Genomic DNA, 129,588 nt, shown 5'->3' on the forward strand with positions numbered 1-129,588 from the left:
GCCTTGGTTCTTATCTGCACATAGGTAAAATGTCCTACGATCTTTTTGTAAGGGAGATATTTCTCTATCTAGAGTTGGGAACAGTCTTTTTTTTTTTTTAGTTGTAGATTGACACAATACCTTTATTTTATTTATTTTTATATGGTGTTGAGGCTCGAACCCAGTGCCTCACACATACAAGGTGAGCATTCTACCACTGAGCTACAATCCTAGCCCAGGACCAGTCTTAATAGCACTGTATTCATGGAGTTAGAACTGACTTTGGCTCCTATTTGTACACCCAAACCTCCTGTAAGCCATGTTTACAAGTTTCTGGAGTAAAGTTTGCTGAGCTGGGATTCAGGAAGGGCTGTTTCAAGTATCCATGAATATCCTAGAATTGTGTGCAAATTTGATAGAGACTCATATATGCATTTTCCTAAGTATTGGCTATTTGACTTTCAGCAGAGCCTTGAAATGTTCCATATTTTCCCTAAAAAGTTTGGAATAGCTAAACCAGCAGCTTTAACCTTCTTAAAGGAAGAAACAATATGTTTCTCATAGAGATATCTATTTACATTGGAAAATAAGGAGATAGGACCACATATTTCTTCATTCCCTTGTGTATGCATTGAGAAAATATTTGGGAGCATACTTAATGCTAGGTCCTTTTAAAGACAGTATGAATAATTAGATGAACCAAGGGACTTAATAGTAAAAATCAGTAATTAAAATGAAATGTATCATAAATGTCATTTCTTTCTAAATTGATGAACATCAATAAAAACACAAATGAGGTTTTTTATAGTGTCTACTATTTTTGAAAATTTCCTTGACATGTGGAAATCAATATTTGTGTATAGCTTGTTGCCTTTCATTATAATATTGATTCTCTCATTTCATTAAAAATAAAATAGTATGTACATCTTAAAAAGAACAAAGCTGGACACAGTGGTGCATGCCTGTAATCCCAACTACTCAGGTGGCCAAAGCAGGAGGATCATGAGTTGGAGAGCAGCCTGGGCAACTTAATGAAACCACATCTCAAAAATAAAATAGGGGCTGGGTTTGTGGCTCAGTAGTAGAGTGCTTGTCTGGCATGTGTGAGGCACTGGGTTTGATACTCAGCACTACATAAAAATAAATAAATAAACAATCAAATAAATAAAACAGCTGGACATGATAGCACATGCTTATAATCCCAGTGGCTTGGGGGCTGAGGCAGGAGGATCGTGAGTTCAAAGCCAGCCTCAGCAAAATCAAGGTGCTAAGCAACTCAGTGAGACACCCTGTCTCTAAATAAAATACCAAACAGGGCTGGGGCTGGGGATGTGGCTCAGTGGTTGAGTGCCCCTGAGTTCTCTGGTACCCTAAATAAATGAATAAATAAATAAATAAAGGTCCATTTACAAATATATATACACATATGAATTTATTTTTAAAAATAAAATAAAATAGATAAGAATAACAAAATTCCTATGCCCCTTGCAATTTAGTTTGGCCAATAAAATAAAAGCAAAAGTCTCTGAGTAAGCTTTCCATGAAAAAAAATCCAACAAGAGTTTAGTCAGCTGACAGAAACCCTTCTTGGGTTGGCCTGATTATTCTTTAACTTATTACCTCACCATTTCTTTCAGTAAAATGCATTTTGTATTTTTTTTCAATCATCTTCAATGAGAGAATTGGCTCAGACTGCCTAGTTTGCTATGATAAAAAGCTTTTATGTGTAATGCGAAAAGATCTTGAGGACACACCATTAAATAAAAAGATCAGACTTCAATAAAATATATACTAAATTATTCATTCTTACATCTCTGTTCAGTGTGATTACAAAAAGAAACTACAGAGGATTCTGTCACTGTGGTTTGACTATGATCTCTACAAAAATTCTCCTGATTGAAACAACTAAATATATTTCATTTAATACTTAAAAGCTGTTTTTAAGTTTCTCAATGAAATTAAAAGAAAAGATATTATCAGAGTTCAAAGTAAGAACTCAGATGGGCACATCAGGGCTTAAGCTGGCTTTTGCCCTTGAAAGTGTTAGCCAAACACCAGTGACACTGAGCTCTTCTTTAAACAGCAGTAGGGGGTGCATGGGACAAGAGAAAATGTCAGGGATTACCCAAGACATAGAACATAACTGGAGGAAGATCACCATGTAAAGCTGCAACATCAAAGGACCAGACTCATCACAGAGCTCAAAAAATAAACACATGCCATAAAATAGGACAGAAGTAAAATTAACCTATTTCAATCCATGCACTAAGAGAGAGAGAAAAAAATATCTTCCCTGGTAATTCCTAACATTGGCTTTCCATTTGCAATCCCTCAAATTAACTCTGCTAGAGGCTCCCCAAAATTTCTAGTCAAGATTATAGTTTATTTGTTCTTGTTCTATTGATTGATTGATACTGGGAATTGAACTCAGGGGCACGTAGCCACTGACCACATCCTCAGCCTGCCCCCCTTTTAAAATATTTTATTTAGAGACAGGGTCTTGCTAAATTGTTTAGGGCCTTGCTAAATTACTCGGGTTGGCTTTGAGCTCATGATCCTCCTGCCTCAGCCTCCCAAGCCACTGAGATTACAGGTGTGCTGGATTACAGGCATGTGCCACCACACCTGGAAAGATTGTTTTAAATTGGTTACAATCATAGTTGGTAGTGCCTGCCCTCAAGATGCATGGAAAAAGCAAACGCAAGTCTTTTGGTGTAATCTTGGACTCACCAAATCCTCACAAAGCTCACAGTAATATATATACACACACAAGGAAATATATTTCCATAATGAGAATCAGAAGAAGGAAAAAACTGAATCAGAGTTGAAAAAACTTCAAATATTTAAATATTGAAACTATTAGACACAAAATAAAAAGTAACTTTTATTATATTTTTTGAACATTGAAACTCTGAGTAAAAGAAACAACTGACTGCTGGCATAGTGGCGCAACCCTGTAATAACCTCAGCTACCCAGGAGGCTGAGGCAGGAGGATCCAAAGTTCAAGGTCAGCCTGGGCAACTTAGCAAGATGCATATAGCTAACCCTGTTGTTGAAGGTAATGTATAGCCTTAAATGAAAATAAGACTAATAAATTAGAAAGTAAATAAGACTAAAGTTAGCAAGTTAAGCATCCATCATAAAAATTTAGCAAAATAGCAGAAACAAACAAATAAAAACTTACTTGGTGACATGTAAGTCTAAAATGTTTAGTCCTAGCTACTTGGGAGACTGAGACAAGAGAATCATTTGAGCCCAGGAATTTGAAGCTAGCCTGGGCAACATAGTGAGATCCATCTCAAAAAAAAAAGCACAGGAAAGAAAACATTCAATATAGGAGCAAATGTAATGTCATTTAAAGAGGGCTGGAGATATAGCTCAGTTGGTAGAGTGCTTGCCTCACATGCACAAGGCCCTGGGTTCAGTCCCCAGCACCACACACACACACACACACACACACACACACACACACAAATCAACTGTAATGACATATAAAGAAACATCATAAAGAGAATTAAAGAGCAAGCTACAGAGTAGGAGAAAACCACCATAAAATAATGGACAAAGAATACCTATCCAGAAATATAAAAGAATTACCACAATTCACTAAGAAAAAAAGAAATATGCAATGGGCCAAAACTTCAACAAGAACTTGACAAAAGAGTTATTGTTTCAAAGGTGCTCATCTCATTTCTCTGCAGATTTCAAGTAAAAACAAAAATGGCTAAAATTAAAAAGGCTGACAGTACCATGTGATGTATAGAAGCAGTACAGGCCATAGCCCGAGAGCCAAAGGTAGTCCATCAAGAATTTTTGCTTATGAAATTTTACTGGATAACAGTCATGAACATTTGCTCACGCTTGTCTATAACTGCTTTCATGGTATACAGGTAGAGGTGAGTAGTTATGAGAGGAATTATAGCCCACAGTCTAAAATGTTTATAGACTAGAAAAGTTTGTCAACATCTATGTAGAGAAATAAGAATTCTCCTCACTGCTGGTGGCAAGGCAAACCAACACAATCTGGAAAACTGTTTGGCAGTGTCTACAACAATTGAACTTTATGATGGAGCAGTTGCATTCCTAGGTGTATATTCAACAGAAATAAAAATCTATGTGCATTAAAGACATGTACAATAATATATAGAGGAGCATTATGTGTAATAGTCACAAATTGGGGGGGAAACCCAAGTGTACATCTATATAGTAGATTGGGAAAATAAATTTGGTCTAGTTGTACAATGGAAAATGAATTAACTATTCCTATCACAATAATATAGATATATCTCACAAACAATGCATAAGAAGCCGACATAAAGAAGATATACTGTATGGTGCCATATATGAATTCCTAAAAAAGGTAGAACTGATTCATGGTGTTAGAAATCGATGTAGCAGTTACCTCTGAGAGACACTCAGGAGAAGGTATAATGGCTTCCAAGGTGCTGGTAATGTAAGAAGTAGAATATTACCTGGAGCTCAGTGAGTTTGTTCCCCCAACACACATTTTTTTTCCCACAAATCAATGAAAACTTATCTGTTTCCATGGTAGAGGTAGAAAAACCTGATTAGATTGAATTTAAGAGGAATGGGAGAGGAGAAATTTGAAGCAGAAAAACTAGAAACAAACCAGGGGAAGTGATGCACACCTGTAATCCCAGTGACACGGGTCGGGAGGCTGAGACAGGAGGATGGCAAGTTCAACTCCAGCCTGGGTAACTTAGCCAGACCCTGTCTCAAAACTGAAAAAGCCTGGGGATGTAGCTCAGTGACAATGCCCAATGAGTTCAGCACCCTGGACCAGGGGAAAAAGAAAAAAAAAAAACTAGAAACAACTCTTTGGAGAAGTTTTGCTACAAAAGAAGCCAATAAATAAACAAATAGGTAGAAAATAGGGTCCAGAGAAGTTTTCTCTCTTTTTTGAAAATGCTGAATCCAGTGGAAAATGAGAAGCTGATGATGTAGAAGATAGAAAGGAAAATTGCGAGAGCCACGTCCTTAATAAAATGTGGAGGGGTGGGATCTAGTGCTGGTGCAGCAGAAGTGGGTTTAAGTTGATTAACCAACTTTAGCAGGTGGAGAATTAGGTAGGTGTGCGAGCTGGTGTGTGGACATTCTCTTCTGATCATTTCAATTTCTCAGTGAAAGAAGAAGCAAAGTCATCAACTGTGAGGAGAGAGAAAAGGTATCGGAGGTTTGTTTAGAGGACATAGAATGTGAAACACTGTCTAGAGAATAAAAGAGAATGGGCTAAAGAAGCATTACAGGCAGCAGTAAGAGCCACTCAAGGTACATTGTTGAGAGCCACAGCCGAAGGGGCCCCAGCAAACTTCCAGCTGCCGGCTGATGATTGGCTCACAGCGGCCCCAGCAACATCTAGCTGATTGGCTCCTCGGCCCCAGCAACATCTAGCTGATTGGCTCCTCTGCGGTGATGCTCATTGGACTGTTTCCCTGCCCTTTCAGACCACGGAGCTGCTCATTGGGGGACTTTTTTGGCTCCGCCCACGTGACCCAGCCAATCGGCCTCAAGAGCAGGAGGATTGTGGGAGGTGGAAAGAAGCTTGGGTGGGAGAGAGAGGCTTGTGGAAAGCCGGTGGTGGCAGTTGAGGCTCTGAGGGTTTTTCCTGAGAGGCTGTTTTGTTTGGCGTGTGTGGTTCTAAAAATAAAGTTAGTTTCTTTTGACAAGTGGCTCCTGATTGTGCCCAGCCAGACTGCGGCAGTACATGATCGTGAATTCAAAGTGACATCAGCAGATTGAGCTGCCATGGTTGGCCGAATAAGTGCAGGCTCAGAATAGACAGAGAAAATTGACCATTGGGTTTAAACAGGGTTGTGGGTTTGCCAAGTTGCACAATAAGTTCAGAAGCAAAGTTATAAGCATAAACAACATAATGACTATAAAAAGGGATCATCGCATTAAATCTGGGTAAGAAAGGGGAAAAGCACATCTCGTGGGTGAAGTCTGACCACAAGCGGAAACAGAGCCGGGTGCAGTGGCGCACACCTGTAATCCCAGTGACTAAGAGGGCTGAGACTGGAGGACCATCAGTCAAAGCCAGCCTCAGCAACTTCTCAGGCCCTGAACAACTCAGCGAGGCCCTGTCTCTAAATAAAATGTCTTTTAAAATAGCTACGAATGTGGCTCAGTGATGAAGTCCCTCTGGGTTCAATCCCTGGCACCAAAAAAAAAAAAAACAGGGGAAACAGTTTAATACATGGATTAGTATGTGGTATCCGTGATATAAGATGAGGGACCCAGGTGACCTTTTGTATTTGTCAGCAATCTTATGCAAGTACCTAGGGAAATCTCCTCCTGGTAAAACCATCCCTTGACTGCAGAACCACAGATATTCCTACAAGCAAAACAAAATAAACAAAAATCTAGCAAAGCAACCCCAAAATTTACATAAGGAACCTTTCTCAATTTCACTTGCTTTTTCAAGGGTGAGTCTGTGGTATGTAAATATCACTGGGTTTTAGGATGAGACTAGAAGGCAGAGTTCATGAATTCTAAACATAGCTCTACCTCTTGGGTAAGTTATTTTGACACACACACCCCTCCAGGGCCTTAAGTGCCTCATCTGTAATACAGGAATAAAAATAGTTCTTAGTAGAATGAGTCAGACATAATTTTCCTATGTTCACATATGAATATACGGCCAGTGGAACACCCCATCACGTACAATAACAAGGATAATATGTCAAAATATACTCCACTGACATGTATGTATATCTAACAGAAAAATAAGAAAATAACTGAATGAAAAAAATAGTTCTTGCTGAAGGTAGGAATGAGAGTAGACTGAATCAGACATTATTTCCCTATGTGCATTCTAATACATGACCTATGTAACCAGGTCATGGTACAACCAGAAGAATGAGGTTATACTTCATTTATGTATGAAGTTTCAAAATGCATTCTTCTGTCATGCATAACTAATTAGAACAAATTTTTAAAAATTAAAAAAAAATAGTTCTTACTCATGGGGTTTCGAGGACTAAAGGAGAGTTTGTTTATTTTAACTACTACTCTCATTATTTAAAGGGTTAACTCTGAGTTCTTTAGCAATGATACAAACTAACTACTAACTATATCTGCTGGCTCATTTGCTACCAAACATCCAATTGTACTCAATCTCTGGAATACCATTTCTCCCTTTAATCTTTAACAAAATTACAATGTTCAAAAAGGGCATGAAGAGTTGGACTTGATTCAAACATTAGTCCTTGGGAAAGGTGGATCAATGAGTAGTAGGCAGGAAAACTAAGATCAAAAAAAAAAAAAAAAGAATTGAAAAAGAGAGAGAAGGAATTGATCTCAATAATGCCCAGGGCTCTTTATGTACACATGAAAGAAATTAATCCTCTCCAGATACCAGCTCTTCACCCCTCAGCCTGTGCCACCACAAGAAAGAGTCATGAAAGGTACAGCAGACATTAAAACACAGTGTTCCTCAGGGACATGGGTCGTTTTAAATAACAAAGAGTAACAAAGACCAGAACAGAGGCAAAAGTAAAAAGAAGCAATACAGAACTGTTCGGTTTTGCCTCCCCGGGTTCCATCAACCCTCACTCACATGTACCTTCATGCCAGGCTCTCTGCAGCTTATTGTTCCCAATGATCTTCAACAGTGTTCTGAACCAGGAAGATTTTGTCCCTTAAGACCTTTGGCAATGTCTGGATATATTTTCAATTGTCAGAACTGGCGGATGCCATTCACATCTAGTGTAAAAAAGTTGGGTATGCTGATAAGCAACAGAATAGTTCCCAAATATCTGGCCCAAAATGTCAACAGTGCCAAGAAACCCTGCTCTTCAATAAATCACCGTCTGCCTTTGTGACAGGGTGAGAATACTTAAAGCAATAGGCTGGGCTGGGGATGTGGCTCAGTGGTGGAGCACTTGCCTAGCATGCGCTCAGGCCCTAGGTTCAATCTCCAGGACTGCAATCAAACAAATAAATATACCAATAGCAGAAGGTGTAGAAATCAAGTAAGGAAAGAATAGATTTTTCAAACAGCAGATGGATCCAAAAAATACTTTCCTCCACAAAACTCAGGACTACTACCCACCACCCTGAGACATAGTGAACCAATCAAGGAACTAAGACAACCAAAATTTTAAATTACTGGCTCACATTGGTAGATCCAGATTTAGTAAGTTGCAGTTTAGAAGATATATGTGTAGAAAAAAAATGTTTATAAAGGAAAGAATTCACAAGAGAGAAAGCAAATCATTTCTATTAGGATTTCTTTGAATGTTTTATGATTTTTATCTTTCTTATTTGTTTACTTTTTAAAATTTGTTCTAATCAGTTATACATGACAATAGAATGCATTTTGACATATTGTACACAAATAGAGCACAACTTCTCATTCTTCTGGCTGTACACAGTGCAGTCACTCCAGTAGGGTAATCATACATGTACATAGGGTAATAATGTCTGTCTCATTCTACAGTCCTTCCCATCCCCACAGCCGCACCCCTCCCCTCACTCTCCTCTACACAAACCAAAGTTTCTCATCCTTCCTGACCTGCCCCCACCCCAGCCCCACTATGGACCATCTTATCAAAGAAAACATTTGGCTTTTGATTTTGTGGATTGGCTTATTTCACTTAGCATGGTATTCTTTAGTTCCGTCCATTTACCTGAAAATGTCATAACTTCATTCTCCTTTAAGGATGAGTAATATTCCATTGTGTATATGTACCACATTTTCTTTATCCATTCATCTAATGAAGAGCATCTATGTTGGTTCCATAGTTTAGCTATTGTGAATTAAGCTGCTATAAACATTAATGTGACTGTGTCACAGTATGCTGATTTTAAGTCCTTTGGGTATAAACCAAGGAGTGGGATAGCTTGGAAATGTTCCTTTCCAAGTTTTCTAAGATATCTCCATACTGCTTTCTATAACGGTTGCATCAATTTGTAGTCCCACCAGCAAGTATGGGTGTTCCTTTTTCCTACATCATCACCAATACTTATTATTGCTTGTATTATTGATAATGGCCAGTTTAATGGAATAAGAGGAAATCTTAGATTAGTTTTGATTTGCATTTCTCTAATTGCTAGAAAAATTTTTCGTATGTGTGTTGATCGATTGTATTTCTTCTTCTGTGAAGTATCTGTTCAATTTCTTAACCCATGTATTGATTGGGTTATTTTTTGGTGTTAAGTTTTTTGAGTTCTTTATAGATCCTAGGTATATAAAATGAGACCTCTATCTGAGGTGCGTGTGGTAAAGACTTTTTCCCATTCTTCTGGCTCTCTCATCACATTATTGATTGTTTCCTATGCTGAGAAGAAACTTTTTAGTTTGAATCCAACCCATTTATTGATTCTTGATTTTACTTCTTGTACTTTAGGAGTCTTGTTAAGGAAGTCAGATCCTAAGCCAACATGATACAGATTTGGGCCTACTGTTTCTTCTGTTAGGCACAGGGTCTCTGTTCTAGTGCCTAAGTCTTTGATCCACTTTGAGTTGATTTTTGTACAGGATAAGAGACAGAGGTTTAATTTCATTTTGCTATATGTGGATTTTCAGTTTTACCAGCACCATTTGTTGAATAGGTTATCTTTTCTCCAATGTATGTTTGTGGCACCTTTGTCTAGTATGAGATAACTGTATTTATGTGGTGGGTTTGTCTCTGTGTCCTCTATTCTGTACCATTGGTCTACATGTTTATTTTTGTGCCAATATCATGCCATTTTTGTTACTATTGCTCTGTAGTATAGAGTGATGCCACCTGCTTCACTCTTCTTGCTAAGGATTGCTTTGGTTATTCTGGATCTCTTATTTTTCCAAATGAATTTCATGATTGCTTTTTTCTTGTTCGATGAAGAATATCATTGGGATTTTAATAGGAATTGCATTAAATATGTATAACAGTTTTGGTAGTATGGCCATTTTGACTATATTAATTCTCCCTATCCAAGAACATGGGAGATCTTTCCATCCTTTAAGATCTTCTTCAATTCTTTCTTTAGTGTTCTTTTTTTTTATTGGTTGTTCAAAACATTACAAAGCTCTTGACATATCATATTTCATACATTAGATTCAAGTTGGTTATGAACTCCCAATTTTACCCCAAATACAGATTGCAGAATCACATCGGTTATACATCCACATTTTTACATAATGCCCTATTAGTAACTGTTGTATTCTGCTACCTTTCCTATCCTCTACTATCCCCCCCTCCCCTCCCCTCCCATCTTCTCTCTCTACCCCATCTACTGTAATTCATTTCTCTCCTTGTTTATTTTCACATTCCCCTCACAACCTCTTATATGTAATTTTATATAACAATGAGGGTCTCCCTCCATTACCATGCAATTTCCCTTTTCTCTCCCTTTCCCTCCCACCTCATGTCTCTGTTTAATGTTAATCTTTTCTTCCTGCTCTTCCTCTCTGCTCTGTTCTTAGTTGCTCTCATTATATCAAAGAAGACATTTGGTATTTGTTTTTTAGGGATTGGCTAGCTTCACTAAGCATAATCTGCTCTAGTGCCATCCATTTCCCTGCAAATTCCATGATTTTGTCATTTTTTAGTGCTGCATAATACTCCATGGTGTAAAAATGCCACATTTTTTTTATCCATTCATCTATTGAAGGGCATCTGGGTTGGTTCCACAGTCTAGCAATTGTGAATTGTGCTGCTATGAACATCGATGTGGCAGTATCCCTGTAGTACGCTCTTTTAAGGTTTTCAGGGAATAGTCCGAGAAGGGCAATAGCTGGGTCAAATGGTGGTTCCATTCCCAGCTTTCCCAGGAATCTCCATACTGCTTTCCAAATTGGCCACACCAGTTTGCAGTCCCACCAGCAATGTACAAGAGTACCCTTTTCCCCACATCCTCGCCAGCACTTGTTGTTGTTTGACTTCATAATGGCTGCCAATCTTACTGGAGTGAGATGGTATCTTAGGGTGGTTTTGATTTGCATTTCTCTGACTGCTAGAGATGGTGAGCATTTTTTCATGTACTTGTTGATTGACTGTATGTCCTCCTCTGAGAAGTGTCTGTTCAGGTCCTTGGCCCATTTGTTGATTGGGTTATTTGTTATCTTATTGTCTAATTTTTTGAGTTCTTTGTATACTCTGGATATTAGGGCTCTATCTGAAGTGTGAGGAGTAAAAATTTGTTCCCATGATGTAGGCTCCCTATTTACCTCTCTTATTGTTTCTCTTGCTGAGAAAAAACTTTTCAGTTTAAGTAAGTCCCATTTGTTGATTCTTGTTATTAACTCTTGTGCTATGGGTGTCCTATTAAGGAATTTGGAGCCCGACACCACAATATGTAGATCAGAGCCAACTTTTTCTTCTTCAGACGCAGAGTCTCTGATTTGATATCTAGCTCCTTGATCCACTTTGAGTTAACTTTTGTGCATGGCGAGAGGAGGGGATTCAGTTTCATTTTGTTGCATATGGATTTCCAGTTTTCCCAACACCATTTGTTGAAGATGCTATCCTTCCTCCATTGCATGATTTTAGCTCCTTTATGCAATATAAGATAGTTGTAGCTTTGTGGATTAGTCTCTGTGTCCTCTATTCTGTACCATTGGTCCACCCGCCTGTTTTGGTACCAGTACCATGCTGTTTTTGTTACTATTGCTCTGTAGTATAGTTTGAAGTCTGGTATCGCTATACCGCCTGATTCACACTTCCTGCTTAGAATTGCTTTTGCTATTCTGGGTCTTTTATTTTTCCATATGAATTTCATGATTGCTTTATCTATTTCTACAAGAAATGCCATTGGGATTTTGATTGGGATTGCATTAAACCTATGGAGAACTTTTGGTAATATCGCCATTTTGATGATGTTAGTTCTGCCTATCCATGAACAGGGTATATTTTTCCATCTTCTAAGATCTTCTTCTACTTCTCTTTTTAGGGTTCTATAGTTTTCATTGTATAAATCTTTTACCTCTTTTGTTACGTTGATTCCCAAGTATTTTTTTTTTTTTGAGGATATTGTGAATGGAGTATTTTTCCTCATTTCTGTTTCAGAAGTTTTGTCGCTGATATACAGAAATGCCTTTGATTTATGCGTGTTGATTTTATATCCTGCCACTTTGCTGAATTCATTTATTAGTTCTAGTAGTTTTTTTGTAGACCCTTTTGGGTCTTCTAGGTATAGAATCATGTCATCCGCAAATAGTGATAATTTAAGTTCTTCTTTTCCTATTTTTATGCCTTTAATTTCTTTCGTCTGTCTAATTGCTCTGGCCAGTGTTTCGAGAACTATATTGAATAGAAGTGGTGATAGAGGGCATCCCTGTCTTGTTCCAGATTTTAGAGGGAATGCCTTCAATTTTTCTCCATTCAGAATGATGCTAGCCTGAGGCTTAGCATAGATAGCTTTTACAATGTCGAGGTAAGTTCCTGTTATCCCTAGTTTTTCTAATGTTTTGAACATAAAGGGATGCTGTACTTTGTCGAATGCTTTTTCTGCGTCTATCGAGATGATCATATGGTTCTTATCTTTAAGTCTATTGATGTGGTAAATAACATTTATTGATTTCTGTATATTGAACCATCCTTGCATCCCAGGGATGAATCCTACTTGATCATGGTGCACAATTTTTTTGATGTGCCTTTGTATCCGATTCACCAGAATTTTATTGAGGACTTTTGCATCTAGGTTCATCAGAGATATTGGTCTGTAGTTTTCTTTCTTTGAGGTGTCTTTGTCTGGTTTCGGAATCAGGGTGATGTTGGCCTCATAGAATGAATTTGGCAGAGCTCCCTCTTTTTCTATTTCCTGAAATAACTTGAAAAGTATTGGTATTAATTCTTCTTTAAAGGTTTTGTAAAACTCCGCTGTATACCCATCCGGTCCTGGGCTTTTCTTGGTTGGTAGTCTTTTGATTGCTTCTTCTATTTCATCCATTGATATTGGTCTGTTTAAGTTGTGAGTATCCTCCTGACTCAGTCTGGGCAAATCATATGACTTAAGAAATTTATCGATGTCTTCACTATCTTCTATTTTATTGGAATATAGGTTTTCAAAATAATTTCTAATTGTCTTCTGTATTTCTGTAGCATCTGTTGTGATATTGCCTTTTTCATCCCGTATGTTACTAATTTGAGTTCTCTCTCTTCTTCTCTTCGTTAGCATGGCTAAGGGTCTGTCAATCTTATTTATTTTTTCGAAGAACCAACTTTTAGTTTTGTTAATTTTTTCAATAGTTTCTTTTGTTTCAATTTCGTTGATTTCCGCTCTGATTTTAATTATTTCTTGCCTTCTGCTACATTTGCTGTTGTTTTGCTCTTCCTTTTCTAGGGCTTTGAGATGAAGTGTGAGCTCATTTATTTGTTGATTTTTCCTTTTTTTGAGGAATGACCTCCAGGCGATTAATTTCCCTCTTAAAACTGCTTTCATTGTGTCCCATAGATTCCGATATGTTGTGTCTGTATTTTCATGTATCTCTAAGAATTTTTTGATTTCCTCCTTTATGTCTTCTGTAACCCATTGATCATTCAGTAACATATTGTTCATTTTCCATGTGATGTAGGATTTTTCCTTCCTTCTTTTATCATTGATTTCCAGTTTCATTCCATTATGATCAGATAAAATGCATGATATTATCTCCACCCCTTTATATTTACTGAGGGTTGCCCTATGGCATAATATATGGTCTATTTTTGAGAAGGATCCATGTGCTGCTGAGAAAAAAGTATATCCACTTGATGATGGTTGATATATTCTATATATGTCAGTTAAGTCTAGGATATTGATTGTGATATTGAGTTCTATAGTTTCTTTATTCAACTTTTGTTTGGAGGATCTGTCCAATGGTGAGAGAGGTGTGTTGAAGTCACCCATAATTATTGTGTTGTGGTCTATTTGATTCTTGAACTTGAGGAGAATTTGTTTTATGAACGTCGCAGCACCCTTATTTGGTGCATAAATATTGATAATTGTTATGTCTTGTTGGTGAATGGTTCCTTTTAACAGTATATAATGTCCTTCCTTATCCCTTTTGATTAACTTAGTCTTGAAGTCGATTTTATTCGATATGAGGATGGCCACCCCTGCTTGCTTACGAGGACCGTGTGTGTGGTATATTTTTTCCCAACCTTTCACCTTCAGCCTGTGTATGTCTTTTCCAATCAGATGTGTCTCCTGGAGGCAGCATATTGTTGGATTTGTTTTTTTAATCCATGTTACCAGCCTATGTCGCTTTATTGGAGAGTTTAAGCCATTAACGTTTAGAGTTACTATTGATATATGGTTTGTATTTCCAGCCATGTTTGATTATTTATCTTCTTCTTTTTTTTTTTTAATTTAGTTTGTTTCTCCATGATTAGCTTTCCCCCCGCCCTCTGTCTTTACAGAGGCACTTCCCACTGATGGTTTTGGTTATTGTTTTTCATTTCTTCCTCGTGTAGTGTTTTGCTCAAGATGCTTTGCAATGCTGGTTTTCTGGCTGCAAATTCTTTTAGCTTTTGTTTATCATGAAAGATTTTTATTTCGTTGTCGTACCTGAAGCTTAATTTTGCTGGATACAGAATTCTTGGTTGGCATCCATTGTCTTTCAGTGTTTGAAATAACATTGTTCCAGGATCTTCTTGCTTTCAGTGTCTGTGATGAAAAATCCGTTGTTAACCTTATTGGTTTACCCCTGAATGTAATCTGCCTCCTTTCTCTTGTAGCTTTTAATATTTTCTCTTTGTTCTGTATATTGGATATCTTCATAACAATGTGTCTTGGCGTTGGTCTACTGTGATTTTGTGTGCGCGGTGTCCTGTATGCATCTACAATTTGTATATCTGTTTCCTTTTTTATTTCTGGAAAGTTTTCTGTAATTATTTCATTCAGCAGGTTACTCATTCCCTTGGTGTGAATCTCTGTACCTTCCTCTATCCCGATAACTCGTAAGTTTGGTTTTTTTATGTTATCCCATATCTCTTGGATGTTTTTCTCGTGATTTTTTACCAGCCTTTCTGAGTTGGCTAGACTCTTTTCAAGATGATATATTTTGTCTTCATTATCTGATGTTCTGGCTTCTACTTGCTCCACTCTGTTAGTGATACTCTCAATTGAGTTTTTAATTTGGTTTATCGTTTCCTTCATTTCTAGAATTATTGTTTGATTTTTTTTATAATCTCTATCTCCTGATAAAGATGCTTAACTTCTTCTTTTATCTGTTTATGTAATTCATTTTCAATGTGTTCTTTCACTGTTTGGATTTGCTGTCTCGTATCCTCTTTAAGGTTCCATTCCATCTGTCTAAGATATTCCTTGAGTTCTTTATATGACCATTTTTCTGATGACTCTAGGTCCTCCTGAATATTTAGGCTGTCCTTCATTGTTTGTACTCCTTTTCTTCCTTGCCTTTTTATGCTGCTCATGTTACTTCTTGTTTTGTTTGACTGCTGAGTTACTGTTTACTCTTATAAATTTATTTGATGCTTGGGAGGAAAGATATCAGAAGGGAAGGGAAGAAGTCACTAAAGAGAATGAGAGTAGGCAGGTAGAATTCAAGGAAGGGGGAATAAGAAAATTGAAAAGAAATGAAAAGACAAAAGAGAAAAAGAAAAGAAAGAAAAAAAAATTTTAAATGAAAATTAAAATTTAAAAAAATAATAATAAAATTTAAAAATTAAAAAAAAGTTAAAGAGCAACAACAAAAAAATGAAAATGAAAGAAAAAGAAAAAAAATAATAATAATAAATGCAGTCATAGAGTTCGATTAACTTCTCTTCCAGTAGGTGGAGCTGTGCCCACTGGGCCAAGCTTCTCCTCTCAATAGGTGGGAACCAATCACTGTGCAGCAGCTCTTCCTCCCAGACTGGGCGGGTCTCCAATCCTGAGTGTCTAGGGCCTTCTCTTGTGTTTCCTCAAGCCAGGTCCCGCTCACCTGTGATGCTCACCACAATACTGGCTACATGCCAGGTCTGCTGCTCCTGGGAGCCCTGTTTTCATGAACGCCTGGGCACACTCTCCCTGTTTGCCTCCCTCAGACCCTAAGTTTGTAGAGCTTGTGGCTGAGAACCCCCAGCGAATTTGCTTGCCCTCCGGTAGCCACGCCCCCGGTAGCTGGTGCAAGAGACCTCAGTTTTCAGCACTGGTGGGAGCGGTAGCCAGGAGTTTCGCGCTGCGAGTCCCGCGCCACTCCTGATTCCCTCGGTCTGGCTATGGCGCTCACAGGAGAGCTGGGAGGGGCCCTTAAGGTTTCCCCGCTGTGTGGAGAGAGATGGCTAGGGGGTTACACACCTGTCGCGCTGGTTTCAATGAAGTTATCTCCTCCACCCGTGACGTCAGTTCTCTGCCATGGTGGTATCCCATGCAAATGGTGACCATTCGTTCCCTTTGCCAGGTGACCAATGCAACGGGTGGGTCCTGACTGTCTCTCCCAAGCCCCGTTTCAATCCTGTGGCCACTGCCTATGAAGGCTCGGTTGGCTTTTACCTCTGTAAGTTCAGAAGGGCTGACCAGTTATTTCAGCGGGATCGTTAGTGCTGAGTCACGAGAAGCAGGCAAACCGGAGCTTGAATGCAGCCGATCCGGGCTCAGTGTGTGTGTTCTGAGGGGCCCAGACTGTTCGCCCCAGATCCACGTCAGCTCAGCATTGCCTAGTGATACTGAGCAAACAGCATTTAGACAATTTACGACTCCCTATGCCCGCGCAGCTGAAGAGGTCAGAGACTTGATCACTCCGTGCCCACCGCCATGTTGGATCTAGTCCTGGGCTTTGACTGATGACTCTTCAGTGCATGATAAACTTGGGACCCTTTTTCTATGACCAGGTCCGAGATGGCGCTCACCTCTCTGGCTCTCACCTCGAACCACCCGGTGGGGCAGCAAGGCTTACTCAGGGCTAGCAGGAGAGAGAGAGAGCTCTTTAGTGTTCTGTAGTTTTCATTGTAGACGTCTTTCATCTCTTTTGTTAGATTGATTCCCAAGTAATTTTTTTTTGAGGCTATTGTGAATGGGGTAGTTTTTCTAATTTCTCTTGCAGCAGATTCATTACTTACATATAAAAATGCATTTGATTTATGGGTATTGACTTTATATCCTGCTACTTTGCTGAATTAATTTATTAGTTCTGGAAGTTTTCTTGTGGAATTTTTTGGATTTTTTAATTATAGAATCATGCTATCAGCAAACAGAGATAGTTCTTCTTTTCCTTATGTGTATCCCTTTAATTTCTTTCATTTGTCTGATTGCTCTAGCTAGAGTTTCCAGGTCTGTACTGAATAAAAGTGGTGAAAGAGGGCATCCCTATCTTATTCTAGTTTTTAGAAAGAATGTTTTCAATTTTTCTTCATTTAGAATTATGTTGACCTTGGGCTTAGCATAGATAGCTCTTACAATATTGAGGTATGTTCCTACTATCCCTAGTTTTTCTAGTGTTGTGAACATGAAGAGGTATGATTTATTATTATTATTATTATTATTATTATTATTATTATTATTATTATTAGGTTACTGGTGATTGAACCCAGGGACAGTGTATCACTGAACCATATCCCCAGTGCTGAGGCTGTCCTCCAACTCAAGATCCTCCTGCTTCAGCCTCCTGAATAGCTGCAATTATAGATTCCGGGCATGCATCACTGTGCCCAGTGAATTTTTTACAATTTCTTAACGTTTGGATTTATGTGTTTGGTTGAATATAAGTTTTTATTTGATATTTGTAATGTAAAAATAATGTGAATTCTTGAAAGAACTGTATCTATACTTTATAAATCTATAAATGTCCCTCTTATCCTCTCCAGCCAGGATTTTGCTCTTACCACTAAACCAAAATTGCTCTTGTCAAGATTTCTAATGATTGCAGAATTTGAGACTTGTCAGCCATAAAGCCATGGGATTACCAAGGACTGAGTCCTGAATTACTTCAACCTTAAGAAGTTGAACAGAAGAAAGGGAACCAGTAAAAGGGAGAAAGCATAGATAGAGAGGTAGGAGGAAAACCAAGTGAGTGAAACAGGAAGACGATGTTTCAGGAGGATGGAATAATCATCCAGATCAAAGGCTTCTGCTACAGCAAGTTAAACGAGGCCTCATCACTGACCCCTGAATTTAGTTGTGTGAGAAAAATAGCTACAAAAGCGATATAATGACAATTAGTTCACCGCCCCCTTCACTAGTTCTGTTCCCAAACATAACTACTTTCAAGTCTTTCCACTGTTTTTTCTAGTATTACACATTCCTTGCTACTTTAGGAAAGGCTTTAGCCCTTTTAATAGGCATCAAACATCAGGGTGTTTGGATAGCAAACAGCCATAGAAGCTCGAGGTAGTGTCTTTCTCCAGGGCAGAGGACAGATTTGTTTATAAAGACAAGGAGTCCCTCAGGAGAGATTTAGAGGCACAGTTCTCTGGTGATGGTTGCAGATCTTATTAAAATCTCCTTCCCTCCCCAGAGAAGTTTGTTTTGTTTCCTAACCAGGATAACAAAGGCATATGCCTTGGTATAGAGCAAAATTTGGGCAGATATGGTATTGGTCCCCTTATAAGATCAGGGGTTTCCTAAGCTTAGTGTTTCCCTGGTCTGACAGAGACCACTGTGTGTTCGGCCTCCACTGGCTCACTCTGCTTTCCTCCCCATGGTCCCCCTTGGATTTTTTTTTTTTTTGTACTGAGGATTAAATTGAGGGGCACTTAACCACTGAGCAACATCCCCAGCCCCCTTTTTATATTTTATTTAGAGACAGGATCTCACTGAATTGCTTGGAGCCTCACTAAATTGCTGAAGCTGGCTTTAAATTTGTGATCCCCCTGCCTCAGCCTCCCAAGTCATTGGGATTACAGGTGTGTGCCACCACGCCTGCCCCCCCCTTGAATCTTGAGGCACAGGGCAAATTGTTGCAACATGAAGCCCATATTGCCTGCTGTGTCATGTGTAGTAAAGAGCCGACTGTTTCCTTCCCCACTGGTTTTATGGAAGTCTGGTAAGTCAGCCAGGGAGATACCCTATGTTTAGGGATTACTTGACCTCTTGATTTAATGGTAACAATCTATGATTATAATTTCTTTCTGTATAATTTTTTTTCCTAGAGCAAAATAGTTTCCTCTTTTCTTGTTTGCACTTTTCAAGGAACTTGGGTTGCATCAGTAAACAGTCAAGATTGCTACCTTCATGGAGCTCACAGAAAGGGCAAGAGACAATGCACATAATAAATAAGTGTGGAGCCAAACAATTGCAGGGTTTTGAGTCAAAAGAGTGGCATGGTCTGGCTGAAGTGATAGGAGTGCTCAGCCTGCTGTGTAGAAACTGGATGGTAGAGGGAGATGGATGGAAACAGGGCTAATTAAGGTGCATCTAAGAGAATCCAAAGGAGAGAAAGGCATGGTTTAGACCAGAGTGATGGCAACGGGGGTGGTGAGAGGTAGGTAGATGTTGAGTATGTTTTAAGATGGAACCAAGAGGATTTCCTGAAGGCTTATTGTAGAGTTTGAAAAAAAGGGGTCAGAATAACTCCAAATATTTTGTCTACACTACTGGAAAGATGGAGCTGCTATCCTCTGAAATGAAGAAGGTTTCTTAATATGGCTTTTTTTTTTTTTTAGTACCAGGGATTGAACTCAATGGTGCTTAACCACTGAACCACATCCCCAGTCCTTTTTTTTTAATGAGTTTTATTTTGGCTAGGGAGTTATTAACACAATTAGGCATAACAATTCACTGTTGCTCTGTTTTGTTTTTAATGTTTTTATTTATTTTTATGAGGGTGCTGAGGATTGAACCCAGTACCTCACATATGTAAGGCGAGTGCTCTACCACTGAGCCACAACCTCAGACACTCCCACAGTCCTTTTTTGATATTTTTATTTAGAGACAGGGTCTCTCAGTTACTCAGGACCTGGCTACTTTGCTGAGGCTGGCTTTGAACTCAAGAACCTCCTGCCTCAGCCTCCAAGAGCCACTGGGATTACAGGTGTGTGCCACCGTGCCCAGCCTTTATATGTTTTATTTTGTTTTGTGGGGAGGGGAAAAGGTGGGTAGTAGAGATTGAACCCAAGGGTACTTAACCCCTGAGCTACATCCCCAGCCCTTTTAATTTTTTATTTTGAGACAGGGTCTCACTAAGTTTCCCAGACTGGTCTCAAACTTGTGATCCTTCTTCCTCAGACTCCCAAGTTGCTTGTATTACATAAATTACATGTTCAAAGTCACTGACTTTGAACATGCTTGACCGTGCCCAGCTCTTCATGTCTTTTAAAGAAATTTAATCATTTTGTCATGTGGACCTTGTACCTCCTTTATTATATTTATTGCTAGGTACTTCATATTTTCTATTGATATTAACATACTACTGCAATATTAATATTTTATACTTAGTAATTATGATATAATGAACTTTTTTCTATTTTAGGTTGAGGTTATATCTAGATTGTTGTTGTTGTTGTTGTTTGGTGGGGTGGATTGTTACCCAGGATTTTGTGACACCATTGAGCTATACCCCCTGGGCCCTAGGAATGTTGAATTTTCTCTTTGTTCCATTTGAGGTAGGATAGAAGAAATAAGAAATGGTAGAAAGGAGACATCAAGGAAGGACAAGGAAATAAGATTTTATTTATTTTTACTGAGAATCAAACTCGGGCTTCCTTAACCACTGAGCCACATCTCCAGTCCTTTTTGAGTTTGTTATTTTGAGACAGGGTCTCTCTAGGTTGCTTAGGGCCTTGATAAATTGCTGACACTGGCTTTGAACTTGCAGTTCTTTTGCCTTAAACTTCCAAACCACTGGGATTACAGACATGCGGTGCCATTGCATCCAATTGGAAATAAGATTTTTTTTTTTAAAGACATTTTGAATGCTAATAGCATTAACTGCTGGGTTTTTTTTCTTTTTTTTTTTTTTTAATATTTATTTTCTTTTAGTTTTCAGCGGATACAACATCTTTGTTTGTATGTGGTGCTGAGGATCGAACCTGGGCCGCACGCATGCCAGGCAAGCGCCCTACCGCTTGAGCCACATCCCCAGCCCGGAAATAAGATTTTAATTCAGAAGTTCTGCATACTTTTCAGGGCCTGTCACCACTTGAAGCCCATCTCTCTTCCAGTCTGTCACTCCCAGGTTCCTGGGAAACCTGTAAATCTAGCACTGTGAATTAACTCCCCAGTAAAATGAAGAGAGATACAATATTTCAAGAAAACTATAATTTAGGGGACTTTGCAGCGCTACCTACTGATCAGATAATGAAGACCATATCATACTAAGGATCTGGAGATTGATCAGACCACCAGAAACCACATTGAGGTTAACAGACTGATATCATTCTTACATACCTTTCACACTCATCCCTTACCAAGTTTCTTTTATAGAAGAGCCAGGAACCCCCCAAATGCATCTTTCATTCTTGAAAGGACCCACATTCTCCCTTGAATGTAACTCTACTTTCCTAAATAAACCTGTCTATGCTTCCAACTGGCATAAATTCTTTTTCATCATGTATGCGAAGAACCTCACTGGTCCTAAGTAAGCTCCCCCTTCTCTCTGGAACTCCTTGGACCCTTCTCCCTTTTCAGAGACACACCTTCTCTGTGATGCATTGATTTTCCTAAATTCTCTATGCAGACACATGTTATAAGCTAATACTGATTATTTTGTTGCTTTCTTTTCAACTTTCATTCCTCATTTACTTTTCTTAAGTTATTGCACTGGCTAGTACCAGAATTAGCAAACCATGGCCTTCAGGTTAAATATCACCCCCAATAAAGATTTATTGGAACACTGTTATGCTTATTGATTTATGTATTATCTATGATTGTTTTTAAGCTACAAAAGCAAAGATGAATAGTTGAGACAGAGACACCATGTCCTAAAATATTTGCTATCTGTCCTAAGGAGAAAAGGGCTGTCACCTCCTAGTCAAGGATTATTAATATCATATTCAATAATATCATTAATTACAGGCATTCTAGCTTTGTTCCCAATTAAATGAAATATATCTAAAAGCATGATGTTTACAATAGGATTTTGGTACATAATATTTATCAAGTTAAGGAAATTCCCATTTATTTCTAATTTTCTAAGAGTTATAGGGTTGAATTTTATTAAATGCTTTTTCTGCAACTAAGGAGATGATCAGGTGTTAATTCTTACTTAATCTTTTAAAACAGATCGTTGTAGAGTTTTTATTTTGGTCTTTGTTTTGATATTGGTGATAATATTTCAGTAGGTACATGCTCTACCACTGAACTACATCCCCAGCCCTTATAATTTTTTTTTTTTTTTTGAGACAGAGTTTTGCTAAGTTACATAGGGCTTCGATAGGTTGCTGAGGCTGGCTTTGAACTTGCAATCCTCCTGCCTCAGCCTCCAGAGTTGCTGGGATTACAAGCATGTGCTATCGCACCCTGTTTCCTTAATCTGTTAATGGGAAGAAATTCATCCATAGACCTCTTATCTTTGAACATCTTTTATTCCTGAGATAAACTCAATATGAAGTAATTTTTTAAAATAACTGTTAGATAAAAATTTGCTAATACATTAATTAAGAATTTTACATTTATATTCATACATAAGATGGACAATAATTTTCCTTTCTTGTACTATCTGTGATAACAAAGCAGTATAATTTCCAAATGTTCGTTGAGCACTTAATATCTGAAAGTATGAAATGAAGGGCTGGAAGTATCCTACCCTAATAGAGGTCAAAGTTTAGGGAAAAAATAAAAAACATAATTAATTACAAAATGAATCAGACATAACCACTGTGGTAAATGCTAAGAAAATGCAGTACAGAGTCAGGATGTCAAATAAGATTGAGATAGTTGAAAAATTTTGCTCTGGGGCTGGGGTTGCAGCTCAGTGGTAGAGCACTTGCCTAGCATGTGTGAGGCACTGGGTTCAATTCTCAACACCACATATAAATAAGTAAAATAAAGGCCACTGACAACTAAAAAAAAAAAAAGTATTAAAAAAATTCCCTCTGAAGAAGAAGGACACTAAGCCAACTCTTTATTAGTTTTCTGTTGCAACATAATAAATAATTGCAAACAGTGGCTTTAAGTAATTTTGAGGATTTAACAGAGATTTTATTAACAGTTCAGATGCTTTATTATAAAAAAACAGAAAAACAAATTCAACATGACATAGGTCTCAGACTTAAATATGCATTAGCATTACCCCAGGGTTTTTTAAACCCCATCATAGCCTCCAATTCAATCCCTGGTACAAAAAAATAAAAAAAAACAGTGGATTTTTGAGTCCAGTCACACCAGTGCACCTGGTGTGCCTGCGCCCCCTCTGTCCTATCAGGGTGTAGATCACACACTGCTTCTCCTCATAGACTGGCTCAGGGTTCCAGCATATATCTTCAGCACCTATGGAGTCACTGGTCATGAGCTGTCTACTTCCTTTGTAAACTCCTTGAGGGGAGGAGGTGGATCCTTAACTGTCGCGACCCCTCCCCGGCAAGGGAAAACACGACACAGGATTCTTCTTTCAGCAGTTTATTCAGGCCTTGATTCAAATCTCATCTTCTAGCGACCCCCCGCCGAGCGCCCAAGCATAGCCTAATAAAGCCTCCCGCATCCCAATCCCAAGCCGCCACGTGGATCTCTCTCATAGGGTGGTAAGGAATTGTGCGCCAACTCTCCATAAAAGGAGTTGTTTACCACAGGCCACAGTGGAAGCCGGCGCCATCTTCTAATGGCGGCCACGATCTATAACAATGGTTTACCACACTTAACCCTGTCTTCCTAACACATTTCTATCTCAAAGGGATTGCACAAATAAATTCTTGGATGATGAAACTATTCTATATTCTACTGTAGTAGTTGCACAAATCTGTACACATGCTGTAATTCATAGACCTGTACACCAAAAAAGTCTCTTTTAATGTAAGACAATTCACAAAAGGAGAATTTTTTAAATGGGTCAACTTAAACTTGAAACACCGACTAGGTATTTGAGGAAAGGAAGTAATTATTGTAGTTATTTTTATGGGTAATAATGGCATTATGTTTACTTTTAAGTCCTTATATCTTAAAGATATCTTAAGTCCTTATATCTAAACGCATTTAAGCATTTAAGGACAAAATTATAGGAAGTATGATATTTGGTTAAAAATAATACTGGAGAAGGGAAATGGGTGGGGCACAAATGAAACAAGCCTGACCATGAGTTAATAGTTATTGAAGGTGGGCAATGGGTAATGAGGCTTTGTACTTTGGTCTACCTTAAGCTTCCTTACTAGGAACATTTAAAAGGGGGCAGTTGGGTTGTTAGCCTTCCACATCAGGCTGCCTGGTATGCCACTTGACTTTGACACTTAGCTGACTTCGAGCAAGCTACTAATAATCCTACACTTCAATCTCTCCATCCATAATATGAAGATAGTCATGATATTATCTCTTTCACAGGTTGTTATCAGGATTAAATGATTGTCAGAATATGTAAAAAGCAATTTACCTAGCTCTTGCACGTGCTGAATAAATGTCAACTTTTTTTATCATTATTGCAACTTCTGGTCTGATTCTTGCATACCATATCCCCTATATGAGCAGGTCTTTCTTTAAGATTCTTCCTGGATATCCTATGGTATTTCAAAAGGATCACTTTATTTTATGCCCTCCTTGAGAATTATGAAGCACATCTTAGAATTTTAACTTCCCCTGCACAGTACATTATATATTCTATTCTTCATTCTATTACTTATCCAGGAAGAAAACCTAAACTTAAAAGATTGGATTTTTTATTTATTTTTTTAATTAATTAATTTTTTTTGTTGATTGCATCTTTTTTTTTCTTTTTTTTTTAATTGGTTATTCAAAACATTACAAAGCTCTTGACATATCATATTTCATACATTTGATTCAATGGGTTATGAACTCCCATTTTTACCCCGAATCCCTTTGTTCTTCCAAACAAGGAGTATATGAAAGATTATTATGAGTTATGATGAAGTGGAATTTATCTCCTGGGCTGACATCATAGAACCACAGAATCTGAGACTGGAAAGACATGTGAGATTATCTGGTCCATTCTGTGACTCAGGGCAGCAACCCTCTCCAGCACTTCTTCAGCACCCATTTTCAGGACTAAGGATCTCACTCAGGGTTGCTGAGACCCTATAGCTAAAGTTTCCAGGATAAGAGCCTTTTCTTATATATCCTGATTCCCAGCAACATACTCATACGAGTTAAAATGTGACCCTTTGAATGGTAGTTATGCCCACCTTTCATTTTCTACCTCTCCCTCCCCTGCCACATCCTTTATCCAGTAAAGGGAAGAGGACTGGAATCCCTCCAGCCAGAACTGGACAATGGCAAGGATCAGTAGTTGGCTTCTTAGCTACTCCAGCAGTGGGGGTGTCAGAAGTCCCAGAACATAATCCCTTCAGTCTCTCCAAATAGAAAAGGGAAAGATCCCTCCCTTTCCCTCTTCAACCCTTCTTTCCCACACAGCGTGGCACACTAACTTCCTGTACAGATAGCTTCAAAAATTCAGAGGGAGCCAGGCACAATGGTGTGTGCCTATAATCCCAGAGACTGGAGAGGTTGAGGCAGAAGGATCGCAAATTTGAAGACAACTTGGCAATTTGGTGAGAATCTGTCTCAAAATAAAAATAAAAGAGAGCTGTGCCCAGTTGCTGGGGGGGGGGCGGGGGGCGGGCTGAGGCAGGAGGATCACAAGTTCAAAGCCAGCCTCAGCAACTTAGTGAGGCCCTAAGCAACTCAGCAAGACTTTGTCTCTCAAAAAATATATAAAAGGGCAGGGCATGGTGGCGCATGCTGTAATCCCAGCAGCTCTGGAGTCTGAGACAGGAGGATGGTACTTTAAAATCAGCCTCAGCAACAGCGAGGCACTAAGCAATTCACTGAGACCCTATCTCTAAATAAAATACAAAATAGGGCTGCGGGTGTGGCTCAATGGTTAAGCACCTCTGGGTTCAATCCCCAGTGTGTGTGTGTGTGTGTGTGTGTGTGTGTGTGTGTATGAAGAGCTGTGGATGTAGCTTACTGGTAGATAGCCCTAGGTTAAACCCCCAGTACCATCACCAAAAGAGAAAAAAAAAAAAAGATGGAGATGTACCCAGATCTGAGTGACATTTTCAGCTAGCTCATAAAGAAAAGAAAGCATCTTTAGGATCATTCAACAGAGTACCCCAACTACAACTGAAAACAAGATTCCAATGTCCCTACCACCCTGATGGCATTAATTTAGGCTGTTGACAATGATATTTATGGAAATCTCATCCATCGCTGTACTTCAAAGAGCAAATGTCATTCATTCTAGTTGAGAAACTTTCATGTAAGAAAGGATGTTAATCTTGGCAAATCTGTAGTTCCAACGACTCCCAGTGTCTATTTCTTACTACTCCTGTTCCAAGCTTCTGCTGCCAACAGAACTCAGTCCCAAAACCCTAAATGAGCCTCCAGTAGCTTCCATCTGTTGAATAATTTACCCTATGACAGGCAATACACTAAGCATGTTAGCATTTCGAATCAAAGTCTCACAACAACTCTATAAACTAAATACTACCTAATAGGTGATAATATATATCCATCCAAGATGGAGAAACTCAGAGTTGATCAAGTTGTTTTAGGTCACAGAGTCAATATGTGCTAGAGGTGCAATTCTTGTTCAGTACAGTCTGACTCCAAAGCCCATGTCTTTGAGAAGACAGAACACAGATTAGGACCCAAAGGAAGCTTTTGAGTAATACTGGATGACTTGGCACTGGGAACAAAACCAGTCTTTTGCTCAGAGAGACCAGGAAATGAAGTTGCCATGCCGCTGTTCCTTCCTGAACAGTCCTTCCAATTGTCTTGCTTCAATTTAACCTGCTGGAAAAACGAAGATAGCTACATGATGATTAATTTTCCCTTCTCTGACTCAAATGCTACATTTTCCATGAACGATTCTTAGATTCAAAGAGTTCCAATTGTCCAACTTAGAGTGATTCTGTGTTAAAACAGAAATGCCATCCTGTTCTGGCATAAGTGGATCCAAACAGCAGAGACCAGAAGGCTGGAATGGAGCCGCTCGAGCTGCAGTCTTGAAAGATCTTGGACAAGCCTAGAGATGCTCGGCGTCGCCCAGGGAGGGAAAGCGGGGCGGGCCAAAGAGCAGGCCAACCCCGCCTCCTACAGGCCCCACCTCCTATGGACCACGCCTCCTGCCAAGCTCCTCCCCCGGGCCCGCCCCGAGGCGCATTGTGGGATCTGTCTGCCTGCAGGGTGGTGGAGGACGCTGCGCTTGGTCATGGGGATCCAGCCGGTGAGACCCTCGCTCGGTATCCTGCACCTGGGAACCCCGCCCCTCTAGTTTTGGGCACTCAGCTCAGGACCAGGGACTCCCACGGCCGACCCCGCCCTACAGGGCTCCAGACCCGCCCTGGATGCTGGGGTCCCCGTATTACCCTCCCATCTTGGGGACCCTACCCTCTGGCCTTGGCATGCTTTCGAGTTGGAGTGCGGGATCATCACCCCTGGGGCGATTGGTCATACATTCCTGTCACCACCCACGCCCCGGGCTCTTCCCCAGCCTGGCGGTCACGCTACCTCCTCTACCCACAGAGCTCAGCCCTGCTGGCTTCGCTGGGGGTGGGGCTGCTTACTCTGCTCGGCTTGGCTGTGGGCACCTACTTGGTTCGAAGGTCCCGCCGGCCCCAGGTTACTCTCCTGCACCCCGATGAGAAGTACCTGCTGCGACTGCTGGACAAGACGGTAAGCTGTGGAGAAAGGGTCCAGTGTAGAAAGGGGACCTGAGTTCTACTAGTATAAAAGGGACAGATAGCATTCACGGTGGTTGGGATGCCCAAGGGAGTGGCAACCAGTCCCACTTAGTGAAATACTTGTGTCATCCATCCTCCAGACCGTGAGCCACAACACCAAGAGGTTCCGCTTTGCCCTGCCCACCGCCCACCACATTCTGGGGCTGCCTGTGGGTAAGGAAAGTGTGCAGTGGGCTTTCCCTGGGATCCTAGGAGGGAGATTCTCCTGGGGTCTGGTGAGATACGTTGCTTCTATCTTTTTCCTCCACACGACATTGCCCTTCCTTCACTTAGCTCTGGATCCTTCAGGCTGTGAGGTGCCACTAGGTACCTTTAGGGTGTGGCTTCTGTGTCCCCACCCATCTTTACCACTCAACAGCTCTCCCTATTTCCCAGAGGACTTGCTTATAACTCCCTCTGAGCAAACACTAACTTTTCCTGTTACCCAGACCCTCAGCTTACCTGCCCCTGCCAAGGTCCTGGTAGTAATTGTTAAGAGTTTCCCCAACAGGGAGGCTGGAGAGAGGTCCAGCTGAGGGCTGTGTGGGCTGAATCCTCCCTGCCTGGCAGCTCCTTGGGACTTCAGCAGGAAGCAAGACAGCCTGTTCTCTCAAACCTCTCTGGGTAAAAAGTAACAGGGTTGTGGCACATCCACTATAAGCCCTTACATGGCTCTCCACATGGTCTCCAGGCAAACATGTCTACCTGTCTGCCCGAATCGATGGCAGCCTGGTCATCAGGCCGTACACTCCTGTCACCAGTGATGAGGACCAAGGCTACGTGGATCTTGTCATCAAGGTAAGGGTGTAGGAAGGAACCCCAGAGGCACCTCACCCCACTCTTTCTGGAATTTGTAGAAACTTCTCTGATTTGTTTGATGTCAGGAGAAGGCATGTCCTTTGTGGATATGAGGAAAGTATGTGGACTTGGAAAAGCTAGCATGTGTATGAGCCCTGTTCCAGCCTGTTTCAATGACATTCTAAATCAGGTATTTTTCTCTTGGTCTTATCAGGTCTATCTGAAGGGTGTGCACCCAAAATTTCCTGAGGGCGGGAAGATGTCTCAGTACCTGGACAGTCTGAAGATTGGGGATGTGGTGGAATTCCGGGGGCCAAGTGGACTGCTCACTTACACTGGGAAAGGTAATGACCTGTCTTCTCCTCCAGCCTGCCACCCCCTGCTCTAGCTCCGTAGTCTTAGCACAGTATGACTCTGCATGCCCGAGTGTGTGTACATGTATAAGGGTCAAAGCTGCCCTTCCTTCCAATCTCAACTCTGATGCACAGAAAGGCCTATTTCTTGGCCCCATTTGCCACAGGAAGTAGGTCTCCATCCAACTGAATTCAGCAGCCATGACAGACAGCTGGGGGGATTACCAAAGCAAACATGCCTCTCTTCCCCTCCCTCCAAGATTCACCCTTCAGGCTGAGCTCTGGAGAGAGCTTTTAGCCCTCCCCATGGGAACAGCTGGGTGCATTATTAGCAAGGCCCTGGAGGTGTTCTGTGTCTCTAGGGAAACTATATTCACACCTGGCCCTGTGCCTGTCACTGTCACCAAGGATCGACCCTCTGCCAAAAGTTGCTGATATTCACTGTGTGATCCTGAACTGAGTGGTAGACAGATAGCTGTGGCCCCATTGTCCTTCAAGTGTATTATTGTCAGGGCTTACTCAACACAACCCCCACCCAAGTTCCAGGATCAGATTTCATAGCAGCTGCTCAACTGGCCGTTGGGCATATTTTCAATTTGGCATTTGTTTACTTAGTTTTCTATTTTGACTTTGTTCTTCTCCTTCTCTCTTCACTTGACTTCTCAGGGAATTTTAACATTCAGCCCAATAAGAAATCGCCACCAGAACCCCGAAAGGCCAAGAAACTGGGAATGATCGCTGGAGGGACAGGTTCGTGTCACTTGAGGGGCCATTCTCTCCCACCTTGTTGGCTGTTGCCATTCAGACTCCTAAATGGCCTCAGGAGATTTGATGATCATAGCCAAGCTGGTAATCAGGGGTCCCTAGCAATGCCAAACCTCCCCAGTAAGTCAAAAACAAAACCATAAACAATAAAAACAACAACAACAAAAAAGTTAACTGATAAAAATGAGAACAATAAATCAGGTGGGCTCTCCTCAAGTTGAATGAATCTAATAATTTTTAGGTGAAAGTAGAAAGAAATAGCTCAGAATAGTCAAGAAAGAAAATTAGGATTGGATACTACTATATATTCAACATGGTGTAGTCTGATAGATAGTAGACATTTTTGTGGTCTAGTTCACTACTATGTATTAGACACATATGTATCTCTGAAGTTGATACTACTAGCATTTCCCTTTTATAGATGAGAAAATGAGATTCAACTTTTAATGGCAAGAGGTAGGATTAGTATCTGGATTTGCTTGACTCCAAAACACTTAACCTCTATGTATTCAGTGTTCCAGAAACTCTCATCACTGAATCAGGAGGAACATGTAGTCATCTATGACTTTTGTGTCCCTAGCCTCCAAGGGAACTTTTAGAGGAAGAGTCTTAAGTTGGTTCCTTCCAAAGATTTCCATCTTATGAATTTAGGTAAATATTGAGGATGTCCAGATATGTCCAGGGATATGAAGGAGGAGATCAGAGGATTAGGGTACTAAAGAAAAATGGAGTGGAATGTGAATGAGTAGAATTAAGATGAAAGGGTGAATCAGCTAAGGACCCGGGACAGAACAGAATGTGACCACCACATCTCACCATGGTGCATCTCATGTAGGTATCACCCCAATGCTACAGCTGATCCGGGCTATCCTGAAAGTACCTGAAGATCCAACCCAGTGCTTTCTGCTTTTTGCCAACCAGGTTAGTTTGCTTTTCTCAATATTGAGACTTCAGAGTTGCTATGTGGGTATGGACATGAGCAGTGGACCCAATGGGCAGAACTGGCCTAGTGCCTGTTCTAGTCTCTGAGCCAAGGCCCCTTCTGCCAGGTACAGGACCCTCTACTACAATAAGGAGGAAATAGGACTGAGCATTGACCCAGATTTCTTCCCTAATCCCCAAGGAAAGAAGAAAAGATTTAAGGCATCTAGTGCTAAGCAAAGACCCTTGGGTCTTCTTGGTTAAATATTTTACCTTTATTCCTTCATGATATCTAAATAAAGGCTGTTCCCCTCATCCTAACTCCTTAAAACTGCTGCAAGTGTTGCTTATTCCCTAGATTAGCATGCCTTTAGCAGCCTTTTTCTCTCTTGGTTGGACAGTTGTAATAGCAGTGAACTTTTTTCTCTTTCTGTTCTATTCTTTTTTGAGATAGGGTCTCAGTATGTTGCCCAGACTAGTCTCAAACTCAAGATTCTTCTGCCTCAGGCTCCCAAGTAGCTGGAATTACAGGCATGCGCCACAACCCCTAGTCAGAGATCTTGTCTGATGTAGGCCTGAGAAGGTTTCTAAGACTCTGCTTTCCCTTTGCATTTCAGACGGAAAAGGACATAATCCTGCGGGAAGACTTAGAGGAGCTGCAGGCCCGGTACCCCAATCGCTTTAAACTCTGGTTCACTCTGGACCATCCCCCCAAAGGTATCCTCCCCATTTCTGTGGATAATGATATCCCCTCATTATCAAAATCCAGGCATTGCCCCTCTGTAAGTTTTAGATTTACTGAAACCAACCTTCCCTGACACTGCCAAAGTCCCAAGTATGAGTACAGAGACACAGTGGTCTCCTGATCCCTTTCCTTTGGGTTTCTGTTTACCAGGTGGGCGACAGGGATGGCTGTAACTGCTGTTACAACCTGAGACCTTCTTAGGAGCCCTTCAGGGCCCTCTCCTATAATCCATTCTCATGGTACCACATTCCTATGCCAGCATGGGTCAGTTCTCTCTTTTCCTCTGTGCTTCAGATTGGGCCTACAGCAAGGGCTTTGTGACTGCTGACATGATCCAGGAGCACCTGCCTGCCCCAGGGGATGATGTACTGCTGCTGCTCTGTGGGCCACCCCCAATGATACAGCTGGCCTGCCATCCCAACTTGGACAAATTGGGCTATTCACAAAAGATGCGATTCACCTACTGATTCACCTACTGAGCACCTCCCAGCTGCCCTGGTCCCATGTCTGCAACTATACCCAGTCAGTACTCAAACACTACAAGCCCTAGATTTTTTTTCCAGAGAATGTCAGCCCTTGGTATCTTGCACTGGAACTACAATGTAGATGGTACCTGCAGGAACAACATTCTTGTAGCCATAGAAAAGGGCCAAGGCTGAGATATTCCCATCAAGGCCCTCAGATCTCCCTAGGATGAAAAGTCCAGGTGAGGCCCCTGGAGCAGTCTCATTCTTAGGGTTGAAAACAAGGAGTCATGTACATTTGTTCCAAGACTGGGCTGGTTCCTTGATAGCATCACATTCTCACCTTCTTTGTGTCTGTGATGAAAGGAACAGACTATGCAGAGGGTTTTGCTTAGTCTTCAGTGCTTAAACCATGGGCAAATTCTGCTTATGTGATTGCAAGTTGATTTACAAAGGTAGTCTTCTAGAGAAAGGGAAAGGAAGAAATGGTTTCCTAAAAACTTCAGACCAAGAAGGAGTGTGAAATATGTTTTTGTGTCTTTCTCTCTTGGCCCCTGCCCAGGCTAGAGAGAAAGGGCTATCCATAATCTAAGATTGCTACTTACACAGGAACCTCTGGCTCTTAAAATAAATGGGCCTGAGGCCCCAATGTGATATATGAGGGGTTGTTGTGTTTCGGGTCCTTGTTTCAAAATGCCTATGGATCTTGGGAGAAAAGTCTTCCCAGCACAGAATCTCCTGGGTCTTCCAAAGAGCCTTTGAGCAGTTGTACTGTGTGCTGAAATGTGAGCTGCCACCAGACTCCGTGGTCATCTCAGCAGCTGTTTCTGCAGAGCCAGAGCTCAACTCTTCCCAGGCTTCTGAGGTGGGGGAAGGAGAACACATGCTAGAGAGACGTTTTTGGAGCATAGGTACCCCTCCCAATGGTCCTTTGATTTGGCCATTCTTCCCCTCTTCCTTCTCTTAGCCTTTCTCTCACCATATTTATTCTTCAGGTTATTTGGCAAACAAATCAAAGGATTGCCTTTCCATTTGGAAGGGAAGCCGTCTTTAAAAAGTAACCTGACATCACCAGCCCCGGACAGACTTAGTATCTGAACAAAGTTGGCCTCCCCCAGTACTATCTGTCCCAAGCATCCTTCTCTGCTATCCACTCCCTTCTCCTAGGATAAAACTGGGGAGGCCTCTTCAGATTTGTGTTAGGGTTATTGAGAGAAAACAATGCTTGCATTTAGGAGGGAGGCTGACATTGTTTTTCTTCATGGAACTGTGTGTTTCTGTCTATGGAGCCACTGAGAATGGCTGGTGGGATCCTCAGATTTTTCAGTCAACTCTGTTGGTAGTATTTCATCAAACATTTCTTGATGTGCTAGTATATATATGACATTGTGTTTGGTAAGCCACCTCAAATACAGAAAGGGAAAAAATATATTTTTGGAATTGGAAATTCAATGCAGGGGCACTTTACCACTGTACATCCCCAGTCCCTTTTATTTCTGAGACAGGGTCTCACTAAGTTGCCCACCCTGGCCTTAAACTTGGGATCCTCCAGCCTAAGCCTCCCAAGCCCCTGAGATGATAGGCATCATGCTTAGACAGAAAGGAAAATCCTGCTTAGGATTACTGGGCTGCTAAGAGAATTTTCTACATGGAAACTCACCAGTCCTTGTTTCACACAAGACTGAGTGAGCCTCCTTCACTCAACATACACATATTTATTAAGGACCTGTCATATGGTAAACACTGTGCTGGGCCCTGAGGATACAAGACCAAAACTGGTGTTAGACCCTCCACGAAGAACTCACAATCCAAGGTAGACAAGTGACAAATCATTACAATACAGTGTGATTGATACTATTGCAGAGTTGAGTGTGGTGGCACACTCCTGTAATACCAGTGATTCTGGAGATTGAGGCAGGAGGATTTAAAATTTGATACCCAGCCCTGAAATCTGGGCTCAGGATGTAGCTCAGTGGTAAAACACTGGGTTCTATCCCCAATATTCCAAACAACCAACAAACAAAAAATTATCACAGAGATACATACGAGGTATAGACAGGAAGGGGTTGAGAAAGATTCAGAGAAGGAGGAAGAGAAAAAAGGGAATTATCATCTTTGAGTTAACATTCATGTACCAGGTACTGTGCTAAGAATTTATGCTAATCCTGTGGGTTGAAGATTAAGATTTGCCAAAGGAAATACAACTGGCCAGTGGCTGATGGAACCTGAATCTGAATTTAGGATTGTTTGGGGCCAACTAGAACTGGGCTTGGATCTTTCATCAGACAACTGGGCAATGTGGGGTAGGCAATTCAGCAAAAGGTTTAGAACGTGCAAAAACTACATGAAAGAGAAGTTTGCATTTGGAGAATCTAGAAGTTCATTGAGGCCCAAAATGCCAGAAAGAGAAATGGAAGAAGATGAATCCTGACAGTAGGTTAGAATAGCTTATAAAGGACCATGCTGAAGAAACTAACTCAAAGCTGGTGGATAGCAGGAAGCTTCTGAGGGTTTTCTCAATGGTCAACACAGTAACAGCTCTTGTTTATGAAGCATTGACTATTTGCCAGCCATAATACTAAAAGCCTGCAAAAATGATCTCATTTAACCCTGACAAAGGTCTAATGAAATAACACTATTTTCCCCATTTTCAGCTGGGGTAATTATCATTTAGAGGGGTTCAGTAATATGCTTACGATCATAGTCTAGCTAGGAAAAGGAAACTAGATCTGTGTGACTCCTGAGCTCACGCTTGTAGCCAGCACCAACATCACTGATCCCACTGCCTTGATGTGTCCACGCAACATAATGAGCTCCTTTCTCTGCATCTGGGATGGAGTTAGTGCACACCATCCTTGGGAGAACAAGAAAAATGGTGTACCCCATAGATCACTTCGGTGTTGTGTGGTTCATGGGTGTCAGGGTTGTCCCACCCTACATTGCCTCCCAGATATGCCCTTTGGGTGCACGTGGGATCAGGATCTATGGTTGGGAATTCTCAAGCTAGACTGGTTAAAAAAAAAAAATCCCGCCGTTTCTAAAGAGAAATAATAGGAGCCAAAACAAAAGTCTAGCTCAGCGCCTGGCACAAGGAAGTGGGTAGGGAGGAGGAAACCACGAGACTCGAGAGGTATTAAGAACTGTTCCGGAGATGAAACGATAGGCGTTGAAAATAGGAAAGATGTAAGTTATTTCTCGTCCTAGACATGGCGTTTGATAGGAAATTATGCATTCCTTCCCAGGGTACGGTCTAATTCTCTGGAATTGCTTCTCCATCACGCGCCGCCGTTGGAGCCCGGCGAGGTAGGGTCGCAATTGGACCGCGCGAGCGCCAAGCTGGGGGCGGTCGGCGTGAGCGATTGGAGCAGAGTCGGGAGGTGGGCCCCTCCGGGAAGGCGGGCCCGTGGGGCGGGGCCTAGGGAGCCGGCCCGCGATTGGGACACTGGGAGGAATGCCTGGGATTGGAGGGGGCGAGGTAGAGCCTCGAGGAGGTGACGCGGCTGCGGAGGTGACGCCGTGTGGTCGCGCGCCCCTTCCGGCGCTGGGAAGGCGCTGAAGATCCCGGGCCGCTCGGCCGCAGGCCGCCTCCAGTGCCGCGGGATGTAGCTGGGGGACCGCGGCCCCCAGCAGAGCCTGCCCACCCGGCCGTAAGTTTCCTCGGGGCTGGCCGGTGGGCGGGGACTCGGCCTGCGAGCGGACTCCGGCAGCCCGAGCCCAGGCCTGAGAAGGGGACAGCCGCGAAGTAGCCCGCCTCGAGGTCCCCAGGGTCCCCGGCTCCCGAGCTGGAGCGGGCGCGGGCCTCCCAGCTTCCCGGCGGTCGGGCTGGTAAACATTTCCGGCCCCTCCCACTGCGCGCCGCCTGCGAGGCGGCCTCCAAATCCGCAGCCCCGGTGCGGGTGGGCTGCTCGTGCCTAGCTGTCCCCCGGCGCCCGGCATCCCTGGTGAGTGCTGTGTCCTCAACCCCACGGGGGTTGGGACGCCCGGGTTCCGGCCCTAGTCGCTACCGGACGACCAAAGCTGAGCCTGCGAGTGGGGGTGCGGGCCTGGGTTGCAGAACCTCCTCCACTCTCAGCCGGGAGCACCCACCCGCCCTGGGTGGCCGCGGGAGCGTAAGGCTCCCAGACCTCTAGTCTTCGGCGAGTCAGACCTGACAGTACTCTCATCTTGATGTGGTCGGGGGCGGAGATTGGTGGACAGTTGTCGTAAGGTAACCCTAAAAGCTGAAATGTGAGCAAAATCCAAACTACTTTGGGGAAACGAAATTTCATTCTCTCAGAAATCTAGGATTGATGTAGGCCGAATTGGGGTCTTCACGCCCTTGGTGTTTACGAAAGTAAAATAGATAAGTGCTTTCCCTCCGTTTCTGGTGCTTCGTGGGAGTATAGGAAATTGACAGGAAGAATTTGGGTTTACAGTTTCTGATGTCAGCGGAGCAAAAGGAGGCCTTGGTACTCTACTAAATTAACCATAGCATTTCCCTCAAGTATTTGGAAGATGGATTAGGAAGCACCACGGTGAATATTTAGGCTGCTGTCTTCGATCAAAAGAGGATGGAGATGGTTGGTTCTTTTCTAAGCTGAAGTAATAATGGGGTCTGTCCACTGCTTTTCTCTTTTGATAGTGGCTGGTTAGGGTATGATGGTGCAACCACTGTTCCTGAGATTTTATAGTATCTGTTCACTGCCAGGAATTTAGACAGGGTGGCGCTAAACAGATTGCACAGATTGCAATGTCAGGGTTCCCGGCTTGCAGCCACTAAATTTCTTTATTCTAGGAGTAATTTCTATGGACCCATATTGTGGTTGGTACTTGGGGACTCACTCTTAAAATTGGGGATATCTGTGGAAGTCCATCTTAACATAGACCTTTGCAAAATTATCTAATTACAGAGTAGAACCCGAAAACATTTTGTTCTCAGTGGTCAGGAAATGACATGATTCCTAGGGAGTAAATAAATAAATAAGTGACCACTTTTCCTATAAGTAGGAGAGAATCTTAGAAAACTAACAGGAAGCAACAAGGCTCACTTCCCATTGCTAATGGATAAAGAATACCATCATAAGCAGGCTTTTAGGCTATCTTCAGTTTCTTCAGTCTGGCCTCATTTTACCTAAAACTCCCTTATGGAAAAGTGAATTATTCGTGTCTTAGGGGCTGTGTTCTTTCCTGCCCTTGTTTACATTGTGTACCCTCCTGGAATGCCCTGCTTCCATCTTTACTTATCAAGACCCTTTTTAAAAATCCTTTCACAAAGCTGGGTGCAGTGGCAAATGCCAGTAATCCCAGCATCTCTGGAGGCTGAGGCAGAAGTATCTCAAATTCAAACCCAGCCTCAGCAACTTAGCGAGGCCCTAAGAAATTCAGCAAGACCCTATCTCTAATAAAATATAAAAAGGGCTGGGGATGTGGCTTTGTGGTTAAGAGCCCCTGGGATCAATCCCTGGCACCCCACCCCCCCAAAAAAATATCCTTCCACAAAACTTAGTCTGGTAGTGGTGTTATAAGAAAACAACCATTATTTCCCCCTCTTAAAATGGAAGTCAGCAGCTCCTTCAAGCTTCTGACTCCTCTGTTTGCCTTTTCTCTGTAACCACATCATATATATTGTATTAACCAGTGTAGTCTCAGATTAATAAAGAAAAGAATTTGCCCTTCTTTCTAGGCTAGTAAATTTGTTCTCTGTTTCCCTAGGAAATTTTCTTTGACTACTGTAGTATAAAGTCAGACTGAAAATCTTAACACTCTACTGCATTATCCTGTCCCATCTAGGTGAGATCATTCTGGTGAACTTAATAGTCATCTTCATAGCTAGAGGCTTTGTTAGTTAGGGTGGTTTTTTTTTTTTTTTTTTTCTGGTGGTGGTACTCATCAAAGTTGTTACATTTTGTCCTTAATGTTCGTTTGTCCCTAATGTCATTTACAGGTTTTTGTTCCTCTCAGTGTGCTCAGATTTAATTCCCTTTTACTGCTCATAAAAGTTGGGAGCATGATTAATGTTTATAAAGTTTGTAGTAATTTTGGATTGAAAAGGTCCTTGAAAATGCCCTCTTACCAAACCAGTTCCAAGTGATTGGTTTTTAGGCATGCACCTAGTTTGCTTTTGTTTAATTAGGGTTTCTGGGGTACATGAAATAAATTGAATGCTGTTTTGTAACTGTATTGACCATGTATCTATGATGTACTTGAAAGTTGGTATTGAAAACAGGCTGGCATGAACATCCCTCATATGCCTGTATGGTGATTTTTTTATTTTGTTTTGTTCTGTTGGTTATGCGTCATTAGGAAAGTTTATCTGTCTCTGTTGGGACGGAAAAGACCTCTTCTGTTGGGATAGCTTTAACAAGAAGAGAACTACAAAGGAAGTTATTGTGATTTTTCCCTTCAGATTCTAAGTTTCTGACACTTGGCATCAAATAGAAGAGCTGAGACTTCATTATTGCAGTTCCATACTTTCAAATAGGTCTTTGCCTTGACTCATTTTTCCCCTTCAGAAAGGAGAAAATGGATTTCTCTATACTGCTAGACTGGTGAGAACAGTGAGAATCATGCTACTGGAGAGCCTCCCCACAGAGTCTCTAAGGGTCCAGAAACTCCAGATAAAAACTCATAAAAGCTTGAGTCAAAACCAAGGAGAATGTGTGTCATAGTCGGAAATTGTTTCATAGAATAAATGTCTCCAAACACTTGTAGGGGAAATAACTCTCTAGCTGGTGATTAAGAATCAACCTTTTCCTCAGGTTTGGCACAGGATTATCTTATTTGTAAGAGCACAAACACCTCCCTGCTTCCACAGCTTTACTTTTTAATATCCTGGGTTTATCCAGTTGGAAAGCTTAGTGGTTAAGGTTTATTAGCTTGAGTTGAAGAAATCCCATCAAAAATGCACTTGATGGAGTTTGGCTCAATTATAATTTGTTGTGCTGGGTGTGGCTAGTTTGAGAAGAAAGGTGTTTCCTCCTAAATACCTGAGGAGATAGAAAGCTGGCAGAAAGTTGAAGTATATTTTGGCTTTTCTGAGTCACTCAGAATCAGTCGAATACTGTAGGGTTTGTGCTGATTTTATATAATAGACTAAAACACTTCTTGTAATTCCCAGTTGCTTGCAAGTGGTCAACCTTATAGAAGTGCTATTTTTAGGGCCTAGTATTACTTGCTCTTCTTTCTTGCCAGACCTCCGATCCCTATCTCTCCCTTTCCTGTCTCTGTGTTGCTACAGTTTAGAAGACCAAACTGGACAATGGACTTTGCTCACTATGATGACATGATCTCCATTGACCTCCATTGTATGTACTTTAATGCATGATGATATATTTTTATATGAGTTGTAGCTGATGGCTGGTTTATGAGTTGGGGTGTCTGTTAGGTTTGCTGGCTCTGGGTCTAGAAGATGGGGTGGGGTGGTATAGGAGCTAGTGATGGAAGAGTTGGAGGGAATCAGAAGATTTTTTCTTAATAGCAAGTGATTTGGACTGAAAAAAGAAAAAACTTCAATGGTGACTATAAGAGACTTGAGGATATAAAAACTTTTCAGATCAAATGAGGAAATTAGTAAGACTACCAAGCTGGATTCTGCTTCTGATCTTTGGAGCCTAATTGTCCAGCTTAAAAGTTTGTCTATATTATTCTCACTGCCTCTAGTAAAATACATACACACTAAGTCTAGTGTAGCACCATGTGACACCATTCAAGTTGAGGAATTATGTTCTTTCACTGTCCTCCTGGAGCAATGTCTTGTATCACTTAATTTGGAAATATCATGAACTACCTTATGCCATTGAATTAAAAGTTCTTTGAAGACGATGACATAACTTATTCAACTTTGTATTTTGTACAGAACCTTAGAATGTCTTAGTGGATACGACTAAATATGTTTGTTAAATATTCAATGACTATGTTTGCTAACTCTGGGGAAAGGGATAAGAGAAAGCCCCACAGCTTAAGAAAAAGTGCACAAACCTTAGCTAGTGGCAAGAAGCTAAGGCATGTGCTTATTGGCTCGGATTTGCCCCATTCATTCACTCATTCATTTTGAAATATGGGTTCTGACCAAAAATTATGGATATGTATTATTTTTGTAGTCTACATACTAAGGGATTTTGTTTTGTTTTGCTTCTGCCCTTGTAGCCTACTCTAAATTATTGGTAGCAGTATTCTACACTGTCTGCTTTTCTTCTCAGACATCTCCAAGGTGCCCAAAGCTATTTGTATTTTTTGCTCAATGTTATAAAAAATTAGTAGTAGTAGTAGTAGTAGTACTGAGGATTGAACCAAAGGCACTCTACCATCGAGCTACATCTTCATCATTTTTTTTTTTTTTTTTCTGGCAGTGCAGGGGATTGAACCCAGGGCCTTGTGCACGTGAGGCAAGCAGTCTACCAACTGAGCTATATCCCCAGCTTGCCTGCCCCCACCATCATTTAAAAAAAAAAAAATTCTGGTTGTAGGTGGACACAATATCCTTAGTTATTTATTTTTATGTGTTGCTGAAGATCAAACCCAGTACCCCACACATGCAAGGCAGGCGCTTTACCACTGAGCCACAGCCACAACCCCATCCCCATCATTTCTATTTTTGATTTTGAGACAAGGTCTCACTAAGTTGCCCAGGTGGGCCTTGAACTTGCAAACTTCCTCAGCCTCCCACATCACTGGAATTACAGGTGTGCACCACTACTAAGCTTAAATTATTTCTTAATAAAGCTGTTTATTCAGTAGTACTTAACTTTGAGGAACTGTTTTGAGGTCAGATGTTGAAAAAGATTTCCCAATGTGTCTTCTCACGTGGGTTGCCTATCCTGAGGTTTTCAGGGGCCTCCTGTTTCCTGTTCTCCTTGAGCTCAATTGTTCTCTGTGTCTGCATGCTGGCAGCCCTCTTGTCAGAGTCTTGCACACTCAAAGGAAGAGGAACTGTCTATATGTTGACACCACATAAAGATCTGCTGTACAGTGAGTTATTGTTTTTGTCTCCTGGACTAGATTTGTCTGTTGCTTTCAGCTGTGTTTATGGGTTAGCATAACATGACATGTGGCTGTTCTGAAATTTGAGGCTTGCCATATCTGAGGACCAATTGAAGTATTAGTCAGGTTTCTCCAGAAAGAATTAAAAGCAGATAGATAGGCAGGCAGATAGATGAAAGGGGATTTGTAGGGGAACTGGCTCACATGATTATGGGGGCTGACTCCCATAATAGGCTGTCTGCAAGCTAGAGAACCAGGAAGCCAGTAGCATGGTTCAGTCCAAGTCCAAGGACCTCAGAACCAGGTGATACGGGTGCAGGTCCCAGAGTCCAAAGGCCATAGAACTGGAGTTCTTGATGTCCAAGGACAGGAGAAGAAATGTGTCCCAGCTCTGAGAGAGAAAATTCATCTCCCTTTTTGTTCTGATTAGATAATGTCTACTTGCATTGAGTGGGAGCCAGATCTTCCATACTCAGATCTAACTAATTCAAATGCCAGAGATGTACCCATAAATAATGCTTTACCAGCTATCTGGGTTTCCCTTAAACCAGTTAGGTTGACACCTAAAATCACACCTGACTACATATACCCAATTGTAATCCCTGATAAGGAATTGTGATTACTCTTTGATAAAAACTAGTGTAAGATGTCAAAGATGTTTATACATATAGTGAGCAGCTATGGGTGGTATAATGTACACAGTGGGAACAAAGTCATGTTTACTTCCCAGCATGATACAGCTGGGCTCCCTAAGCTTAAGTTTCTACCATTACCATAATGCATCTCACTCTAGGCCCTCTCTGCATTGCCCTGTGGCTATTGGGGCTTGAGTAAGCAGTATAAGAAAATGCTAATATTCTGGCTACAGCTATTACTGTGTGTAATAGTCCATTGTCTCTAGGAGGGAGGAGAGAAGAACTAGTAATTTACAACATAGAAATCTTTAGAAACTGTCCCCCAGTTTTCTCAGGCCTCATTAAAGATCACTACCTGAAGTCTAACTCAGGAAAACCTAATGTTTCTGAGACTTTTCCTAGAAAACTGAAGTCAGGGTTTCTCTGGTTTTCCTAAAGGACCTGTGAGCCTGTGTCTAGTTTCTGGAAAAGTAATTTGAGTGGGGTTTAGATTATGGACTGTGGTGACTGGGACAAGCTTTTGTCAAGCTGGTTATGAGGTGTGTGTGTAACAAAGGGCAAACTTGGGGCAGCCTCCTTGTCTTCAGCTTCCTGCTTCCAGGTAAGTTACTATCTGCCTTAAGGATAGATGCAATGAAAGCTTGTTATACAAGTGTTACCCAGGCTATAATCCTGAGATAGAATTAGTTTAGTATGAGTTTGGGAAATGATAGGCAAGATTCATCTAATGGGCTCCATACCTGTGGGAGGGACCTTAGGGCCAGAACCTGATTCTCTGTAGCAGCAATTTGGTACAGTGATCATAGGTCCTGTGAAGACAAGCAACAAGATGGGTTATTTTTGGCTTCATCAGTAAAATGGATGAGGTTTTGGGTAAAGGGTGACATTAAAGAGAGGATAAGGAATAGATTTTGTTTAAGTGAACTAGCCTCTACAATTGGAGACAGGGTATAGACTAATTAGCTGTGTTTTACTCAGTATTGAATGATAGAAGTGAAACTGTAAAAGGAATACATTGTCAGCACCCTTTATATTTGTGTTTGCTTTTAGTGTTTGCCATCACAGGGAGATCTCTGCCCCCTGGGGCTGAGAGACCCCAGCCTTTTCCCAAGCTGAAGCTGCAGGGTACTGAGGTACCAGCCAGATGTCTTCCCACAAAGGATCTGTGGTGGCACAGGGCAACGGGGCTCCTGCCAGTAACAGGGAAACTGACTCGGTGGAACTGGCTGAACTGGGACCCCTGCTAGAAGAGAAGGGCAAGCGGGTAATTGCCAACCCAAACAAGGTAAGGCATCTTCCCAGGAGTCCTTCCTTGACCAAGGTCTCTCCTCACATTTGTCGGTCTCTTTCTTTTCTTAAGACAGGGCTTTGCTATTTTGCTGAAGCAAAATTGCATGGCTTTGAACATGCAATCTTTCTGCCTCAGCCTCCCCAAGTTGCTAGGATCATAAGCATACACCACCACGCCTGGCTGTCAGTTTATTTCTTAAGATCTACCCTTCCAGCCAGACGTGGTGGCCCATGCCTATAGTCACAGTGGCTCTGGAGGCTAAGATAGGAGGATCACTAGTTCAAAGCCAGCCTCAGCAACGATGAGGCACTAAGAAACTCAATGAGACCCTGGGTCTAAATAAAATACAAAAAATAGGACTGGGGATGTGGTTCAGTGGCCAAGTACCCCTAAATTTAATCCCCAGTACCAAAAAAAAAAAAAAAAACCCTACACTTCCTTCCTTAAAAAAACCATAATAAGTATCTTTTTAGCTGTTTTCCCCACTATAGGCTTTGGGAATTTCACTCCCCAAAAATACACAGCATGAGCTGGGGTTGTGGCTTAGTGGTAGAGCACTGGTCTACCATGTGTGAGGCACTGGGTTCAATTCTCAGCACCGCATATAAACAAATAAAATAAAGGTTCATTGACAACTAAAAAATATCTTTAAAAAGAATCATCCTGGCAACATGTTAGGGTTTAAAAAAAAAAAAGTACACAGCATAAGGCCTGAAATCTAATATGAAATCAGTAAGTGAATGTAGGAGACAGGATAGATTTGACTTTATGTATCAAACAAAAACCCCTATAGCTTTGACAAGTTAGGAATCTCTCTCAAATAAAAGGATATGGGAGTAATGAATCACACCTCCCCACCATACAGGAGGAGAAGGGACCATTCTTTTCTTTTAAATGAGAGTAACACGAAGGACTTCACAACACATAGGCCAGAACTTTGTTACATAGTTCTATTCAGCTGTAAAGACATTAGGAAATGTCTTCCCATTAGGCCTGAGTAAAATTGGAATAACATTGCATTGAATAAATCCAAGGACTCTGTTCCTTAGGATGAAAGAGTATTGGGGGAGGCAAGGCAGAATCTGCATCACAAAATCTAAGAGACACCCAGTACTTACAGGGACCTTCATCCGGAAAGATAGAGGAAGCAAGTATAGTCCAGAGAAGGAATTGCACTGCCAGACTTCCCATCTCCATGGTCTGGAGCCCTAGGGGAGAAAGGTCTCCTATATAGGCAAATGCCCTCCCGGGTGCACTCAGTTGGCCTCGGGAGTCAGAACTGCTGTTTGGTGAGTAACCAGTTCTGAGGCCCCAGGCTCCTGGGAGTTGCTGTGGATACAAAGTTACAGCCAAGATAGCATCCCTAGAGTTGGTGAACAAACTATGAATACAATTCTTGTTAGGGAAATCTCTGAGACTCTTTATCTTTTTCATTGTTTTGAAAACTTGGTCGAATGGAAGAAAGAACTATTTGGGAAAGTTGAGAACCACTTGTCCTAGAGAACAGGACGGGTCATTCAGATAAAGAACATCTAGGGTGGTGTGCTAATCTTGAGTCCCTCCTATGCTAGGCTCTTAGAGTCTACCCTCCTGTATGCAGAATAGAACTCTCTCACTCCAACATTTATGAAACATTAATAAGCCTCAAACTACAATATTGTAAACTCAACAAACATGCTTTTGGAGAAGCGGCACAAGGTACTTGTGTAGGAGAACGGCTGGGCAGAACGGGTTGAGTTTGGGTGTCTGTGGATCTCCCTGACCAAGGAGTAGTACACTCTATGAGATGATGCCTGGATTTTGTTTGTTGTTTTCCTTCAGGCTGAAGAAGAACAAACATGCCCAGTGCCCCAGGAAGAAGAGGAGGAGGTACGGGTACTGACACTTCCCCTGCAGGCCCACCATGCCATGGAGAAGATGGAGGAGTTCGTATATAAGGTGCAGCCTGGAGCTTTCATCCTGGAAGTGGGGATGGGGAGGGTGTCAGCAGGACTGTCTGGGATGTTTCCAGCTGGCAAGTTTGTCTGGGGCTGAAGGGCTTGTATTCCTGTGGGTGCGTCTTTTTTTTTGGTTGAGGTGAAGACTGGCTGAATGTTTACTGCATACTGCGGTGGACCTTGTTCAAAACATAGTCTAAAATAGAGAGTTTTGACTTTCTTTTTATGGATCCCTTTGGCAGTCATCAAAATATTTAAATGATATAGTAACATGGGTTCCTTTATAACACCTTAAATATGTGTTAATGATAAATCCTAACACGTTTTCTTAAAATTTGTAATTTCTGAGTAATGATGAGTAGAAAACTTTGAAATCTCTGCAAATGAGTATATGAAAATATCTAGGTTTTTTCCTTTATATGTTTGTTTTGTGTTGTGCTGGGGATAGAACCCAGGGCTTTGTGCATGCTAGGCAAGCACTCTACTACTGAGGCAGTCCTAAGAAAATATGATTTCTATTGGTAACAGTCACAACTTCTGCTAATACTACTGAGATCTTTTGCGTACTTTTATAATTGAGGGGCCCACTAAATTTAATTATAGATAAATGAGAATACAGATACTTTTGCCCATCCAAGTTTCTGTCTACTTCCTAGATTCTGTGTATTATGCATGGATCCTAAATTAAGAACCCTACTCTGTAAAGATATAGTCCCAGCCAAGTAAGAACTTAGAATTTGGGGCTGGGGATGTGGCTCAAGTGGTAGCACGCTCGCCTGGCATGCGTGCGGCCCGGGTTCGATCCTCAGCACCACATATAAACAAAGATGTTGTGTCTGCCGATAACTAAAAAATAAATATTAAAATTCTCTCTCTCTCTTTAAAAAAAAAAGCGAAAAAAAAAAAAAGAACTTAGAATTTAGTTGTAGGAAAGGATGGAGCAGACTTCCTATAGAAAAAGGGATCTATGTGTATTTAAAACCCTTATCTATAATTTCTTTGTTTTTTATTCACTGTATTTTGAAATTGCAAGAAGCCAAAAGGAGGATATATACTATATTTTCTTTAAGAGTTGGAAAATACTTAGCTGAGGCATGTTCAGATAAACCACAAGAAATAAGGACAGGAGCTGGATTTGTGGCTCAGTGGTAGAACATTTGCCTAGCACACATGAGGCACTGGGTTTGATCCTCAGCACCACATAACATAAATAAATAAGGTATTGTGTCCATTTACAACTAAAAATATATTTTAAAAAATAGAAATAAGGACAAAGGAATTTTTTTTTAAGTTGTCAAAATATGGGTTAGTACTCTCTAGCCCCATTTGTGCTATGTCTTGAGTATCTTCTGATCCAGGCAGGTTTCCCACCGGGACCTGGAACCATCCAAAGCCTGACTGGCATCCTTCTGGACTGATTGTCTTTCACTATCTACTTGACAGCAGGGAGGCTAGGGTTCTCTAGAGCCTTTCCTAGAAACATTGTATATATTTTAGGTCTGGGAGGGGCGTTGGAGGGTCATCCCATATGATGTACTTCCTGACTGGCTGAAGGACAATGACTATCTGCTACATGGCCACAGACCACCCATGCCCTCCTTTCGTGCTTGCTTCAAGAGCATCTTCCGCATCCACACAGAAACTGGCAACATCTGGACCCATCTGCTTGGTAAGTGATTTGAACAGGGAAAAATACAGTTTTTTTTTTTATCTCCTTAACTCAGGGGTTGTAGCCTTTGTCCATGGGAAAGAAGAACAAAATTATTCTGGCTGTTTGATAGCTGGAATTGTGCCTTTAAACTACCAGTGACCTTGACTGACTCTTAATCACTGATCTTTAAGTCAAAGAAACTGGGACCTAGATGTCCTCTTGTGATCCTTAGCAGAACTGTTCTAGATGGAGGCGACTCCTATTTCTTAATTTCCCATAAATACAAAATGCCAACATTTCCAAAAAATGGTCCTTTTGTCTGGGTTTGTGTGACCAGTGCCACTTTCTCCTGAAAGTGGGCTTTATTTGTGACTGCATTTCCTACAGTAAGCCCCATAGTTCACTGATTTAAAACCACCAGCTGTCAAAGTGTCCCTTTTCCTCACAGGCTTTTTCTTTTTCTCTCCTGCAGGTTTCGTACTATTTCTCTTTTTGGGAATCTTGACCATGCTTAGACCAAATATGTACTTCATGGCCCCTCTTCAGGAGAAAGTGGTTTTTGGCATGTTCTTTTTGGGTGCAGTGCTCTGCCTCAGCTTCTCCTGGCTCTTCCACACCGTCTATTGTCATTCAGAGAAAGTCTCCCGGACTTTTTCCAAGTGAGTTGAAAGAACAGCAGGAAAGACTGTGTGCACCACTGTCACCTCTTGTGATCCCAGTGCTGACTGGGACTGCTTGAGGAAAAGCTTTCTTTTCCTTGGGTACAGCAAGGTGATAAAGCTTTTCTCATAAACACTTCATGAAGCCGGTTGTGGAATCTGTTTTCTACCTGAACAGTACTACCTTAAGTGGGTTATTTTCCAAGACCTTCCATTCATACTAGCTTATCTTCCTGTTGCCCAAGCCAGAGTAGGGCGTGACAAGTTGTCCATGTTTCCTCCTGCTAATGCTTATCTGTGCTGCGTAGGCATTTTTGGAAGCCCTGCATGTCCATCCCTATTTCCCCAACTCTGAGCCTGAGGTTCTTTTATTTGTGTGCTTCTTTTTGTTTTTGGTAGGGATGCTAGTGGATTCCTTTGTTTTTACTAATAGCACCAGTAACAAGAATATATTTTCTTTGTTTAAAAAAAAAAATTGCTGAGCCCTGTGGTACATGCCTTTAATCAGCAGCTCTGGGGGCTGAGACAGGAGGATCAAGAGTTCAAAGGCAGGCTCAGCAAAAGTGAGGCGCTAAGCAACTCAGTGAGACCCTGTCTCTAAATAAAATTCAAAACAGGGCAGGGGATGTGACTTAGTGGCCAAGAGCCCCTGAGTTCAATCCCCAGTAGCAAAAAAATAAAAAAATTTAAAAAAAAAAATTGATGCTGGGCATAGTTGTATGGACCTAGTCCCAGCTACTAGGAAGGCTGAGACATGAGGGTCTTTGAGCCTGGAAATTAGAGGTCAACCTGGGCATCCTAGCTGGACTCCATCTCAAAAAGAAAAAAAAAGTCCATTAAAACAAAACAAGTGACAGTACGCCTTAATAATACTCCAAATTTCAGGTTTTTGTTTTTAGAAATCATTCTGTCAGAATGGAAGACTATTTAGAGCCTTCCTGAGTGTGATGCTGGATTGTGGTAGAACTGCTAAATTCAAGTATCTACAACTAAGGGAGAGGGACAGAATTCTGTGAGCAGGGTCATTTAAAGACTTCTATTATACAGTAGAAGTGCTTGAGCTTACGGAATTTTAATCTAGGATACAGGATTAACTGTATGGAAAGTCAGGAGAGACTAGAAATGTTCAGATCTGGGAGCAGGTAGAGAACAGAAAGAACTAGTTAAATGAACCACTTGGGATTCTTCATTTCTCTCACTGACTCATTGCATTTTGTGGCTCCTTTTTAGACTGGACTATTCAGGGATTGCTCTACTGATTATGGGGAGCTTTGTCCCCTGGCTCTATTATTCCTTCTACTGCTCCCCACAGCCTCGGCTCATCTACCTCTCCATCGTCTGTGTCCTGGGCATCTCTGCCATCATTGTGGCACAGTGGGACCGGTTTGCCACTCCTAAGCACCGGCAAACAAGAGCAGGTAAGTACGAAGATACAGTGTAGACCTCAAAGGTATTTGAACCTTGGGCTTACTTGGCTCAACCCTGGACCCTGAGGTTGGCAGATTTGAGAACCCTGCCCAAATCTTATTTGTGTGTGAAACTTTCAAAATGATGTGAATGTAGCCAGGCACGGGGGCATATGTCTGTAATCCTGCCTACTTGGGCAGGAGGATTGGAACTCAGGGCCAGCCTGGACACTATAGTTAGACCCTGTCTGAAAAGGGATGAGGAGACTGGGATGTAGCTCAGTTGTAGAGTACCCCAGGTTTAATCCTGGTAACCCCCCCCCCCACACACACACACACACACATTTTAAAAATGTGTGAATTTTCAAAGCTCATTTCTTCTTCAGTTTTCACTAGTGTTTCAAGTTTGCTGTTAGAACAGATCATTACCCAGCTGGTCACTTATCTCTAAGAAAAGCTGTGACTGCTCTTATACTTGATTTCAAACAGTCTAACAATATAGCAAGCACAGTCATTTCAGTGACCCAGGTCAAATGTACTCAGACCAAGGGATTACAACGAAAACACCAGAAGCGTTTTACTAAGGAAACGGGATGCCTGACTTGGTGAATAAAATGTTTTGAGTGTTAACATGGTCAACAACTAATGTCAATAACTATAAGTACAAACATCTCTGTGTTTTCACTCTTTCCACTCCTTAATTTTCTTTTTTGTAATCCCCACACACTCCAATACTGGGGATTGAACCCATGCCCTCCCACATGCTAAGTAAATGCTGTACCACTGAGCTATATCCCCAGCCCTTTTGTATTCTTTATTTTGAGACTACCCTCAAACTTGTGATCCTGCTGCCTCAGTCTTCCCAGTAGCAGGGCTCACACAAGTGTACACTGCTTATTTTGAGGATTGTTATTTGCAGCAACATCACCAATTACCACCAGTTTGTAGGCTCTTTGGACTTAATAACTGCTGTGTTTTAAACTAAAAGAATTAAATACTTACAAGTGCCAACCATTTGGTAAACACTGTATTTAAACAAGAGTACTACAAAGGATGGTAGTCCCTCGCCCCCAGTCATGTAGAGTGTAGTTTTGGGGGAAGTACCCATTCTTCCCTTGCTCTTGCCTCATTTGTGTGGGTATATCTCTCCACTCAGGAGGTCAGAGTTCTTACTTAGTTACCAAAGTCTTTTTTGTGTTCTTAATGGGAAACTTATTTTATTCTTTTCTGGCTTGAGTCAGTTAAAGCCTTGGCACCTAAGATTTGTACCTAGGTCAACCATCAGGATTTTGACATATCATTTTTGCCTGGGATCCTTAATAGATAATGAATATTAAAGAGGTATTTAAGTACTAACTCAGCCTTCTTCCCATTCTGGATCATAAGAACCCATCTTGTGGCTACACTTTTAAACATGTACTCTTCACCAAAAAATAGCTACTTATCATAAACATTTGGATTCCAGAGGAGGACAAGAGTGCCTTCCATGTAGTAGCTGTTTTCCTGCTTGACAGTTTCGTGTCTGCTCTGTTCAGGAGTGTTCCTGGGACTTGGCTTGAGTGGTGTTGTGCCCACCATGCACTTTACTATCGCTGAGGGCTTTGTCAAGGCCACCACAGTGGGCCAGATGGGCTGGTTCTTCCTCATGGCTGTGATGTACATCACCGGAGCTGGCCTTTATGCTGCTCGGATTCCTGAGCGCTTCTTTCCGGGAAAGTTTGACATATGGGTAAGAAATGACTTTTCCAGTAGGGCCTGTGATGGTGAGTGACCAGCCTAAAGTTAAAAGGTGGTAAAAGACTTGGATCACTTAGTGTGTGTTTGTATACATATTATGTCCACTGCGGGGAAGTGGCCAATATTAACTTTTCGGTGTATCTCCTGTAAAGACTTTGAATTCTTCTACAACAAATGTTACTTTTATGATGTTAAAAAAAAAAATTGAAACTAGGCAGAGAAGACAAATGCTTTTTCCTATATATTTCTAATTCTTCCTTGCCAGTATTCTAAAGGCTGTTCTCTTTTTATTCCTGCAGTTCCAGTCCCATCAGATTTTCCACGTCCTGGTGGTGGCCGCAGCCTTTGTCCACTTCTATGGGGTCTCCAACCTTCAGGAATTCCGTTATGGCCTGGAAGGTGGCTGTACTGATGACTCCCTTCTCTGAGCCTTCCCACCTTGAGGTGGAGGAGGAACTTCCCAAGTGCTTTTAAAAATAACTTCTTTGCTGAAGTGAGAGGAAGAGTCTGAGTTGTCTGTTTCTAGAAGAAACCTCTTAGTGAATTCAGTACCAGTTAAGCTTCAGCTCACTTTCACAGCCACTGGGCAATAAACTTTCCATTCCCTTTCCCCTAGCTGGGGAGGGTGGGGATGGTCAACATAGTCATCCCCTTCCTCGGCAGTCACCCTCCTCGGCAAGACAAGTACCATTCCCTCACAGAGACAGTAATTTGAAGCTCATTTTGAGATCTTACTCCCTTCTTCAACCATTTTGGGAAAAAATTATGGACTGGGACTCTTCAGAAATTGTTTTCTTCTTTTTTCCTGAAAGAAAATGTCCTTCTCTTACCCCCTGTCCTTACTTTGTAACCTGGCTTATAACAGGCCATCCATTTTTGTAGCACACTTTTCAAAAACAATTATAACCTGGTCCCATCTTTCTAGGGCCTAGATCTGCTTACATAGCAGGAAGAATAAGACACCAACTTTTACATAGCCCGGCTAATCATGGAAGTGTGTCCAGGCTTCAAATAACTTGAGTTTTAATTTTTTTTTTTTTCTTGGCAGAGTAATGTAAAATTAAACTGGGGAAAGATATTTAATATTTAATACTAAGCTTTAAAAAGAAACCTGCTATCATTGCTATGTATCTTGATGCAAAGATTATGATGATAATAAAAGAAAGTACAGCAGACACTTGGCATTCGAAGATTTAACATGTGTGGTCTCAAATATTTTCCAAAGGATTAATACTATAAAAATTCTTGATTTTGCTGAGGCACAATTTGAATCATAGGCTTTTACAATCTGGCACATTCCTGTCAATCTAATTGACTTCCTAGTATCAACTGCTTTGCAATCCAACTTTATTTTTCTTTACTTATTGCACAGATATTTTATTAGAGAAATCAAAGGTATAGGGACATATCTTAGAGTTCGGTTTTATTAAAACTACCTTGCTTAGGTTTGTCTCATCAAGAGGTATTCCATGCCCTCTGTATTTTGGTGAATGGACTCAACCTGACATGAGTGCTGCTCACCAATAGTGTAAGCCAGTAGTAACAATTTCTCCACTGATGTAGGCAGTTAAGGGGAGTCTTGAATTATAAAGTTGGGTTTACTTCAAGGGTCAAGTTTGTATAACCAAACAAATGATCTTTAAACAATATCCACCTATGCCAACAAACAGGTAGTTTCTTAATCTCAAGTGGTAATCCGAGAAATGTAAATTAAAACCAAAATGAGAAAACCATTTCACTCCAAACAGATAGGCACAAATTTAAAAGGCTAATATTGAGTGTTAGTGTTGACATAGAGTGGACAGGATGCCACCGATGAAGTGTACCTTGGTAGAATCACTGTGTGGACATGCATAGAGTATGTATATAGCATTCAAATATTTCATGAAATGGGATTGGAGTGGGTGGCTCAGTGACAGAGCAAATGTGTAGCATGCATGTGACCCTGGGTTCTATCCCCAGCACCGTACCAAACCAAACATTTCATGAAACAACACTACAATATAAAATGCACCTGATATCTATGCTGGGTTACTTCATTAAAAAATGGTGCTGGTTCTGATCCCCTGAATTGTTTTTGTAACTCATTAATGGGTCATGACTCACCTTGAAAAACAAAGAGAACCTGCTCTTGAGAACCTTGGCTTATGCTAAGGTTCATTGGCACTGCTTGTAGTAGCAAAATAATGCAAACAATTAAAGGTCTAAAACTGTTGAATGGCAAAATAAATCTTGGCTTATTCATAAAATGAAACACTATCATTGAAAATAATTACACTGGCAGCAACACGTTATTGAATATCAAATAAGGTTGGCAAGGCCTGGCACAATGCATGCCTGTAATCCCAGAAATTCAGGAAGCTGAGGCTGAAGGATTGCCAGTTCAAGGCCAGCCTCACCAATTTAGTGAGACCGTGTCTCAAAAAGGGCTGGATGTAGCTCAGTGACAGAGATGCCCTAAGTTCAATATCCAGGATCGATAAATTAATAAGGTTGGCAGACAGGGATACAGAAGAATACATCTGGTCTGACTGCCTTTTGTAAATTGAGAAATTTGCAGAATTAAGGACAGTAAGGATACAGACATGTTAAAGACTTTAAAAAGGGGAATGTTAATTCTGAATAATGGTATCTCTGAATGTATAAGAACAGAACATTTAAAGTTTATTTCTTTATAACAAGGTAGTGAGAACCTGGGTACTCTATACTAAAATCTTTATTCTTGCCTATATGTAATCTGTTTAATCCAAAACAATTATACGTTTAAAAATATACTTAAAGAACTGTTACCAGAAGTCATAAACTGCTGGGCACCATGGTATGCCCTGTAATCCCAGGCTGAGGCAGGACAAACATGAGTTCAAAACCAGCCTCAACAAAGTCACAAACTGATTATCTATACATCCCAAATGCCCACAAACTTGTTTTGTCTGTCTTTGCACAGTGGGAAAAATCGATTGCAGCTCAAAAGCAGCCATGTCTTTTTAGAGAGTAGGGCTTATGCTCTCCAATTTGTCATGGTCCCACCTAGAGTGATTCACTCATTGCAGTCATCTGTTGGCTCCTGGAGGCATTTGAGTTTGCAACCACTGGTGTAAAACCAGAAGGAACCTTCAGGAGCATCTGATCCAACGCCACTCATTTTCTAGATGAGGAAATAAGGAGATCCATAGCAGTTTGTGAAAACTAGTGTTTCATTTTCCAGTACTAGACAGGACCATGGAATGAGGATCTGAGAATATTTATTGAGCACCTACTTGTTCTTATGGTATGTCATTTTTATATCTGTATTTCTGTGAAGTAAGTTGTATGCTCATTCTAAACATGAAAAATATCTCCCCCTGATTTTTTATTTACTGACGGAAAAGGGGTAGAGTCAGTTTCTTAGCCTTTCTTTTTTCTTTAATCACACTGCATTGTTTGTTTTGTTTTTCCTTCTTTGTTTACTTGTTCTATAGTGCCCAGCACATAAAAGGTCCTCAACAAGTTTGAGGAGCACACTAGGCCTCAGCTACTATGGATTGCCTTATGAGGACATACAGGAAATAGATGAAGTTGCATCATGTGATCCTTAGGTTTCCTTCAAGTTCTACACTTGTGGTTGCAACCTTGAATGCCTGCAGGGACCAGTAATTTTTCCTTAGATGAGAGGATATGAGCCAGTATTTGAATCCAGATCCTTCTGAACCAATTAAGCCTCATGTTCTACAATCTCAAATCACTTAAAAATTCCTTTTGCTCCTTGCTTTTATCAGAACTTCTAACTAGCAACAAGTAACTATTACAGAATAAGTAAATGGTGACAAAACACTAACTTTGATCAAAGAAAGTATAAGTGCTAACAGTCTGATTTTACCCCTTATCACTAAATAAAATATTAGACTCACTTTCTCTGGAGGCCATACATTTTCCATTAGGGAAAAATTAGAACTTTGGAAAATTAGTAAACTTAAGATTATTACAAAGGAATAAGAGCCCAAAGAAATTCTTGGATGCCCTGTGTATTCGTCTCGTTCTCAGGAAAGCATTTGCTCAGATAAAATTAAATGTGCAAGGATTTTATTAGGGGAAAATGTTTATATGTAAAGGAAAATACAAAGCTAGAACCATTTGACCTTGATGCAAGTCTGACCCCATGAAGGAAAGAGGAAGAGAGAACAGGGTGAAATGTCCAGGAAGTCCACCTTGAAGTGTAAGGTTCAGCAAAACCCTTTGGGATAAGGTCTTGGTCCACTCACAAGTCCTTTTGTCAGCTAACCAAGGAGTCCCATCTCCCCTGAAAAGGGTTTGCAGGCTTATCTCTGCTAACCTCAGTTGGAGGCAGGAACCAGCCCTTGGGAGCTGTGGCCTTGGCCTGGGTGCAAATTCAGGAAATTCACTTCTAAGCAGCATTTGGACCCCTGCTTGGATAACAGTAACCTGAGAGATGCATTCTCATGTCCAGCACACTGGCAGTACAAAAGTGCAGTGCATTCTGCCTGGCCTGTTTACAGATTTGACATACTCCATGTACTTGATCTAGAGTTCCAAAGCAAATTTCCTGTGTTCCCCCACTGTTTGTAGCTACCCTTCACTCCAGGTGTCCAACTATAAATGCAAGATGACTTATGGAAACTGACTGATTGATTCACCTTATTCAGACCCCAGCCCTCCTGAATGTACCTAAGAAACCAAGAATATTGGGTCAGAGAGGCAAATGACTGGAAATATTCTGATATGGGAAGGATAATGTTACCATTACATAAAGACCATTATGAAGAAAACAGAAGCCTGAACTAATTCCAACTTCAGTATGTTGTCTTTCTTGGTAACAGCTTCTCCATCTTTTTCTGAGAAATTGGGCTTTTCCACCCTCCCCTATACTGGGGATTGAGCCCAGGAGTACTATACCACGGAGCTACATTCCTGGCCCTTTTTATTTTTAGGCAGGATCTCGCTAAGTTGTTGAGGTTGACTTTGAACTTGCAATCCATCTACCTCAGCCTCTAGAGTAACTGAGATCAAAAGCTGTGCCACTGTGCCTGTAATGTTGTAGGGGACAGATGAAGCAGGACCCCGGATAGGAAATAGGAAGCTGGTTTATTTGGCTGCAGAAAGGTTCAGAGGGCAAAGCTTTCTGCTGTAATCAATCAATCCCCCTGAACCCCAAGTTCAGGCAGTTTCAGAACTTTATACCCATCTTGGAAGGGGAGGGGCTCAGAAGTTCAGTCTGCAGAAGTTCACACAAAAGCAGCTTTTTCTTTCAATGTTCAAGGACAGTGCCTGAGAAGGGGAGAGCTTCTTCTCCCCTTTCTTCCCTCTCCCTGCCAGCTGTTACCATGGAGCCCAATTAGTAACATCTTCTCTAATCTTCGAAATGTAAACATCTCTGTTTAGCTCCAGCCCAAGGCCAGAGGCCTTCTTAAAATAATCTTTTTCTTATCACACTCTGCATTTGCAGACACACTTCCCTTGAAAACCTTTACAGATTGTTATACATGTATACATATATAATGTGTGTGTGTGTGTGTGTGTGTGTATTTATATTTTTTTACTAGATATCCATAAATGTTTGTGAAAAAAATAGTAAAGAGGTGTTCAGCACCCGGAGTGTTGATCTCTTTCAGGCCCGTGGCCAAATTTAATTATTGTAAGAGCAAGAGGAAATAGGAAGCTTAACTACATTGAACTCTTTTGTAGAGATTCTTTTGCTCATAGTCCTTTAATCAATTATGGTGAAGATTTCTGGAGAAGCTTAATTAAGATTTTCTGTGGGGGAGAGGGTGCCACTACAGTAATAGTGGGCATATACCTAAACAAAGCCTCTTTTACCTGTAATCCCAGAAATTTAGGAGGCTGAGGCAGGAGGATATCAGGTTCAAGGCCAGCCTCAGCAACTTAGCAAGGCCTTAAGCAACTCTTGTGAGGCCCTGTCTCAAAATAAAAAACAAAAAGGACCCAGGGTGTGGCTCAGTGGTTAAGCACCCCTGAGTTCAATCCCTGGTACGAAAAAATATAGATAGATAGATAGAGATAAAAAATAAATATGTAAATAAAATAAATATCATATATACATAAATATATGTGAAATATATAATATCAATATATAATAGTATATAATTAACAAATATATATTTTTATATATTATAAAAATACATATATATTGGGCTGGGGCTATAGCCTCACATGTGTGAGGCACTGGGTTCCATCCTCAGCACCACATAAATAATACATAAAGAGGGCTGGGGATGTGGCTCAAGCGGTAGCACGCTTGCCTGGCATGCGAGCGGCCCAGGTTCCATCCTCAGCACCACATACAAACAAAGATGTTGTGTCTGCCGAAAAACTAAAAATAAATAAATAAATAAATATTTTTTAAAAAAAAATACATAAAGATACTGTTGTCCATCTACAACTAATAAAAAATTTAAAATATATACACACACACACACACACACACACACATGCATATACACAAAACAAAATTTTAAAAATCCCTCTTTAAGTTCTCATATTTGGAAATGTCCTTAATTTAGCAGTAAGAAACTAGGGCAAGGTCATTAAAGGTTATTTTTGCATCCAGAAAACAAGGAATTATTTTTCTTTTAAAGTGTACATATTTTTAAGTCACATGTCCAGAAACAAAAGATTTGAAAAACCTCGTCCCCCTCCGACTCCCCCTCCAAGCCAACCAGTTCCTCTTCACAAAGAAACCAATGTTATCACAATTACATTTTATATATATTCAAGCATACGAATATTTTCCTGCCTTTTTATGCAAATAAGATACACTGTTAATAGGTTATTATTAAATTGCATAAATGTACCACGCTTAATTGAATCAGTCCCCTTGTTTTCAATTCACTCTACAAACTGCTGCAGTGTACAGCACTGCACATACATAATTTTTCATATGCACATGAAGGATACATTTATTTAAAAACCAAGGTATATTTACATTCATAATTCCAGAATATCCTCAACAGAATTTATACCAATCCTGCACTCTCATCCACAAAATGCAAATGTCAGGGAGCGTTTTAGATCAGGAAGGTATAATATGGAAGATGGAAATGTTATGTAAAATTAGAATGCTGTCCACTTGGCTATGACTTTATTATCTTTAAGAATCAAAAGTCCACACAGAGGAAAACCGTGTAAGCAAACATACTTAGTTCGGACATTCACATAAGCTGGGCCAAGAAACATCTTTCCCTTCTTAGCCATAAGAGAAGTGCACAGAAATGTACCAGAAGCAAAATTTCTGAACAACGTTCAGCATCAATGACATCGCAAAAGTCAGAAGAGCACAGTGGAGATAAGGACTACTGGGGCCTCTTTAGGAAGATCGTTTGCAATTTTCCCTCACTAGTGACCACAAGTCCCTTCCACTTATTGTCTTGGAGTGAAAGAATTAAAATAACCCAAGTGGTGATGATTGGCCCCTTATGATGCAGAGAATTCTGAGATCTGTGGACCGCAGCCCTTAGAAGGCTCTCACCGCAGCGGTGGGCTGTACAAAAAGGCCATCGTGGACCATGGCCTCGAAGAAATTTGAAGCCTCTGCGGGTTTTCTCTGTGGGAGTGGATTCCTAAATATCTCGCAGGTAAATTCTACTCCCTGCAATTAGATGCTCAGCTCTGAAAGCCTTGGAATCATCCGTGTGGGCCAACCACGGACCTGCAAAGCTGCGCGACCCCCTCCCTGGCCCACCTTTTCTTTTTGGCCTCCTCCTGATGTATGGAAAGTCGCGCACCCGGGTACAGGCCAGTCACGTGATGCCGCCTCCTCACATGATGCGGGCGGGGCGGGCCTCGTGCTGCATTACGTCATCACGTCGCGCGGCCGCAGAGACTAGAGCCGGGACGACAGCGGTTACCGCTCCAGAGCCTCCGGGTCGGGGCGGCGGCGGCGGCGCTCCGGCTCCCGCTGAGCCGCCTGCTGGCCCCGCGCCCCACCCCCTCCCCACGGGCTGGGGACGGGCCCCGCGCAGCTGGGTGGGCCCGGGAGCGGAGGTGAGTGGCGCGGACGTGGTGGCATTCCGCCTTTCTACCCCTCAACTCCCGATTCTGGCCCTTCCCCCATCCTTGGTCGCCCTCCCAGGTGGAATGGGAGGGTCGCCGGGAGAGGAGGGGTGCTGGGGCTCCAGCGGCTTCCCCTCGGTTCCCCAGCGCCGCGCCCCTCCCGCTCCTCCACCTGGCGGTGCCTGGTGGTTATCAAGGGAGGAGACCCCGTTTCTTATCTGCAGTTGATCCTTCCAGAATTTGGAAACCGTCGCCCCGATCTCCGGTGGTGAAACCCCTTTATTCAGATATTAACGCAAGTTCTAGAATAGATCACTTCCGAAAGGTGAGGGCGAAGACTGTGCTGAGACTGCTCGGCCAGGCAGGAATGCCCAGAGGAAAGACTACTCTGCACTAAGGTTACAATCAGTTTTGACAAACCGTTAAGTCTAGTCACAGGCTGGGCCCTGCGGTAACGCCCCAGAGCACCTTCAGAGACTGCAGACATTTGATCAGACCTTTCTTGCATCCTTAGAGTTAAAACCAAGTTGATTTAAGGAAAACGTATGCTTTTTTGTAAAAGGAATCTTGCTAAGTCGTCGGAGGGAGTATCTGGAGTGCGTATAGAGAAATGCAGCCATAAACAAGTTGATGAGAATTTAGGATATGGTTTTGGCATTCAAAAATTAGGACTGAGTTGTGGACTTTTTAAGACCAGTTTGACTTTTCTTCCTCATTTTAGAAAGTTTTGTGTTTCAAATAAAACTGTCTCAATAACAACTAACCCCATTTCATTCCTCAGAAATATCCCTGAAGGGAAAAAAAAAAAAAAGTCACACATCTAGTGTGACTAAAGCCCATCCACAATCAAGAAACTACTTATGCTGATTTTCAAATGTGTAATCTGTTAGTTTATTTAATTAATGCATACAAGTGAACTTTGCACAGTCACCCCCTTGATCTTTACAGGGCATATAGGTCCCAGGAGCTCAGGGTTGCTGAAGTCCCTTATATAAAATGGCATTGTATTTGCATATAACCTATTCACATCCTTCTGTATTCTTTAAACCATCTTTACGTTATTTATAATACAATGCAAATGCTATGTAAATATTCTTTACCTGTATTGTTTAGGGAATAATGAAAAGAAAAAAAATTGTACATGTTCATTGCATATGAAATTTTACTTGTTCAGTGTTTTTTGATCCATGGTTGGTCAAATCCATAGATGTGGAACTAGAGGAAAAAGAGGTAACTTTTACTTGGAATAGTTGGTGGCTAGATCAAGGTGGTGATGTCAGGAATAGGAGTGTTCTCTACTTCTGGATGTTTGGGTCTGAAGAAGCCTTTTCTTGATTCCTTAATTTATAAAGTTAATTGAGTGTATTCAGTTTCCCCATTTATTCAAATATGCTCTTCATTTTTTTTTCTCTTGTAGTGGCAGAATCCAAGGACCCTTTTTGTTTTTTCTCCATATTACTTGATGGGAGGCATTATGGCCCCCAAAGACATAATGACAAATACTCATGCTAAATCCATCCTCAACTCAATGAACTCCCTCAGGAAGAGCAACACCCTCTGTGATGTGACATTAAGAGTAGAGCAGAAAGACTTCCCTGCCCATCGGATTGTGCTGGCTGCCTGTAGTGATTACTTCTGTGCCATGTTCACGAGCGAGGTAAGTGGTATGATGTTGCCGCACAAATGAGACTCAGAATACATAATCTTGTTGATGTCTCTTTTCACTGAATAAAATAGTAGAAGTTTGATATGATAGTGAACTTTTATGGTAGAGTAGTTAAAACAGGCAGTCTCTGGATAAGATGTGTGTTGTTTTCCTCATCTCTAAATTAGGGGTGGGAATGATAGTACTACATAATAACATGAGATTACTGTAAAGATTATTTTAGAAGATTACATATAAAGTGCTTAGAAGAGTCTCTAGTGTATAGTAAAACACACAAATGCATTGGATTTTACTTAATGTTTTTTAAGTTTGCCTTCCAGATTTCTCCCAAGATTTTAAGGTGAATACCAGGGGAATAGGAAGGAAGGAAAGAGGAAGAATAGGATTCAGACCTAATCCAATGCCTTCTAACAATATATGATGAAAAATCAGTATCCATTCTACCAGTATAGATTCCAGAATGATTTCAAATGAGGGGAATAAAATCTAGTGAATGACTATGCAGTTGTAAAGAGTATGACTTGGAAAAAAAACTGACTCATTAATTCTAAGAATTAACAAAGGGAAGTAGCAATAGGTTGTCTTTGACAAGTTAAGGATAATTATTTTTATGGACCAGCTACTGTGCTCCATGTTTGTTATGCATATCTCACCTTGGGGGTAGTGTTGCCATCTCATTTTACAAATAAAGGAACAAGATATATTAAATGAGTTGCCCAAAGTCTTGAACTTGTAAGTGGTAGAGGCAGAATTTAAGCCTGTATTTTCTGACTCTAAGGCCCAGTTTTCGCCTACTGTGTTAACTCAGCCTCTGAAATACACATTTTATAGTCTACAATCTAATTTTAAAACCGGTATAGTTTATGTTACTGTGAGCCAGTGCTCAGTCACTTGGTTGGTAGGAAAAACAGAAACTTGACAGGTCGTTCCTGCTAATGTAGGCTAATTTAAAATGATCTTATGTAACATAACCTTACATATATCCCTGTGCTATACTGTTTTCCACAATATCTCCCATGAGAAGCAGTTGGCAGGTAACTGGGTAAGGAGAATGCAGATGCTGAGCATGAAATGGGCTGCTAATGATATATTGTGCATCCTGTTTTTTGTCAGTTTGAAAAAATTTGTCTACATTATTTTTTCCCACATTGAGAAATAAGTATGGAGTTTTGTAAAATCATTCTTTTTTAAAAAACTGTTTTTATCAGGCAAAAATGATACGTGGCTTATGTTTACTCTTTTTTTTTTTTTTTAATATTTATTTTTTAATTATCGGCGGACACAACATCTTTCTTTGTACGTGGTGCTGAGGATCGAACCCGGGCCGCACGCATGCCAGGCGAGCGTACTACCGCTTGAGCCACATCCCCAGCCCTTATGTTTACTCTTAAGAGTAATTGATTTAAAGGAAAGTGCCCAGACCTGGAATTCTAGGTTTGTTTTCTTGGCAGTTCTGTATGAACCCTAGCAATCATCTAACTGCACTGGGTGGATGTGTAAAAGAATGGTTGAACTAGATGGTTCCTTGTTATCTTCCAGCCATAACATGTTTCTCAAATGTGCAAATGAGAGATCACAGGACTGAGACCAGAGGACCTGGGTTTTACCTGTCTCCTTGTCCCTTACTAATTAAGTTACCAAGCTCAGGTCATATAACTTTTTTTTTTTTTATTTTTTTAGTTGTTGATGGACCTCTGTTTATTTATTTATATGCAGTGCTGAGAATCTAACCCAGTGCCTCACACATGCTAAGCTCTACCACTGAGCCACAACCCCAGCCCCCATATAATTTCTGTAAACCTTAGATCATTTATCTCTTAAGTAACAACAACATCATGCTTAACCATCTAACCAGGTGATGTAGGAATTAGATGAAATAATCGTAAACAAGAAGCATGCTGACAGATTGTGGTGCAAAATGTAAATGTGAAATGTTCTGAGTTCTTACATAAATATAATAATTTTCATATTTAAATTGATTGTCTATTGGAAATACAGTTGATTTATTGAAAGACAGAATACACATACTCATATCTTTTTTTTTTTTTTTTTTTTGGCATCAGGGATTAAACCCAGGAATGCTTAACCATTGAGCCAAATCCCCAGCCCTTTTTAAAAAATTGAGACAGGGTCTTGCTAAGTTTCCCAGGCGAGCATAGAACTTGTAGTCCTCCTATCTCAGCCTTCCACTCACTGGGACCACGGGCATGTACCACCATAGCTGGCTATTAGTGATGTTTTTTAATGTCAGGGATTGATTTGTGTTTTTGCTTTGGTAAAGAATGCTTTGATTTCTCTATGGTTTGATGAAGAAATCAAAGATAATAAAGCCATCTAGTTCATAGTGTAAGTGTACTAGAGTTTTGTGGGTAATATCACTAAAGTTTAGATCTAGTAAAGTTTTCATGAGGTAATCAGCTTTCAGATAGATTATTGTCCTGTAAAGTTGAAGATTTTTACTCTAACAATTTTTTGCTGGGCATGATGGCACACGCCTGTATTCCCAACAACTCAGGAGGCTAAAGCGGGAGGATCACAAGTTCAAAGCCAGCCTTAGTAGTTTAGTGAGGCCCTAGGTAACTTAGTGAAACCCTCTCTCAAAATAGAGATAAAAGGGCTGGGGAATGTCTCAGTAGTTAAGTACCCCTGGTACTTCAATCTCTGATACCAAAAAAACCCACATTTTTCTGTGATTATCTGGCCTTATCAGTACTCATTATTTCAAGGAACTATTCTAGACCAAATGTACAACCAATTACAAGTTACTCAGTAATCCTAAAATAGAGTCATCCCAATATTTTGTAATTGAATTTTGTATGTGTGTGTGCTAAGGAGCAAAGCTATGGCCTCACACATGCTAGGCAAGGACTCTGCCACAGAGCTAATATCTCAGAGACCCATTTTTTGAAAAAGTATCAAACAATTCATTTGTATTCAGAATGTTAATAGAAGGCCCCTTGAGGTAATCTGCATGTTCCTTTTCATTGTTACCAACTTTAGTCTAAAGGTAGATGACAGAATTTGGTAAATTTGGAAAATGTGGACTTATAGCCCACAGGATCCTCTAGAAGCTTCATATTTTGTATGTTAAAAGCACATGGCTGGGTACAATGATACATGCCTGTAATCCCAGTGGCTCAGGAGGCTGAGGCAGGAGGATCATGAGTTTAAAGCCAGCCTCAGCAAAAGCAATGTGTTAAGCAACTCAGCAAGACCCTGTCTGTAAATAAAATATTAAAAAGGGCTGGGGAATGGCCCAGTGGTTGAGTGCCCCTGAGTTCAATTCCCATTACCAAAAAAAAAAAAGCTCATGGACACTAGTGGTATATTCATACTGCATTTGTTCTATTCTTTAAAATATCTATTTTTGTTTTAATATGGAATTGGGATTTTAAATTATTCACTCGTAAAATTGGTATTCTACCTCTCTATACTCCTAGGGTTACAGATAACTGCCTTCTCCATTTGAAAAGCTCCAAATTTATGCCCTATTTCCTTTATACAAATCTAATAAATAGATCATCATTTTAAAAAAGATGTTTATATGATTGATATTATTAACATCCTTTTTATCTGTGGGGATTTGAGATTTTACCTTTATGTTGTAGAAGTATTCTTAGAAAATATTCTTAGATAGAAAGTAGTCTTTCTTATCCTGTGAATTTTCAGCTTTCAGAGAAGGGGAAACCATATGTTGATATCCAAGGTTTAACTGCTTCTACCATGGAAATTCTGTTGGACTTTGTATACACAGAAACAGTCCACGTGACAGTAGAGAATGTACAAGAACTGCTCCCTGCAGCCTGTTTGCTTCAGCTGAAAGGTACAGACATTGAAAGTTGGTTTTGTTCATACCAGAATAGCCCTGGAAATATTTAAAATAGATATAAACTTAATCATAAAACTCATGGAAACCAACTATGGGAACATAAGTTTACCATCCGTGGTTTTTGAATCTTTGAGCAATGAAAGATCAGATGTCAATAACATTATGAAAAAGCCTCTCCAAATATGAGTATCCAGCTATGAAAGAGAGTGTTTACACCTCTTCTGTTTTTTAAAACAGTGGAAGAATGAATAATATATATATTTTCTGACACATACGTGTATATGATACCCCTGTAAGAGTTCGTTCTTCTAAGCCAAGGAGGAATGGAACCTGATGGTATTCATTGCCTGTATAGATATATTTAACTGCTTGGCCATCACATGGCCAGATTGATATGGAGCCTACGGGCACTTTTCATGGTAAACTTTTTTGTATCTTTAAATTTTTGATCCATGTAAAATATCTATTAAAATTTAACATGATATAAGAAAATGACAGTGTAAAAGTCACACAAGTAGACATAATCCCCCTTCCAGTTTCCAGGCTGTTTTCATTCTTTGCTTTTTATATACATATAATTGAAATATTTTCCATTTTTATTCCAGGATAAGATAATTAGAAGTTTTTGCATTAGTCCAGAGTTATAAAATTAAGGTTACACTCTGAACTTTTTTTTTTTTTTTTAATGTGGTACCAAGGTAGAACCCAGGGCCTTGTGCATAGTAGAATTTTAGGCAGGCACTCCACTACTGAACTACAACCCCTACTTTGATCTTTATGATTAGAGAAGTATGAAATTGTTTGTAGTATTTTCTGTTTTTTCCTTCACTGGAGCCTTTTAATAAGGTTTGATGTAGAGTATGAAATAGTTACATTTGCTGAATTATTAATTAATTTTATAGATTGATTTCCAAGTTTTATAGTTTTGCTTAATTGTGCTAGTGTCCCTGGAAGCAGTTCATCTTGCTATACTCATTTTAAAGATGAAGCAGAGGCAGATATAAAATTCTTATGAAAGTGACATAGCTCGTAAGACAGAAATAAGATTTGAATTCCTTAAACATAGAATTTCTAGCCAGGCGTGGTAGCACACACCTGTAATCCCAGTGACTTGGAAGGCTGAGGCAGGAGGATTGTAAGTTTGAGGCCAGCCTCAGTAACTTAGTGAGACCTTGTCTCAAAATTTTTTTAAAAAATTGAAAAGAGCTGGGGATATGGCTTTGTGGTTAAGCACCCCTGGGTTCAATCCCTGGAACTGAAAAAATAAAATAAAATTTCTAATCTGCTTCTTAGGTGTTGAGCTGGTATTCCTCTGAGAACATACAAAGATGATGGTTGACATCCAAGAATATAAGACCAATTCACACCTGACCCAAATGTCTTGGAAGTATATTCACTACCTATGTTTGTTCTAGGGGTGAAGCAGGCCTGCTGTGAATTCTTAGAAAGTCAACTGGACCCTTCTAATTGCCTGGGTATCAGGGACTTTGCTGAAACTCACAATTGTGTTGACCTGATGCAAGCAGCTGAGGTTTTTAGCCAGAAGCATTTTCCTGAAGTGGTACAGCATGAAGAGTTCATCCTTCTGAGTCAAGGAGAGGTGGAAAAGCTAATCAAGTGTGATGAAATTCAGGTAAAGATTTGACTTGGTGTTATGGTTTCTTCAAAACTGGGCCATATCACAATGGGGGAGGGGATTGGATCTCATGAAGATTCAGGTGAGAGCAGGGGAGTGGAAGGGATGAGAAGGGAGGGAGGAAGGAAAAAAAGATGGAATGAATCTAATAACATCATGTTTTATTTATTTATACACTCTCTAGAGGGAATATCTCCTTTTTTGTATTTGAAAGTCAATCAAGAAAACCAATAAAAAATAAATATAGGAGTGAAAAGATCAGTAAAGAGAAAAGGGGGAGGGAGAAGTGGGAAGGGGAATGGGGATTGGAAATCAGATTCCTTTTATGTATAATTATGTCAGAAGGAACTCACATAATATGTATAAATATAATGCTCTAATAAAATAAAACAGGGCCATTACAAACTTGCAGAGGAGTTACTATGCTTCTGTATCAGAGCTTCATAATTAAGCTGGCTCCAAAAATATTGGCTCCAAAGACTTCAATTTATTTGCCTGTTTATGGAGAAGGAGTTTACCATATTCTTCCTTAAATATATGATCCTAGTGGTTAAGAACCACTATTAAATAGAGCCAAATAAGCAGAGATTGGAAGCAAGATAAAGGTCCAAAGAATACTATTATCCATTTACTCATTTTACAGAGATTTATTGAGAGTATCTACTATGTGGCAATCACTAAAACAGGTGCTATGAATCCAAAACTGGTAAAATACAATTCACAGTGTAGAACTAGACACAGACATATAGACAAAAAAAGAACAGAATATAATGAAAATAATGAGCATATACAAAGTAAGAAAATCACACTGGGAGGCACATGCCTGAAATCCCAGCAGCTCTGGAGACTGAGGCAGCAGGATCACAAGTTCAAAGCCAGCCTCAGCAACTTAGTCAGGCCCTGAGCAACTCAGCAAGACCCTGCCTCTAAAGAAAATACCAAAAGGGCTGGGGATGTGGCTCAGTGGTTAAATGCCCCTGAGTTCAATCCCCAGTACCAAAAACAAAAAGAAGAGTAAACTTTTGCCCAGGAGTGGATCAAAAAGGAAGAAACAAAAAACTTTGGGCTGAGCATGGTGGTGCATACCTGTAATCCAAGTTACTAGAGAGGCTGAGGTAAGGAGATCATAAGTTTGAGGCCAGCCTTAGCAACTTAATGAGGCCCTAAGCAATTTAGAAAGACCCTCTCTCAAAAAAAAATTTGAAAGGCCGGGGGTGCTGGGGATGTGGCTCAGTGATTTTTTTTTTAAGAGACAGAGAGAGAATTTTAATATTTATTTTTTAGCGGACACAACATCTTTGTTTGTATGTGGTGCTGAGGATCAAACCCGGGCCGCACGCATGCCAGGCGAGCACACGCTACCACTTGAGCCACATCCCCAGCCCGTGGCTCAGTGATTGAGCACCTCAGTGTTCAATCCCCATTACCACACACACAAAAAAAAAAAGTTTGGTAAAAAAATGAGGGCCTGCATAAGCAAGAGCCAGACATAACTGCTTTACAGAGTTGCACAGGCATGGAAGGAAGGGTCCTGTGAACTGGATGTTAAAAGAGTAGTGCTTCATCTAGCAGAGGAAAAACTACCTGTGCCAGGTACCCACTCAGTGACTGAACCCAGCAAGAAGAATCTTAGTCAACCCCAATTCTAAATCAAAGTACCAGAAGTTTAGCAAAGTTTTTATGCAGATAGGTCTATAGTTAGGCTTAGAATTGGAGTGAAAAATCCAATGCCTTTGAAACCTGTAGTTTTAATCTCTAATAGCCTAATTCTGTAGATAGCAACTTCTGGAAAAATACCTGTCAGAGCCAAGTGGTAGGATAGACTGTTGGATTTTGTTTCCCCCAGTTAGGAGAAATTTGATTTTCTAGGCAAACTAGTAAGATTCTCCTCACTTTTCTCCTCATTCTCCTCTGGTAATAAGAAAATTGGAATTTTCATTAAGGGGTTTCCTCATGGAAGCTAGTGGCACCTCAAAAGGTGTACCTCTGTTTAAGCCGAGATTTAAATTTTATAGAGAATTAAAAATTTGATTAATAGTCTTAAGTGCCGCAGGAGGAATTTGTTGCCTAAGTGCCCTTAGGTATTACCCCCACCCCTCAACACACACACACACACACACACACACACACACACACACATGGATGTGTGTTGTAGCTCGGTGGTAGAGTACTTGCGAAACATGTAAGGTACTGGGTTTGATTTTCAGCACCACATAAAAATAAATAAATAAAGATATTGTGTCCATCTACAACTAAAAAAAAAAAATTAAACAGAAAGAAAAAAGAAATTCTGTGATTTTGCGGGGGGTTGGGGGCATACACCAGGGATTGAACTCAGGGGTACTCAGCCATTGAGCCACATCCCCAGCCCTATTTTGTATTTTATTTAGAGACAGGGTCTCACTGAGTTCCTTAGCACCTTGCTTTTGCTGAGGCTGGCTTTGAACTCAGGATCCTTTTATCCCAGCCTCCCAAGCCACTAGGATTACAGGCATGCTCCACACTGGGCCTCTGATGTATTTTTGTAAACCAAATGATTACTTCCTGAATTATTTTGTCAGAACTAAGATTTTTATGTAACAAAATGACAGATTTTATATATATATATATTTTTTTAATTTTATATATGTATTATTATATATATATATATTTATATATATATATTTTTTTTTTTTAAATTTTAGCCAACTTTTTTGTTACAGGTTAGTGACTTTTCTGAGGGAAAATTTATTAGGACACATTGGTGAAATTGTTTCTAACAAAAGAGGAATTATCTTGCAACTTCACATGCTGTTTCAGCCCAAAGAGACTGCTGTTACAAAAACTGCTGAGTCAAGAATATGCTAAAGGGGGATGGGGTTGTGGCTCACTGGTAGAGCGCTTGCCTAGCACATGTGAGGCGCTGGGTTCAATCCTTAGCACCACATAAAAATAAATAAATAAAAGTATTGTGTCCATCTATAACAAAAAAAAATATATATATATATGTTAAAATCTTAGTTCTCTTCTCATGGTGTAGGACATGTAAATCCTTGTGCTGACAGGCCAAGCATAGCCAAAAATTGTATTCTTCAATCTTGGAAGCTGGCAGTTTGTTAGATTTGCTTGAAAATTGGCAATTTGCTTGATTTTTCTTGATTTATCCATAAAATAGAAAATATAGTGAATGAAGTAAGCACTATAGACATAAAGTTCACTGTATGTGATAATAAAATAGCCGGTACTTATTCAGCATTTACTATTGGTTTATTTACCAGATATTTATTGGGCACTTACTATGTGCCCAGAACACTTCTAGATGCTGGGATCCAGCTGTGAACAAAACAGACAAAAATCTGTTTCTTGGAGCTTCCATTCTAAGAAGTCTGCTCTTGGTATTTTTATCTTATTTAATTCTTACATCTCCATTTTTTTAAAAAATATTTATTTTTTAGTTGTAGTTGGACACAATACCTTTATTTCACTCATTTATTTTTATGTGGTGCTGAGGATGGAACCCAGGGTCCCGCACATGTGAGGCAAGCGCAAGGCAAGCGCTCCACCGCTGAGCTACAACCCCAGCCCCTATACCTCCATTTTTGAAAGAAGAAACTGAGGCTTGGAAATTAACCATTATACCACACCTAGTAAGTAGAAGAGCCAGGATTCAAATGCAATCATTCTGGCTCCAGAGTCTCTTCTGTTAACCACAAAAGCTGGGAGCTTTGTCACATGGTCAGTTTGTTCGTAATTTTCCAAATGAGAAAGCAATTCAGATGTAATTTATTTTATTTTGGAGCTGTGAAGACTTAGGAACAAAGTAAAATGTAACAAAGCCTTATTCAGAAGTTAGAAGCTTACATGAAAAACAGTTTGAGAGGGTTTTTTTTTTTTTTTTTTTTTTTTTTTTTTTAGTTTTCCGTAAGTATATATTAAGACTGGCCTTTGCTTTTTATCTGTAATTACAACAAATGGCATATTTTTCTATTTATATACCAGCCAGAAATAGGAACCAGATGACTTGATTCCCAGTTGCTAACACTTCCTCTTATTAAATAAAACAGTAGTATATAAAACAGTGGGAAGAAGTATATCATGTTGGTTAAAATAACATGGATTTTACAGTCAGAATTGGGTATAGTCTTGGCTGTGTAACATGTGTTATCTGTTAACTTTACATTTCCTCTCCTATAAAATGAAAATAATATTAGTATTAGTACATAGAACTATTCTGAGCATTAAATGAGAAAGCCAGTGGCTGATACGTAGAGAAATCTTCGTGAAAATTCATTAAAGAGAAACTATTTTTTTCTATCGTGAAGCATTAACATTGAAGTTTTTCTCCCCCCAAATTTAGCTGTTTCTCTGCAATTCTCATTTATTTGGCTTCATTAAAAGTAAGAAGTTCTTCCCATGATTGAAAAACTCATCTTTACATTGTTGTATCTAATTTAAACCTAGAAGCTGGGCGTGGTGGCGCACACCTGTAATCCCAACTACTCAGAAGGCTGAGGCAGGAGGATAGCAAGTACATGGCCAACCTCCGCAACTTAGGAAGACCCTCAAATAAAATGAAAGGCACTGGGAATGTAGGTCGGTGATAGAGTGCTTGCCAACATGTGTGAGGCTCTGTGTACCACAAATAAATAAATAAAATAGATAGATAGTAATTTAAATCTAGAATGTTTCAAGAATCTAGCATGCATCTGCTTTAAACTATCATTCCTTTAACAGCAACAAAAACTTACCAAATCATGGACATCCTCTGCACCCTCCCCTGAATTTACTCCATCAATATCCTGGAATATTTTGACCTCCCAAATACTTCTCTAGTACATCCATTTGTGTGTGTGTGTGTGTGTGTGTGTGTGTGTGTGTGTTGAGGGGTGGGGGTAATACCTAAGGGCACTTAGGCACTTAACTATATCCATACCCACTTTTTATTTTTTATTTTGAGACAGAGTCTCACTAAGTTGCTGAGGCTGGCTTTAAACTTGTGGATCCTTCTGCTTCAGCCTCCCAAGTACCTGGGATTAAAGGCATGTACCAGTGCCCCCGGAGGACATCTGTTCTTTATCACACTGCCACAACTGTAATCTAAATGCCTTCATCTTTTGCATATTATACCAGAATGACATCTAATTGATCTTCCAGCTCTTGGCCATTCTAAATTCTACTTTTGGAAGCCAGGTTTTTGTTTGTTTGTTTTTTGATTTTGATTCCAGGGATTAAATCCTGGGACACTTAACCACTGAGCCACATCCCCAGTCCCCTCCCTTTTTAATATTTTTTTAGTTGTCAATTGACCTTATATTATTTATTTATATGTGGTGCTGAGAATTAAACCCAGTGCCTCACACATACTAGAAAAGCGCTCTACCCATGAGCTACAACCCCAACCCCCCAGCCCTTTTTTGTATTTTATTTAGAGACAGGGTCTCACTGAGTTGCTTAGGACCTCATTAAGTTGTTGAGGCTGGCTTTGAACTTGCTATCCTCCTGCCTCAGCCCCCTTAGTTGTTAGGAGTGGTGCACCACTATGCCCAGCCCCAGGTAATCTGTATAAAACACCAAAATTCTCATATTTCTAGATTGCTTGAAACCTTTTAATAATTTCCAGTTTCTCTTAAAGTAAAATCCAGTCGTCTTATGTCCTTCTGGGATCTTGCCCTTACTTACCTCTCCATCATCATCTGTTATCTTTTTTTTTTTTGGTACTGGAGATTGAACTCAGGGGCACTCCAGCACTGAGCCATATCCCCAGCCCTATTTTTTTGTATTTTATTTAGAGTCAGGATCTCACTGAGTTACTTAGTGCTTCACATTGCTGAGGCTGGCTTTGAACTTGCAGTCCTCCTGTCTCAGCCTCCTGAGCTGCTGGGATTATTGTTATCATTTTTCCATTTCCTCATTCATTCGACTACACTAGCCTTCTATCATTTCCTCAAGCTGCCAGTTCTTTTTTTCTCTAGGAGAGTGCTGTTCAACAGCATACAGAAAAAATCTGTAAAAGTGGAAATGATCTGTTCTGTCTTGTTTAATAGCCACTAGCCACACATTGTTGTTAGGTATTTGAAATGTGATCAGTGCAACTAGAAGCTAAAGTTTTGATATAATTTTAGTTAATTTAAATGTAATACCCATGAGTGGCTAGTAGCTACCATATTGGAAAGTGCAGCTGAACGAGTACTTTTGAATGTGCTCTTCTATCTTCCTTAGAGTACTCTCCTTCTCCCTGGCTATGTGCTACTCATCCATCAGATTGAAATGCATTGCTTCTCCAGAGAGGCCTTCCTTGACCCATCAATGTAAATTAGGAAATCACATGCTATTCTCTCTCATCACTAGTACTTTCCTATAGAGTACGTATTAACAGATTGTTCAGTTTTCCATTTAACAGTTGCCTCTCCACTTAAGAGGAAGTATCATATCTGATTTATTCACTGCTACATAGTCAGTTTCAGGACAATGCCTGGCACTTAGTTGGGTTTCAATAAATCCATCAAATGAATGAACTTTCTGGAACACTTTCTGCACTTCCAGAATACCATAGTTCTTGAAAAAAAAAAAAAAAAAAGCTCACAGGGTAGTTTGTTTTTTTGTTTTTTTTTAATCTAGTCCCAGTGATACTCTAAAAGGTATCTCTCAGAACATACCCTAGTGCCTGGTGGTAAGGACATAGGGACCTATTCTTTGGTGTCTGTTCTTTGGGAAGTCCTAGGTGTTGTTATACTTAGTGTCCTGGTGGTATAACATAAGGCTTTTTAGGAGGTCTTATCTTATCAAGTTTGTTATATACAAGCCTAGTCCTAAGTTCCCCAAATGATTAATTATATATAACATCTCAAATAACACAGTGCCTAATACTTAATAGTTGCTTAAATGCTAAGTGACAGTGCTTTGAAAACTGTAGCATTCCAGATGATGACAATAGAAGCTTCTGCTTCAGAGCTTGTGTGATGATTTGGAGGATAAGCCCAGAATATTTAGACCAGAATTATGAATAAAAGTTACTTCAAGAGCCAGTTTTGATTTGGACATCAGATTCTCCTACCCACTTTCCCTAAGGTTGCATAAATAACCAGGCAAAAATTCAGAAATGGGGAAAATTCTGACGCGATGGGCAACAAGTGACCTATTATATTAATTGGGTACTATCTTAATCTCTGTTGTTGTTGTTGTTTAATCAAAGTTGACAGTGTAAAATCTTTGTCTAAAAAGATTGTTTCCAAAGAAATTGTTTCCAAAAGAGTGTTTATTACCTATTTCTGGAAGATGGGAAGTAATGGTGTTGAGCAACAGAGAGCAGAAAGGACCAAGTAAACATCGTTACACTTTTTGAGATTGTGAGCTAATCATAAAAGCAAAAAATTCATGATGTGTAATTATACATTTACAGGTAGATTCTGAAGAGCCGGTCTTTGAGGCTGTCATCAATTGGGTGAAGCATGCCAAGAAAGAGCGAGAAGAATCTTTGCCTGACCTGCTACAATATGTGCGGATGCCCCTACTGACGCCCAGGTACATTACAGATGTAATAGATGCTGAGGTAAGTCATGCAAGACTCTCTGAATCCAAACCCTTGACTATCTCCTATAGCTTAATATTTACTGTGTCCTTAAAACTTGTCATTTTAGTGTGCTTGGTTTGCCTCTCCAGGAATGCGAGAGAGGATAGTGCTGGATACTCATCAGGCACATTTCTAAGAAAAGTAGAAGTCAGACTCCTGACACTAGTCAAAATCTGTGGTTTAATTTAATTTTGTGTGTGTGTGTGTTTGTTTACATACCTCTAAGGGTTTTACTTAAACAACATCAGATGATATACTTTATTCCCTTCCCTATTGTACAAATTGTTATAGATTGCCCTGAAAAAAAGAGCAGATATGCTTTACTTAGCAAGCCTCTTTATTTTTGCCCTCTAGTGAAGCCAGCGTGAATGTAGTTTGATATATTTTATTTTATTCTTTTTCTTCTTCTTCTCTTTTTGGAACTGGGGGTTGAATCCAGTGATGCTTTACCACTGAGCTACATCCCTGGCCCTTTTTTTATTTTTTATTTTGAGACAGGATTTCACTATGTTGCTTAAGTCCTCACTAAGTTGCTGAGGCTGGCTTTGAACTTTTGATCCTCCTGCCTCAGTCTCCCAAGTCACTGGGATTACAGGTGTGTACCACTGTGCCCAACTGATGCATTTTACTATCAACTTTGTTTAAATGTTGAGTTTACTTACAGAAGTGTTTCCTCAACTTAAGATTTTTGTAGTATGTTTTTAAAAGTTTTATAATACATACCACCTATTACCTTAACCATACCGTGGGAGAACACTGATTTATAACATATAGGTCCAGGTTAGCAAATGAGTTCCTTCTGTGGACTCAGCCCTGAGTCAGTGTGGAAGTTAAATACAAAAACATTTTCTTTCTTACAAACCATGCACATATGCTTTGCATCCAATTCTTTTTTTTTTTTTTTTTTTTTTTTTGTTCTTTTTTTTCTCCCAGGGTATCCTACCACTGAGCTACATGCCCAGCCCAGCCTATTTATTTATTTATTTGTTTGTTTGTTTGTTTGTTTATTTATTTTGGTGCTAGGTATTGTACCCAGGGATGCTTAACCACTGAGCCACATCCCAAGCCCTTTTTTATTTTTTATTTTGAGACAGGCTCTCTCTAAGTTGGTTAGGGCCTCACTGAGTTGCTGAGGCTGACCTTAAACTTGTGATTCTCCTATCTTAGCCTCTCAAGCCACTGGGACTACAAGTATCTGCCACCATACCCAGCAGCCCTTGTATTTTTTGAGACAGGGTCTTGCTAAATTGCCCAGTCTGGCCTCAAATTTGCAATCCTCCTGCCTCGGCCTCCTCAGTAGCTGGGATTACAGGTGTGCACCACTGTACCTGGTCCCTCGTGTCCAGTTCTTCACCTATCTATTATAGATAGTGCATTGACTCTGGAGCCAGAATCAGGGCTAAAATCCCAAATCCAGCACTTACTATATGAGCTTTAGACAGATTACTTAGTATATTTGTACCTGAGCTTTCTTGTCTATAAGACAGAATAACAGGGGACTGGGAATATAGCTCAGTTGGTAGAGTGCTCACCTCATATGCGCAAAGCCCTGGGTTCAATCCCCGGAACCACAAAAACAAAACAAAACAAACAGAATAATGTTATCCACCTCAGAGGTGTTAAGTAAATAAACGCTTTTAGAACTGTTTCTTTGCAGGTTGTATCTCAATGGTAGAGTGCTTGCCTAGCACATGTGAAGCACTGGGTTTGATCCTCAGCACCGCATAAAAACTAGTATATAAAATAAAGAATGTTTGGAGCATGATATTCCCTAAAAGAAAAGAACTGTGTCTTTGCTATTATTATTTGTTTCCCTTTCCAATTCATATTAAAACCTTCTTGGACCAGGTTAATAGATATGCTATGTAATTAGAGCTTGTATCAGTCAGGGTCCCCATAGGAAACAGATGGTGTGCTCAAAATAGTACAGTTTAAGGAAGGTTTATAGAGGAGCTGTTTACAAAGGTGTTGGTGTAGAGAAACAACAAAAGAAAATGAAATAACAGGGCTTTTGTACAGCCAAGATGTTAACAACCTTTAATCCTGAAAGGCCAAAGTAGAGGAGTGGTTATGAGAACATGAAAGGAAAGAGAATCATGGAGAGACTCGCTGTCTTAAGAGAAACTTTAACCTTTGGTAGGGCCAATTCCAACCAGAAGCCAGGGGTTATGGAACCTTATTGACATAGTTCATTCAGGGCAATCCTCTGAACCAGAGTAGAATGGAGGAGGATAGCGAATATGAGAGTCAAATGACAGTACAGAGTTCCTTGGAAATAGATCTGGGCATTGTGACAGTGCCCATGTGAACCCTGGGGAAATTATTTCAGACAAGATATATTTCCTCCCTCTCATCCCAGAAAATGACAGAAGCCTTTTGCTTTTTCCTTAAATTCTTACTAATTAAGAATTAATTAGTACTATTAATTAATAGTATTTGTATAATCTCTAGAAGGATGTACAAACTAATAAAAGTAATTCCTCATAAGTGCGAACGTTAGTGGGGAATATATATATGTATTCTCAATATATCTTTTTGTATCCTTTGCTTGGATGTGAGGGTGTTGGAGATTGAGCACGGGGCCTTGAGCATGCTGAGCATATACTCTACCACTGAGATGATAACCCCAGCTCCCTCTCATTTGATTTTTGATCCATGTAATAAATTATCTCTTCTAAATAAATAAATTTTTTAATTGTTTCTGGAAACCCATGGCATAGTTACTAGCAGCAATCCTTCTGAAATCACAAACCTTTGAAACTGGTTTTCTGTATTAAATTCATTCGTTGTATGCAAAATTTTACTCTTACAGTATTAGAAATGGTCTATGTGGCTCACTCTGCTCTCTGCTGTATTTCAGCCTTTCATTCGCTGTAGTTTACAGTGCAGGGATCTAGTTGATGAAGCAAAGAAGTTTCATCTGAGGCCTGAACTTCGGAGTCAGATGCAGGGACCCAGGACAAGAGCTCGTCTAGGTAAGCTGGCATCTTGACTGAATTAGGTGATATCTCTCAAAACCTCTTTCAGGTGGCATAATACAATTGAAAAGACATTCTATAAGCAGTACAAAGACTTTGTTTTAGACCTGCTCTTAATCTTTTATTCTGTCATCTTAGGTAAGTCATTACATTCTAAGCTTCCTTTCCTAGGAAGCAAGAATATCTTTCCTATGTATTTCACATAACTATTTGGAAATTAAATGAGATAACATTTAAAAGCACATTATATATTGTCAAGTGTTATGTAATATGTTACAATTTTCTTTGAGTATTTTTGGATTCTGTGAGAGACTATTTTGGATGTCATGTGGTAAGTGGTAATACTCTCTCCCACTTCTCCCCTTGTCCTTAGCGTGGTTCTTTTTTCCATTCTAGAATGAAAAAAGGAAGGAAAAGTAACCCAATGTAGTAGAAAATACAGGAACATTAGCAGTGACATGCACAGGAGCCCAACCCTGGAGCCAGACTTGTGGGTATAGATCCCAGTTCACCACTTACTAGATACATTAACTTGGGTAGGAAACAACTTCTCTGTGCTTTAATTGCCTCACTTGTAAAATAGGAATCATCATAGCACCTACCTCTAAAGCTATTTCAAAGGAAGTAATTTGTGAAGGCCTAGCATAATTCTTGTTATCTATTATTTTAGTAAACAAACCTAGGTTTCAAATCCCAGCCCCACCAGTTGCTGTCTTGGTTGGACATGATAACAGTTTATCTGAGCCTATCCTTCTGCCTCTAAAATGAGGGTTGGTTTCTTATCCCACTGGGTCACTAGGATTAATTGAGACAATACAAGTAAGATTCCTACCAGAGCTGGCACAGAGTAAGTGTGAAGATAGTTCTTCTCTTCCCATTTCCTATTGTCTCTAGTTCACTGTCCCAAGACACTAACTGTAATGTGTAAAAGTATTTTATAAATTATGAATTACTCTATATATATGAAGTGGTATTTTTATTGTTTCCTTTTTCTTATCTTGCTATGGAATCATGCATGCTAGGAACATAATTGATAATTAAACTGGTCACTCATAGGTTTAAGGGGAATAGTGTTTTATTTCTCTCTTTTTTAATACCATAAGTACCATATTTTCAAGGTACAAATTTTATTTATTTATTTGGTGGTGCTAAAGATCAAATCTAGGGGTTTGTGCATTATAAGCAAATGCTTTACCACCAAGCCACATCCCTAGTCCTAAGTAAAAATTTTAAAAATATAGAGAAGCATAAAATAAAAATCATCCAGGGCTGGGGATATGCCTCAGTGGTCAAGGTGCCCCTGAGTTCAATTCCTGGTCCCAAAATAAATTTTAAAATTAATTAATTAATTAATTAAAGGTCCATTGACAACTAAAACAATATTTTTTTAAAAAATCATCCATAATCCCACCACCCAAAGATATTGTTTTTAAAAAAGGGAACTCTCAGATAAGGCATTATAGATGGTACTGTTCTGATAATTCCTGCAGAATGACAAAATGTGATCTGTATGTCATATAATATATACAGAAGTATATGTTAACACAAGAACCACATATGTAAAATTATAAAAATATTAGAAGGTATAGAGAAATATTTGTTTAACTTCTGAATGAAAAGCCTTATCTTTTTAAATTGTAAAATAAATGTAATGTAAATTTTGCCATTGTAACTTTTTTTTTTTTTTTGGTACCAGAGATTGAACCCAGGGGTGCTTAGTTATTGAGCCATGTCCCCAGCCCTTTTTATTTTTTATATGGAAACAGGGTCTCACTAAGTTGCTTAGGTGTTGCTAAATTGCTGAGGCTGGCCTCAACTTGCAATCCTTCTGCTTCAGCCTCCTGAGCCACTGGGATTAAAAAGTATATCACTGGGATTAGAAGTGTATATCACTGTACCTGGCCATTATGACCATTTTTAAATATACAAATGAATAGTATTAAACACATTCACATTTTTGTATAACCAATCAATCATCTGATCTCTTTTTACATGGCAAAACTGAAACTCTGTACCCATTAAACAACAATTCTAATGAGTAGGAACCTTTCTAGCCAAGATAGAAAAACAGATTCCCACAAGGTTACTTAACTATATCAGTTATATATATATTTTTAATTGATGGCAAAAACAAAGAGATGAACTGGAAAACTACATATTCTATATGGTTAATATTTTTAATATGAAAAGAACCCACATAAATCGACAAGAAAAAATAATAATAGGAGATCAGCAAAATTGCTGTATAATAGCATACAGAAGAGAAAATAAAAGTGACCTTTAACATCTAAAAATACATTTCAGGACTGGGGATGTGGCTCAAGCGGTAGTGCGCTCACCTGGCATGCATGCGGCCCGGGTTCGATCCTCAGCACCACATACAAACAAAGATGTTGTGTCCGCCGAAAACTGAAAAATAAATATTAAAAAAAATAAATAAATAAAATAAAATAAAAATACACTTCATACCAGGCATGGTGACACCTGCCTCTAATCCCAGTTACTTAGAAGACTTTGTTTCAAAAGGTAGAAAGGCTTGGGAATGTAGTTCAGTGATAGAGCACCCCTGGGTTCAATCCCAGGTACGGCAAAAAACAAAAATAAAAATATACTTCACTAGAAGGTCTAGAAATTAATATTAAACAAAGTAATTATTTGAGTTTAAAATATGTAAAACCCAAAATAAAATGTACACGTCTATAATTTATAAATAAAATGCCCTACTTCTAGGAATCTATGCTGTACAAATAAACACTAATATGTAAGAATATATATAAGAATGCTTACCATAAACTGATAATGTTGCCAGAAAAAAAGGAATACAGCCTTAATTCCATCTGAAGGGGAATGAATGATTGACTAGATTATAGTACAACTATACTGGCTAATATTTTGAAACACACTTCTCCCCTCTCCCTAAAATAAAGACCACGTCACTGCCAGGATGCCTCAGTTTTAGTAATGTGGGTTTTTTCCCCACATTGTTCTTGTTAGATATCCTAGACACACTTTTCTCACTAAAAAAAAAAAAAAATTAAGTACCCCTTTGAGGTGTTCACATAAAAAGCAAAGGGAGATCAGTAGAAGAGAAGAAAGGGACCACAAGGGGAGAGGGCCATCAAGTGGTGCATGCCTGTAATCCTAGCAAGTCAGGAGGACAGGAGGATCACAAGATTGAGGCCAGCCTCAGTGTCTTGGTAAGACTCTGATCAACTCAGCAAGACCCTGTCTCAATAAAAAGGGCTGGATTTATAGCTTGGTAATAAAGCACCCCTGCATTCCATACAAAACCAAAAAAAAATACATTTATTGGCAAAAAACAACAAGCTTCCTTCCAGTTGACCCTTCTATATTTGTTTTACATATTAGTCAAATTGTTTTGTGTATTGGTCCCCAACTTAGGATCCAAGGATATTAAGCCCTTGGGAGTCCTTCCAGAGGAGACTTTCTAGGCAAAAAGCAAATAACAAAGGAAAGCATATTGGATTAAATAAAAACTCGTATACAAATTTTAAGGAAAATAAGTTTGGCACAACCACAGTAAAGGGTTAAAACCATTTAAAGACTTGACTATACAGTTCAGAAAAGGACAAATATAATTGACTAGTAAATATAAAGGAAGAAAGTTAAACCTAATTAATAATAGTCTTTATTAGTAATAAAATAATAATGAAAACAGTTACTTTCCTACCATAATATTAGATATTAAAAAACAATATTCAGTGCTACAGAGAGTCTTTATTAGTAATAAAATAATAATGAAAACAGTTACTTTCCTACCAGAATATTAGATATTAAAAAACAATATTCAGTGCTACAGAGAATTGAATGAGTTGGCCTTTTAATAGTGTTGGTGGGAGTATAAATTGGTATAGTCTCGAAAAATCCTCTTCTATCAGAAGTCTTTTTCCAGTTCATGTTTTTCACTCCAGCAATCCTTCAGTTTCTTTGTTAAGAAAATTATCAGTACCTGGGAGATATAGCTTAGTCGTAGATTGTGTGCTTAGCATGTGTGAAGCCCTAGATTCAATCCCTAGCACCAAAACACAAAACAAAATATAACCAGGAAAAGTTTCATTTCTAAGGATATTTATATGTGATTATAATTCCTGAAATGCCTAAGAATATTATAACCATGTATTGAAATATTTTGTTAATATCTTTGGAAAGTGAAATAAAAACTGCAGAATAAATATATATGGTCCCATTTTTGTTTTATAAATATGTAGAAACACATCTGGAAGGAAATAATGTTACATTTTGATATGTCTTTGTACTGTGGAATTATGGGTAAATTTTTCATAATATAAAATAGTATTTAATCATATGAAACAAGCATAATGTTTGTTTTCCAAGTTTTTAGTGAAAATGTATTATATATTCTGTATTAATAATTAGAAAAATAGTTTTTAAAAATCTTTTTAATGGGGGGCTGGGGATGTGGCTCAAATGGTAGCACACTTGCCTGGCATGCGTGCGGCCCAGGTTCGATCCTCATGTACCACATACAAACAAAGATGTTGTGTCCACCGATACTTGAAAAATAAATATCAAAAATTAAAAAAAAAAAAATCTTTTTAATGAGAGCATTAATTCACATATTAATTATGTGAAAGGGCAGGATGACTATATTAGTGCTTGAGTTGCTTTTTCTTAAAGATAACTTAGGAGGGGTGATTCACGCCAGTATCCCAGTGACTCAGGAAGATGAAGCAGGAGGATCACAAGTTGTAGGCCAGCCTTGGTAATTTAGTAAGAATGTCTCAAAAATAAAATGAAAAGGACTGGGAATATAACTCAGTGGTAGAGCACCCCTGGTTTCAATCCCCAGTACTTCAAGAAAATAAAAGAAAGAAGAAAGAAATTACTTTATTACTAGTCTCTCAAAACACAGGATGAAGTCTTTCATAACAAAGATGTTTGGGATTAATGACCCTGGGACCCAGCCCCCTGGAACCATAAATTCCCCAAGTGACTCACACTGACACTTCTTCCAAGTTCTGCTGTAGACAGAATGTTTACTGAGAAACCTTCAGTTAACTGGAAGTACTGTTAGTTCTTTGGGTTTTGTAACAATCCATTTCTTATCTGCTTCTGTGCCTCATCTTTCAAAAGCTTCCTCAATAAAATCATATCAAGACAGTTTTTTTAATCTAGGAATTACATAAAGCAACAAAATAACAGTTGAAAAAATCAGTGGAATAGAAAAATAGTTTTTAAAAATCTTTTTAATGAGAGCATTAATCTTTTTAAATCAGTGGAATTAAAATTTGCCAAGTGCAGGAAGTACTTCTCAGTTGTTGTAGCTATCTTCATTCCCTTCTACCTACAGGTATCTTCACCTAGTGTCATCTACAAGAGGAAATGTGTTTAGTTAGAACAATCACTCTCACATTCTCTGTTCAAATCAGGAAGGGAAGAGGTGGGGTAAGAAGGGAAGATAGGGGCTGGGGTTGTGGCTCAGTGGTAGAGTGCACGAGGCACTGGGTTCGATCCTCAGCACCACATAAATATAAAATAAAGATATTGTGTCCAGCTAAAACTAAATAAATATTTTTTTTAAAAAAAGGCAGATAGGTAGGGGAGATAGTGCTGCCATGAAAGTTGGAGGCCAAGCTCAATGTCAGCCTCAACAACGTAGCCAGGCTATGGAAGACACAAAGAACTTATGGTTCTGACCTCTTCCAGCTTGAGGAAATTTTAGGCATATAAAAGTAGCTTAATATTAAAGGAACCTGCATTCAGATGCTTTGTTTTTCTAAGGAGCTGCCTACTGAAACCTACTTATTGACTCACTTTGGGGAAGAGTCTGCTTTATTTGGCAAGTACACAAGACAGGTGCCCTCTTAAAATATGAGGTTAATTCTGGGATTTATGTATGGATATGTGAGTGTGTGGTAAGAAAAATTTTATAAACATTTATTAAAAAAAAATCAGGAGGATATAATGATTTCCCATACCCATCACCCAGTTTCAACAATTAACAACTCATGGCCTATCTATTTTAAAGCAAATTCCAAACAGGATATAATTCTATGATAATATATACTTCAGCATGTATCCCAAAAAGATGAGGAACGTTTTTTAAAAAAACACATCCAAATTATCAGTCTAAAAAACACATACGGTTCCTTATTATCATCAGATATCAAGTATATGTTTTTAATTTTTTTCCCCATAATTAGTAGTTGTTTTAAGGGTTTTGGGGTTTGTTTGTTTGTTTTGGTTTTTTTGTTTTGGTGTTGTGGATTCAACCCAGGGGCATTTTACCATTGGACTACGTCCCTAGCCCATTTTGGTTTTTATTTTGAGATAGGTTCTCGCTAAATTATTTAGGGCCTGGCTATGTTGTTGAAGCTGACATTGAGCTTGGCCTCCAACTTGTGATCCTCCTGCCTCAGTTTCCTGAATAGCTTGGATTACAGGTGTGCCACCACCATGACCACCTGTTGCCTGTTTTTGAACACTGAAGTTGTTCAAATCAGGATCAGATAAAGTCCATACATTGCAGTGGTGTCCTATGTCTCTTTAGGTCTTTAAACCATAGTTTTTTTTTCCCCTCCTGCTTTAGTTTTTCCTTTGTTTGTTGACAAAACCAGGCTGTTTGACCTGTAGAATTTCCCTTATTCTGTATTTTGTTAATTACATCCTTATAAAAGTATTTAACATGTTCTTCTTTCCCCTGTATTTTGTATAGACTGGTGATTATACTAGAGGCTTGATAAGATTTAGGCTCAGTGTCTTGGAAAAATTACTTCACAGGTTGTAGTGTTTTTTTTTGTTTGTTTGTTTGTTTTCCTATACATCAATCACATCAGGAAGCACACAGTGTCCAATGATAATATATTAGCTTTTCACCTAATTACTGTAGCAGCCATTGATGATAATTATCAAATCCATAACTTCATCTGTCTTTCTTGTCAGCTTCAAAGTGTGCTACATTTGCTCTTTCAAGTCCAGGTTACTTATAAGATCTGCTTGGTCTCCTAAATGCCTTCCTAGTGATTGAATTGTCCAAAGCTCCACCAACTGTTCTCTCCATGAATTCTCATAGACTTTGCCCTTTGAAAAGAGCCAAGGTAGGAAATCTTTTATCAGAATAAGGCCTTAGGGGAGAGGGGAGGAAATAAAGGCTGTCAGAATAGCTTCTTTGGGAAAATAGAAGGAATGACTTTCCTTTAAAAGCTTCATCTTTGGTAACCTCACAGTTTTGATGAATTGACAGAGAATGTGATCATATAGTTAGCCAAGTTGGAAAAATAAATGTTCGTGAAAAGAGATTTCTTAAATCTTGCCAGGCGCAGTGGCTCGTGTCTGTAATCCCAGAGACTAAGGCAGGAGGATTGCAAGTTCAAGGCCAGCGTTGGCAATTTAGCAAGGCCCTAAGCAATTTAACGAGACCCTGCTGAAAAATAAAAATTAAAAAAAGGACAGGATACTTGGCTCAGTGATTAAGTGCCCTTGGGTTCAATACCCAGTACCAATTACAAATAAAATCTTATTACTTGGTTTCTAAGCCTTAACCCTCACCATTTTTGGGATAGGGTTAAGAAAATGTTTTTTTCTTCGTTAGGAAGAAATTTCCAATTTGGGTTTTCCAGGCTGAGGAGAGCAGGAAAGGAGCCTCCCAACTATATTTAGGACCCCAGTTACAATGTTAGCCAGAATCATCTAGCTATATTGAAATGATGTAGTGGAATGTTCAGGTTCGCCTTCTGTAGTTTTAATGTCCAGAAACTTTCATTTCAGAAATTCAGGTTCTCAAGAGCTAGACTCTTAAGAAGAAATAGTTTCCCACTAAGCAGCCCTGTGATGTATCTCCTATTTCAGATTGCTGCTTTTGCTTACTTAAAACAAGATAACCTAGAGCTATGTATGCTTATTCTTCCCTAGGAGTAGTTACCGAGCCAAAGATGATGACATAACGTATTTTTTCTTTGTCCTTAGGAGCCAATGAAGTGCTTCTGGTGGTTGGTGGCTTCGGAAGCCAGCAGTCTCCCATTGATGTAGTAGAGAAATATGACCCCAAGACTCAGGAGTGGAGCTTTTTGCCAGTAAGTGGTAGTGAAACCATTCGTGGGCAGAGAGCTTAAATGTCCTACATTCCTGACTTAAGATGATAACCAGTTAGCCCACGAGTAGAAAAGCATAGTAGCCACATGTGTTTCTTACTACAATGTTGCACACACAGTAGATACTCCATAAATGGGTTGTTTTGTTTATTTTTATTCTTTTGTGGTACTGGGGATCAAACCCAGAGCCTGACACATGCTAGGCAAGTGCCCTGCCACGGAGCTACACCCCAAGCCCCTCAATAAACAGTTTAGGTTAGAAAATCAGAAGATTAAACTTCAGGAACATTGGTGTTCCTGTTTGAATTTAATTCAGCTGTCCACCATTATTTAGGTACCGCTGATCATGCTGTATTAAATGTTTTAAATCAAACTTGTGTTCAGTTGAACTCAAAAACTTTGTATCTTTCATCCTCAGTATTTATTATTTCAGTACTGAAATATTTTCTGAGAAAACTTGGAAATCTTTTGATCAGTCCTTCCTTTTGTAATTTTGAATACTGGCCCTATGATTGATTAGCAATGTGGGGATACTTTTCCACATTATAGAAGGATATCAGTCTCTTAGCCCAGTGCCTTTGAAGTCAATCACTGGGTAGTAGAAAGGCATGAAATCTCTTGGAAATCTTGGAACAAGGTAAATGTGCTTCTAGAAAGCACCACAGCAAAAATTCCATTCAGCTGGAGGCCACTTGAGGAGGAACCACTGCCTCAGGAAAAGTTCATGGTGACAGGTAAAAGAAGCAAAGAGGTGTATAATAAAGACAGAAAGGTCAGCAAAATGTAAGGCCTAAAACTTGCCTGAATGAAATCCTCTGTACCTCTTCTTTCCCAAATCCATAGAGCATCACTCGTAAGAGACGTTATGTGGCCTCAGTGTCCCTACATGACCGGATCTATGTAATTGGTGGCTATGATGGCCGTTCCCGCCTCAGTTCAGTGGAATGTCTAGACTCCACAGCAGATGAGGATGGGGTCTGGTATTCTGTGGCCCCTATGAATGTCCGACGAGGTCTTGCTGGAGCTACCACCCTGGGAGGTAGGCTTGCTGTACAGACCATGTTTCCATCTCACTGTAACTAGACCAGTGTATCAGCATTCTTACCTCTCCTGTTATCTGGCAGGAATTATGGAGGATAAACTGGCAAGGTCAAATGTTTCTTTTTGGTTTTGGAACTGACAGTGTTACAGAAGCTGTTTGATATTTGTGGATCTTTCAATAATGACTCCAAAGTTGGTAATTCAAGTTCCATTGTGCTGGATGAGAACTAGCGCTAGTTGTATTTCAGATTCCCAGGTAGTCTTTGAATGCTTTTAAGAATTTCATCTTACACCATTCTTTTTAAAGATCTCTTAACTGTGCTATCTTCCTTATCTCTGAGACACAATTGACTTATCCCAGTTAAACACAACATTTTTGCTCCCAGACATGTGAAGAATCTGTGGGGAATTGTAAAGAAAAGAATTCTTTGAAATCTCTCATTCTTTAATAGTCTGTAATTTGTTCATTCTGAACAGATATGATATACGTCTCTGGAGGCTTTGATGGAAGCCGACGTCATACCAGTATGGAGCGATATGACCCAAACATTGACCAGTGGAGCATGCTAGGAGATATGCAGACAGCTCGAGAGGGTGCTGGACTAGTAGTGGCCAGTGGAGTGATCTACTGTCTAGGTATTCAGCCTGGGATGCAGGGATGGAGAGAACTCAATGGTTAGCAGACTCTAGGTAGAATTCCTTTTTATCCAAATTAAGTTCATAGACTTCCTTCCACAAGGATTGTTGGTCTGTCTCAATATATTTTCCATTAACTGGGATTATCATTTTTTTTATAAGCAAACAGTAGGGTAGTATTAGATTTCTGTTTGGGTTATTAGAACTCTGTGGGAGAATTGAAACTAAAAAAATTATGTGAAGCAATAAGGGAATGCTAACTGGGAATGGGCCTGAGGGTTTACCTTTCTTGTTGGAATGATCTCTACTTTATTTTCCAGGAGGATATGATGGCTTGAATATTTTAAATTCAGTTGAGAAATACGATCCACATACTGGACACTGGACTAATGTTACACCAATGGCTACCAAGCGTTCAGGTAAAACCAGTAGATTTGAGGGAGGAGGCAGGAAACAGTGCTGTCAAATCTTTACACATGCAGTATTAATGTACAGGACAATATCAGTAAATCAGAGTTGCAATTCCTGTTTCCCTATAGACTTGTATAAGTTAGATTCAAGTTTCTTCCTTGCCTCTTTTCTTTAAATATTATTGAGAAAAAGATAAACTTTCAACTAGATTATAAATTTGAGGGCAAAAACTTTTTTGTTTTACTCATTTTAATGTCTTTGTTCCCTTCCTGCATGACAAAATATTTAATACAATTTTGTGTTGTTGTAATATATGTTAAATAAAACATCTAATGTATAAGGACAGAACAATAGCTGTTTACCTTCACTGAGAGCTTCTTGAAATTGACTAGGCTGGGTATGTAAGAAAAGAGAAAACACTACTCCTCCAGTTTTCTTCTGGATAAATATTGGACCATAACCAAAGTAATGACTCCTTTCTTTCCTCTCACCATTATTGCCCCTTCCTGTTTTCTCCTACTGTGAAGAGATTGAGCTCTGAGTTAATGAAGGTGAAGAAGAAAACCATTTCAAATTTTCTTTTATCATTCTAAGTCCTAGTCAGAGAGTTTACAGATGAGCCAGGCATAGCTATAATCATAGTAACTCTAAAGGTTGAGGCAAGAGGATCACAAGTTCAAAGCCACTTGGAGCCATTTAGCAAGATCCTGCCTCAAAATAAAAAAATCAAGAAGAGGGTCTGGGAATGTAGCTTAGTGGTAGAGAGCTTAGGTTCAGTCCCTATACAGAAGGTGTGGAGGTGGGGGCTGGAGATGGAAAAACCTATACTGCCCTAGATTTTTTCTAGGCCTGTGTAGGGCATTTCCATATGCCTTGCCTACCCCAGAGCTCAGCTAGCCATTAATGACCATGTTTTGTTTCTAGAATTCAAATCCTAGGCGCAATAACATTACTTGGCTAATATACTCTTTTTTTTCCCCAGGTGCTGGAGTAGCCCTTCTGAATGACCATATTTATGTGGTGGGGGGATTTGATGGCACAGCCCACCTTTCTTCAGTTGAAGCATACAACATTCGCACTGATTCCTGGACAACTGTCACTAGTATGACCACTCCGCGATGTTATGTAGGGGCCACAGTGCTTCGGGGGAGACTCTATGCAATTGCAGGGTAAGAATTTAGAAACCAGAGTAGAATCCTGCATCCAGGGCAAGAGTCTCTGGGATCCAAACCCCATTTTTGGGTGGAGACAATTTAGGTGGAGGAGATATCTGTAGTGATAACCCTAATGAAGGACTGATACATAATGCTCGTTTCTTTTCTTTTGCTTTTCCCCACTCAGATATGATGGCAATTCCCTGCTGAGTAGCATTGAATGCTATGACCCAATCATCGACAGTTGGGAAGTAGTGACATCCATGGGAACCCAGCGCTGTGATGCTGGTGTGTGTGTTCTCCGAGAGAAATGACCATTGTTAGAGCACCATCCAGAGCTAGTGACCAGTCCAGAGGACAGATTGTGGAAGAGTCAAGGATCCTTTCCAGAATATCTATTTCTCACTGTGTGCACAGAGTGATTACAAGCACCAGTGCAGTGATGATTGTACTTATTTGACCACACTCCCCCTCGCGCTGGTAATATCCCACACAAGGGTGTGAAACAGGTACCCAAGGGAAGAGAATGCACAGTGAATGGATGTGAGACCAGATAGCCTCTCCCTCTGGTCTGGGGAGCACTTTCTTATTATTTCTTTCTTAACCATGTGCTTGGGAGTGTGTGTGTGTGTGTGTGTGTGTGTGTGTGTGTGTGTTCTGCCTCTTACATTGCAGAGAACTAAGGTGGGTATGGCCTCTACATATAGACAGTACCCAGTCTAAATGATTGGAGGGATTCCAGCTTGAGTAAGCTTGGTAAAATCCAAGTCCAAGTCCAAGTCCCTCCTGCCCCCACCCGGGAACAAATACCTTTTCTAATCTACAAAGAGCTGAGGACTCCACAGTTCCATTCAGAAAAAAAACAAAAGGGAGAGCCCTATCAAAACTTTGGGGGCCAAGGGAAGAGTTCTGTGTGACATCCCTTAGGGGAAAAGGTTTGGTATATCCAAACTGAGGTTAGAATAAGTGACATGAACTGAGTTTGATGGGATGTGAGTTAACCTACACTACCACTAAATATAACCTAGAAGACTGAGAAGGATATATTATTTGAAAGATCTTTTTATTACCCCAAGTTCTTTCTAAAAGTAAAGTGCTGTACATCTTGGAACTGGAGACTGAGAGAATACAGAATGAACAAATGTTGGAATGAGAGGAGATGGCTTAAATATACCTGGGGATAAACTAGAAGTACCTGTGATTTTACAATCATCTTATTCCCTGCCAGGGCTCTTGTAGCCATGGCAATGTTTATCTTGAAAGGGTGAAAGACTTTCTTTGTTGAATCAAATACTACTACACTATTACGCTATTTATTTGGGGATGGGGTGGGGGGTGGCAGCAACCTGGTAGTTTAACTACCTGATTACTGCCCCGTTCTTTTAAGAGCACACTTCTGCTAAGAAGTGTTTTTTACTGCTGTGTTTGGTACATTTAGTCTTCTTCCTGCTCTAAGTTTCCCTTACCTGTCTTTCGAGTGAATTTTATTCATCCCAGGACAGAATAATCAAGAACAACCAAAATTCTTGTTAGTTCCAGTACCTCTGCTCTCACCATTTCTGAGCTACCATTCAGACCTCTTCTGTGTCATAAAGTTGTTGATTATGGGTATAGGAGTGTGGGAATGTGATAACTTAAAACAAGGATGCACTTTCCCTTTGCTCTGGAATTCCACTTTTTCCTCTTTCTGAGTTGTATTGACCTACAGAATTAATTTCCTTTGTATTTTTTTAAGAAAATAAAAAAGTCAACTGTCTCAAATGCCTTTAAGAGAGTTTGTGTGGGCAGGGGATATAGCTCCGTGGCAGAACACTTACCTGTCATACATGAACTCTGGGTTCCATCCCCAGCACCACACACACACATATACATACATGTTTGTTGCTAATGAGCTCTGCCTTCAGACATTTTAAGGAATAGGCATACAGATCAGCTGTAGGTCCTGTCTCTATCTGTTCACTGTGTGTGTGCCAACTAGCTCTGCTATTTTTGTTAGACAAGGGTAAGAGATAGCACTTTGGCCACAGTTTGGAGGTTCTCCAAACTGTTCAATGTTAATCTGAATTTGTCGTATTCATTGGCCCCTCTCCCACCTGGAGTTTACTTGAAACCAAAGGAAATAAAGAGGGGAACTTATTTAGCACCCACTTGAATTTTTCAGTCACCCCAGTCCTTTGTTGTGATAGGTTTTTGTTTGTTTTTGACATACTGGGAATTGAACCAGAGCCTCATGCATGCTAGGCAAGCACTCTACCACTGAACTACATCCCCAGCCCTTTTTATTTGATACTGAGACAAGATCTTGCCATTTTCCCCAGGCTGGCCTCAAATTTGAGATTCTGCCTCAGCCTACCAAGTAACTGGGTACAGATGTGTACCACCATACCCTCCCACCCCAGTCCTTTTTCTGTTTACTTCAATTTATTGCACATGATGTAAACAGCTATGCAGAAGGCCTGCGAAACTGCAAAAATTTGGATGTTCTCAGAGCAAAAGGAAGTGCATAAAAGGAAATCATTTTCACTACAGAGGCCTGCCAGCCTTTCTTTATCATATGGATTGACACATTGTAATTTTTGTTTTTATTATTGCTTTTTTGTTTTGTTTGATCTTTGGGGTTTTTGTTTTTGTTTCTGGGTTTGTGCCTGCTAACCACAACCTGTGAAACCTGGCTCATCTTATCTCAGGAAGAGATTAAGGGGAAATTGCAGGTGAGGCAGAAATGGAGGTATAGGACTGATGGCTCTAGTACCAATTCCTGAATTCAGGCCAAATTCATAAATACATGAAGCCACCAAATTCATGTAAAACATGAAGCCGCAGCTGAATGTTCTACAGGAAATCAACATGTAAAACTCACTGCTCCTTTTCTACTTTATTCCCCAATTTTACACACCTTCACATTTTCTCACTTGTACACAAGGATCTCCCTAATTTGGTGGTTCCTCGTTATTCTAGCTCCTATAATTGGTAGTCAGTTACCTACTTACTTAGCTAAGGAAAGCTTTCTCTTGTCTGTCATCACAGTAGATACCCAGTTAGTTTCTAAGTTCTTACATTTCTTAGTTTCAGATCCATTCCCATATCTTCATTCTCTTCTACCAGACAGCTCGGGCCTTTATGCTGGATTCATGAGGTAATAATCTCCTAATGTCCTTACTACTACTATTTTCCTCTGTTATCCGATTCCTTTATTTTGTGAAGCTCAGATATAATCATTACAGTACTTAACATATAAGAGATTATTGGTATATATTGTGGTTATTTCCAGCCTAAAATTCCATAGATTTCCATTACCTATATTTTAAAGTTAAAATTCCTTAGTATGACATTAGACCCATGAGATCTAGTCCCATTCTACCTTCTCCCAGGGATAATGTGCTTCTTTCACTGGTCTATTTACCATTCCTAAATTTGCTCAAACCCTGGTTCGTGGATTATACTTTTCCCTCTAAATCTTGCTTTCCTGATAATCCTAGTCGCCTCTTAATGCCTAGTTAAAAGGTCACCTAGGTAAAGCCCTTTCAACTCCCCAGACAAAAGTATTCCCCAGTCCATTTACAGTAGTTTGCTCCTTAATGTTTTTTATTACATGCTATTGGGTTCAAGTGTCTTCCTGTTCAGGTTATATTCACGTATACAGAGATCCTAATTGTACCTCAGGGTGCAGCATCATGTCTGGTATATTATTACTAAAAATGGAACTAATGAAAGAAGCAGCAGAAAACAGCAGGAGATGGTGGGCAGATTACTTTGTTCTCCCTGACCATTTCAGTAAACGTTACCTATTGTACTAGAATGTACTGAGATGTAACTAAGATGCAACTACTAAATTGGAGATGTAAAGACTAATAATTGAGGTGATATAGTATAATAAGAATAGCGATTTTAGAGCTGCATTCTATGGACTCTGGAAAGAAATTTCTGATCTTTGCCTTCCTCGTGTGCCAACCCCATAAGGAAACTGCAATGATTTAACAAGTTACAAAACCCACTAAAGCACGTTGCTTTGCTGCCTAGTAGTCACTATTATTAGACCAGAGAGTAACAAAAACGTCCACGCATCTTTTCCAACACCAAAAAGGCATTCATCCCTCTTAAGTTGCTTCCTACAAAAAAAGATAACATGGTTAGACCTTGCTGAAGGGGGAATTGGACCCAAATTTCCTCCCAGTAATATCCCCATCCATTCGCAAGACGCTTACAATCGCAGAAAACTGAAGGGTAAGGCCATCCTTAATGCTTTGTCTAGATCTAAATACTAAAGGGAGCCTGGTCACCGGGTGGGTATGCGGAGTAAGGTTTTGACAATGGTCACAGGAGGTGCCTCTGTCACAAAGCCATGCTGACAGCCACCCGGGCTGGGCAATGAATGAGGGCGCTTGCGCAGCAGGTTACAGCGCGGTGGAAGCGGACGCCTGCGCAGAGGGGGTGATCGTGCGCTCGCGCCCCGCCTCTGCCGAGCCGCGCCAGCGCAGTCAAGAGCCAGCGAGCAGAAGCAGCGCCTGCGTGGTCGTGGCCGGGGAGGCTGTGGCGGCAGCGGCGATGGAGCCAGCGGAGCCCCCAAACGAGTTGGTGTCAGCCGAGGGCCGAAACCGGAAGGCGGTGCTGTGCCAACGTTGTGGCTCTCGCGTGCTGCAGCCAGGGACCGCTCTCTTCTCCCGTCGACAGGTAGGAAGGCAGGTTAGAGGCCGCTTCCATTGCAGTCTTCCACGGGCCGAAGCAGTCTGAGTCCCGGCTCTTGGATTTCCGGAGACCGCGCCCCTCCTCGCGCCGTTCTTAAGCCCCGCCCCTCGGCTCGAGGTCCCGCCCCACTGGCTCCTGTCGGCGAGGCTCCGCCCCTGCGGCCGTGTCCGCGGAAGCTGCGTGGGCCGCTGCCCCGGGACCGGTGAAGCCTTTGGGTGGAAGGACCTTCCCAGATCCTGCTGCAGGAGAGCTTCCTCTGCGCCAGCCTCCCCCAGGCGTCCCTCCCGAGCGCGGGCAATATGCCCCTATGAGCCCAGGGAGGTTTCCGCGTGCTAGTGCGAGGAGTTCGCACTTCTCGCACCAGCTCGCTGCTTCCAGGAGCTCTGGCCAACCTGTGAGACCCGCAGGTGCATATTTCAGTCGTCGATCTGTTGTCGCCCGGATCCTTACTTCACTGTATCTGGAGCTCCAGATACAACTTTGGTGTAGGGATACGCAGAATAATTCCTGGTACACGATTTTCCAAGGCACTACAAGCCAGTTTTGAGACGAATCATTTCATGTGAGATAGATATCAGAAATTCTGGAAATAAATTTCGAAGGAAAACAAATAATTTTTCTTCAGATTAGGACTTTTAATACCCATCGTACCACCGTCACTCCAAATGAGAAAGTCGATACATTTTTTTGTTTATTTTGGTAAACTTTTTATTAAAATGTAACATACCCTTAGGAAAGTGCAGGAGTATAATTTCATTTCAACCACATGATATCCTATCATTCCAAATGATTTTTAAAAAATAACATAGACCAACTTATTATTTCATGCAGTTGAACTGATTGTAAAGTGCAGTTTTCAGTATAGGAGCAAGAAGCCCCTTTTCCTCCAAAGCAGAGACTGCCTTTTTTCATAAGAGAAGGAAAAAAGGAATCAAACCGCCCCCCTTATTCTGTGGGAGTTAGATGACTTCCCCTCTAGAGAGGTTGGAGTCCCACCTGCTCTCTTGGGAAGACTCCCAAGGATTGGAAGTAGAGTTCTCGGCTTATTTTACCAAGTTAGTAGTATCACAGAGAGGTGGAAAGATCATGGGTCTCAAAATTAAATCCTGACCTTACCATTCATAAACATTGCCATGAGGGGCTGGGGTTGTAGCTCATTGGTAGATCGCTTGCCTGGCATATGTGAGGCACTGCATTTGATCCTCAGCACATAAAAATAAATAAAGGGCTGGGGTCGGCTCAGTGGCAGAGTGCTCATGTGGCACGTATGAGGCACTGGGTTCTATCCTCAGCACCACATACCAATAAATAAAATTAAAAATAAATAAAATAAAGATATTGTGTATATCTACAACTTAAAAAAAAACAAAACCATGAACTTAAGATTTCTGGGCTGAAAAATGAAGATGATGTAGGGAAGAATTTGTGTGAAAGCATTAGCAAGGTACCTCATAGATAGTACATACTGTATTCATATCCAGTTCTCATGCTATGAAAGTTGTCTACTTTTATAAGCAGACATTAAGAAATTCCCGCTGGGCGTGATGGCACATGCCTGTAATCCTAGTAGCTTGGGAGGCTGAGACAGGAGGATCATGAGTTCAAAGCCAGTCTCAGCAAAAGTGAGGCACTAAGCAACTCAGAGAGATCCTGTCTCTAAATAAAATACAAAATAAGGCTGAGGATGTGGCTCAGTGGTTGAGTGCCCCTGAGCTAAATCCCCAATATGGAAAAAAAAAAAAAAAAAAAAAAAATTTCCTTTAGGTAGGCTGGGGTTGTAGCTCATTGGTAGTGCTTGCCTCCCATGTGTGAGGCATTGGGTTTGATTCTCAGCACCACATGAAAACAAAGGTGTTGTGTCCATCTACAATTTAAAATATTTTTTATAAAATTCTTGGGTAATTTTATGTTTAAATTATTTTTTTGTTTGATATATATTATTGTAAACTAGTGTTGCCAAACATTGTGTAAGCAAATTACATTATGCATGTTACATTTCTTTTTCACACAGAGTGGCTACTGTTCTAGAAAGGAGCATAAGAATTGTTTTTTAGGTGTAATGCTCACCTCCACCACCCCTCTTTCTCTTCTCTTTTTTATTTTTATGTTTTCCCCTGCAGTACTAGGGATTGAACCCAGAGGGACTCTACTACTGAGCTACATCTCCAACCCATTTTATTTTTTATTTTGAATCAGGGTCTCCCTGGCTTTGAATTTTCAATCCTTTTGCCTCAGCCTCCTGAGTAGATTGGTATTACAGGTGTACACCACCACACCTGGCTAATATTTTTCCCTTATTTTATTTTGGGGTGCCTGGGGATTAAACCCAGGAGTACTTTACCAATGAGGTACATTGCTGGTCTCTTTTTTTGGAAATAGGGTCTTACTAAGTTACCCAGGTGAGCCTTGAACTTGCAATCCTCCTGCCTCAACCTCCTAGGTCACTGGAATTACAAGCATGTGCCACCTCCCTCTTTTTAAAAGACATAAAGAGATAGGGTTGTTTGTTTTGGTCTTTTGTTTTTGTCTATTTAGTTTGTGTTTTACCATTGCTTCAGAGTTTCTGGAAATTTCCTATTTCTTGAAAAAGGCTATTGGAAGAATATTATGCTTTCCCCAGACTCTAGCAGCCCTACTCTGATCCAACCCAGATCTCCCCTTGATTTTAGTACTATTTTTCAGTACTCCTTTCTTTCCACAAATAACATAAATTCTAGGATATGATGTGAACAGGAAGTTGAGATCTCGTGGAAGATTTCTAACCAGTTATTACTTCTTCACCTATTATGAGTTATATATTTCAGGGAAGAAGAAAAAAGTCCTTGCCCTTATAGAGAACAATTTGCAACTTGAAGGGCACTGCACTCCCTAACTGAAACCCTGTAAAGCTTTAGAAACCTTGAGGGAGAAAAAAAAAGATCTAGGGTTCAGTGATTACTGCATCTCATATTCCATAGTTCTTTAGTCTAAAGCAATGTTTCCATAGTTATGTCCCTCAAAGGGAAAAATCTAGAGACATGTCTAGAGATTTTTTTGGTTGTCCAAATTGGGGAGGGGTGCTACTGGCATCTAGCAGGTAAAAGCCAGAGATGCTACTTAGCATCCTGTAACCCCAGGCCTGTTCCCAGAGCAAAGAAATCTTTAGTTCAAAATGTCAGTAGTTCCAACATTGAGAAATCCTGGCCTACAGACTGGAAAGCACTCTCACATCTATCATCTCAGTTGACCTTATTAAAATATTTGTATTGTTTGCTGTTTATACACTAGACAATGAGGTTCATGTCTCTACATCTTGTACAACTAGACTGTGCACATCAGTTAGAACCTAGGAATGTTTGGATTTAAATAAATTAATGAATTAAAAGCTATGAGTCCAGCTAAATAATGTGTTAGTTTGGATATAGTGGATCAGTATGTTTAGCCAGCACCAAAACTGCACTATTTATGTAGCATGTGATTTATGTTCTTTTTATTCATAGAATTGGTTTCACAAATAAAATATCCCTATCCTTGAAAAGGACTAAGTTGACTAGTCCTTTTCCAAAATGCAGGGGAATAGGAGTGTTTTATTTTTTTATCTTTTGCATTGCTAGCTATGAAACTCAGCCTCTTGCTTGCTAGGCAGGAGCTCTACCACTGAGATACATCCCCATCCTAGGAGTGTTTTAGACTTCAGATTTTTTGGATTTGGAAATATTTGCAAATACATAATGAGATATCTTGGTGATGAGACCCAGGTTTAAACATGAAATTCTTTTGTTTAATATACACCTTTCCACATAGCCTAAAGGTAATTTTATGCAGTATTTTAGTACCTGTGTTTTGACTATGACCCATCAAATGAGGCCAGCTGTGGAATTTTCCACTTGTGGCATCATGTTGATGCTCAAAAAGCTTCAGATAGTGGAGCATTTCAGATCAGATTTTTGGTTTAGGGAACCTATATTTATCATAGCCTTTCCTAAAGTTTTTAGTGGAGGAAATTATAATTAAGCTGAGTAGAGTCAGGATGAAAAGCATTTCATAGCTGAGAGAAAGTATAGTACATCTGAAGAACTGAACATAGTCTGATAAAAGTGACAGAAACCAGGCACAATGGCAAATGCTTACAATCCCCAGGGCACTGCAGAAGGAAAATCACAAGTTCAAGACCAGCCTCAGCAACTTAATGAGACTTGTCTCAAACAGGGCTGGGGAGCTGGGTGTAGTGGCACACGCCTGTAATCCCAGTGGCTCCGGAGGCCAAGGCAGGAGGATCGAGAGTTCAAAGCTAGCCTCAGCAAAAGTGAGGCACTAAGCAACTCAGTGAGACCCTGTCTCTAAATAAAATACAAAATAGGGCTGGAGGTATGGCCCAGTGGTAGAGTGCCCCTGGGTTCAGTTCCCAGTCCTAGGGTGGAATGGTGGCAGGAAATGAGGCTGAAGTGGAATTAAGGTAATTAGAATGGAGGTGAGGAGGGAGCCATGGGGGTGGACACCCATGAAGTGGATAGGATATGAATCAAAAGAAAGACTCATGCCACGCATGGTGGTATATACCTGTAATCCCAGCAGCTCAGGAGGCTGAGGCAATTTAGTGATGCTCTAAGCAACTCAATGAGACCCTGTCTCTAAAAATAATTAAGAAGGTCTAAAGATGTGGCTCAGTGGTTAAGTGCCCCTGGGTTCAATCCCCATTATGAGGGGAAGGGGAAGGGGGAAGGGAGGGAAAAGAGAAAAAAGGGAGGAAGGGAGGAAAGAAGAAAGAAGAAGGAAGAAATCTTAAAAGATTACATATTGTATGCTTCCTTTTACATAACATTTTCAAAATGACAAAATTTTTCATAAGCAAAAGACAGGGTAGTGGTTGCCAAGGGATAGGAAATGGGGTAGGGGTACACTGAGTGTGATTATAAAAGAGCAGTGTGAGGGTCCTTGAGGCAGTGGAACTATTCACTGTCTTACTGCGACAGTGGATATACAAACTTACATGTGATAAAATGGTATAGATAAATATGCCCATGCTGAGCATGGTGGCACTAGCTACCCGAGAGGCTGAGGCAGGATCACAGTTGATGCCAGCCTGGGCTGGGCAGCTTAGCGACCCCCTGTCTCAAAATTAAAAAGGGCTGGGGATGTAGCTCAGTGGTAGAGCAGCCCTGGGTTCAATCCCCAGTAATGGGAAGGGGAAAAAAACAAAAGAACTAAATACACAAGTGTACAAATGAGAAGTAACTGGTGTCATCTGAATAATTAAATCTATGGACTATATCTGTGTTTATATGCTGATTGGGATATTATGCAGTTTTGCAAACTGTTACCTTTAGGGGGAACCGGGTAAAAAGTACATGGAATTTCTGGGTTGTTTTTTTTTAATTATTATTTATTTTCACTTACCTTTTTTTTTTTTTCCTTCAGTGCTGTGGATTGAACCCAGGGTCGCTTTACCACTGAGCTACACAATCCCAGCCCTTTTTTATTTTGAGTCAGGGTCTTGCTAAATTGCCTAGGCTGGGGCTAAGGCTGTAGCTCAGTGGTAGAGCACTCACCTTGCATGCGTGAGACCCTGGGTTTGATCCCAAGCACCACATAAAAATAAACAAATAAAGATATTGTGTCCATCTACAATTTAAAAAATTATTTTAAAAATAAATAAATTGCCTAGGCTGGTCTTGAACTTGCAACCCTTATGCCTCAGCTTCGTAAATTGCTGGAATTACAGGCATGCACCACCAAGCCCAGTAATCTCACTTCTAATTTAATGGCTGAAGGCCCTCAGAGCAAGTATCCCAAGAGAAACACAAGTTGCATGCCCTTTTTAAGCTAGCCTGGCACTTTCACTGCCTTATAGCCAAGGCAGTCATCTTGGCCTGTCCATGCTCCACCTCCTAGCAGAGAATTATCAAAGAATTTATAGATATGTTTAAACCACAAGTTTTCACAGAAGGGAGATAATTACCACAAAGTTAACAGAAGTTTACTCTGCATTATAACAGTTTTTATTCTCATTCAAACTGTAGCATGCTTGCCAAGTTTTGTATGAGAATGTATTTTTACAATGAGAGGAGCTGTTTTATTTTTAAAAAGGGAAATGTGAACAGTGCATCAACAGAAGCTCACTGGGTTGTGGTGTTCTATCTATTCCTGAAGAAGCTGTCCAGGAGTAGGGATACTAACTAACTAGCTGTAGTACTGATAACGAAGATAACCTACCTGGCCAGGATATCACTGGCAACCTTGGTCACCAGCTGAGATACCTGCTTTAAATCTGATATGAATTTTTTTTTAAATTGTCAATGGACCTTTATTTTATTTATTTATATACAGTGCTGAGAATTGAACTCTGCTTCACACATGCTAGGCAAGTGCTCTACCACTGAGTTGCAACCCCAGCCCCTGATATGAATTTTTTTTTTTATTTTCACCCCAACAGTCTTTCCAGAAAGCCTTATTTTATTCCAGATGTCATAGCCAGTCACCTGGCCCTAGAGTTTTTCTTGGCCTTGGGATGAATAGGTTGAGGTCCAGGCACAGACGTGCACGTACGTCTGCATTCGAAGGTGTAGTCTTACTACATGTGGATCTGGCTTATAGGAGCTAAATAAAAACAGGAGTGTTGAGGAGTGTATGGAACAGAACCCAAAATGATGCCATGAATGACAGTTAATAACAGCAGTGTCTTAGGTCTTCGTGGCTACCAGAGGAGACACTGCAGATGTACGCTTTGCACTATAATCGGGAACAGGAGAGGGAAGCTGGTACCCCTTTGCTGGGCACCTCCTAAAGACAGTTGGTTTAAGCACTCTGTTTTGTTGGACACACTGAATTCTTGGTTGAATATCTTAACTAGTTACCAAATGTCTTAACTAGTTATTCTGCTTCTGGTGTGACTTCACACCTGCAAGACAGAGGACAGACCAGTAATATTTTTTTGGAAATTCACGCCCACAGAAAGGTCTGGAATTCAAGTGTCTTGGTTCCTGAATTTTGATTCCCAACTCTTAAATATTTAAGTCTCTGCTGTTCTCATTTTCGTTTAGGGTAAGACAAAGCATTGGGGACACATTTAACTATCAGATGAAGCAAAGACGGACTGAAATGACAATGTAGCAGAAGGAGGAAAAATTTCATATTTTTAACATCTTCAGATGACATCTCAGGTCACAAAGCAAAGGGTAGTAGAGATATGTTTTAATAAGCCAAATGCCTGGCTGGGCATGGAGGCACAAGCCTGTAATCCCAGCTGCTCAGGAGGCAGAGGCAGGAGGATCACAAGTTTGAAGCTAGCCCCAGCAACTTAGGAAGACCCTGTCTCAAAAAAAAGGCTGGGGTTGTAGCTCAGTGACAGAGCACCCCTGGGTTAAATCCCCAGCACCACAAATAATAATATTAATAAGCTAGATGCTTAAAGGATGTGGAGTAGACATGTTCTGGATCAGGGCTCCCTCCCACCCCTCAGGGATCCTCTACACACTACAATGTGGCCCAGGTTTCAATTCTGCTACCTCCAGTGTATTAATACATGCTGATTTCCAGTGCCAGACTAGCACACCAAGGCCATCCTATAGTATTGCAGTTTGGAAACGCATTAGAAATATATTGTGAGGTGAGAAGAAAGTAAGATAACAGCAATAATAATGAGAAGCAGAGGGGCATTGTGTCTTTCAGCATTCTGGATGCAGCTAAAGTATTATAAACTGCTCTTGTGGAGGAAGTTAAAACAGTCGCGTGCAGCTGGGCACAGTGGTGCATGACTGTAGTTCCAGCAAGTCAGAAGACTGAGGCAGGAAGATCACAAGTTCAAGGCCACCCTCAGCAATTTATGAGGCTCTGTCTCAAAATTTAAAAGGCTGAGGATGTAGCTCAGTGGTAAAGGGCCCCTAGTTTCAGTTCCCAATACCAAAAATATTAATGATGATGATAATCAATCAGAAAATACTAACAAAAAAAAGTGGAAGCAGCATGAGGAAACTGCTACGAGTAATGAATGTATTAGTATCTTAATTATGGTAACAGTGTCACCGGTGCATAAATGTGCTGAAATGTATCAAACTGTATACTTTAAATATGTGTAGTTTATGAATTGTTCATACTTATACTTCAATCAAACTTTCTTTTTGGAAAAAAAAAAATGCAGTGGGCAGTATAGAAAGCTAATTCAGGCTGGTTAGAGAAGACTTCCTGAGGTTATATTTGAGCTGAATACCAAGAAGGTACTGGCCAGGCTGGGGTTGTGGCTCAGCGGCAGAGCACTTGCCTCGCACATGGTGGGGCACTGGGTTGGATCCTCAGCACCACATAAAAATAAACAAAATAAAGATATTGTGTCCATGTATAACTAGAAAAATATTTTTAAAAAAGAAGGTGCCGGCCATGCCCAGCTCTGAGGGCAGAGCAGACTTGTGCTAGTGCAGGAAGCAAGGCCAGTGTGCCTGGAGCACAGTGAGCCAGGGAGAGCCTGGGGCCATGTGGGGCTTTGAAAGCCCCACATCAGTCAGTGCAGCAGGGAAGCCACCAGCCGAGCTTCTCTTCCATCTCTCTTTAGACCCAGAAGAGCCACTCAGCATTCCAGTCTATATCCTGAGGAAAGGGCTCCTCATTTTTCCCCCCTTTCAGAAAGCTGCTAGGAGCAAAGTGTAAAGAGAATGAGGGTGACAATGTGACTGGGCCAGTTCAGCTTGTATGTTCCTTATGTTCTCTTCCACTGCAGCTTTTCCTTCCCTCCATGAGAAAGAAGCCAGCTCTGGCTGACAGCAGCAACCCTGAAGGCGATCTCCTCCAGGAGCACTGGCTGGTGGATGACATGTTCATCTTTGAGAATGTGGGCTTCACCAAGGATGTGGGCAACATCAAGTTTCTGGTCTGCGCAGACTGTGAAATTGGACCCATTGGCTGGCATTGCCTCGATGACAAGAACAGTTTCTATGTGGCCTTGGAACGGGTTTCCCATGAGTAACTGAGGGGATGGGGACTCAGATCCACCCCAACTATAAAAGCTCTCCCCACAAGAACTGGAGTTGGACCTTTGTAACTCCTGTGCTGCCTTCTCTGTACTAATACAAGCGGCAAGCACCAACACCTCCACTGGAGCACGCACAGGGCCAGGCCTCCTTCCTCCGCGCCCCCTGCATGCCTCGGGCCAGGTCCACATGCATAACGCGTCCTGATCCCCCTTTCCCCTCGTTTTAAGACACTGTCATACCTCCACAAATCTAGTCTCATCCCTGGCGCTCTGCTGAGGCTCTCTTTTACCCAGGACTTGCTTTTGTTTTTTTCTTGCTCTAGAAGAGCAGTATTCAACTTTTTAGCCATGACATGGCAAAAGATGCTCATGTGCTGATAGTTGAAACTCCATCTTTTTCTCTCATTCAGGAAAGCATACGGGGGCTGGGGACATAGCTTAGTAGGTAGAGTGCTTGCCTCGCATGCACAAGGCCAGTGGTTCAATCCCCAGCACCACACAAAAAAAGAAAGAAAGCATATGCGTGCTGGGCACAGATTACGACTGTAATCCCAACATCTCGGGAGGCTGAGGTAGGAGGATCAAGGGTTCAAAGCCAGCCTCAGCAATGGTGAGGCACTAAGCAACTCAGTGAGACCCTGACTCTAAATAAAATTCAAAATAGGGCTGGGTATGTGGCTCAGTGGTTGTGTGTCCTTGAGTTCAATCCCCAGTACCCCCTCCAAAAAAAAAAAAAGGCATACACATATCTGAGACATACTGCTTTGTGGCTAACCTTGTTATCTACATTAATTTATTATTTCTAAAAGTAAAACATTTACAGACTTCAGTATTTAAATCAATAATGAGAAACACATTACTTTGGGTACATCTCTAATATCATGTTTGAGAATCTTTGCTCTGGGTGGACACTGGTATTTTATTGCAAAGATGGATGTGGCCCCTCTTTCCTTCAAAAGTTAATGGGGTTTCTCCTTTTATTGGCTCCTCATACCTACATCCTGTACATTAGCCTCAGACTGTCTACCCCATCTGAGCCACCCAAGGGAAACAAGCTTGACAGTTAACCAGCCTCTCCTGGAGACTGGAGGATATGGGATATATGAGGGAAAGGCCTTTGCCTATCTCCTCTGGACAGGTAACTTTATTCCCTTGTTCTTAGGACAGACTTCTATAATAGATAGCATCATGATTTACCAGACATGCTCAGTGTGTTCCTCAGAGTTTTGATTCAAAAGAATCTCCCTACCAATCCAGAATACAGATTTTTCCCACCAATATGCCTCTTCTATTGCTATGGGGTTGCTGTGTTTGATACTAGCAAGCTTAAGTATTCACCATGATTTGCAAATATTCTGTCCTTTCTTTTCTGAAATGACTTACTTTCTTAAAGGGATCTGTATGACTAAATATTAGGTGTCCTCCGAGCGACCCCACCTCCAGAGGCCTAACATTGAAATTAGGACTAAGTCCCTTCCTTTGCATCTGTTGCTTCTTTCTCCCTTCATTCCAGAACTTTCTAAGGACTTCCCCACTAAAGTACAGGCCTTGAGCATAGTTTTGCAACTAACCTACTTGCTTAGAAAGGTGGCTTCCTTCCCCAGTCAGCTTGAATGAGCTCCAGTAGAAACAGAGAACTTTTCCTGACATATGGTCAAATGTCCATTATTATGAGATTTCATGAACAAATGAGAATTACCCACTCATGTCAGAGGAACAAAACCAAATAATTGCCCCTAGGGACATGGGGCCGTTCACATCACAAGTCAAAACCTAAGCTCAGCATTTTTTAAAATTAGCCTTTAACTTTTCTTTTTTTTAATTGCAAAAAAACAGTATATGTTTGTTAAAATAAAATTTTAAAATGGGTATAATTTTTTTTCAGTTAATTCAGACTTCTACCATCCAGAGATTACCAATGATAATTCCAAGGATATACATATCCTTCTCATTGTTTTTATATGTATTTATTACATGTACAGTTTTTAAAAGAAATGTGAGTTCATACTGTACTCTTTTATAACTTGCTTTTTGTTGTTGTTTAATAATATAGAGTGAAGGGGTTGGGGATGTAGCTCCATGGTAGAGTACTTGGGTACAGTCCCCAGCACTGCAAAATAATAAAAGGGTGAATATCTTCCCTTATCAGTAGCTACCCATCCATGTACACCATTATTATTATTATTATATTCTATTGTATCACTTCACTATAATTTATTTCTATAACCCACTATTAGGTTGCCTGCAGTTTTTTATAATTGATGATATAATTCTATATCCCACATTTTTTTAAATTTGTTTTTGGCAGTACTGGGGATTGAAACCAAGGCCTCACACCTGGTAGGCAAGGGCTCTACCATTGAGCTACATCTGACCTTTTATTATTTTAATTTGAGCTTGGTCTCGCTAGACTGTCCAAGCTGCCCTCACCTCCCAAATATCTGGGATTACAGGCGTGCACCACCACACTCAGTTTGGATCCACACTCATAATTATTTCCTTGGCATTATGAGAAGTGGAATTGCAGGGTGTGCACATTTCCAAGGCTTTGCTGTTTTGACACCTGTTCCTCAAAAAGCTGTGCTAATTTACCCTCTTCCGGCAGAATAAAAGAGCACTCACTTTCTGACCCTTACGAACACTGGGTATTTATTATCATTAAAAAAATGTTTTGCCACTTTGATAGAAAAAAATAGTATATTGTTTTTATTTGCATTTTACTTCTAATGAAAATTTTATACATTTATTTGTTACTTGTTTTTCCTGTTTTTAGAATTGCCAAACATTGTTGCACTAGTAACCAAAAATATTGAGTTGACTATTCTACCTTTTCAGTTTGATTTGAAAAAAATAAAAGAATTTAAACAGTGGAAATTAGAGTTCTGTCCATACTTGGGAAGAGGGCTGGGAATGTAGTTCAGTGGTAGAAAGTTGGCCAAGCAAATGTGAGGGCTTAGGTTCAATTTCTAGCACCTCACCCCCCCGCAAAAAAAAAACCTATTTGGGAAGAATACGTAACTTGGAAAAGCAAAAGAGAGCTAAAATGTGAACTCTAGGGTTTAGCTTGAGGTCTCACAACTACCTAACTAATCAGTATCTGTTATATCATACGCAATAGATTCTCCATAAACACTTGTGAATCAGTTAACCCAGTGTTAATACAGGTCAGAAACTGAGTGCTCTTTTATACTGCTGGAGGAGCAGTGTACGCCCTGCAATTCCACTTCTCATAATGTTTGCCAAGAGTACCCAAGAGGTAACCCATGCTTATTGCCATGAGTATAGAAACCTGCAATTCAAGAGCAGGGTTGGAGCTCATTGATAGTGCTCCATGCTTAGCATGTCCAAGGCCCTGGGTTCCAACCCAACACCAAGACAGAAACCACACACAGTTCTTGTTGGTGAGAGTAATTGTGCAAGGGCCTAATTGTTTCTATAAAAATTATGTTTTTTAGTAGCCGGATTCAGTGGCACATACCTGTAATCCCAGTGGTTCAGGAGGCTGAGGCAGAAGGATCACGAGTTTAAAGCCAGCCTCAGCAAAAGCAAGGTTCTAAGCAACTCAGTGAGACCCTGTCTCTAAACAAAATACAAAATAGGGCTGGGGATATGGCTCAGTGGTCCAGTGCCCGAGTTCAATCCCCAATACAAAAGAAAAAAAAAATTATGTTTTTTAAACACAAAAAAGGACAGTGGTGTACTAACATTTTGCATATTGTAAAAGACCATTCAAATAACTAACACAAAAATTATGAGGACTTAAGCTCCTGGTAATGGTAGATAGGTAATTTAGATTGACTATCCCGATGGGGGGTAACTAGATAGCCTGGAAAAATATTTTTAAAATTGCTTAAGGCCAAGCACAGTGGCTCATGCCTATAATCCTAAGAGGTAGGAAACCTGCAAGTTTGAGGTCATCATTAGCAATATAGCAAAACCCTGTCGCAAGATTTAAAAAAAAGCTGGGTGTATCTCAGAGGTAGAACATTTGCCTACATGCTCGAGGCCCTGGGTTCAGTCCTCAGTACTACAAAAAAGAAAAAAAAATCTCTTCAACTCTTGATGCTAAGAATTGTGTCTATAAACACTTGGTGTGGTGCAGGATTTGACATGCCATCATAGGCTCTCTAACATAACTAGACTTCCTCACACCCCTGGTAATAGAATTGTTTAGCTTTATCTCAAGAAGCCTGGGAAAGCACATGTAACATGCCCAGATATACTTAGAGGGGTTGATCCCACAAGCTTTTAAGGGATTGTCTAAAATGAAAAAGCACCTGAGCAAATTCTATGGTGGTTCCATGTGTGCTGAATGCGTGACAGGCTCAGGCCTGGTTTCCCTGACTAGGAACAGAAAATTGTCAAGTGCCAAACGCACCAGCAGAGTCAAAAAGCTAAATAGTAAATAAAGTTTTTTTTTAGTAATTTGAAAAAAATCAAAAGACTGGAAACAATCTATTTGAAGACATCAGAGAGCAAACATGGTTTTGAAATACTATTAGACCAGGACCTTGAGGATATGGAGGCCTGGAAACTGGGCTTAAAGTTTTCAAACTTGGAGGCTGTTCAGAGGCTGATCTGTGTTTGGGGCAGGTGTTGGTATGGAACTCAGGTTCTCACACGTGCTCTACCACTGAGCTACATCCCAACCCCAAGATCAGTGTGTTTTGACAGTTTTCCAAAAGTATGGACAGGACTTGTTAAAGGCCTGGACAGTCCCTTGCTTTCAGTGGAGACCATCAGCCTTTGCAACTCAGAAAAAAAAGGTGAATGGAAAGAGGGAAATAGACTCCCATAAGGGATTGCTGCTCAACTTCCAGTCATATCAACCTTGAAAGAAGATTAAGGTGCTCCCAGAGTGTCAGTTTCCCCAAACCCATGGCATAAGCAAATAAAAATTCTCTCTGGAGGAAAATATAATTCTAAATCTCAAATTATTTCTACAAGCAAATTTTACTAATGCAATAATCCTGAATATAACAAAATGTAACTAGGCATATGAGACAAGATAGTAAGAAAACTAGAAAAACAACAGACAGTGCAGAGGCCCATCATGCCTGCAGATACCGGAGCTTCAAATGTAGACTTTAAAATAACTGCTGAATATGTTCAAGGAGATATACAAGTTTAAGTATTTCAGCAGATACCTATATATCTTTAAAAAAAAAAAAAAAAGGAGGAGGAGGAGGGGGGAGCTAGGGATATAGCTTGGTGGTAGAGGAGGAGGAGTGAGCTAGGGATATAGCTTGGTGGTAGAGGAGGAGGAGGAGGAAGAGAGCTAGGGATATAGCTTGGTGGAGGAGAAGGAGGAGGAGAAGGAGGGAGCTAGGGATACAGCTTGGTGGTAGAGTAGTTGTCTGACTGGCATGAGACCCTGGGTTCAATCCCCAGTACCACAAGAAAAAAAAAAAAGTACATTATAGAACTTTCTCAAAACCCAATAACCCCTATAGTCCCAGCTACTTGAGAGGCTGAGGCAAGGGGATTGCTTGAGACCAGGAGTTTGAAGTCAGCCTGGGCAAAATAGCAAGACCCTATTCCTAAAAAAATAAAAATATAAACTTTCTGGGTGCAGTGACACACACCAGTAACCCCAGCAACTCAGGAGGCTGAGGCAGGAAGATCAAGTGCAAAGCCAGCCTCAGCAACTTAGCGAGATTCTAAGCAACTTAGAAAGGGCTGGGGACAGTGCTCAGTGGCTAAGCACCCCTGATTTCAATCCCTGGTACCAAAAAAATACATAAAAATAAAAATTCAATAATCAAATTAAGAATTAAGTGGAAGCTTTAAACAGTTGATTGGGCACTGCTGAAAAGAGAACTAGAAAACAGACCTATGCATACTAACAGACATGTAAGACTGCGACACAAAACCTTTTATATCATTACTGAGAGAAATTAAAACAAGTTCATGGAGCCAGAAAACAAGAGCCTACAGCCAGATCTATTCAGCCTACATGTGATTTATAAAGACTGAGGGGCTTGTGCGCTGAGAATTGTTTCTACATTTCTTTTTCCCTGCAGTGAGAATTGTTTCTACATTTCTTTTTCCCTTTTTCCCAGGGTCTTGCACATGCTAATCAAGTGTTCTATCTCTGAGCTACATCCCAAAATATATTTGTTTATATTTTTAAATAGTTAAGAAGTACCTACATTATATTGTCAAATTTGTCTCAAAACCTGATGTTATCCAGTTCTTGAAGAAAACAGTTTCTTGACCCAGAAATTTCCAAACCTTGCACAGTTGGGTCTGGATGCTGTTCCGCAGGCTCTGGATGGGATTCTTTGTCCATAAAGAGACTGGCATCATTTACAAATGTGGCTGTGGACTTCACAGGGGAAGAGTGTCAGGACTTGAGTGATGCCCAGAGAACCCTGTACAAGGATGTGATGCTGGAGACCTAAAGTGGCATGGAGTCCTTGGGGCACTGCATTACCAAACCTGAAGTTCTCTTGAAGTTGGAGCAAGGAACAGAGTGCCATGACGGTAGAAGAACCTCCAAACCCTAGCATCCCAGATGTCCACACAGCTGATGACTTAATTGAGAGATTAAAAAAAAAAATCACAGAAGACATTTGTGGTGAGTTAGAATTACCACCAGCAACACAGAGGAGAGAGGTGAATTAGGAAAAACAGCATCACAAGATTCAAACTGGACGGGCTGGGGATGTGGCTCAAGCGGTAGCGCGCTCGCCTGGCATGCGTGCGGCCCGGGTTCGATCCTCAGCACCACATACAAACAAAGATGTTGTGTCTGCCGATAACTAAAAAATAAATATTAAAAAAAAAAATTCTCGGGCTGAGGATGTGGCTCAAGCGGTAGTGCGCTCGCCTGGCATGCGTGCGACCTGGGTTCGATCCTCAGCACCACATACAAACAAAGATGTTATTTCTGCCGAAAACTAAAAAATAAATAAAAAAAAAAATTCTCTCAAAAAAAGATTCAAACTGGACTGAAACCTGTTGAATGTACTAGAAAAGGGATAGCCCTCCACATGGAGGCAGAATTATTAACACATAAGAACATGCATAAGGGGAGACCTATCAATATACTGAATCTGGGAAAGCTTGTGATAGAGGGAAGAAAACTTTCTGTAAAAAATCTAACCCCACAAAACATCAGCAAATACACAAAGGGAAGAAACCCTATGAAGGCATCAAATGTGAGGGGAAAGATTCATTAGCAAATCAGAACTCAGAATACAGAGAATTCACACAGGAGGGAAAAAAAGAAAAAAACTATGAATATCACCAATATGAGAAAGTCATGGAGGCCTTATTGCCTGTCAGAATTCACACAGGGGAAAGCCCAGGAAAACCTTCTGTCACAAGGCTTCTTTCTGTACAGCAGAGAATTCACATAGGAGAGAAGCCCTAAGAATGTAACAGGGACTAGGGGTATAGCTCAGTTGGTAGAGTGCTTGCCTTGAATGCACAAGTCCCTGGGTTTGATCCCCAGCACCAAAAAAAAAAGAATGTAACAAATGTGGGGAGACTCTGACCCAGGAGCCTAACCTCAGGCACAGCAGAATACTGCCACTGGGGAAAGCCCTGGAGATGTAATGGGTGTGGAAAAGCATTCTCTGTGACAGCCACCCTCATTTCACATCGCAGATTTACACACAGAAAACTCATGAATGTAATGAATGTGGAAAATTCTTTCACCAGGAGTCACATCTCAGCTGACATCAGAGAACTCACGGGACAGAAACCTTAAGATTGTAACAAATGTGGAAAAATCTTTGGTATGAAATCACACCCCAGAAAACATCAGAGAAACAGTCTAAGGGGAAGGCCTGAATGGTAGAAGCTATATGTGCACTAAAATTCATTCTCTTTTCTCTGGAACACATACTTACCCTCCATTTCTCAGCCTCTCTTTATGAGTGGCATAAAGTAACAGTCCTGTCAAGGTAAGTGCAGGTATAAGTGATGGGCATTACTTCCAGGACTGGCCCACATAAAAACTTGAATGCAGTCCTCCTTGATTTCTTATGATCTCTGGGACTGAAATGCAGATGACCCCCACAGAGCCTTAGGAGCCACAGGGAGGAAAAGCTCACCTTGATTTAAGACAGAAGGAACTGATCAGATAGAGCAGAGATTTCCCCACCTCTCCATTTTGTCTTTTTTTTTTTTAATATTTATTTTTTAGTATTTGGCAGACCCAACATCTTTGTTTGTGGTGCTGAGGATCGAACCCGGGCCGCACGCATGCCAGGTGAGCGCGCTACCGCTTGAGCCACATCCCCAGCCCTCCATTTTTTCTTTATGTGAGTCAGAGGTAAATACCCTGTTTAGCCATAAAGAAAAAAAATCTGCCAGGCGGGGTGGCGCACGCCTGTAATCCCAGTGGCTCAGGAGGCTGAGGCAGAGGATTGTGGGTTCAAAGCCAGCCTCAGCAAAAGCGAGGCCCTAAGCAACTCAGTGAGACTCTAATACAAATACAAAATAGGGCTGGGGATGTGGCTCAGTGGTCAGATGCCCCTGAGTTCAATTCCCAGTATCTCCCCCTGAAAAAAAGAAAAAAGTTTATTGACTCCTAAAGTTATAAAGATGTCAGCTTTCCCCAAACTGGTATATAAATTTAATAAAAATCACAACAACAAAAAACCAACTGTCGTGTGTGTGTGTGTGTGTGTGTGTGTGTGTGTAAAATTCAACTAAATTGACTCTAAGAGTTATAAAAATACAGAGAACCAAGAATAGGCAAGACAGTCATGGAGAAGAACAGGTAGAAGAATTTCTTTATTGGACGGATATTGTAGCTCGTCACAAGGAGAGGCAAACAAACAAATGGAACAAAATAGCTTAGAAAGAGACCCACATGTATGGTCATTTGGTTTACGGTACAGGTAGGGGTAATGACTTGGAGAGGGGCACATGAAGGAGGCTTTTGCAATGCTGGTAATGTTCTGTTAGTGGTTTTATATTGGGTTGCTGAGCTGTACATCTTTTGTACACTTTTCCAAGTAGATATTATATTTCCATAATAAAATTTTTTAAAAGAATGTAAACATTAAGAATGTATAGAAAGGGGAGTGGGGTTGTAGCTCAGTGATATAGTGCTTGCCTAGCATGCATGAATCACATTTTTCTCTGGCAGACTCTACTAGCTGGTGGAATGGATGCTTAATGAGGTGAAGCAAGGAAGAGATGATAGTGTTGAGTTTAAGATTTTTTTTTTCAGTTTATGACTAGATAGCTTCACATTAATCACTTATATGCTCACCTTTAGTAGGGATGCAACATTTGAGTTGTTTTGCTAGGGGCAGTGACAATCAATGAATAACCATGTCTTGCCTATGTATATACAAGGGTTTTCAAAGCACTTATTTGAATGTTCACCCACAGACTCTTTCCTTATACCCTAACCACAAACATCCACTTTAGAACTGGCAACCTCATAAAACCCAGTTCCAAGAATGAAATCGAGGAATACTTTGCAGTTTGAAATTAACTTTTGCACCATGGACTTAAACCTCCCAGAGTCACCTGAACAAGCACTGAGTTTCAAAATGTTTCAGGACAATTTTGAGTGGCATGATTAGAATCTTGTGGAAAAAAATGAGTGTAGGAATCCAGGGAGCAGGTAGTCTGAAGTTGCAGTGACTTTGAGTCTTCTGAGCTCTATCAGCCCAAAGTCATTTGGACTGCTGATTTTCCTTTGGTAGTTCAAGTCTACAAGCCTGACTCAGATAAGCTGGGTGCAGTAACCTTTTCACTAGGAAGTAAATGCTAGGAAGTGATGACATTCCTCTGGAATATGCTACACAAAATCAAGGGTAATCATTTGTGGGGTAAGGTATTCAATCATTTGATAAAACCAACACCAATTAACCCTCCCAGACTAGGAAAGGGACTAATTTGTTATGCTTAGACATTAGATATACACTGAGGTAAAACCTCTTCTCAGCCAACAAACAATTGGAGGATGGGAACATGTGCATGTGCCTTTTAGCATGGAAGAATATAAAACTAACATTGGAAAAAAACTAATGTTTAAATAACATCTAATCGGATCACCCCTCTGCTCAGAAACCCTCAAAGGTGTCCTATAGCCAGTGGGATTATGGTGCGAACTCTTCAGCCTTGCACTCAAGGCCCCTCCTTGCTTTTCCATCTTCCTTCCCCAAGTCCCCTTCAGGCTGCTTTGGCCAGCCTGGACCTCTTGCTCTTTTAGGAATTTGGATAACCTGAACCAGAGCAATTTCCCCAATTAAACGGGAAGTAAAAATTCTGCTATAGGCACCTGCAATGTTCTTTCCTACATCTGTCTGCCCGCCGCCCCCTCCCAGAGCTTCATTTTACCCGACTTTAATACTCGCCAGGCCCTGGTTTCCATCATAGCCTCTTTCCTCCTCTAGCGGTTTTCGAGCTCAAGTCTGCACCATCCTCCGGAGGATGCACTTTTCGAGTCAGGTCTGCGATGTTACTGGAGTGAAGTCTTGAGGCAAAAGCAGAACGAAGGTATGTCCCCCCAAATTGAACTTCTCTCACCAAGTATACACTCCAACAGAGAAGAGGGTCGAGCTGGCCGGTCGAGCTGGCCAGATTCCATAGGAATCTCTCGATCTCCGAGATTTTCCCTCCCTGTGGCTTTACAAACTGCCCAATGGCCAGCTGCGGCGGGGATAGTTCGTGCGAGGCCGGCCAATGGCGGGCAGAGGGGCGGGCCTCGGTTGAGTACTGGCCCAGTGAGAGACGCGCAGCGGGGAGGTCCTTGTCGGCTGCAGCCCAATGGGAGCCCCTCTGGGTGGGGCCTGGCCGGCGGCTGGGTGGGGCTATATAAACCCGGGCTGCTGGCTGGACTCCGGGATTCGTGGTGGAGCTGGAGACTCGTAACGCGTCTGCAGTCAGCCACTCTCCACAAGCTTTACCTATCGGAGCAGCCATGGTGAGGGGGAGCTGGGGGCGCTCGAGGAGTCCACGGTGAGGGTGCTGCTTGCGGGGGAAGCTGGGGTCCGTGGCAAATTGGGCTTCGCGGGAAGGAGGAACGCCCAGGCAGTCGAGAGTGTGGGTGGGCTGCGCCAGGATGCGAGGGGTGTTTGGGTGGTGAGGTGAGGGACGCCCGGGGAATCCAAGCACTGCTTTTCTGGGCCCCTTCCTTATGGGAGGCGGATGCGACCGAGGAAAGTTCTGAACGTTCCGAGAGCACTACCGACTGGCCAAAGGTGAAGCGCCCGGCGTGGGGCAGGCAGGGCGAGAATGTGGAATGAGCTCTTAAGTGACTTAAGAGTTGGCTCCGCGGTGAAACGCGCCCTGTTGTCCGGAGCGGACCTAGGACCCGCCCCAAATTTCTCCCGCTGCAGTCCGGGACAAAGAGGTGCCCGCCTCTAGCTGCAATCCCCGCCTCCCGTAGAGAGCATTCTCCCGCGCAGAAGGATGGACCAGGAATGATTAGGGAATTCCAACAGGTTTCTCAAGTTGAGAACCCGTTTCCTGAATGCCTTTGTCTCAGGCGGCCGGCTCAGGCCAGAAGTCCACGCCTTTTGGCCCCATTACCTGACCAGGGGTTTCTGTATGCCCCTGGTACCTGGGGAATAAAAAGTTCTTTGCTCCAACTTCTCTATTTTGGTGTTCAAGGGCATGAGATTCCCTCAGTTAAAACTGAGAACTTGGTGTGTCCAAGTCCTCCGTAGGAATCTCTTGATCCTCATATCTGCCTGGAGCCCCCTTGAAGGCTCTGAGGCTACCTTTGAAGATAGTTCCTAAGACTGCTAAACTGTTGCTACCGTGCTCCTAGAAGGTCCCCTCTACATCTGGGAGGCACTCGTCCCTTTCAAACTGTCAGGACTCTAGGTTGGGGGGTGAAGGACCAGAAGGGAAGATTTAACAATCGTAGAATGTACATCAGAGAAGACACTTGAAAGGTGGGGCAGGTCCCATCATTGGGACTCTCAGTGGTACTTCCTTGGATTAATCTATCTGTACTAAATGGATAGTGACAGTGTTTAGACAGGTAATATCCCCTGAAAAGGGGAAAATTGTAAGTGAACTTTCAAAAGCCTGACTGTAATTGCTTTGGTTAATTCACAGTTCTGAATTTCGTCTTTGCCCCTTCAGCATATGGAGGAGATAGAGAGCCACCTCTTCTCCCTAGAAACCAGTATTTTGAGCCTAGTAACTCCAGATGGGTCCATCTTGAAATTCAGGACTCTGAGCTTTTCCCAAGACACCCCAGCCAGCAGAAAGGGCACTTTGCAGTGAGATATGGCTGCTAAGTTTTTACTTTCTCCAGTTACTAACCCCCAAAGACCTAAACATAATCACTTCTGAAAGCTTGGGAAGACAACCCTGTCCTTTGGGTTATATACTAGGAAACACACAGCTGCAGCCTTCAGGGGGGTGGAGAGATAAGGGGTGCTTCCAGGGAAGGCTTTTTTCCAATGCCTTCTCACTCCCCACACTGCTCACAGAATGTCACTCTGTTCCCCAACAGCGTGAGTGCATCTCCATTCATGTGGGCCAGGCTGGGGTGCAGATGGGCAATGCCTGCTGGGAGCTCTACTGCCTGGAGCATAACATCCAGCCTGATGGCACCGTGCCCAGCAACAAGACCCTGGGGAGTAGTGATGATTCCTTCAACACCTTCTTCAATGAGACAGAGGCTGGCAAACATGTGCCCAGGACTGTCTTTGTGGACCTGGAGCCTGCTGTCATAGGTATGTGGGAAATCTGTATTCTTGCCAGCCCAGAGTAAGTGGAATGCTCTGCTTAGGGGGAAAGCACTTGGAATGCAGGCAAGAACAACACTGGAGTCTGGAGTGTTGCTAAATGCTGTCTTCAGAAGAGGACTCAGAGCTCCCTGTGCTGAAAGGGAGATCATTTGCACAGCTCTGTCCAGAAACTGCCAGATATCTGAGTCACAGGTCCGACACAGAATGAATCCTGCAGAAAGGAATGGATAACAACAGACCTGTTAAACTTCCTTTTCCCTACCCTCAGGCTTGTGATAGTATTGCCTAAGAACCCGGGAGCTGAGAACATTCCTAATAGCTCCCTGCTTAGCCTTGCCTGAAATAGGCCCCTACTAGGATGTGGGCCCCTGAACTTGGCTGTTGCTAGCTCCCTTGGGCTTTACTGCTTCCTCCCTTCTGCATCTGGAGCTCCTTAGTTTCCTGTTTGTGAAAATTCTACCTCTCCCCCATCTTTCTAAAGATACTGTTTTAGATGTGAAACTGGAATGTTTTTTCTGCTCTAATCTATATTTTTTACCCCACATAAAAGTTAAATGAAATTCCTCTGAACACTGATTCCTCACCAAGAAAAGAAGTGGCTATGATCAGAAGGAACTCTTAAAGGTGTCCCCTGACTTCCCCCTCAGGCCTAGGAAGTGGCTTCTGGAACCTCATGTGTCCATCACTCTTGTGATGGGAAGCTTAGCAGCAAAGGCTCTAGGTCCTTTTTGTCCTAAGCTTAGGGAATGAGAACAGCCTCTCTTAACCTTTGCCCTCTCTCTTCCCCTCAAGATGGGGTAAGAACTGGCATTTATAGGCAGCTCTTTCACCCTGAGCAGCTGATATCTGGCAAGGAAGACGCTGCAAACAACTATGCCCGAGGCCACTACACTGTGGGGAAGGAGATCATCGATCTGGTACTGGAGAGAATCCGAAAACTGGTGAGCATGACCAGGTGCCCCTGGCACCTGCAGGAGGTCATGGCATCCTTAAGCTCCCTTCCTGGCCGGGGGAGCTGAACATGTACTGCCAGAAGTGGTACCACCCTCTATGGCTGTTACCTAATATCATTCCTCTCACATGTCTACCCAACTTCCCCTAGAGGGAGCTGTGTGTCCTGTGCTGGGTGTGGATTTAGGGTGGAGGGTGGAAGAACTTGCTCTGTCCTGAGTTTGTGGACTCAGACTTCTGTCCTGCTGGTTCTTGCTTACCAGGTCTGACTCTCTGGTCCAAGCCTTCTTTGAACTTTGATCTGTCTCCACATCCTCCATAGCAGCTTAGTGTGTTGTTATTAGACTCCTGTGCAGCTCTTGCTAGCTGGTAGAGGTTTCTGCTTAACTCTTCACCATTTCTCCAGTTTGCCCATCCCCTGTCCAAAGGAGTGAGGCCAGCTGGGAGCCAGTATTTTAGCTGTTTCTCTACAGGGTTTGTCTAGACATAACTTTCTGTTACTCAGTCGAGGCTGAGGACTCGGAATGACTAGAGGAATGGGATTCTGTGCCCCCCTCCTCAAGAATGAAAATTAAAGCGTTCCCTAGGATTAGGCCTTTATTATAATGTCATTGCCATGTATCTGTTGTAGATTGATAACTTTTCGGGTCCAAGGAATAGCTACATCAGAATCACCAAGGGACTTGGTAACCTACAAGTTCCTGAGTTCTTATCCAAAGTGGGGCTTGAGAATCTGCATATTCAGTAGGATCCCTCCACCATTCCCAGTCTTCTGCAACTATGTGGCAAAACAACAGTGAAGCTGGTCCAGCTCTCTGACCACAAATCCTGTGCCCCACCCAACCCTCGTTTCCCCTATACCCCTCACCCCTGCACCGCACACACAGCACTGTCTTCCTAGCTCAGTGGTCTCTGGAGAACTCCAAGCCTCTTGTAGATATTCTTTTCTCACTATCCTGGAGGTGATGCAGAAGGGAACCTTTGGGAGATAATAGTAATTTCTGATTGGTTATATAGGTTCGTGGACTTGTCAGATCATTTTATGTATAAAATGTATTCAAGTATAAATCATTTCAAATTTTTAGAATATAAAAGTGAGTGCCATTGTAGTTGGGTAACAGTTGCTTTGCAGACAGGAAAGAGCTTCCTGAGGGGAGGGATGGCGGCATGCAACAAGCCATCTGTATCCTTAACGGTGTTACTTCCTATTCCAGACAGACCAGTGCACTGGACTCCAGGGCTTCCTGGTCTTCCATAGCTTTGGAGGTGGCACTGGCTCAGGCTTTACCTCTTTGCTGATGGAGCGGCTTTCTGTTGACTATGGCAAGAAGTCCAAGTTGGAATTTGCTATCTACCCAGCCCCTCAAGTGTCCACGGCGGTTGTAGAGCCCTATAATTCCATCTTGACCACCCACACCACCCTGGAGCACTCGGACTGTGCCTTCATGGTAGACAATGAGGCCATCTATGATATCTGCCGCCGCAACCTGGACATCGAGTGCCCAACCTACACCAACCTCAACCGGCTCATTGGCCAGATTGTGTCCTCCATCACTGCCTCCCTGCGTTTTGATGGTGCCCTCAATGTGGACCTCACGGAATTCCAGACCAATCTGGTGCCCTACCCCCGCATCCACTTTCCCCTGGTGACCTACTCGCCCATTGTTTCAGCTGAGAAGGCCTATCATGAGCAGCTCTCCGTGTCAGAGATCACCAATGCCTGCTTTGAACCCTCCAATCAGATGGTCAAGTGTGACCCCCGCCATGGCAAGTACATGGCCTGCTGTGTGCTCTATCGTGGAGAAGTGGTGCCCAAGGACGTGAGCGCAGCCATTGCCTCCATCAAGACCAAGCGCACCATCCAGTTTGTAGACTGGTGTCCTACAGGTTTCAAGGCAAGTTGGGTGGGGGAGGTCCCATTCACCTGGGACCTGCGTTCCTACAGAGAAAGATTCCTATAGAGTTGTAGGCATAAAGGACAACGCACTGGGGGTGGGGAGAATAAGGCAAACAGCAGTTCTATGGCTCCCTGTAACTGATAGGTCTCAACTGGTCTAGAATTTTTTGGCCCAGAAGCCAGGGTGGGTTCTACTTAGAAGACTGACTTCATGAAAGGAAAAGTATCTGTTTTGTGTCACTTAGGCTAGCAAACAGGCATTCCCTAGACGTGCCAGTCAAGTTAGGAAGACGGGCCTCCTTGTTCACATGTACCAGGGATATAGCCACAGGACACAGCCTGTTCAGAAGGGATAGCTTTTGGAAGCACAGAAAAGCCCACCACCAGATTTTGGGAGAACCATAGGTCAGAAAGCTTCTGGAGTTCTGTGCCTGTGAATGTAGTCACTTCCTTTTGCAGTGAAAAGCTACTCATTTAGGCCCCACCCTATTGTCGTTCACATTCCCAAGGTACTGGGCATATGACCTAGTTTAAGTTTTATGGACTTTGCTCTAGGGTAAGACTCAGGAAAAATTAAAGGTGGCAGCTATGACATTAGAAAACATACAGCCTTCTTACCCTATGACACTTGTAACCAAAACAGTCAGGGATGTGATGACTGCTGATCATAAAGGTAATAATAGCTGCTTGCTAGTATTAGAATGCTGTAGCTCAGTATGCAAAATGAGGGGTAGTATGCAAAATGAGGGAGCGAGGCAGACTATTTCTTTCTTCCAAGAACATATACTCAAAGGAAGAAATAGACTGTTTTCAGGAAGTGGTAGGCTTGCTGTCACTAGAGACAATAATGGGAAGTCGACCATTTTGTGGGGTGGGTGAGCACTGAATATGAAATATATTTTCAAATTCCTGTTGGGTATTTTTGTTTTGTTTTGGCAGTACTAGGGCTTGAATTCAGGGGTGCTCTACCACTGAGCTGCATTCCCAGCCCTTTGTATTATTTCAAGACAGGGTGTCATTAAGTTTCCTGGGCCGGCTTTGAATGCAATCCTCCTGCCTCAGCTTCTCCAGTCACTGGGGTTACAGGCATGCACCATGCACCCAGCTGATCAGTGTTTAAAGTAGATTAGATTTAGATCCAACAAGAGTCTTTAGGATGTTCTATTTTTTATTTTTTTTTTTTTAACTATTGAGTTTCTACACTATAGGAAAAGACACTAGTAAAATGAACAACCACATGCCTGCTACACGGTTTTAACATCTAAATATATTTTCTTTATTTTTGCTTTGCTGACCCACTTAACCCCACTTCAGTAGCAGTATAACAAACCCATTTTTATGCCTCATGAGATTAATAGTACTTCCCCCAAATAAGAATACCTAATCAGTTAAGGGGGTCCTTGTACAGACCCCTCCCAGGGCACAAAACCAGGTAGTTAGACTACTTTCTGTTTCTTCTTAGGTTGGCATCAACTACCAGCCCCCCACAGTGGTACCTGGGGGTGACCTCGCTAAGCTGCAGCGGGCAGTGTGCATGCTGAGCAACACCACAGCCATCGCTGAGGCCTGGGCCCGCCTCAACCACAAGTTTGACCTGATGTATGCCAAGCGTGCATTTGTGCACTGGTATGTGGGTGAGGGCATGGAGGAAGGAGAGTTCTCTGAGGCCCGAGAGGACCTGGCTGCCCTGGAGAAGGATTATGAAGAAGTGGGCTCAGAGTCTATGGATGGCGAGGATGAGAGCGAGGAGTTCTAGGGCTGCCTGGCACCTGCCACATCTGGTATCTCGCTCCCAGTTTTTTCTCTAATTCCAGTGTCTCTCCAACACCCTGCAAATATAATTGATGTCTCCAGTGGTGTGGGTTTCTGATGTGGAATTCTGTACAGGCAGAGGGCCTTCCCATTATCATTTATCATCCTTGCTGAAGGGGAAGGTTCGTGATGACCTCCAGGGACTCCAGCTAGGGATGTGTGCAGGAGGGTTGGCACTGCATCATTCTGTTAGCAGACTACCCTGAAAATATGCACTGGTTCAGCCCTGGGCTGGCCTGCTTCAACTTCATGTGGGTCCCTCACTAAGTTGCTAAACTGGCTTTGAACTCACCATCCTCCTGCCTCAGCCTCCCAAGCTGCCCCCAACATTGTGGGGCAGAAGTTGCTCCATTTCAATGTTTGGAAGGAATCAAGCCTTTTTAGCATGTCCTCATGGCCAACAGAGGGCAGTAGAGGTTGCACTCAGGCCAGTCTGCAGCAGCCATCTTAAAATTTAGGGCTCTACCTTGATGCCTTACAAAGACACAGGGTCCAAGAAATTAGATTTTAAAAAAAAAAAAAAAAGGTTGTTAGCCTGGAGCTATGAACATGTAAAAATTTTTAAAGGTACTATGAGCCTTTTAGACAAGAAAATCTGTATCTTTATTCTCAAAGGAGTCCCTAATAAGGAAGTTAGGAACTGTTCTAGGGGTTAGCCATATCTGGTCACATATGGTCTTAGGGATCAGTGTATTAGTCAGTAAAAAGATCTGGCAGTAGCTAAAGGCTAAACAGATGGCATGGCCCAGGCTCAAAGAAACATCGCTTTAATAATGCGCTTGACACGTCCCCTTCAACCAGGCCGAGGTGGTAGACTTGTGTGCTCTGAAAAGGTAGTGAATCTCCAGGGACCCCAGCTCTGTTCTTGGCAAGACCACACTGAACAGACCCCTCCCCCATATCCCTTGGCTTGAATATACCTGCTGAGTGTCAGACACTCAATTCTAGCATGTGACTCAGGATGTGTGTCTGCTTTTTTAAAGCACCACTGAGCCTTGGAGCTGCCTGGAAATGTCTCCTGTGACCTCACTTTGGGTCAGGAGATTAGTGTTAATGGAGAGATCCATAGCAAGCATCTGTGAGCCTTGCCTGGTTGGTGCCTGCAGGGCTTTGCTGAGAGGTTGATAGACCCCAGGCCTGCAGATTTTGACCCCTTCCGAGGAGCGGCATTGTTGAATCACGGCTGTGGGCCTGGGAGATTGTTGTTTTCGGGTGTTCTATGTCTCTCCGTTTTTCCATCTTTCTCTGTGATTGTAGCTCTAAGTATAGAGATCTGACAGTTTTCTGCTTGGTTCCCCCCCCCCCACCACCGCCTTTTTCCCTCAGTCCTCATAATCCCAGAAGACAAGACTCAGCCTACTTTATTCCTTTGTCTTGGTTTCCTGAAAACTCAAGCTCTGGCATCATTTTATGCTTTCCTGGCTCGTGTCCTCCCCTTTTCCAATTTAAGTCAGATCTCCCTGCTACAGCTGTTGACTTTCTATTTTAGAATCTTTTCCAAAACCATTTGTGGTGGACAACCTCCTGATTCCCCTTGCACTCAAAGGGCTGTAGTTAGAGGAGGAATTGGGTGTAAGGAAAGAGAGATGAGGCAAACCTCCTTATTAAAGTGCCTATTAGCCGGGCACTGTGGCATGCCTGTAATCCCAGCGACTCTGAAGGCTGAGATAACTTGAGTAATATCACAAGTTCAAAACCAGCCCTAAGTAACTCAGTGCAACTCTGTCTCTAAATAAAATATTTAAAAATGGTTGGGGATGTGGCTCGGTGGGTAAGCGTCTCTGGGTTCAATCTCCAGTATCAAAAAAATAAAGTGCCTATTAAAGGATATGGATTTGTTTACCTGTTCTGCCAGTAGCATTACCCAGCAACCAAGAAGCTGATTTTTTTTCTTCTTTCCCTGCTTTTCCCTCACTGGCTCCTGACTTCATACATACTTGCAGTTCTAACTCAGTACAAACTATGAGAGAGACTACGCTTGCCTTCCAGGTGCCTGAGGCAAGGGGAAGGACACCATCCATCAAGAACTAGACACCTAACTTTAGCAGTCTTATTCAACTCCGTAGAGTCAATCGGTTACAACTGAGAGAAGCGATAGGTGATTTACTTGGATAAACTAGCAGGTGCCATCCTCCTCATAGCACCCAGGTAGAGTGGAATATTGAGGAGCCCTGATGGGGTGAAGATGGAGAACATGAATTCTTGCTTTGGATGTTGTGATAAAAATGGTGGATAATTGTAGTTTGGGTCTTATCAAGTATTCTCCTTGAAGGATAAATGTGAAGTAAGCATTGTCTATAGGAGTTCTTACTGGAGCCAGTAGCAAGTGGACTCTGGCCCTGACCATAGCCGGGCCTAAACCTAGATGACCTCCTGCAGGCACAATCACCTTCCACTTGAAACTGCCCTAGGACTGAGGAGCCCATGCAGGGTTGGCTCCATGGAGTCCTTGGAAGGCAGGGTGGCTGTTCTAGTGATCTAGCACCAAAGACTAGGGGGATTGACTAAATGAGAAGGAGGACCAGCATCCTCTGCAGAGTGCCTGTCCCAGATGAAAATCAACACGAGAAACTTTCTGCCGTCCAGAAATATATAGATGGGATGGGAGAGTGTTTCTTTTTCTCTGTGGTGCAGACGTTCACTAAGCTTTATCTGGTTGTTGTCGGTTTTTTTTGTTTTGTTTTTGGTGGTCGGGGGGATAGTCAACCACTGAGCCACATCCCCAGCCCAGTTTTATATTTCATTTATATTTTATTCAGAGACAGGGTCTCACTGAGTGGTTTAGCACCTTGCTTTTTTTTTTTTTTTTTTTTTTTTGCTGAGGCTGGCTTTGAGCTCCCCATCCTCCTGCCTCAGCCTCCCAAGCCACTACTGGAATTATAGGCGTGCGTCACCACTCCTGGACTTTACCTGGTTTTCTTTTCTTTCTTTCTTTTTTTTTTTTTTTTAAAGAGAGAGGCAGAGAGAAAATTTTTAATATTTATTTTTTAGTTTTCGGCGGACACAACATCTTTGTATGTGGTGCTGAGGATCGAACCCGGGCAGCACGCATGCGAGGCGAGCGCGCTACCACTTGAGCCACATCCCCAGCCCCAACCTGGTTTTCTCACTGTTTCTTCACCGACAGATACTCTGGGCTGTGTCTGAGGTATAGAATCTTAGACTTGACTGCTCCAGAGATGTATAAACTTGTTTTCTTTTGAATGTATTTGACAGCTGTCTGCCTGGATAAAGTATGTTGGCTTTCTGTCACTAAAACAAAATACCTGAGATAATTGATAAAAAGAAAAGGCTTATTTTGGCTCGTTTCAGAGGTTCCAGATCATGGATTTGTTAGCCTATGGCAAAGCAGCCTGTCATGGCAGAAGTGTGTGGCAAAGCAAAACCACTGGCCTCTTAGCCAGGAAGCAAGAGAGGAAGGAACCAGAGTCCCATAATCCTCTTCAGGGACATATTCCCAATGACCAAAGGACTTCTCACTAAGTCCCAACTCTCAGAGTTTAACCATCTGCCAGTAGTGCCACTGTGGGGACCAGGCCTTTAACACATGTGCCTTTGGGGGACATTCAAGGTCCAAACTACAGCTACAGCAGTGAGAGAAGGGATCCTGTGGTCGGCTGTTCCTTTGGGAAGGCTTCTGCCAGTCTTCCAGTTCTCAGCTCAACCCTGCCTCCTTCAGCACTTGCCAGGGTTTTTCATCAAGTTCCTCATCTTCTGGATCCTGTGGCGTTAATCATCTTGCTTCCTGCAGGCATTTAGTCTTGTGTGCCAGTCCTTCTGCCATAATGAGGTATCTATCTGCTCTCTCCTCTTCCTTCTTCCTTAAAGCTCAGAATTGGGATGAGATCCATGTACAGTGTGCCTAGGAAGCCCCAGCACCGCCAAGGGGAGGCTTCCCGAAGGATTGGCTTTTGAATCAGGTAGTAGAGATGGATTGGGATACAGGGCAGGGTATTCAAGGCAGGAAAAGGTATGAAAAACATGAACACATTCTATTCAAGGGACATTGAATAGTTTAAAAATTGGGATGGAAGGAGGAGAAACTAGAAAAAAAGGTACAGAACTGAATGACCTTGGTTTTTATTATGGTTTGGATTTTTTTTTTTTTTTTTTTTTTAAGTACTGGAGATTAAGCCCAGGAACACTCTACCATCCTCAACCCTTTTTATTTTGCCCAGGATTGCCTAATTTGCAATTCCCCTACCTCAGCCTCTTTCATAGCTGGGATTGTAGGTGTGAGCCACCACTCCCAGCCATGGTTTGGATCTTAAATGTCCATAGAGCTGATGTGTTGAAGGCTTGGTTCCCAGGGCAGCAGTGTTCAGAGGTGGAGGCTTTTGGGAGGCCATAGAATCATGAGGGCTCTAACTTCATAAATAGATAAATTTATTTATGGATTCAAAGCTTAATGGGTTTGGGGAGCTTTGTTTGGAAAGCAAGCTCTCTGCTTACTGGCTGCCATGAGATGAACCGTTTGTTCTACATGCACTCTCCACCACGATGTTCTGATTTGCTATGAGCCCATAGCAACAGGGCCAGGTGACCTTGGGCTAAAACCTCTGAAACTGAGCCACAATAACTTTCCTCCTTTTCAAGTTGTTTAATCTCAGGTTTATTTTTGTTTTTGTTGGCAGGGGCTACTGGGGATAGAACTCAGGGGCACTCAACCACTGAGCCACATCCCCAGCCCTCCCACCCCCACACCTTTTTTTTTTTTTTAATTTAGACACAGGGTCTCAATGAGTTGATTAGTGTCGTGCCATTGCTGAGGCTGGCTTTGAACTCGCAATCCTCCTCCTCAGCCTCCCAAGCCACTGGGATTATAGGCATGTGCAGCACCACGCCCTGCTTATCTCAGGTATTTTAACACAGTGACAGCTGACCAACAGCCAGGAGTGGTGCACACCTGTAATCCCAGTGATTTAGCCAGCTAAGGCAGGAAGATCACAAGTTCGGAGCCAGCCTGGGCAACTTAGCAAGACCCTGTATCAGAAAACAAAAGGGACTTAGAGTGGTGAGCAGTGGTAAAACACCCCTGGGTTCAATCCCCAATACCAGTGGGGGAAAAAAAAAAGCTAACCAGTTTTGTGTTTCTTTTTCAAATATTTATTGAGCAATTACTGTGTGCCATAGATGATTCTAGAGGGCCATTGGGGATCAGAAGAATTTGAACTTTTATATAAAATCTTCAGTGGCCTTCAAGTGCCTACATTGAAGGATCACCTATTCTAAAGCAGTGGTTCTCGATCTGGGGTGGCTTTGACCTCCAGGGGACATTTGGCAATCCTTAGAGACATTTTTAGTTATTCAAACTGGGGTGAGCCTGTTCAGGTATGTAGAGACCAGGGATGCTTTTCAACGTCCTACAAAGCACAGAATGGTCCCCTAAACAAGATCATCCCACTCCAAAATGTCAATAGTACTGAGATGGAGAAACCTTGCTTTAAAGGATTGCTTCACGATTGCAAGAAGGGTAGATTGCCAGGCACAGTGCGGTGGAGTCCTAAAGCTATTACTAATCAAGGTGAAAAGTAAGGCTTGGAACAGTGCAGCAAGACGGGGAGGGAAGGAAGATAAGAGAGTTGGAATTGCAGCACTTCCCAGTTGACAAAGCACCTGGAGAGAAGGGTTGTGGAACTCTGCCTTGGCTAACATTAGATGTTCTCCTGTGGCTCCCATTTGGTTGGGAGATGAATATACAGTTTTGGACACTGTATGAGTCTGCAAAGGCTGCCTCACAGGTTACTACAAACTAGGCAGTTTAAACAACCAAAATGTTTTTCCTACTATTCTGGAAGCTCCAGGTCCAACTGAAGGTGCTGGCAGGATTGGTTTCTTCTGAGGCCGCTGCATGGCTTGGCTCTTACATGGCTGCCTTCTCCCTGTGTCAGACTCTGGGCTTGTCTATGTTCTAGTTTTCTCTTAAAAGGACACCAGTCATGGACCTACCTACCCATCCATATGACCTCATTTTAGCTTACTTAGCACTTTAAAGGCACTGTTTCCAAATGCAGTCATATGAGGTGTACTAGGGATTAGGGATTCAACATATGTATTTGAGGGAGAGGAGAGAAAGAAACTATTCGCCACTCAGCCCATAACAGTTATATTGGGATTGAGGTGACTGGGGACTGGACCGTAGCACAATGAGTACACAAAGGTGCTACTTTGGAACCTAGAAAGTCAGGACTTGCAGGGCTGGGGTTGGAGCTCAGTGGTAGAGCACTTGCCTAGCATGTGTAAGGAACTGGGCTGGATCCTCAGCACTGCATAAAAATAAAGATATTATGTCCATCTACAACTGAAAAAAAAGGGTCAGGACTTGCATCACTGGTGTGGATTGGGGTAGCTAGATCTGAGGGTCAAGAGGTCACCTGTGGAGCTGGGCGTGGTAGCACACACCTGTAATCCCAGCAGCTCAGGAGGCGGAGGCAGGAGGATTGAGAGTTCAAAGCTAGCCTCAGCAACAGGAGGCACTAAGCAACTCAATGAGACCATCTACAGTCATTAATCTCTCAATAAAATAGGGCTGAAGATGTGTCTCAGTGGCTAAGTGCCCCTGAGTTCAATCCTCTGTACAAAAAAAAAAAAAAAGGTCACCTGTGGAGAATACGGCCGTCTCAGGGTGTAGAGAATCCAAGAGATGAGACGACCTGTCTTCACTCTTGATACTAATATCAAATGCAGCAGCAGTCGGCAGGGGGGCACTTGTACAAATGTTTCTAGGTGGGATAGTGGGATTCCTGGTTTCCTTTTTGTGTGTCAGAATTCATCATTTATTTTAGAAAGGAGACACTATTCACAACTTTCAGTTTTTCTCCAGAGGAAAGAAGCATCTGAGAACCCTCCAGGCCTTAGTGGCAGTTCTGGAAGGCAGCATGCCTTCCCCCATCCCCTTCTGAGCCCTTGAGTCCCCGGCATGGCCCCTTCCAAGGAGGCCCCAGCACATGGGGCATGAAATCAACTTGCAGTCTGAGTCTCAGCGTATGAAGGAGCCAGTTAGGAAGCAGAAGCTGGGTGAACAAATCACAGTATAATATAGCAACGATGAGGAGCTGGGGGCACACACCTATAATCCCAGTGGCTTGGGAAGCTCAAGCAGGAGTAAGCAAAGCCAGCCTCAGCAACTTAGGGAGGCCCTGAGCAACTCAGTGAGACCCTGTCTGTAAATAAAATACAAAAAAAGGCTGGGGATGTGGCTCAGTGGTTAAGTGCCCCTGGGTTCAATCCCTAATACCCAAAAAGGGGGAAAAAAATGACAATGATGAACTTCAGTGTGGGTAAAGCCCAGAAACTGATGGTGTTAAGGACCTGGGATCCCGAAGACTGAAGAGTTGGCCACACAGACCAGGAACAAACAGGGCAGAGGGCAGAGAACGAACAGGATGCTATCTCAGAACTAGGACTAGCTCCCCGATGCTGGGACTTAAGCATAAGACAGCGATGGGAAACAGGTGGGAATGTCGTGGGGACCATGGGGCAGACATCTCCTGACCCCAGCAGTCTCAGGCTAACAGTGGGAAGAAAGGGCTTCCTAGCACATGAGCCTTTGAGGACAGCGTGTGTGTTTTGCTCACACAGCCTATGGTGGTGGCCCACCAGAGTATGCTGAGGTACTGAACCAGGAAGATAGAAGCTGGCGTGCCAATTTATGGTCTCAGATGGTGACCACCCAAAACCAAAATGTCTGATAATTGAAGTCAAAGGGATAGTCATAAGTAAAAGATGCCCTGTGTGCCTGGCCTCTTACTCAGAAGACTGGCTCATTCCTGTTGTCCAGGGAGGGAGGGAATAAAGTTAGAAACCAAACTGGTGAGAGTTCTGGGCCTCTGCCTCAAGTGGACATGGTTTCTGTGCCACTTTCTGGCGCACTGACTGCCCTGAGGAGGGCTGTTGAAGCTGGCTCAACCATGGACTTGAACAGCTGCTCTAAAGGACATGGCAGTCCTCAGTCCTGGGGAAGAAAATGGTGCAGCAGAGTTCCCTCAGCAGGGGAGAAGAGATGACCTACCCCTCTCGCTGAGGAGAGGTGGAAACCTGGACTCAATCTCCAATTGAAAATACCCCCACGTGCCTGTGCTCTAGAATACAGCACCTAGGGAGCTAGGAAAAAAGTGAAGGACTGGGGGCTGGGGATGTAGCTCAGTTGGTGGAGTGCTTAGCTCACATGCACAAGGTTCTGGGTTCAATCCCCAGCACCATAAAAATAAATAAATATGTGCTTATGATTTGTTTAAAAAAAAAGGAAGGACTGAAGGGTGGGGGTGTCAACTGCAGGCATTCCCCCACACCTGCCCCTTCTTGCTGATCATCTGAAGTCATTTTTTTCCCCCATCAAGTCTGGGCAGGCTTCTTAGAGGGGTTGTGGCTGCTGCCTCTGGGAGGGGCTGCTTCCAGGCTGTCAGAAGGCAGTGGGCAAATCCCATAAAGCACTTCACACAGCAGCATCTGAAGGGGAGGCAGCAGGCATCTGCCTGGGAGGCGCATTTGGTCATCTGGAGTTTTTCCCCAGGGAGAGTTCCCATCCCTGATGCCTGGGCCCCTTGGAGTAGACTTTACTAGTCCCAAGCACAAGCCATGTCTAATGGCTGTGTTATGAAGGCTCCGCAGAGATGTGAGAGATCCATTTTGCTGCCCTTTAATCGCACAGAGTAGCATAGCTAGTGATTAGAAGCACAGATTCAGAAGCCAGAATACCTAGATTTGAACCCCAGATTTGCCACTTAATAACTGCATGGCCTTGACCAGGTTACTTGGGCCTTGGTTTCCTGATCTATGATAACATTAGGCTCTTAGAATGACAGTACATGCCTTAGAGTTGTGAGGAACTACTCTATGATGCTTACAATACCACCCAGGACACAGTAAGTACTGATTAGTGTTAGCCATGATCAATCTGATTGCAATCATAACCCACCCCAAAGGAGGAAAGGGGAGCGGCCCTCTGTTTAAGCACTTTCACTTCCATCCTCATATAATAATCCTCTGTTCCTATTCTAAGTAATCACTTCTTTCTGCTTCCCCAAGCTCTTCATTTCCCCCAAGATTAAGCTCTTTTGAAGACACTCATTCTCCAACGGTTAATTATTCCAATTTTCCCCTTAGCTAAGGCCTCTCCCTACTTGCCTGTCTCCCCTTACCCCACCCGAGGTTGCAGTGTTCTGGAGCCCACACAATCGGCTCTGTGCCTCCGAGTTCTGGCTGCAGGCCCACCTCCACAAAGCGCCCCCCTGCCCCTTCCTCTGCTTGCTCCAGAGCCTCAGCTTCCCACCCATGCACTCAAGCTTTAGGTGGGTCAGAGGGTGCCATTCATTATATACAAGCACAACTGTGACCTCATTCCCAGCCACTCAGCCAACAGTGAGACCCAAATATTTTATCTGAATGATAGGCAGGCCTTGGGCCTGACGAAAGGGCTTTCAGCAGGAGGAACTGAACCTTAATTACAAAGGGCCAGGCTTGGTACAGTTATCTCTTGCTATGTGACAAGCTACCCCCAAACTTAGTGGCTGCAACAGCCATTATTCGCTCATGTTTCTGAAATTTGGATAGGGTTTGGTGGTAGTGGGTCACCCTCTTGGAGTGGGATTGACTGGGGCAAAAATTCTTGCCCCTCCCCCTGCCCCCAATCATATTGAAGTCCTAACCCCCATTACCTCAGAATGGACCCTTCCTTGGAAATAAGGTCATTGCCCATGTTAAGATGAGGTCCTACTTGGGCAGGGTGGGCCTCTAATCCAATATGGCTGGTGTTACTGTAAAAGGGAAAATTGTACATCCACATGCACCTGGGAGAATGCCAGGTGAAGGTAGGAGTTATGCTCCCAGCTGACAGGTGCCAGAAAAGGGGCTTTCAGAGGAAACATGGGCCTTGACCTAGACTCCTGGCCTTCAGAACCACAAAACAATAAACTTCTGTTTTAAACCACCTGGTGTGTGGTGCTTTGTTACTGTAGCCCTAGCAAACTAACTGAGGGAAGATCAAGTCCATCTCTTGATGGGAAGGGTGACATGCACATACAAAATTGGGAGGAATAATTGTTATCTTTGTTATCTACCACGGTTGCCCAAGAGTGGTCAGGGCAACAGGCAGCAGAGAACTAGAGATGGACGGGCAAACCCAGGTTCTGAGCCAGACTCTGCCAAGAACTTGATGGGAAGCTGTTTTAATGCTCCCTCTTCTCTCCAGGGTACAAAGGACAGATAAGATGTCCTGTTTGATTTCAGCTTCAAAATTTTGTGCCTCCATTAGAGTTCTTCATCCTGCATGAGGATGCCCTGTAGGGCTTGTCAACACAGATTACCAGTCCCACTCTGAGTTTCTGACTCATATAGTCTGGGGCAACGCCTGAGAATATATGTGCACTTCTAACACAGTCCTGGTTTATGCAAATGCTGCTGAGACCACACCAAGAATCTCCATATTCAGATTCTTGACTATAATGGCTGCACATTAAAATCGGGAGTGGGGGGGGGGGGGCGGCTTTTAACAAGCACTGGTGTCTGGGCTCTGTCTCAGAGCTGTCACACAGCTAGGATGGCCTAGGATTAGGATGTGCTGGGTTTTGTTTTTTTTTTTTTCCTTTTTCCAATGCACAGCTGGAGTTGAGAACCACTGCCCCAGGGGCCCCAGACATTTTCAGAAACAATACAATCAAACTGTTGGTGCATACTTTTAAAAAATAACAAAAATTGTTCTTCAGTCTAGCCCAAACAAAGTATATATAGCCTTAAAAAAATGAGGAGAAATTTGTTCACTAATTTCCTGAAGTTAAGAAATTTGAAATCAAGGTTACTGATTCAAGTTCTCGTCATCTTTTTTGAACATGTTGTAAGTGCTTCTTGTCCCATCATCCCTATGGCTACTAACAGTTAACAGCCCAAGAAGGAGGTGAGAGTTCATTCCTCAGGAGAGGCCCTTGAGTTTTACCTCCCTGTCTCAAACATTATCACATATCTGCACAAACTCTGAATGACCTGCAGGAGACAAATCTTCCCAGCTGTCTGGGTGAATCTAGATAACCTCAAGGTGCTTGAGGAGCAAACATGATAGGTAGGAGCTGGAGATGTAGCTCAGAGGAGAAAAAAAAAAAAGCAACAGTGGCCGCTAGGAAAGCTTGGGGGCTCTGGAGGGAGATTATTTGAGTACACACAACTTCATAGTGGTATGAGCAATCACCAGCCCTCCATGCTTCAATTAAAGCTCAAGTATAAAATGAGTAAATAGATTCTATTGCATTGGACTGTACAGGGGAAGGCACAGAAGGTGCTTAGCACAGCGTCTGACACATGTGGTAATTTGTAAACCCCATGATTGCAACCATTTTGTGAAAACATGATTCTTGTATTGCTGTAACCAAAAACTCTGTCCTCATCCTTGACGCCAATCCAATAACGAAGACAAGGTCTTGAGAAAAAGGAAAAAGAAGGTTTATTACTTTGCTAGCAAGGGAGAAACACAGAGGACTCCTGTCCCAAAGACTGGGATTCTTCCTATCTGCAGGAACAGGGGGCTTTTATAGAGGTGATTCAGAGAAAAATGAAATTAGGGAGGAGGTTAGGGAAAAGAAGATTGGAAAGAAAAATATAAGTTTCAAAGCCATAAGGGATATAGTCAAAGTATCAAGTAGACCTCTGTTACATTACTGATGAGGAAACT

At 41.4% G+C, this 129,588-nt stretch overlaps 5 protein-coding genes across 8 annotated transcripts; all 5 read left to right on the plus strand.

Moving 5' to 3' along the window:
- The first annotated feature begins 27,090 nt into the window (after positions 1 to 27,090).
- Positions 27,091 to 32,366, plus strand: Cyb5r1 (cytochrome b5 reductase 1). Its single transcript, XM_027945697.2, has 9 exons — positions 27,091 to 27,170; positions 27,470 to 27,619; positions 27,768 to 27,840; positions 28,358 to 28,464; positions 28,679 to 28,808; positions 29,484 to 29,567; positions 30,418 to 30,503; positions 31,121 to 31,220; positions 31,543 to 32,366. The coding sequence occupies exons 1-9, from the start codon at positions 27,156 to 27,158 to the stop codon at positions 31,713 to 31,715; spliced, it is 918 nt and encodes a 305-aa protein (XP_027801498.1). The 5' UTR covers positions 27,091 to 27,155; the 3' UTR covers positions 31,716 to 32,366.
- A 2,574-nt stretch (positions 32,367 to 34,940) lies between these two features.
- Positions 34,941 to 51,176, plus strand: Adipor1 (adiponectin receptor 1). 3 transcript variants are annotated; one of them, XM_027945562.2, is made up of 8 exons: positions 34,941 to 35,015; positions 42,356 to 42,590; positions 44,418 to 44,534; positions 46,031 to 46,202; positions 46,657 to 46,843; positions 48,074 to 48,261; positions 49,785 to 49,978; positions 50,286 to 51,176. In XM_027945562.2, the coding sequence occupies exons 2-8, from the start codon at positions 42,450 to 42,452 to the stop codon at positions 50,412 to 50,414; spliced, it is 1,128 nt and encodes a 375-aa protein (XP_027801363.1). In that variant the 5' UTR covers positions 34,941 to 35,015; positions 42,356 to 42,449; the 3' UTR covers positions 50,415 to 51,176. The 3 variants fall into 3 exon arrangements, with proteins under 3 accessions (XP_027801363.1, XP_027801360.1, XP_027801362.1); XM_027945559.3 differs by lacking the exon at positions 34,941 to 35,015 and adding an exon at positions 35,208 to 35,653; XM_027945561.2 differs by lacking the exon at positions 34,941 to 35,015 and adding an exon at positions 35,208 to 35,359.
- Positions 51,177 to 57,819: 6,643 nt separating this feature from the next.
- Positions 57,820 to 88,723, plus strand: Klhl12 (kelch like family member 12). The gene is made up of 12 exons (XM_027945649.2): positions 57,820 to 57,981; positions 59,408 to 59,647; positions 63,326 to 63,479; positions 64,901 to 65,118; positions 72,500 to 72,649; positions 75,531 to 75,645; positions 83,596 to 83,702; positions 84,564 to 84,759; positions 85,239 to 85,397; positions 85,718 to 85,816; positions 86,791 to 86,977; positions 87,150 to 88,723. The coding sequence occupies exons 2-12, from the start codon at positions 59,453 to 59,455 to the stop codon at positions 87,274 to 87,276; spliced, it is 1,707 nt and encodes a 568-aa protein (XP_027801450.1). The 5' UTR covers positions 57,820 to 57,981; positions 59,408 to 59,452; the 3' UTR covers positions 87,277 to 88,723.
- Positions 88,724 to 91,381: 2,658 nt separating this feature from the next.
- Positions 91,382 to 105,366, plus strand: Rabif (RAB interacting factor). Its single transcript, XM_027945622.2, has 2 exons — positions 91,382 to 91,633; positions 100,338 to 105,366. The coding sequence occupies exons 1-2, from the start codon at positions 91,508 to 91,510 to the stop codon at positions 100,581 to 100,583; spliced, it is 372 nt and encodes a 123-aa protein (XP_027801423.1). The 5' UTR covers positions 91,382 to 91,507; the 3' UTR covers positions 100,584 to 105,366.
- Positions 105,367 to 111,409: 6,043 nt separating this feature from the next.
- LOC114100845 (tubulin alpha-1C chain) lies at positions 111,410 to 119,679 on the plus strand. Of its 2 annotated transcripts, none has more exons than XM_027945693.2 (5): positions 111,410 to 111,486; positions 113,032 to 113,254; positions 114,062 to 114,210; positions 115,435 to 116,115; positions 117,580 to 119,679. In XM_027945693.2, the coding sequence occupies exons 1-5, from the start codon at positions 111,484 to 111,486 to the stop codon at positions 117,871 to 117,873; spliced, it is 1,350 nt and encodes a 449-aa protein (XP_027801494.1). In that variant the 5' UTR covers positions 111,410 to 111,483; the 3' UTR covers positions 117,874 to 119,679. The 2 variants fall into 2 exon arrangements, with proteins under 2 accessions (XP_027801494.1, XP_027801495.1); XM_027945694.2 differs by having other exon boundaries at positions 111,411 to 111,521.
- The last annotated feature ends 9,909 nt before the right edge of the window (positions 119,680 to 129,588 follow it).

Source organism: Marmota flaviventris, chromosome 12 (assembly GCF_047511675.1).
Source record: "Marmota flaviventris isolate mMarFla1 chromosome 12, mMarFla1.hap1, whole genome shotgun sequence".
NCBI lineage: Eukaryota > Metazoa > Chordata > Mammalia > Rodentia > Sciuridae > Marmota > Marmota flaviventris.

What these genes read in the sequence shown, in the direction of transcription:
- Cyb5r1 (XM_027945697.2), top strand. An exon ending in ACGTGGATCTTGTCATCAAG is followed by an intron (nt 28,465 to 28,678) that starts GTAAGGGTGTAG and finishes TGGTCTTATCAG; the next exon opens with GTCTATCTGAAGGGTGTGCA. An exon ending in AATGATCGCTGGAGGGACAG is followed by an intron (nt 29,568 to 30,417) that starts GTTCGTGTCACT and finishes CATCTCATGTAG; the next exon opens with GTATCACCCCAATGCTACAG.
- Adipor1 (XM_027945562.2), top strand. Translation starts at nt 42,450, where the DNA reads ATGTCTTCCCACAAAGGATCTGTGGTGGCACAGGGCAACGGGGCTCCT. An exon ending in TGGAGGAGTTCGTATATAAG is followed by an intron (nt 44,535 to 46,030) that starts GTGCAGCCTGGA and finishes TATATATTTTAG; the next exon opens with GTCTGGGAGGGGCGTTGGAG. An exon ending in CATCTGGACCCATCTGCTTG is followed by an intron (nt 46,203 to 46,656) that starts GTAAGTGATTTG and finishes TCTCTCCTGCAG; the next exon opens with GTTTCGTACTATTTCTCTTT.
- Klhl12 (XM_027945649.2), top strand. Translation starts at nt 59,453, where the DNA reads ATGGGAGGCATTATGGCCCCCAAAGACATAATGACAAATACTCATGCT. An exon ending in CAGATGTAATAGATGCTGAG is followed by an intron (nt 72,650 to 75,530) that starts GTAAGTCATGCA and finishes GCTGTATTTCAG; the next exon opens with CCTTTCATTCGCTGTAGTTT. An exon ending in AGACTCTATGCAATTGCAGG is followed by an intron (nt 86,978 to 87,149) that starts GTAAGAATTTAG and finishes TTCCCCACTCAG; the next exon opens with ATATGATGGCAATTCCCTGC.
- Rabif (XM_027945622.2), top strand. Translation starts at nt 91,508, where the DNA reads ATGGAGCCAGCGGAGCCCCCAAACGAGTTGGTGTCAGCCGAGGGCCGA. An exon ending in CTCTCTTCTCCCGTCGACAG is followed by an intron (nt 91,634 to 100,337) that starts GTAGGAAGGCAG and finishes CTTCCACTGCAG; the next exon opens with CTTTTCCTTCCCTCCATGAG.
- LOC114100845 (XM_027945693.2), top strand. An exon ending in CCTGGAGCCTGCTGTCATAG is followed by an intron (nt 113,255 to 114,061) that starts GTATGTGGGAAA and finishes CTTCCCCTCAAG; the next exon opens with ATGGGGTAAGAACTGGCATT. An exon ending in GGTGTCCTACAGGTTTCAAG is followed by an intron (nt 116,116 to 117,579) that starts GCAAGTTGGGTG and finishes GTTTCTTCTTAG; the next exon opens with GTTGGCATCAACTACCAGCC.